Source organism: Nerophis ophidion, linkage group LG13 (genome assembly GCF_033978795.1).
Source record: "Nerophis ophidion isolate RoL-2023_Sa linkage group LG13, RoL_Noph_v1.0, whole genome shotgun sequence".
NCBI lineage: Eukaryota > Metazoa > Chordata > Actinopteri > Syngnathiformes > Syngnathidae > Nerophis > Nerophis ophidion.
The window spans coordinates 21,868,144-22,012,322 of NC_084623.1; the positions used below are offsets into that span (position 1 = coordinate 21,868,144).

At 39.5% G+C, this 144,179-nt stretch overlaps 2 protein-coding genes across 6 annotated transcripts in view; one reads left to right on the plus strand and one right to left on the minus strand.

Annotated features, from left to right (window-relative positions):
* Positions 1 to 11,785: 11,785 nt before the first annotated feature.
* Positions 11,786 to 94,365, minus strand: slc37a1 (solute carrier family 37 member 1). Of its 4 annotated transcripts, XM_061918600.1 has the most exons (21): positions 94,205 to 94,356; positions 92,033 to 92,169; positions 84,357 to 84,545; positions 77,406 to 77,487; positions 72,738 to 72,870; positions 70,581 to 70,659; positions 66,993 to 67,128; positions 65,438 to 65,514; positions 62,855 to 63,021; positions 58,183 to 58,235; positions 57,937 to 58,011; positions 49,999 to 50,121; positions 44,560 to 44,650; positions 42,689 to 42,751; positions 38,631 to 38,716; positions 35,808 to 35,856; positions 33,792 to 33,865; positions 32,279 to 32,357; positions 29,801 to 29,898; positions 24,316 to 24,380; positions 11,786 to 20,093 (listed from the first exon to the last, which is right to left on the minus strand). In XM_061918600.1, the coding sequence occupies exons 3-21, from the start codon at positions 84,410 to 84,412 to the stop codon at positions 20,078 to 20,080; spliced, it is 1,602 nt and encodes a 533-aa protein (XP_061774584.1). In that variant the 5' UTR covers positions 84,413 to 84,545; positions 92,033 to 92,169; positions 94,205 to 94,356; the 3' UTR covers positions 11,786 to 20,077. The 4 variants fall into 4 exon arrangements, with proteins under 4 accessions (XP_061774584.1, XP_061774583.1, XP_061774586.1 ...); XM_061918599.1 differs by lacking the exon at positions 92,033 to 92,169 and having other exon boundaries at positions 94,205 to 94,365; XM_061918602.1 differs by lacking the exon at positions 77,406 to 77,487 and having other exon boundaries at positions 94,205 to 94,357.
* Positions 94,366 to 120,818: 26,453 nt separating this feature from the next.
* LOC133564359 (ribosomal RNA processing protein 1 homolog B-like) overlaps positions 120,819 to 144,179 on the plus strand; it is a 43,625-nt gene continuing 20,264 nt past the window's right edge. For both annotated transcript variants that reach the window (XM_061918603.1, XM_061918604.1), the window contains exons 1-10: positions 120,819 to 121,058; positions 130,795 to 130,877; positions 134,548 to 134,605; positions 134,696 to 134,781; positions 136,035 to 136,096; positions 140,255 to 140,384; positions 140,915 to 140,979; positions 141,381 to 141,556; positions 142,323 to 142,423; positions 143,463 to 143,560. In XM_061918603.1, coding sequence (XP_061774587.1) covers positions 120,932 to 121,058; positions 130,795 to 130,877; positions 134,548 to 134,605; positions 134,696 to 134,781; positions 136,035 to 136,096; positions 140,255 to 140,384; positions 140,915 to 140,979; positions 141,381 to 141,556; positions 142,323 to 142,423; positions 143,463 to 143,560 — 986 coding nt within the window. In that variant the 5' untranslated portion in view covers positions 120,819 to 120,931. The remainder of the gene's footprint in view (positions 121,059 to 130,794; positions 130,878 to 134,547; positions 134,606 to 134,695; positions 134,782 to 136,034; positions 136,097 to 140,254; positions 140,385 to 140,914; positions 140,980 to 141,380; positions 141,557 to 142,322; positions 142,424 to 143,462; positions 143,561 to 144,179) is intronic.

Here is a 144,179-nt window from a genome sequence, read left to right on the forward strand (position 1 = left end):
GTAGAAGCATTTAAGTCCCATCTTAAAACTCATTTGTATACTCTAGCCTTTAAATAGACCCCCTTTTTAGACCAGTTGATCTGCCATTTATTTTATTTTCTCCTCTGCCCCTGAGGTGGGGGGCACAGGTCCGGTGGCCATGGATGAAGTGCTGGCTGTCCACAGTTGGGACCCGGGGTGGACCGCTCGCCTGTGCATTGGTTGGGGACATCCCTGCGCTGCTGACCCGTCTCCGCTCGGCCCTATTATGGACTGGACTCTCACTATTGCCTACTCAGTGGCCTAGTGGTTAGAGTGTCCGCCCTGAGATCAGTAGGTTGTGAGTTCAAACCCTGGCCGAGTCATACCAAAGACTATAAAAATGGGACCCATTGCCTCCCTGCTTGGCACTCAGCATAAAGGGTTGGAATTGGGGGTTAATTCACCAAAATGATTCCCGGGCGCGGCACCGCTGCTGCCCACCGCTCCCCTCACCTCCCAGGCGGTGATCAAGGGGATGGGTCAAATGCAGAGAACATTTTCGCCACATCTAGTGTGTGTGTGACAATCATTGATACTTTAACTTTAATTATGTTAGAGCCACTATGGACTGGACTTTCACAAAATTATGTCGGACTCACTCGACATCCATTGCACCGGTCTCCCCTAGAGGTGTGGGGGGGTCCTCTCCAAGGTTTCTCTTAGTCATTCTCATCGACGTCCCACTGGATTGTGAATTTTTGCTTGCCCTTACGTGGGCGCTGATCCGCGGATGTCGCCGTGGCTTGTGCAGCCCTTTGAGACACTTGTGATTCCAGGCTATATAAATTAACATTGATTGATTGATTGATTGATTGTTTTAAGGTTCCCCTCCTTGGACACATTTTTACACGGGTAAGTGCGCCGAGTATTTCTTGAATCTCCACTTTTAGCTTTGTATGGACTCATTGATCGTTTACCAGCTAAGTTCGGAGAGGAAGTGATGCCAGAAAGACCACGCCCCACACAGGAAGTGACGTCAGAAAGACAGCGCCACAGCCAGTTTCATAATAAAGCGATTTCTTAACTCGGAGCTAACCACTGGAAATATGGAGGCCAGTCATCCAGACATGCCCGTGTTTCTCATTCTTCTACATGTACAGACGCTTGTGGAAATCACACATGAATACCTTAAGAGAAAGCGATTGCAGCTATTTCAGATACAACACTTCTCAGACGCCAAGAGAACTTTCCAATGTCCGGCTGGGTCAGCTGTGATTCTACTAAGCGAAAAACTTAATCCATTTCTCGAAGCAGAGTCAATGAGAATGCGGGCTCCTGTGGAGGGGATAAAAAAGGTAGTGTGCTTTTTATTACCTGGCCATCGAGGAAAATAGCGAATGCATTTGGCCTGGCAAAGCGGACTGTATCAGTTATTGTCCGCCATGTATTTTGTGGACTCAACGTCTAGGTCCAGAGTATAAAAAGTCACCAAAAAGTAATGGACAATGAAGGTGAAGGCTAAAGAGTGAGGAGTGTCCTGACCAGATATCTAGATCCCTAGATTGATTGTTGCAAAATGTTCTTTATCACATTGTTTACTTTCACGTGTCCAATAAAGATTTGATTAATTTATTATGTCTCAGGTGTGATTCACTACAATAGGGCCCTACAGTGCTCTTGATTCCAGTTCATTGAAATACCACAACACTGCATATTGTTCAAATAAGTTACTGTGGAGAGGCGGAGATGGCAGTCCGACAGCGAGGCAGGGCACACTGTAGCCCGGCCCAAGATGGCGGCAAGGAGGCGTGGCCGGCGAGCGAGCGGCAAGGCGGGGCGCACCAGGAGCGACGCCGCAATCAAGATCTGGTGCGTGGATCGCGCACCTGGGGACAATTGAGTAATCCTCTCGCGCTGCATAAAAGGGCGACAGCCGTCAACGTCAGAGAGAGAGGCGGAGAGACGAGAAGGAGCCAGAGGGAAGCTGACGCTGAGAAAGAGAGACTTAGAGCGCGAGAGAGGCGACGACGCCCGAAGCAGAGAGGCAAGCGGCAGACGGAGCAGCTGAAAAGCAGTCTTTATTGAAAAATAAAGAAGTCTAAACGCGCCGCCGATATGTCCTTCCTTGACGGTCCTTGGAACCCGCACGACGGCTTGAGAAGTCTGTCACAGTTACATTTAAGAACTTGCACACAAAGCAACACTGGAGGTGACTATGACGTGCGCATTTTCTGCGCATGCGTACCAGGTCGCGTTGCGCCGGCGGACGGAGGAGGGCGGGGGTCTTAAACGGTGGCATTGTTGTGTGTGGACACGGATAATGTTAGGTGTGATTTACCCTGCATAACCTTATCTGGCTTAGTGTAAACGGGGCCTAAGTCTGGAAGAGGTGGACTTTTTTGGTGCAAACTTTCAGGCAAGTGTCGTTGAAGCAGGAGGAGCTTCGGTGCCAGCCTCTAAGTGTTATACATGGCGATTTCAACAGCTCCAAATTTGTTAATGGAAACTACAACCAATATGCATGTTACAATCAAACCGCTGGTTTGTAATAAGTAAAAATACTTACAGTATTAAAACTTTTTAGGACTCAAATAAAAGACTAGACTGGCATGTTCAACTGAATGGCAAAGCCTGCTCAGTGGCATTGTGGTCAGAGTGTCTGCCCTGAGATCGGTAGGTCGTGAGTTACCATGAATTGATTAACGTGGATGTAAGAATAATTGTATTGAAGTTGTCACTAAACTTTGTGTTGCCATGAGTTTCCAGCAAGAAGACAAAGGCTGTCTTTGTTCCTACCAAACAAAAGGCTTGTAAAACTCCACTGTGTAGGATGGGGAGCGACATGAGGGGTTTGTTTCTTTGATGTATTGTAATCCACAGAAAGATATTGTCTTGACCCGAGATCTATAAAGCAAAGAGGAAGCAGGGCCTGACTCCCCTCCAGGCACCTGTTCTTTGAACTGATTTACAAACTTTTCTTTGAACGTTTTTAATCAAAGACTATGGCTGTTTACGACCCCCCTCCCTTAGAAACAGCTATTGCCATGTAATCAGGGAAAGTCCAAATAAAAGAGGAGGCGTGCAATCTTTTGTCAGAGCGTGGTGACACTGTACAAGGGTACAGGTGTATGCGTTTCTCCTCATTGAGCCAAATTTAATTCTGTCTCGGTTTGATTCCTTGCTTCTTGTCTTGTTTAATAGATGACATCAGTGTTTGAACCTGACAGTGGACCCCAACTTAAACAAGTTGAAAAACTTATTCGGGTGTTACCATTTAGTGGTCAATTATACGGAATATGTACAGTACTGTGTAAAATGTACTGTTTCATACAATGTATTCTCTTCCTTTGCAATCTACGGATAAAAGTTTCAGCCAATCAATCAAACCCTGAGTCATACCAAAGACTATAAAAATGGGACCCATTACCTCCCTGCTTGGCACTCGGCATCAAGGGTTGGAATTGGGGGTTAAATCACCAAAATGATTGCAGAGGGTGATTTCACCACACCTAGCGTGTGTGTGACTATCAGTGGTACTTTAACTTTAACTTTAAAGGGGAACATTATCACCAGACATATGTAAGCGTCAATATATACCTTGATGTTGCAGAAAAAAGACCATTTGTTTTTTTAACCGATTTCCGAACTATAAAAGGGTGAATTTGGCGATTGAAACGCCTTTCAATTGTTCGCTGTCGTAGCAATGACCTTTCACCCGTGATGTCACAACAGGAAGCAATCCGCCATTTTCTCAAACACATTACACACACCAAGTCAAATCAGCTCTGTTATTTTCCGTTTTTTCGACTGTTTTCCGTACCTTGGAGACATCATGCCTCGTCGGTGTGTTGTCGGAGGGTGTAACAACACGATCAGGGACGGATTCAAGTTGATTTACGTGGACTGTGCATCGATTAGCACGGCATGCTAATCGATGCTAAAATGCTATTTATGCAACCTGTATGTACATATTGCATCATTTGTAGATATATTTGCATCCAGCCTTTCCCTCCACCCACATTTAATGCCAAACAAACACATACCAATCGACAGATTCAAGTTGCCCAGTAGTCGAAAGATGCAAAAGTCCCTCGTTTGTTGTGTTCTGTCGTAGCATCTCTACCGACGATAGCGATGCTACGACAGAGATGTGTGGATATCCTGCAACTCTCAAAGCAGATGCATTTCCAACGATAAAGTCAACGAAATCACAAAGGTGAGTTTTGTTGATGTTATTGACTTATGTGCTAATCAGACATATTTGCGCACGGCATGCAAGCTAATCGATGCTAACATGCTATTTAGGCTAGCTGTATGTACATATTGCATCATTATGCCTCATTTGTAACTATATTTGCATCCAGCCTTTCCCTCCACCCACATTTAATGCCAAACAAACACATACCAATCGACGGATTCAAGTTGCACCAGTGGTCAAAAGATGCAATTGTTGGTTAGAAGGCGATCGCCGAATTCGTCCTCGTTGCGGCAGTCTGATATAGCTCAACAGCTTCAGTTTCTTCTTCAATTTTGTTTTCGCTACCTACCTCCATACTCCAACCATCCGTTTCAATACATGCGTAATCTGTTGAATCGCTTAAGCCGCTAAAATCCGAGTCTGAATCCGAGCTAATGTCGCTATATCTTTCTGTTCTGTCCGCCATGTTTTTTTGTATTGGCATCACGCAGTGACGTCACAGGAAAATGGACGGGTGGATATACTGATCGTGAAGATCAGGCACTTTGAAGCTTTTTTTTGGGATATTGCGTGATGGGTAAAATTTTGAAAAAAACTTTGAAAAATAAAACAAGCCACTGGGAACTGATTTTTACTGGTTTTTATCCTTCTGAAATTGTGATAATGTTCCCCTTTAAGGACCTGTCTACAGCAACACACTGTAGTTGATCTAATTGGTCAAAAGCCCAGGACGCCATGTTGAGAACTGACTTTGAGCCGGCCTCAGCTGGAGCTATGCGTACACTGCACTTCCTCATTCGAAATCTATATTTGTCACAGCCTAAACATGCCCTGTTGTGCAGCTTGGGGCTGCTCCCCTCGCTATAACTGCAGGAAGCATTTGCATCACTTTCCCGAAAGGATAAAAAGGATGTTTAAGTAAAGGTTGAGTGGAGTGCCAATGACAACAATATCTTGTGCGAGGTTGGATGACTGAAATTGTTTACTTTTCACCATAACTTATGCACAATGTACCCATTGACTCTGGACATGATTGACCGATGTTCTAGCTCAGGCTATGAGGAAACACAAGAGAAAGTATAATAAAGTATTATTTTCATATCATCTTGGCAGGTGCATAATAACATTTTTTATACACTCTCTGAATAGATTGGGAAACATATCCAAATCCATTGCTATTCTTCATAAAGTAAGACACATGCTGAATAAGAAATGTCTGCATATGTTATACTATTATTTTATTTTTCCATATTTAACATATTGTGTTGACGTTTGGAGAAATGTTTATAAAACAAACATAGACCCAATAATAAAACTTCAAAACTTCATTAGAATAATACACAACGCGTGCTACTATGAACATACCAATCCATCCATCCATCCATTTCTACCGCTTGTCCCTTTCTGGGTCATGGGGGTGCTGGAGCTTATCTCAGATGCATTCGGGCGGAAGGCGGGTTACACCCTGGACAAGTCGCTTCCTCATCACAGGGCCAACACAGGCAGACAGACAACATTCACACTCGAGGGCCAATTTTTTTAAGATCCTACCAATCCATTATTCATAAATTTTCTGATATTGTGTTTTTAAAAACAATTTGTTTGGAGTAAAGAACAACAGCCATCTAGCTTGTATTTTTATGTTATTTAAATTAAAAGGAGAAAACTATAATTGACGGCAGTGGTTCTCAAATGGGGTTACTTGAAGGTTTGTCAAGGGGTACGTGAGATTTTTTTAAAATATTCTAAAAATAGCAACAATTCAAAAATCCTTTATAGATATATTTAGTGAATATTACTTCAACAAAATATGAATGCAAGTTCATAAACTGTGAAAAAAAATGCAACAATGCAATATTCAGTGTTGACAGCTAGATTTTTTGTGGACATGTTCCATAAATATTGATGTTAAAGATTTCTTTTTTTGTGAAGAAATATTTAGAATTAAATCCATGAATCCAGATGGATCTCTATTACAATCCCAAAAAAAGGGCACTTTAAGTTGATGATTACTTCTATGTGTAGAAATCTTTATTTATAATTGAATCACTTGTTTACTTTTCAAGTAGTGTTTAGTTATTTTTATATCTTTTTTTCCAAATAGTTCAAGAAAGACCACTACAAATGAGCAATATTTTGCACTGTTATACAATTTAATAAATCAGAAACTGATGACATAGTGCTGTATTTTACTTCTTTATCTCTATTTTCAACCAAAATTGCTTTGTTCTGATTAGGGAGTACTTGAATTAAAAAAAATTACGGGGATAATGATTTTTGAAATATAAAAAGTTAGAACGACTATACAATACAAATGTATTTCAGTTTTAGGAGTTAAATGGTGGGACAAGCTCAGTGATTAGTTGAAGATATGTAGTTCTTTGTTAACATTTAGGAAAGCCTTAAAATGTGAATAATGGAAAATTATAAAATATGGCAACGATTACTTTCATCCCACTGATTTTTTTGAACGTTGATGTTCCAGGCAATCTAATTTTCAGTGAATGTATAGGATAGGCAAATATAAGCCTTGGCTTCAGCCTATTCCTTTTTTGGTCATTATTTTTCTTTTTGTGTGTGTATGTGCTAATATGTATAATCTGTACTGTTAAATTCATCACACAAAATGGTTGATTATGTAACCGAAATAAACTAATTTCAATTCCACCATGTCTGAAAAAAAACTTTAAGATATATATTTCATATGATACAATATATAACTGTACATTTTCAAAAAATAAATTCAGATACTTTTGAAATAAGGTTGGGCGTGGTTTCATTTGCAATCTGGGAACGCCTCCACACAAGACCCGTTTGCAGACATTTGCAAAAAGTGGGCCATAAAAGTGACTGTGGAGCAAAATTTACAGCAAAGCATATTCAATACATATTATCGAGACCGGAAGAAAGTGTTTCAAATGTAGATTGAATTTGTCTTAAGTTCCTGTGGAAGTCGCTTCCTAGCAGTCCCACTTACAGACACTTCACAGGAGCCAAGCGTGTCGTTTTAACAAAGTTTTAATGCACGTAGGCTCTTATCAAAGTTTTTCTTCCGCAGAATGTGACCTTTCAGTCACATCCGTATCCTCTCTCTCCTCCTGCTCCCGGCCGCTTACTGTTAAAGAAAACAGATGATTAGTTTAACACGCACCTGCCAGCTGTGTCTCGCCGTCAACACTGCCACGCCCCCGTCCTATGGTGCTCTGTCCTAAACACCATGGACAGAGGCGGTGACCTTTGCTCCAGCAAGCAGCGCTGACAACATCTTCCTCCAGAGTTCCCTGTAAGCGTGTTGATGTATTTCTAAGCGCATATTTCAAGCGAACAAAACTGAGATAAGCGTTTCGTATGAGCTGTTAGGCGAGCCCTAGAAATTTTGGGGTCCCAAACAACTGCCTGGATTGGCCTAATGGTGAGTTAGACGTCCGAGTAGCGATCCTCACATTTATCACGCTGGTCTGAAAGAGCCCAGTTTCAATGTGCACAATTGAACATCTTAGTTGACCAGTCACCACAGATTTCATTTCAACATTTACATATATGAACTTTGTGATAAAATAACCCATGGGTTTTCAACATTTAGGGGACGTGCTGAAATGAAATAAAGAAAATATATATACTCTGGTGGCGGAAACAAAAATAAACCTGCTGGGTTACATATGACGCTGTGTCCATTTTTCTTATCGTGGCTTAATTCACATGATTGTCAAGTAGTTTTAAGTGTAGAGTTTGAGCAGAAAATGTCGTATTGCTGTTCTGCTCTAGGGTGTTCCAATCATTCAAATAGAGAAATAGGAAACCCAGCAGGCACAAGACGATGAAGTCACGCGTTGATGGCTCCTCACATCCTCACATTGTTTTTAATGGGAGCCTCAAACAAAAAGAGCTATTCGGACCGAGAAAACGACCATTTCCCCATTAATTTGAGCGAGGATGAAAGATTCGTGTTTGAGGATATTGATAGCGACGGACTAGAAAAAAAAAAAAATCAAGTTAAAAAAACAAAAAAGCGATTGCATTGGGACGGATTCAGATGTTTTTACATTTACTAGGATAATTCTGGGAAATCCCTTATCTTTCTTTTGTGTTGCCAGTGTTTTAGTGAGATTAATAGTACCTGATAGTCGGAAGGGTGTATCCACGGGTGTCTTGAGGCCAGTGTCTGATGGAAGTCGACGGCAGCTGTATGGACGGCACAAGCTCAGCTGATCTCCGGTAAGTGGCGACTTTTTACCACAATTTTCTCACCTAAAACTGCTGGTTGACATTTGGTCGGGATCCATGTTCGCTTGACTGATCTGATCCATTTCTGCACATTTCAGAGTGTATTTTTATTTTGGGCAGCATAAGGCACTCCTGAGCAATAATCATGCTATTTAATCAGCATTTTGATATACCACACCTGTGAGGTGGGATGGATTATTTTGGCAAAGAAGAAATGCTCACTAACACAAATTTAGAACAATATTTGAGAGGAATAGGCAAAATAGTAATAGAGCAAAAACTTTTGCGTTTATTTTTTGTTCAGTGTAGTTGTGTCGATTTCTATGTCTGAAACTTGGTTCCTACATGTTCCTAAATAAGGCTCTGTGGATTGACGGAAGGAGTTTTAAATCCAAAGGAATAGACTGTTCGTGCCCCAACTGATACAGTTCCAGATGAAGGTTGCAATGTTCTGGACTCGTACCTTGCCATGTTTGTGGAACACAGAGTTATTGTTAATCAGTTTGGATTGCACAAATGTAGTGTAAAGAGGTTTGTTTGTGTAAGCTTTATTATTTGCCTTCTAATATACCTGCTTCATTCTCGTGTATCTTAATCCTACTTTGTTCGGGAGTCCAAATTAAGCCAGCCTTTTATATTTCCCTAGCTACCTTCTTAAATAAATCTGCTACTTATTTCTACCATCAATGAACTTTAAAGGCCTACTGAAATGAGATTTTCTTATTTAAACGGGGATAGCAGGTCCATTCTATGTGTCATACTTGATCATTTCGCGATTTTGCCATATTTTGCTGAAAGGATTTAGTAGAGAACATCGACGATAAAGTTCGCAACTTTTGGTCTCTAATAAAAAAGCCTTGCCTTTACCGGAAGTAGCAGACGATGTGTGCATGACGTCACGGGTTGTCAGGCTCCTCACATCCTCACATTGTTTATAATCATAGCCACCAGCAGCAAGAGCGATTCGGGCCGAGAAAGCGATGATTTCCCCATAAATTTGAGCGAGGATGAAAGATTCCTGGATGAGGAAAGTTAGAGTGAAGCACTAGAGAAAAAAAAACGGCGACGGCGGTGGGAGCGATTCAGATATTATTTGACACATTTACTAGGATTAATTCGGGAAAATCCCTTATCTGCTTATTGTGTTAAAAGTGTTTTAGTGAGATTATAAAGTCATACCTGAAAGTTGGAGGGCTGCGGTGACCGCCACTGTCTCTGAGAAGCCAAGATCACACCTGCCTCTGACAGCTGCTGCAGGAGGTCGCATAATCCGCTGAAGTCTCCGCTAAGAGCTGACCTAATATCACAATTGGTTGACATGTGGTAGAGAAACATGTTCGCTTGACCGCTCTGTGTTAAAGCTTCACAACAAACAAAGAAACACCGGCTGTGTTTCGGTTGCTAAAGGCAGCTGCAATCCACCGCTTTCCACCAACAGCATTCTTCTTTATAGTCTCCATTATTAATTGAACAAATTGCAAAAGATTCAGCAACACAGATGTCCAAATTACTGTCTAATTATGCGATGAAAAGAGACAACTTTTAGCCGTAAGTGGTGCTGGGCTAAAATGTCCGCTCAACCAATAACGTCACAAACACGCATCAACATAAGCGTCATCATTCCGCGACGTTTTTAACAAGAAACTCCGCGGGAAATTTAAAATTGCAATTTAGTAAACCGGCCGTACTGGCATGTGTTGCAATGTTAATATTTCATCATTGATATATAAACTATCAGACTGCGTGGTGGGTAGTAGTGGGTTTCAGTAGACCTTTAATATGTTCAGTTGTTTTAATTTGTGAAGCAAATAAACAGTTTCCTCTTAATTCCAGTAGTTGCTTAGTTTTTATTGTATGGCATCTGCTTTCGGGTTATGTACCGCACGTTGAGACTGTCGCATGCGCAATATGAAGGGTCCTCTCCGGCTGCACACCACCTCGATAGATATGGTTTTGAATCGCATAATCCAGGTGTGTTAGTCTGATTTTTCAAAAACCAAACATGATCGGATTAAGGTGTTTTCATAGGTTATAGAAGGCTTATTTAGAGCCAAACTTTTTGAGAAATCAGACTAATTTAGTGTATGGACATGTACTGACAGACTACTGACTACACTACAATTTGGAATACAGTGACATTAGGAAATTGGGGACCCATTCAGTTTCCGAGGAATGTACTTATAATTATGGTCAAAAAGACATTACATGGACGAAGATAAGACCTTCTGAAGGAAAGTTCTGTGGTCAAATGAAACGAAAATCTAGCTGTTTGGCGACAATACCCAGCAATATGTTTGGAGGAGAAAAGGTGAGGCCTTTAATGCCAGGAACACCAATCCTACCGTCACGCATGATGGTGGTAGTATTATTCTCTGTTCCTCTTTTGTTGCCAATGGAACTGATGCTTTAAATGGGACGATGAAAAATGAGAATTACCTCCAAATTCTTCAGGACAACCTAAAATCATCAGCCCGAAGGTTGCGTCTTGGGCGCAGTTGGGTGTTCCAACAGGACAATGACCCCGAACACAAGTCAAAAGTGGTAAAGGAATGGCTAAATCAGGCTAGAATTAAGGTTTTAGAATGGCCTTACCAAAGTCCTGACTTAAACCTGTGGACAATGCTGAAGAAACAAGTTCATGTAAGAAAACCAACAAATTTAGCTGAACTGCACCAATTTTGTCAAGAGGAGTGGTCAAAAATTCAACCAAAAGCTTGCCAGAAGCTTGTGGATGGCTACCAAAAGCACCTTATTGCAGTGAAACTTTCCAAGGGACATGTAACTAAATATTAACATTGCTGTATGTATACTTTTGACCCAGCAGATTTGGTCACATTTTCAGTAGACCCATAATAAATTAATAAAAGAACCAAACTTCATGAATCTTTTTTGTGACCAACAAGTATGTGCTTCAATCCCTCTATCACAAAAAAATAGGAGTTGTAGAAATGATTGGAAACTCAAGACAGCCATGATATTATGTTCTTTACAAGTGTATGTAAACTTTTGACCACAACTGTAGATCCCTATACTGCTTACAACAATTTTAGTAGCGTCATTAACAGAGTTCATTCCTACTTGGATTAATGACAATGTAAGTTTTGATACTGGAATAAAAAATGTTTGCATTCGATGAATGACGTCACATCTTGTTTGACTTGCAACAAAGGTAAATCTACAAACACAGAGTGTGTTTGAATCCTAGTCTGCGTGTGTCACTGAGTGGGATTCTCGTATCCAAGACCTTGCCACTAAGGATGACAGCTGCCACCTCCAGCTGAAACTGAAGTCCACTTTTTGCCGTGACTTCAATGACTTGGCAGCGAACCGCAAACAAAGAGCTCCCAAATTCTTGTATAAGTTTAGTGAGCTTTTTGTTAAAGAGTGAACAAAACCAATAGCGAGATTGAGAATGTTTTATTATTATTCTGGTAAAATCAAAGGTCTGTAAACATACAAACAAGGCACACATTTTTACTAGAAGGCCAACCCCTAACACACATGAAGTAAATACAAACATTGTCTCAGTGCTACAGTCTTCAACACACACCTTTACTTCGATCTTTGTCTTCTTTTCATTTGTTTCATATTACAGCTAACATGTCCATTTTAAATGGAGATGAATACAAATTATTCTGCAAAAATGTTATCGACTATCAAAACTCTTTGGTGAATTCCCCTTTGTCTCACATGTACTGTTTTACACAGATCCTGTGGGAAATAAAGTACCGTATTTTTTGGACTATAAGTCACATTTTTTTTCATAATTTGGCCGTGGGTGCGACTTATACTCAGGAGCGATTTATGTGTGAAATTATTAACACATTATCGTAAAATATCAAATATAATTATTTATCTCATTCAAGTAAGAAACTAGACGTATAATATTTCATCGGATTTAGCGATTAGGAGTGACAGATTGTTTGGTTGACGTATAGCTGTGGTTCTCAAATGGGGGTACGCGTACCCCTGGGGGTACTTGAAGGTATGCCAAGGGGTACGTGAGATTTTTTTTTAAATATTCTAAAAATAGCAACAATTCAAAAATCTTGTATGAATATATTTTGTGAATATTTCAACAAAATATGAATGTAAGTTCATAAACTATGAAAAGAAATGCAACAATGCAATATTCAGTGTTGACAGCTAGATTTTTGTGGACATGTTCCATAAATATTGATGTTAAAGATTTCTTTTTTTTCTGAAGAAATGTTTAGAATTAAGTTCATGAATCCAGATGGATCTCTATTACAATCCCTAAATAGGGAACTTTAAGTTGATGATTACTTCTATGTGTAGAAATCTTTATTTATAATTGAATCACTTGTTTATTTTTCAACAAGTTTTTAGTTATTTGTATATCTTTTTTTCCAAATAGTTCAAGAAAGACCACTACAAATGAGCAATATTTTGCACTGTTATACAATTTAATAAATCAGAAACTGATGACATAGTGCTGTATTTTACTTCATCTCTTTTTTTCAACCAAAAATGCTTTGCTCTGATTAGGGGGTACTTTAATTAAAAAAATGTTCACAGGAGGTATATCACTGAAAAAAGGTTGAGAACCACTGACATATCGCATGTTCTATATGTTACAGTTATTTGAATGACTCTTACCATAATATGTTACGTTAACATACCAGGCACGTTCTCATTTGGTTATTTATGCGTCATATAACATACACTTATTCAAGCTTTTGTTCACTATTCTTTATTTATTTTAAATTGCCTTTCAAATGTCTATTCTTGGTGTTGGGTTTTATCAAATACATTTCCCCCAAAAATGCGACTTATACTACAGTGCGACTTATATATGTTTTTTTTCCTTCTTTATTATGCATTTTGGCAGGTGCGACTTATAATCCGGAGCGATTTATACTCCAAAAAATACGGTAAGTATTTTGTACATTTATACCTTGTGCCACTTAAAACTGCCAACCCACATCTGGGGTTGCCGGAATATTGTTTAATTCCGACATACTTTTGCAAACCCAGGTAGAAAACTGTTGCAAGATCCCCTTCTGCTCCTCTTGTCAAGTGGGGTTCCACAGGGTTCAATTATAGGGCCCTTCTTTTTTTCCCCCTTGACTTACGTCTACTAGGTTGTATTCTGAGAAAACATGCTATCATTTTTTCTTATTCTCCTTTAAGGCGGAAGGATGCCTTCCAACCCACAACATTAGAAGGATATTGTGATTTGACAACTTTAGTTCTGACATACCGTATTTTTGAGATATAGAACACACTAGTACTGTATTTAAGCCGCACCCACCAAATTTTTGAAGAAATACATTTGTTTACATATATTAACCGCACATATATACCAAAATATTTTGTAAATATTTATTTACATACCTTAACTGTTTACAAATGGTGTCCGTTACACGGCAGTAAAATGGCTGATCAAACAAAACTGAAGCCATTGTCATGGACCCACTAGCTGCGGAAGCTAGCTCTCCAATCAGCTAAACAGACTCCATAACTCCACGGTGACGTTTTGGTCGATTTCTGAAACTGAAACAATATAAAAAGAATGCCATTGAAAATAAATAATAGTAACAGAAATGTATAAATGCATTAGCATATTCGCTAATGACAATAATGCTAGCTTAATTAAATTATAATAGCATGTACAAATATGCATGAAAACTCTCCTACAGATATCACAAATGGGACGGTTTAGTAAGTATGAATTGTTTTAGTTATATTGTAAAACTTACAAACGTTGCTTGGAGTGATGAATGACGAATCCTTTCGAGCTGAAACGCTATGGACGAATATTTCCGGTTCAAGGCACGAAACAGGAATTACACTTTTAGCCCTCAGCAACTGCAGTGAGTGAACTCGTCCAACAAATGGCGCCATAGCACACACAATAACACACCTTTTCAGGGTCTCTGTCGGTGTAATATGAAAACTATTTGTTGAATACAAAACATTATGGCCACTCGTGGAAAAAAAAGACACGTTTTATAATCCCAAGGGTTTAAAGTGTGGGAAAATGCGGCTCACAGTCCGGAAAATACGGTACATTTACAATCCCAGCTGCAGTGAAGAAAACATGAATGAACCATGAACCTTCATGGTTTGTCTGGTCAGGTTTTTTTTTGTTTACCACATTTGCAAGGCATGTACAGTACAGTGCTTCCGGAAAGTATTCTCAGAGCTTCACTTTTTCCTCATTTTTTTTCTTAAAAGCAGAAGGAATGTTTCTGTGTGAAGGTCCATAGATAGTTGATTTGACCTCTGCTTGATTTGTGCTCTGACATGCACCTGTGTCACATGTCGTGTGTGCCTTTCCAAATGATACCCATGCAAAAAAAAAAAGCAAAAGCTGTGGAAACGTTTAAGTTGGATCAGTGCAAACAGGACACAATTGAGCTCTGTTTTTAGCTTCAAACAAGGGCAGTGAACAATAAGTTTTTCGGAATTCTTTGTTTTTCATATTTCCCTGCAAACAAAACTTTCCACACATTTTGGCCAATCACCGTCATTTTTACCAATAGCAAACTTGCACATTAACCATCTAATCACAACTTATGTTTATTTCTTGTGTAGACAAGGCAGGAACAACAACGTGTAACAATATATCAACTCTTTATCGATCAAGCGGCACAATTGTCGTCCTGCGTACCCTAGACTTACTTCTGTTTCCTGTCTACGATGCTAAGCCTCTTGGGTAATGTAGTATATAAACATTTAGCAAAACACCGGCGTCCTGACATCCTAGTTTACATGTATTTATACAGTGTGAGGCAATTGAGAACATATTTTGATGTACAATGCTGACTCTGCAAATAGGCAGCATTCACATGTTAGAGGTGTTGAAGTGTGATGATAATCTCATGGTTTTTACCAAGAAGAATTACGGCTATAGATCGCTCTCAACAGTTCACATATGCTTTTAAAGTGTTGGAACATAAATGAATATTTACTTTTACACTTTTCAAGTGTAAAACCTATATGGAGAATGTCTGCAACTTGTGGACTTTGGTCCACCACTTACTATAATCGTAATTTACTATAATAATATTTTGTTAGAATTAAATAAAACAGTACTGTAATTTGACATGAGCTATATGTGCGTTTGTTGTCATCGAGTGCCTACTTTTAAGTGTGTGGTATAAAACGAGTAAAACATCAATACAGATTTTCTTTTTTTTTATCTTCTTTTAAATCCTGTCATTTTTTAGGTTAAGGTTACAAATAACACTTGAAACCATTGATAACAAGTTCGTAAAATCACATTGAATTGAATTGGAAAAAAAAATAACTTAAAACATAGCAACTTTTGCCGCAACTTTCTGAAAAAGCTGCAAAAAGCGAAATTGTGGACAAAGTGAAGCTTTTTGAATACTTTCCTGATGCACCGTGTGACTGACCCGCCAATTGGGTGGGCATAATCTGCGTCGGACACAACTCAAAAGCGTTCTTCAAGGTTACACCCTGACTAAGACTAAAACAGAACATAAATCCTGTTTTTGTGCTGCCTCGCTTTGTCACAAAGTCTGTCACTCCTTCATTCATTCTAGTTTGTTGAGGTATTTATTGGCCAACGACAATAAACAAAGTCAGATTTAAAAATTAGAACAGATTTTAGGTAGACATTATAAAACATCTCAAAGAAATCTCAAAGCAAACTATAGAAAATGTGTAGAAATGGTGTGTGAATGTTGAAGAGCTGAAGATGAACTAAAATGCTGTGTGGAAATTGTGGCAATACAGGAAAAAGTTTTTTTGGATATGGAAAAATGTTTTGGTCCTGTCATGTTGGAATTTGTTAAGAAATGCAAAAAGGAAACAATATATTTCTATGGGAATTTTAAGGGCAGGAAATGTGGACTTACTGTTTAGGGCAGGGATGTCAAACTCATTGGTGGCCACATTGTCGTTAAGGGCTGCTTGTAATGGCGGATAATAACTAAATACAGTTTGCATTTGATGATTATACATATATTTTACATACACTGTAAAAAAAAAAACTGGCAGAATTTTACTGTAAATTATACGATGTTTTATTTCACAACATATTACAGGAAATGGAAAAAACTGGCAGATTAGTCGCCAGAATTTTACTGTAAAATGTACAGTGGTTTTTACAACATAACTAGAAATGGAAAAATGGTACCACTTTTTTTAAATTCCAGTTTTTTACCGTAAAATTAATTTGTGGTACCGTTTTTCCAACACCGTAAAAAAACTAATATTTGACTGTAAAATGTCACTGGTTTTTACAACATATTACTAAAATGGAAAAATGGTACGACTATTTTTAATTCTGGATACTGCCGTTTTTTTTTTTTTACCAGAAAATACATTTGTGGTACCGTTTGTCCAACACCGTAAAAAAAACTAATATTTTACTGTCGAATGTCACTGGTTTTTTCAACATATTACTAGAAATGGAAAAACGGTACTACTATTTTCAATTCTGGATACTGCCAGTTTTTTACTGGAAAATACATTTGTGGTACCGTTTTTCCAACACCGTAAAAAAATTTTTTAACTTACAGTAAACAGCAATAAAAACATTCTGTCCTTTTTACAATTTGGGGGATAACTTGCTTTGAAATCATCATAAGTCAAGCAGAAATTTAAGGATTACTTTTTGTTTTAACAAAAAAATTGCTTGGAAAGTATGATAATATAATATTTGTTGCAGTATTGGATAATACTTAGGTGTAAAATGTATGCAATTTTAAGCAGAATAAATATTTTTTTTCTGTCAAAATAGAATGAACAAATACATTTAGTAAGGAAAGATAATGTACTTTATTGACTCACATTATTTACAAAATCTTGTATCGGGCCACGTCTGGCACCTGGGCCTTGAGTTTGACACCTGTGCTGTCTGAACGCCAAAATACTGCAGATAGCCGGAAAGATTTCGGTGCTGCTGTGGTTTGAGAAACGTGGACGTAATCGCAGTTCTCAAGTTCAAAGGGCTTTTAGGTTAGGAAAATAAGAACATTCAGATTCAGAGTGGGATTTTGTATAATAGAATAGAAGAACTGTATGTGTAATATATTGTATATCTTCAGCATTCACACATTTGTAATCATATAAATACACATCAATTTGTGCAAAGACAGACAAAAAGTATGAATCTCTATTTTTAAGGCATATTATCGGAGTGCTTCAAATCTGGTCAACACATTACATACAGAGCTACCTCAAGATACAAGTGGCCCCGCTTATTGGGATAAGAGTTGTCTCTTGGCTAGATGGTATGCTTTAGCTTGCAGGTGCAAAAGTAGGTTATTTAGGTTGAAGTAAAGAAAGAAATCATCCAAAACGTGCTAACGTGGTGAAGCAGTTGGGAGTGTAGCACTGTTAGCCTGCACCATACTGAAGCAGAATGAGTCAATAACGCCAGCCAAGGACGTTAATGAAGGACATTTATCCATAAAAATATGATAAAGGAGATACCATAGAAGTCAACTTTTCAAGGTAAATGCTATACATTATTACTAAATTACTTCATAAAACTGCTGAATATCGATAAAATGGATTTTAACTCATTTCAAAACGCGGTATTGCAAAACAAGTTTTAGAAGTACTAATCTGCTCGTACCTTGAGGTACTACTGTGCTTATGTATTTCTCCCTGACCAGAGTGGTGTCGGTCCCTTTGGAGGCAGATCTCACCGTTCTTTAGAAAAGATCTAAAAAGTAATAAAATCAATCATTGGCAGACTCGTGTCGACATAAGAGGGTATTGACAAAAGCAAAAACAGCCAACACTTGCGCATTTACTTGTGACTTTAGCCAGAGGTTAAGAAAGAATGGGAAATACATTATTTTTCAATCTACGGCAGTTAATACAAATTGTTGTCCTCCATGGGCGCTCAATTTAAATGGGTGCATTCTTTCTAGTTGCAGAAAGGGTATTCACAAGTGGCTGAGAAGTCCAACACAAAAGAAAATAAAAAAGACCTTTGGTCAGTGGAATTTTCCCTTCGGTCACCCCTCCCACCTTTCATTCTTGGTTTTAATTGATTTTTACATAATCAATCTAACGGAAGTACAATGTACAATTAATTGTGCTTACAAAAAACCTGTCATACAGTGCCCTCAAAAATGTAAAGCCTTACTACTTCAATCATGGATGTAAAACAGAGTAATTGAAGATGCTCCTTCAGTAAGTTTTAGTGCTAGATGAACGATTATAGTATCCATCATAATTATTAACTTTTAAACGGTGCAAAGTTTGTTCCATTAGTGTGACTGACAGCTTTCAACAAGCGGTGTCCGATACAACTTTTTCACTTCCAATATGATACCGATATTGGAGCCTCATAGTCTGATACAGACATTGATCTGGAATCAGCATGAATCATACATACTTTTATTATTTTGGAGTGTTAAACAAATTTTGAGCAGGTGTGTAGGAAGAAATATCAACCTATTTATTAATAACCGTCTGTAATTGAATTATGCTGTCTTTAAGTTGAAGTGGAGTGGTAATTGTTAAATTTTTGGTGATACCTCGTGGCCACAATAAGTCATTAGTTTAGCCCATGTGCAGTAAGTTGAATAATACAGACATGTTTGCTACTTTCTAATACGCTTCTGCCTTGGAGACTTTGTATGTGTAAGTAATGCAACTATAATTATTTTATATTTGTTTATAGTGACAAATGTGCTGTTTTAGACTTCAATATTCTTTAATTAAGGACACTTATTATGTATGTCTACCTTTTGTGCTATTGTGTATGTAGCTGTGGAGTAACTGCTAGCTCCTAGTACAGTATGAAGGACATTCATATGTCCCCATTTGACGTGGTTTACCGGACACACGAAACGTGACAAAATGGGAAGTGGCCTATCCACTTTAGTTGCCAGACGACAGTAGAGTGTTAAAAATCTTAAAATGTGTTTTGTGGCAGTTCCAACGTTGACTACAGCGTCAATTGCTAGGTGGAGTGACGCTTTCCATTATTTTCAACAGACTGCATTGCAAAATTATTAACCCCCCAGTGGCCCCACCTTCCTCTCACACGAGATCCACCCAGGAATGAGGCCATGTGGATGCATGCACCTTCCCTTTTGTAGCTTCAAGCTTACCATGTTTACCTTTTGTAAATGACTTGACTAAAATACAAGAAAAGTCCAACCTTTTGTGCTTATTGGAGGACATTTAGAAATAAACTGGCTGTCCAGCTTTGCACAAATAAACGAGCTGCAGGAGCTTGCCTATGTCAGTGATTTTAGATACAAGTCAATACTGCTATTGGGCCGATACCCAACACCAATATTTGATCATGAAACCCTTATTTTCAACAGTTGCCCAGTTAAGTGCTTATAGTTTATATGTCTTCAACATTACAGTAAAATTAAATATTCACATCCAACTAAGGAAAAGCAAAAGACGTAAATTAATTTAATTCTAAATGATCCCAAAGTAAATTTGTCAATGTTTTCCCTAAATACATTCCATTTCTGTTTTGATAAGAGATAGCAAGGTCTAATAAATCAAGTTGTAAAAATCCCAAATTTACACTGTAATGTAATCCAGGTCTTCTCTGTACTTAAAATGTGTACAAATTGAATCCCCCGAACAGAAATTAAATTAACTGCTGTTCTGGGAGACTGCAACAACTTCAGCGTGTTAAGTGGCATACTGTCAGTTGCTTCCAGCAGGTCCAACGTGTTTGGGTGCTCTTGTGTTGATGCAGTGCAATCACAGACTTCAGTGCTCCTTCAGTCTGTGGAGTAGAGAAGAACATGAACATCACACTGATGAAGGGTGTCATCTTGTTTCACAGCTAATAGAACTTGGACATAGTGGGAGGGAGGTAACGATAAATGGTATTAACGATAACCGTGGTAAAAACGGTTAGGATAACCAATTCCATCCATCCATTTTCTACTACTTGTCCCTTTTGGGGTCGCTGGAGCCTATCTCAGCTGCATTCAGGCGGTAGGTGGGGTACACCCTGGACAAGTCACCACCAATTTTAAATTAAAATCATCAAAAAAAACCTGATAGATAGACACGCTTTGATAAAATCACAGACTGGCGCCAGTTCGCTAGCCCAAATGCTAACATGAAAACAAGAAACATTAGCGTCTTCCCCAGATAACAAACAACATACCCCTAAACTTACATAAACACATTGCTGTCTCAGCTATTCAATTGTTCACAATGAACCTACAAACTGTGCTTCTTCTTTTTTTTTTTTAGAAGGGAGTGATCGTTCTATAAGACAGAGGTGTTTTTATAGTGGGTTCAAGGAAGCCACATCGCCCACCACAAATAATAATAATAGACTTTATTTGGTATGCACTTTTCATTGACATACCGTATTTCCTTGAATTGCCGCCGGGGCAGTAATTAATTTAAAACCTCTTCTCACTCCTGCGCTTACCAAAGGCATGCGGTAAAAGTAAGCATGCGCTAATTATTTTAAAACCACTTCTCACTCCGGCACTTACCAAAGGCATGCAGTAAAAATTTGAGTGTGATGTATGCTGGGACCTTAAATCCTACTGAATAGCTCTTAATCTTCTTCCCTTTGTCCAATTTCAAATTACCGGTATTGAAATCAGCCTCCTCCATTTTGAAAATGATGACAGGCGAAGTGTCACTCGTGATGTCACGAGTTTGACCAGGCGGTAATACTAAGCATGCGCTAATTATTTTGCGAAGCGAGTTTGAACCAGCAGTAATTCAAGGCAGGTGCATACTATATGCCAGGGGTAGGGAACCTATGGCTCTAGAGCCAGATGTGGCTCTTTTGATGACTGCATCTGGCTCTCAGATAAATCTTAGCTGACATTGCTTAACACGATAAGTAATGAATAATTCCACTGGTAATCACAGTTTTGATTGATTGATTGAAACTTTTATTAGTAGATTGCACAGTACAGTACATATTCCGTACAATTGACCACTAAATGGTAACACCCGAATAAGTTTTTCAACTTGTTTAAGTCGGGGTCCACGTAAATCAATTCATTGTACGTGTTAAAGTGTTAAAAACAACATTGAAAATATAAAACCTTCTCATGCATTTTAATCCATCCATCCGTTTTCTACCCCACCAGTTCAAAAAGTCAAATTCAGAAGTATTTTATTCATTATTGGTTAGCTTCAGAACAACAATGTTATTAAAAAGAATAAGAGACTTAATGTACTCTAAAAATGTTGGTCTTACTTAAAAATGCAGGCATTTAGTTGTATTTAGTGTTAAACAAATATTATATGGCTCTCACAGAAATCCATTTTAAAATATTTGATTTTCATGGCTCTCCCCACCAAAAAGGTTCCCGACCCCTGCTATATGCCCTGCAGCAATTCAAGGAAATACAGTAAATCTTAAAGTGGTTAAGTACAAACCAATATTTAAAACAGGGGTGTCCAGACCTTTTGACTATGGACCGCATTGGCTTCAAAAATGTGTCTCCTCAGTTCCCAAACGTTTACTGAGTGTTGTTAAAAGGAAAGGCCATGTAACACAGTGGTAAAACTTTTTTGCGATGTGTTGCTGCCATTAAATTCTAAGTTAATGATTATTTGCAAAAAAAAATTAAGTTTCTCAGTTTGAACATTAAATATCTTGTCTTTGAGGTCAATTCAATTGAATATAGTTTGAAAAGGATTTGCAAATCATTGTATTCTGTTTTTATTTACGATTTACACAACGTGACAACTTCACTGGTTTTAAGTTATAGGTTTCGTAAAAAGACTGTTGTAATGAGCAAGGGCAAACAGGCAGTGCCAAATCTATTTGTAACTGTCCAAATGCATTTGTGGCGGGCTGCCAAACACACTAAAACACTTTGAATATAGTCAAGGAGTCAAAGGATGTAATAAACCAATTACACTTTCTCTAACATTAAAGGCCTACTGAAATGAGATTTTCTTATTTAAACGGGGATAGCAGGTCCATTCTATGTGTCATGCATGATCATTTCGCGATATTGCCATATTTTTGCTGAAAAGATTTAGTAGAGAACATCCACGATAAAGTTCGCAACTTTTGGTCGCTAACAGAAAAGCCCTGCCTTTACCGGAAGACGTAGACGATGACGTCACCCAATGATGGCTCCTCACATTCTCACATTGTTTTTAATATGAGCCTCCAACAAAAAGAGCTATTCGGACCGAGAAAACGAAAATTTCCCCATTAATTTGAGCGAGGATGAAAGATTCGTGTTTGAGGATATTGATAGCGACGGACTAGAAAAAATAAAAAATAAAATAAAAAATGCGATTGCATTGGGATGGATTCAGATGTTTTTAGACACATTTACTAGGATAATTCTGGGAAATCCTTTATCTTTCTATTGTGTTGCTAGTGTTTTAGTGAGTTTAAAAGTACCTGATAGTCGGAAGGGTGTATCCACGGGTGTCTTGAGGCCAGTGTCTGATGGAAGTCGACGGCAGATGTACGGACGGCAAAAGCTCAGCTGATCTCCGGTAAGTGAAGACTTTTTGTCACAATTTTCTCACCGAAAACTGCTGGTTGACAAGTGGTCGGGATCCATGTTCGCTTGACCGCTCTGATCCATAGTAAAGTTTCACCTCCAGGAATTTTAAACAAGGAATCACTGTGTGTCTGTGTGGCTAAAGGCTAAAGCTTCCCACCTCCATCTTTCTACTTTGACTTCTCCATTATTAATTGAACAAATTGCAAAAGATCCAGCAACACAAATGTCCAAAATACTGTGTAATTATGTGGTTAAAGCAGACGACTTTTAGCAGTGTGTGCGCGCAGCGCTAATATTTCCTAACAGTCTGTGTTGTCACGTGTACACATTATCATTCCGCGACGTTTTCAACAGGACGCTTTGCGGGAAATTTAAAATTGCAACTTAGTAAACTAAAAAGGCCGTATTGGTATGTGTTGTAATGTTAAAATTTCATCATTGATATACCGTAATTTCCGGACTATAAGCTGCTACTTTTTTCCCTTGTTCTGGTCCCTGCGGCTTAAACAACGGTGCGGCTTACGGTAACCAGGGGCGCGCACTACTGAGGATGGATGCGCGAGACCGAGGCAGACATCTGGCGCCAGATAAGGAGAGCAAAACAAAGAGTAGGAGAGTGTCAGCGACAGTTTGCGCGAAGGAAGTGTTCATGCAAACACCATCAATATGGAAAACAAACGGAGAAGTGCATATGATGCTGCTCTTAAGTGAAAGGCAATCGATCTGGCTGTCAAAGAAGGAAATAGAGCTGTTGCACGTACCCTTGACATCAATGAATCAATGGTGAGACGTTGGAGACGGCAGCATGAAGACTGCACATTTACTGCCGTGTTACAGGCGAGCACTTTGTATTATTTTGCACCGTTGTATTATTTGTACTCTGCACGAATGCTGTCCGCCATGTCAAAGATGTGAAAGTTTGATTGAATGATTGAAAGATTTATTGTTAATAAATGGGACGCTTTGCGTTCCCAAACAGTCATCTCTGTCCCGACAATCCCCTCCGTGGTAGCAGGAACCCCTATATACTACGGTAATTACACATCAAAACGCCTGCGGCTTATATTCGGGTGCGGCTTATATATGGAGCAATCTGTATTTTCCCCCTAAATTTAGCTGGTGCGGCTTATAGTCGGGTGCGCCTTATAGTTCGGAAATTACGGTATAAACTATCAGACTGCGTGGTCGGTAGTAGTGGATTTCAGTAGGCCTTTAAAGTTATTAATTCTGACTTCCAAGGTTTTTTTGGACTTCAGCCAGCCTAAACTTGAAATGGCTAAAAAGATTGTGAAGGGTGTTCTATCAACTCCACACCACAGATTTTCATTAATTTATGGACTGTGATAAACAAAATTGTGTCAAAAAACTAAGGATATTTTCCCAAGATATTGTTTAGATATATATATTTTTTAAATCACCAGAAATACTTGATTGTAAATATGTATCTGACAGGAAATCTGCTAAGTGATGAGCAAAAGAAAGTGTAAAACTCACTGTACAGAAGAGATGGGTCGGGATTTAGTTGATCTCAACTCCTTCGTCACAAGCCTTAGCAAAAGCTGCAAAGCAAGCAAAAAAAAAATAGAATATCACTTGAAACAAATTGATGCCCTGTAACAAGAGTCAAAGAATGATTCAAACCCCCTCCTCCTCATCAATGCTGTCTTCACACAGTAAGTACATGCCAACCATCTATCCATGCATCTATCCATTTCCTATCGCTTGTCCCAAAGAATATAAATGTGGTTATGGTTTCTCAGTTCTGAGAGTTGAGTTTATAAACTTGCTGTAAAAATAATGATGATGCCTTCAATAACCCAGTATTCATTCATTCACTCCACAGTCACACACTGGTGGTGGTAAGCTAGCCTTGGGGTGTATGGACAGAAACGTGGCTGCCGAGTCACGCCAACGTCCTCTCTCGACAACCACCAAACTTTAATTTATTTACTCAGCAGTGATGCGCCCGAGGCAAAATGGGTTAACTTGTCTTGCCCAAGCACTGGGACGAAAGGAGGGGGGTTTCAAAGGCCAAATCCTCTCGTTACTGGATGACATACCTGACAACATTTGTATTTCAAAATATGAGAAAAGTCCCTGGAAGGCCGAGTACCAAAAACACAATCATGTATTTATTACGCTTGATGTATCTTTAATGCTGGCTGATGGACTTTTTCCTAGATGTGATATGATAAAACTGGTGTTACAAATCTTACAAAAAGAATAAGCGTGTCCGACCCGGTTTTTTCTTTTAAGGCCGTATTTTCCGGACTGTAGAGCGCACTGGTATATAAGCCGCACCCACTAAATTTGAGATTTTTTTGACTATTACATTAAATTTTTTTCTCTCCATATATTACACTATAAGCTGCAGATATATACATTGCAAAATGAGTTAGTTACACAGTATGATTCTGTAAATGTTTATTTACATACCTTAATTGTTTCATGGAAGGTACGGTGCATGTAACATGGCAGTAAAACGGCTGATCGAACAAAACAGATGCCATAGTCATTGACCAACTAACTGAGGAAGATAGTTCTCCAATCAGCTAGACAGACTCAGTACCTCCACGGTGACGTCTTGGTGAATTTACTGAGGAATTTGTGAAACTGAAACAATACAATAAGAATACCATTGTCGTCGGCGGCGGCGATCACTCGAAACGAGTATGAATGTCCTCCTGCTGGTGGGATTGCCTTCAGGAGAACGCCTGTGCGTGGAATCGTTTAAAGTGGGGAGGCTGGTGCACAGACAGCCACCACACTGTCCTTGGCAAAGAGAGTTCTCCAATCAGCTAGACAGACTCAGTACCTCCACGGTGACGTCTTGGTGAATTTACTGAGGAATTTGTGAAACTGAAACAATACAATAAGAATACCATTGTCGGCGGCAATCACTCGAAACGAGTATGAATGTCCTCCTGCTGGTGGGATTGCCTTCAGGAGAACGCCTGTGCGTGGAATCTTTTAAAGTGGGGAGGCTGGTGCACAGACAGCCACCACACTGTCCTTGGCAAAGAGAAGGCCAGCCTTCCCCCACCTTTGCGACTGTTGTGGAGCTTCTATGCAACCATGATCCGCCCACTCCGCCATTGAGGTCGTTTTCGACGAGGGAGACGCGCAGACTCTAATGTCACTTCTTCTTCTTCCATTGTAAGGTAATAATAATAACACACACACACTCGTAGTAAACCGGTAAGCATATTACCTAATGCTAATGACGCTAGCATCATTAAAATAAAATAACACATACAAATATGCATGAATACACTCCTACACACGTCACACGTGGGGTGGTTTAATTAAGTATAAACCGTTTTAGTCATACTGTAAAACTTATATATGTTGCTTGGAGTGATGAATAAAGAAACCATACAAGTAAAAAGGCTATGGACGGCTAGAAGACGAATTGGCAATCTACTTCAGTTGTTGAATGCAATAAATGGAAGGACACTGGACACCCTCTTAGGGTTTTTGCTTGTTTTTAAAAATATATGTATATTTTATTATGGCCGTCAGCGAAGAAATATCCTTTATTGAGCTGCTCCGTCTTATAAGTCGCAGGGTTCAAAGTGTAGGAAAAAAGTAGTGGCTTATTGTCCGGAATTTATGGTAAGTATAGTAAGCCTCTCATTTGTCAATACACAAATAATTCCATTATAACCAATAGAAATGAAGCGAAATTACCCGTACTGTGCGGTGGGTGAGTTAGGTTGAGAAAATCAAGTGTTCCTTTTCTCGTACTTGCCGTGCAGCCGTAAACTACTAAGCTCATTGTAAACAAACATGGCATCCATCGTGAGTGATGTCATCATTGTTTCAGAAGAAGACTTTTGGCACACTATTTGTGCCAAATGCAAACATTCTGCATGAAGGGAAACAACATTACCCTTCAACAGATCAAACCTTTTCAGCCACCCGAAATGCCAGCATTGCTACGGCGGTGTTTTGAAAGCATAGGACGACGCCTGCGGCTAAAAAAGCTGCCACAAAGAAAAGCCCTGCTTGTTCCCAACGCTACAGCATTTGAACTGCAAACGTTTGCCAGAGGCATACCGAAGGCTAGAGCAATTTGTGATTCCATCATGGAAATAACCAGCACATTACCATTGTTGAAGATAAGTTGAAGTTAAACAACTCTGCACTGACGCTTTATCAAAGCCACCTTTGTTTATGTTTTTCTTATATGCAGGTGTTGATTAACTACACTTAAATCTACATTTTTATAAGCAAGTCATAAATTATTCGTTATCAGTATCCGTCTTGAGAAGCAGTAAGTTATCGGTATCTGTATCGGCTTTAGAAAATACTGTTTAATTGTCATGCATCTCTACTTCCTCTTCCTTACTAAATAAAGTGTACCTCAAGGTAATTTAGGACACCTATGTACCAAATTGAAGGCTGCATTCCAAAAAGTCAGAATACGAATACATGTTGGATTGTCATGTTTACATGATGTATACTGTATTCCTTTTTGCACTATACGACTTAATATTATATCTTGTCTACCTTTTACTTATGTGTCATTGCCTGAAATAAATGAAAATGTACCATTAGAACAGGGATTTTCCCCTAAATGGTTTTAGGGGCCACATTTCCAGAAAGCTAAGGACCGAGGGGCCAGACTTCTCCCCTCATTATTAGTCTTATTTTGTATATTACGCAGAACCAGAGTCCTCTTCTGTGGACATTGGTCTAATTATTTTGACAAGTGTTACAGGAGTGCTCAGCTGTTTTTAAGAACCTACTCCAAAAAAGATAATTAAATATCATTTCTATGACATCACTTTATTGTTTTTATGAATCTGTGGAGAAAATGTGAATCACAAGTTTTTTTTTAACTGAACTAACAGGCCACCAGTTGAATGGCCTATGATGAAAAAGACAGAACCTAAAATGGAACCTTGAGGAACACCACTAACATCTGAAGTCAACGAGCTTAAGCAACAACTTAGTTACATAAATTACATTTCGAAACCCAACTTAAAAAACATAATAATTCACATTACATTATGAAACTAATTTATAACTGCCAAAAAATGGAAATGACTTAAAGGGGGGCCTTGAGGAACACCTTAGTTATGTAAATCACACGTTTGGACCCCTGTGTTCTATCAATCTAGTGTTTTTTAGAATTTTAAACTGAACTAGACTTGTCTATTCAACTGGCAGTTGAATAAGACTGGATTGACCCTTAGTATTATTGTACAAAAAAATAATATTCATTAAAAAAAAAGAAAAAAGCTTGCAGCAATGTATCTCAAAATATACATATTCTAAAGTTTTCCCCTCCACCTACAAGACTGACATACCTTTGTATGAAAATAAAGGTCAAATTTTGAAACGGTATATGTATTTTTGCTACTGGTCAATGTTCAATCATTTATTGCCGTATTTTCCAGACTTTAAGGCGCACTTAAAATCCTTTTATTTTCTCAAAACTCGACATAGCGCCGAATGTAAGGAATAAGTTTAGTTGAGCTCACCCACCTTAAAGTTATTTTATTTGGTACATGATATAATAAGTGTTACCAGTAGATGGAAGTCAAACGTAAGAGATAAGTGTAGCCTGCACTATGATGAGTCCCAAGTAAACAACACCAACATTTCAAATGTTCCGTTGAAAATAAAGAACATTACCCATTGCGGTCAAAAATCTATCAAAATGTTTTGGTACGACTTTGGTAAGCTATGAAGCTGCACCGCTTGAAGGATTGTTGGCGCATAAAACATACAAGTATTATTATGGTGTGTGTATAAGGTAAGACATATTATCCGACGTTTTGTTTTGCGATATGATACAAAAGCAACTTTTCTTACCTTCTGGTACGTGCTGATCTGTATTTGAGATCTGCATTAAATGAATTGAATTGTGCGCATCCCGCAGTTTATGAACTTCTTCTTTTTCTCTATCTTCTTGTTGTGGGACATTCAGCCTCCGCTGTTGCCATTTCTAATATAAAGTAGTGTAAAGTTCTTACTTAAATCTGCCATTAAAGCACTAAAACATACCGGTGTAGTGAGTTTACATTATTCACCCAAGGAACTTTAGTTGTTAGAGTTGCGGTCCAACGTTTTTTCATGGGACACATTTCCTGAGTGGTTGTTTCCGGATGAGGAGATTCTGCTCTGATATTGGATTAAGTAAAGTCTGAATGTCATTAAAACATATTTTAACACTCTTCCACTTCCGTCCTTGCACGCTACACCGCTACAACAAAGATGACGGGGAGAATACGCTGCCGAAGAAGAGCCACATAAATAATTGTTTTAGCAATCAAGAATATTTCAGTTGTTTTGATCCTTCTTTGTGGGGACATTGTTGATTGTCATGTCATGTTCGTATGTACATTGTAGACGCCGTCTTTGCTCCACAGTAAGTCTTTGCTGTCGTCAAGCATTCTGTTTTTGTTTACTTTGGAGCCAGTTCAGTTTTAGTTTTGTTCTGCAAAGCCTTCTCGAAGCTTCAATGCCTTTTCTTGGGGCACTCACCTTTTGTTTATTTTTGGTTTAAGCAATAGACAATGTTTTACCTGCTCACTGCCTCCCACTGTTTCCGACATCTACAAAGCAATTAGCTACCTGCTGCCACCTAATGATAAGGAAGAGTATTACACGGTTACTCTGCCGAGCTCTAGACAGCACCGACACGCAACAACAACACATAATTTGCAGACTACAATTACTGATTTTCAGAAAATATTTTTAACCCAAATAGGTAAAATTAGATAATCTTCCACGGCACACCAGACTGTAGTGTGCCGTGGCACAGTGGTTGAAAAACACTGCTTTTGACAACAAAAAGCATAGTAAAGTTTCATTATTACAAATATTCACATCCCAGTAACTTATAACCTCCTAGTAGACAACATACTGTACAACAGTCAATTAATTCAATCAATTAATTATGTTTTCTTATAGAGGCATGATAAATAAGAACATTAAATACAGCATTAAAAAACTTTGAATTCCTCACCAATAAAGCAAAAAAGTCAGCAGTCATGAGCATATAGAACACCTGATCCCAACCACCTGCGGATAACACCCCAGCCAGCAGGGGTCCGATTGCTGCACCTGCAGACAAAAGCATAAACAGGACTGACAATTAGTTTGTAATCAATAATTGTGAATAACGTACTTTTCAGACAATAAAGCGCACTTAAAATAATTAAATTTTCTCCAAAAATAAATAGTGCGCCTTATAAACCGGTGCACCTAATGTACGTAATTCTAGTTGTGCTTACCAACCTCAAAGCCATTTTATTTGGTACAAGGTGTAATGATAAGTGTGACCAGTAGATGGTAGTCATATATAAGAGATAAAAATGGACTGCACTATGACGTCTGTTAAATAAATGACGCTAGCAAATACCAGTCAGCAAGTAAGCCTCAAACTTTGATGTTTTATTAATAATATAAAACATTACACACGGTGCTCAAGCATCCGTGAAAATGTTTTAGTACGACTTTGGTTAGCTACGAAGCCGCATCGTTTGATGGAACGTGGTGCATTATAGCTATTGTAGTCAGACGTGCTGTGCTTCAACAAATAGGTATTACAATGGTGTGTGTATAAGGACCCCAAATGGCACATATTTGGAGACATATCACCTGGCATTAGGGTTTTGCAATGTTATGTGAAAAACCAACTTCCATTACCCATTGGTTACTGCTGATGTGTTTTGGTGATCTGCCTAAGTCCTAAAAATCTGCGCCTGTCTGCCAGTTTAGTCCGCACTGCAGTCAATAAGCGCCTTCTTTTTCTCTATTTTATTGTTGTGGGGCATTCATTGACTGCTGTTGCCATTACTTATACAAAGTAGCGTACATTTCTCCACTATGTTTGTCAGTAGTTGCTGAGACGGACTAAAAAGGACAGGAACAAAAATGATGATGTGGAGAAGATTCTGTGAAATTGGAGCCACGTAAATAAGACTGCCCAAGAGGTAGTATTTTAAATGTAGAAAAATAATCCTAATATGACCCCTTTAATGTGTTTTATAATCCAGTGCCTCATTTGTATGAAAATAAACCTGAATAGACCTGCTGATCAGCATTGGGCCTTTAGCCAGTGCGCCTCATCGCTCGAAAAATACGGTAGAGCCTTTGAAATTCACATATTCCTGCAGGTGTCATGTATATTAATGCACGTTAATAAAGTACAGCATTTATCCTCAAAATGTCATCTATTCTCAGGATTTAAACCACTGCACTGAAAACCGAATTTTTGACTGAAGTTACTAAAATGACCTATATATCAGGGCATTCAATCAATCCCAACTGGACTCTTCAGTTAATTAAATTAAACAGTCTAGTTATCATTGATTGAATGCACTGAAAACAACATATTCTTGTTTCTCAGAAGACTTTTGATTTTGGGGCGTCCAACTACCTAAGAGAGTAAATACTTGGGTTTAACTCTATCCATTCAAACTGGAGATGTTCTATCTAGTCTGTCCTATCTAGTCTTTAGATACAAACTGATAAAGCCTTGTGAAATGTCTTCTAAGACAACTTGAACAATCCAGTTGCAATTGATACAAGTCTCTGAGAATACAATGATCTGATGAATGACAACATTCACAGTCTTCCTAATACCTGCAGATGAGTATTTTCAGAAAAATAGAAGTAATTAAAAATACCTGCTCAGTGGCCCTGTAGTTTGAGTGTCCGCCCTGAGACTGGAAGATTGTGAGTTCAAACCCCGGCTGAACCCCGACTATAAAATTGGGACCCATTGCTTCCTTGCTTGGCACTCATCAAGGGTTGGAATTGGGAGTTAAATCACCAAAATGATTCCCGTGCACGGGCACCGCTGCTGCTTACTGCTCCCCTAACGTCCCAGGGGGTGGAACATGGGGATGGGTCAAATGCAGAGGATAATTTCACCACACCTAGTGTGTGTGTGTGATTATCGTTGGGACTTTAACTTAACTTTAAACTTTATACTTGGTGATTGTAGCTGAAGATAAAAAAGGCAGACAAAAATAAATACATACTCTACAAATACCACAGCTGATTCTGAAGGCTGAATAACTGCAAACTTATGGATTTTGGCATGTTTTAAAGACATTGTTTAATCATATTAGACCAAAAATGGGAAAATCATTATTATGTATTTCCATTAGTCCAACTTTTCCTAATTATTTTATGAAGCAGGATTTGTGTTGCTTATGACCATAAACTGTATAACCTTAACTTGTAAATGGTTGACATGTGAAATAAAATCCGGAGTTACTAATGTTTAAGCCTCCCGTTTACTGTATCTGTTTCTTGTTTCAGGCAGCTCGATCTGGTCACTTCCTTTTTGCTTCCTATTGCTTGCCACGAGCTTCTATGCTGGTTTTTGCTTCTTAGTATTGTAAGCACAGTCTTTATGTCCCCTTGGTTGATGCATTTTTACAAGGGAACTGGCCAGCTATGATTAATTTCAAACTAACTTAATGATACTGACCTACAGATCCTGTCCCATCAATGATTGCAGTCACAGTTGACAATGCTCGGGCATTGCCTTTCAAACTTTTGTGGGTGCCCTGTAAGAGAGGTGTAACAAGCACATTACTGATTTCCTTTTTTCAAATGACTAAAAACCTTTTTACAGTATATGGAGCAAGAGATCAATAGATGCACATACAGTGGTACCTCGGGATACACATTGATTTGGTTACGTGATTTCGGTCATAACTCAAAGATTCTTGTTGTTCCCATTGGGTTGAATTTCTCTTGGCCTGATTTGGGATCTGAGCCGAGGATGACGTTGGGGCTTATGCAGCTCTTTGAGAAATCTGTGATTTGATTGATTGATTGATCCAGGATGTCTCTGGCTTTGGTGTCTGTATGGCGGTTTTGAAAACACAGATTGGCCTGGTAGTTCCAAATATCTCCTTGAAAGACGGAGGAGTCTTCATCCTCTACTTTAAATCAAAAGCAGTGTTTTCGTGTCGCTCCTTGATGAGCATGTGATGTTTCCGTGTGTTACTCCACCATACCCATGTAGTTACCGTGTTTACATCAAAAAGATCCGGAAAGTAAAAGTTACTGGTTGATTATGGCAGTATTAGCATAGTATTATCAGAGGCTGCCGTTCTTTACACAGCAAAAGGCGTTTTGAAAATGCCTCTTTTGGAACTGCCAAGACTGCCACAATATGTATGTTTAATATTTTCTCCACTTTATTATTTGCTTTTTGCTGTTTTTTTACGCTACTTTTTGTAAGCCATCTTACTTTTTGTACAGCCAAACATGGACGTAACAAACTATTCTGTTTATCTGTGTATCATTCCAGTGTCGAAACAAAGAACTAATTGCCGTCTATGATTGTGTGATTTTTTCAAAGCGGCAAAAATGTCATGATCTGTTAGGACTGAACTACGAGGGGCAGATAGAGAGGTGACATGGATGTAAAAGTGTCTTTAATCAATCTCACATAAAGCGAATCAACACGGAAAACACATAAAGACCAGTAATCCGGAAAAAGGCAACAATTTTCTTGCCCTGATGTGGAATCTGAGCCGAGGATCACGTTGTGGCTGGTGCAGCCCTTTGAGACATTTGTGATTAAGGGCTATATATAAGTAAACTTTGATTTATTGATTGATATGCAACAGAATGCATTTAATACACAGGTTACACTCGGAATGGTCAAGTCATTAACTGGCATGAGGCAACTGATGACACCTAAGAACCTTTATGATTAGTGACTACAAACAACCACAGCTTCCTCAGACAGGTGAATGCATTTTGTGTTCATATTTTTGGGTATCTGGAAGAGATTGTTTGGATTTACATTTTTTCTTACAGGAAAACGTATTTGGTTTTTTTGTCTGACCTTTTGGAACAGATTACTAGCAAAATTATAGTATTGTCAAAAGTGCCTTATCCAAAAACATGTTCATACTCTTAGCACATTGTATTATTATCATTAACCAGAAATGCATTGTGTTATCAAAATGTAATTAGATGCTTACCAAATCCGCAGACACAGCAGTCGTGATCAGTGCATATGGGCCATTGACAAGACCTCCGCACACTAAAAGCACACCTGCAAAATAACAATTGCATATAACTAAAAACGTTAGGTCTTGACTTTTTTTTAAACATTTCTGCGGTCACTCTCTTGATCACATTTTACTCTGGCAATGAGAAAATAAACTTTAGAATGCTTTTATTTTATCAACAGAAATGTAGTAGTTGGTGTTACATACATAGCAAAGACTGGTGGCATGAGGGCAATAGTCTATTTGTGATGTCAGCCAATCATTTGAGACTTTGGCACACTGAGTAAGACTGTTCTTAAGTCTTTAGCACACTGAGTAAGACTACTCACATTTGCTATCCACAATTTGAAAAAAAAATTAAATATTTTTTTTCCACAGCCCCACACTTAAAATTGAAATACTATTAAAAAGCTGATATTTATCTTCAAGTATTAAGCTTTCAGTGACCTTGTTTGGAGTTCCTGGGGAGGAGCCACCCGGTTTACACCTGCAGTGTTATTTATTTTAGTCAGGAGCATCATTCCAAATTAACCACACCTGTGGGTGTGCGCCACACAATACATACAGTAAATAATGCACACACACAGGATCACACTTTTCCTATTCTCTTGGTCGGCATGAGATTGTGCCAATTCGTGTTAGTGAGTTCACCATTTCCTTGCGGGTAAACGCTACATCTTTGGCTGCCGGTTTACCAGCATCAGTCTTCCATTGCAGAAGCAACATGGCATGCACGTGGTCTTACATAATGGTCCTTCATTTGCACCCCTTTCTGGAGCTTCCTCCTCTGGTTGCCCAACACCCAAATAAGAGGTGCAGAGCCACTGATAGGTTAGTGGCAAAGTCATATCAGTCCACTGCCATGGCTCCTTGATTGGCAAATACTAATGCACTACTGCTGTTATACTGTATTTGGAGGGACTTATTTGGGACCTGAAGTCTAAAAGTCCAACTGACAGCTATCTGAGATGACCCAGGTAATGGATATGGTGATTCAGGGAGCTAGTGCACAGGTAAAAGATTTGTATATCTGCTGAAACAGCTTTAATGAAATTCAGAAAACGTCTGGACTAGTCTTCCGGGTGGCCTCAGAAAGAGGCACGTTGTTACCTTCTGTTGTCTCGGAACTTCCTATTGGGTGCCAATTCACCTTTTTTCATGACTAAGTTGCTGTAGTGTTGTCCCAGGGTTACATGTTCACTGATTGTTTAATGATGAAAACAGAGTTGTATGAGTGAAACAGTGATCTTTTATGGCACTCCTATCGTAAATGGGCCGGGATTCGCAGTCAGATAGAAAGAGAATTTGTGTGGTTAATTTGATATAATGCTACTGACCCCAGGGATTGCAGTTACATGGTTACAGGTTCACTTTCATGCATCAAATTAATTTGACCTTCCTACACCCTGCCTTGGCAACAGTCAGACATCCGATTGTCTTTTAGGTCTAAACATGTACTCTATGTCTCAGTTCTGGTTGTTGGTTTCATGTAATACTTGTTCCTGACCTATTTTGTTCTTTGTAAGTACTTTGTTACTACTTTGTCAATGTGGCTTTGCCCCTTGACCTTAATTTTTGTTTGTGACTTGGTCCTGTGACTTTTGTCTCAGTCTCATTGAGTTCTCCTCTTGACATCCCTATATACATTTTAGTACATGCCCTTTTTGTACTTGTGCATCGTCCAAACACATGACTTTGCTACCCTGTGACAGGCCGGTTGGGTGACTTGGAGGACCTGTAGCGCGCCCAGGAATTCAGAAATGTTTTAAGCTGCTAAATAATGATTCTCTCCTTCTCCTTACGGACATGGTGGGTTGTCCATTGCAGCTGCGTGTTCAGTTTGTCTGACAGAGTGTGCTTTCTTTGGTTCTATTGTCCCACTGGTTGGCAGGGAATTTACGGTGTGTCCTTTGAATCTTTGTTTGGCATCGCATTTGAATCAGTAATTGTATTGGATAATTAATATTTATAAATTCTGGCTCTTACCAATGGTTGGCCCAAGACCAAGCTCGCTGATCATCGAGAAGCCATACAGCTGTAATAAAAACATGACAAGCAAAATGCACATTTAGATAATATTACTCGTCTCTGAATCAACAGCATAGTGAAGTTGTGAATCATTATTTTTCATGATATGGCACAGACCTGACATTAGGGCCTCAACATTTAATGTTATGAATTTCTAACTATGATATTTGCTGTATATGAAGTAGACACTGAACTAACTACATATTGACGAGACACAAGTCACACAAATTCTGTGCCATACAGTCATGGGTCAGAAACTTTATGCTGCTGAGGAAGCAGCAAAGGAAGGTTACGCCGATCGCTTCAGACTCTGTAAAAAAGCAGCTTTTATTAACATTTATGTCCCTGCATTTTGCATGTCTGTGTTATTATGCACATACCACGATTAGATTAAAATAATCTTTTTTCTATCTTTTTTTGTGTTCTTTGATGTTTCCCTCTTACACACATGTGTATGTGTGCGATAATGAGTTTTTTTTTCTTTCCTTGGCCTCATTCTGGGCCCCTTAGAGTGATTTTTTTTACATATAACCTGTCATTACTCACTATGATTATAAATGATTTGAATACCCTTAGTCAGTGCTTATTATCCAGTCTAATCCGTTCCATCAGTAATGCCAACATTACTCCACTTAAAATCCAGACCACGTTTTCACTGTTACATTAGCAAGGTCGAGCCAGACTGCAGCAGCATTAAGGCTACGTTCAGTGCGTTCACAACACTGCAGGGTAGGTTGTCCAATTCTGATTTTTTTTGGTCAAACCTGATCTTTTTATGTAGTCGTTCACATTAAAAAAATGTGTCCAAACTGAATGCAAACTGACCCAAATACAGATATGGCGTCATGACTTCGCACGTCCTGCAGTGTTTACGGAAATAAACCCGTAAGTAAACATGATTCAATTCTAGCCGTCTCAGTGGAGGCATATTTGTTGCAATTTCAAGGATTCTGTGCAATCAAAGTCAACATTTTCTGAATCGTGGAGAAGATTATGAAAGAAGATGTCTCCCACAGCTTTGGGGACATTTTTTTTCAATGTCTGCTCTAAAAAGCGTGTTGGCGATCTGTAGTGGAACATTGATTGACATGACCTACCAAAAAATTATTTTCGCCTGTTTCTGCTAATTTATACTATTTATTTCTTAGCTGTCTATTTTGATGATTAATGATGACTCTTATCATAAGCGTCATCATTAATCATCAAAATAGACAGCTAAAAAATAATAACATTTTTCGGGACGGCGTGGCGCAGTGGGAGAGTGGCTGTGCGCAACCCGAGCATCCCTGGTTCAAATCCCACCTAGTACAAACCTCCTCACGTCCGTTGTGTCCTGAGCAAGACACTTCACCCTTGCTCCTGATGGGTGCTGGTTGGCGCCTATCATGGCAGCTCCCTCCATCAGTGTGTGAATGTGTGTGTGAATGGGTAAATGTGGAAGTAGTGTCAAAGCGCTTTGAGTACTTTGAAGGTAGAAAAGCGCTATACAAGTACAACCCATTTATCATTTAAATTAATTTAAAAAAAAATGCCATTATGCGACCGAAGCGCGGGAGTTTACTTCACACTGAAGTTGCAAAATAACACCATCTGATTGATAATGATATAAAACTCATAATATGATGTCCATAATCTTACTGACAGAAAAATAACTTCCATACAGTATGATAAGCAAGGCAAATTACAACAGCTGTGCAGTAAAGGTGTGCTACTTAAACATAATTGATGTAGTTTAATGGCCTTAGTGTTATTTTAGAGTAGTGTTTTGGGGGCTCTGAAGACTGGGTGCACTGATTAACTCACAGTCAACAAGGTGGAGTTCTATGGGTGTTATTTTTTATCTTCACTTTTAGCGTTTTCACCATTTATGACTGGTTATTGTGATAGTCCATATCACCCATCCCTACTGGCCAGGTGTTCCCCATGGGCCTTAAATTTGACACTTGTGGTCTAAATGCCTTAAATTACAATTACAACAATAACAGGAAACTAACAATATTGCTTGTCAACCATTTCAATTTCTTCAGTATTTGCTGTGAAATTTTAATACAGTAACAAGTTGTAAAGAAAGAAATCTTGCGAATCCAAAAATTCTGAATCAAAGAAGTTGTGCACAGACAACATATCTTTGGATGGACATCAAGCCACCATTTTCCAGGCAAGAAAGTTTCTTTCCACAAGAACCTCCTCTGTTTTCAGGTCAACTCTGTTGTGCTGAGCATGTTTGTTTACACTGCTATCGTCTGTGCAACGTTTGACTGTTTGCAAGTTGCCTGCTAGCTTTTCCATGCAACAACACTGTCCTTGTGTGTTTGGGCCATTTCATGCTTACTAAAGATGACTGAAGCTTTTTCAAACTTACACTTTCAACGATTTAGATGTATTCAGTGTTTCTTGTGTAATTCTAATACCAAATAGTTGTGAGCGAAAAGATCTTGCAAGTGCAAACATTTACCAGAGTTCAATTTTTTTTTTAATTTTAGTAAATTTACTAAAAATAAAAAACAAAGAAATCAGGAGACCAGACAGGTTTTATAGTCTGCCTTTGGCTCCAGCTCCAGATAATTGGTTCCTAGGTCCTGCATAATGTGTTGGTAATCCTCACTCACTCGTGTAGCACATTGGAAAGAAGATGTGTTTTACACCTGGAGCATCATCAGTTAATGAGTCAGTCCTGCCATCTAACAAATTAAACTTAGCAAACTCTATCACCACCACACAATCCAAATGGGGCAGGCTAAATCGGAGCTGGTGGCGTAAAAAGAAAGAAAGAGAACGTACTGTAGGAGCAGCAAGCAGCAGCATGACTGCACAGGTGGTGGCTCTCTTCCCCAGTTTATCAGAGATTACTCCTGCAAATATTCCTCCTGCACGAGACACACACACGCACACACAGATCACTAAAATGACTTCAGTCACTAATGACAACTCACTGAAAGATTTATTATTTGACGCGCACAACAATAGAAAGGAAAACCACTTTCATTGATTACTCCAAAAATCTATGAGTATGTCCACACAAACATGGCTATTTTTACTGTACACATATTTCCACCAAAGCGTGGGACAAATATGCATTCTGGGCTTCTGTCCAAATGCAAACATAGGATTTTGTCCCTAACCCTTTCGTGTACAGTGCTCCCAACAGTCGAAAGCTATTCAAAAGCATTTGTGCAGGTCCTAATGTCAAAGTTGCACATTAGTCTGGACAGTGGACACTCGATTTTCATGCCATACACTGCCACCCATTGTTAAGGTTTTGTAAGTGCAAACAAACTCATCAAAAACAAGATGGCAGACAAGAGCAGGGGAGGAGTATCTGTCCATTCTTTTTATTCTAGGACACACTGGCAGGTATACAAGTATGGGGACATCAAGTAACTCCAAACCAGTCAAATAATTATTATAATTGCTAAGTACTGATTTTGTGATGTGTCCACTAAGACATCATGCGTTGCTGGTTATATTTTGGTTGCAGTTTCTACTTTACATTATATATTGCTCCAAATTTGTTGTTTTAAAAATACTTCATCTAAATCAATTATTTGTGATCAGAATGTAAATGTTGTTTTATTAGGATATGGCAATTATTCGTGGGTATTAGTTTTATCATGATTTTAGTGTTTTTCTATTTATTTTTCTGTCAGGAGGCTCAATATTTTTGCAATGCATTTATCAGGATTGGATTATGTTAAATACAATATGTAAACACATTGTTAACATTTATTCAAAACATGTATTATAGTGTTAGAAAACATTTTATTTTGTAAAAAAAAAAATGGTTTCATGCATGGGTAATAACAACAATTAAGAAAATATTACATTATCATAATAGTGCATGAAAGGGGTAAAACTAGAAAACTAAAGATTGAAGATTTCTAAAATCTCAGCCTTGAGCTTTTGTGTATGGACGGTAAAATCTAGCTTTTTGGCTCGTGTCACAAGAAATGTGCGACTATCTCACATATTTTAACATTAATTAACAACAGGACATGAATAATTAACCTACTGAATTACGGGTGTTGGTTTAAAATTTTTATGCAGGACAGGAATTAAAGTAATATATTATCATATAGAATATTAAAAGAAATATATTTTATGCGATTAATCAAACGTTTTCTAGGCTTATGTAAATGAGTGCTGACCTTAAAGATACTGCACATGATATAATATCATATCTAATACTAATATGTCACTAAATTGATGAACAGAGGTGTTATAAAGTGCAACTAAGTCAGCTTTGGTGACGTTTTCAGGCTTTTGTTTGGCCAAGATGTCCTTGACAGCCAATGAAAATGTCTTAATGTGAACAGATATTTTTTTAACTTCTGTTTTGGTGTGGATAGATATTTTGTTAACATTGGAATGGAATTTAGAAAATGCACGTACACATGGATCAAACAGCTCTCTGACAAAGGCAAACAGTACTTGAAATTTGAAGTAGATTACCAAAATACATATGTAAATATCCTTTGTTGTTACCAGAGAATTACAAACCCCATTTCCATATGAGTTGGGGAATTGTGTTAGATGTATACAATGAATTGCAAATCATTTTCAGCCCATATTCAGTTGAATATGCTACAAAGACAACATATTTGATGTTCAAACTGATAAAAAAAATTTTTTTGCAAATAATCATTAACTTCAGAATTTAATGCCAGCAACACGTGACAAAGAAGCTGGGAAAGGTGGCAATGAATACTGATAAAGCTGAGGAATGCTCATCAAACACTTATTTGGAACATCCCACAGTTGTGCAGGCTAATTGGGAACAGGTAGGTGCCATGATTGGGTGTATGAACAGCTTCCCAAAAATGCTCAGTTTTTCACAAGAAAGGATGGGGCAAGGTACACCCCTTTGTCCACAACTGCTTGAGCAAATAGTCAAACAGTTTAAGAACAACGTTTCTCAAAGTGCAATTGCAAGAAATGTAGGGATTTCAACATCTACAGTCCATAATATCAAAAGGTTCAGAGAATCTGGAGAAATCACTCCACATAAGCGGCACGGCCGGAAACCAACATTGAATGACCGTGACCTTCAATCCCTCAGACGGCGCTGTATCAAAAATCGACATCAATCTCTAAAGGATATCACCACATGGGCTCAGGAACATTTCAGAAAACCACTGTCATTAAATACAGTTCGTCGATATATCTGTAAGTGCAAGTTAAAGCTCTACTATGCAAAGCAAAAGCCATTATCAACAACATCAAGAAACGGCGCCGGCTTCTCTGGGCCCGAGATCATCTAAGATGGACTGATGCAAAGTGGAAAAGTGTTCTGTGGTCTGACGAGTCCACATTTCGAATTGTTTTTGGAAATATATACATTGTGTCATCCGGACCAAAGGGAAAGCGAACCATCCAGACTGTTATCGACGCAAAGTTCAAAAGCCAGCATCTGTGATGGTACGGGGGTGCATTAGTGCCCAAGGCATGGGTAACTTACACATCTGTGAAGGCACCATTAATGCTGAAAGGTACATACAGGTTTTGGAACAACATATGCATCTAAGCGCCGTCTTTTTCATGGACGCCCCTGCTTATTTCAGCAAGACAATGCCAAGCCACATTCAGCATGTGTTACGAGGGCGTGGCTTCGTAAAAAAAGAGTGCGGGTACTTTCCTGGCCCGCATAGAGTCCAGACCTGTCTCCCATCGAAAATGTGTGGGGCATTATGAAGCGTAAAATACGACAGTTGAGACCCTGGACTGTTGAACGACTGAAGCTCTACATAAAACAAGAATGGGAAATAATTCCACTTTCAAAGCTTCAACAATTAGTTTCCTCAGTTCCCAATCGTTAATTGAGGTTTGTTAAAAGAAAAAGGTGATGTAACACAGTGGTGAACATGCCCTTTCCCAACTACTTTGGCACGTGTTGCAGCCATGAAATTCTAAGTTAAATATTATTTGCAAAAAAAAAATTAAGTTTATGAGTTTGAACATCAAACATCTTGTCTTTGTAGTGCATTCAATTGAATGTGGATTGAAAAGGATTTGCAAATCATTGTATTTTGTTTATATTTACATGTAACACAAATTCCCAACTCATATGGAAACGGGTTTAATAGTACCGTTAAGAGAATTAAAGAACCCTTAAAAACGTGATTGTCAGATCACGGATAAGGTACGTATACTTGTGATTTGGCAATCAAACATGTCAATGTATTTATTGGTCATTTAATCGTGCGTTAATACATTTTATTTAAAAGGGACACAAATGGCACCGATTAAGTGCAATGGCCCATGTAAGTTTTCACATTTACTGTTGACAGTAGCAAAATCTAACCCTGAATTTCCACTGGATGCAGAATGGCAGCTGAACCAACCAGCCATGGAACAGCTACGCCATCCACAGCCGGCAATCCCTTCTGCCGTTCTGTTGCGGCTCCGCCGTGCAACGGTGGAAATGGACACATTGACTTGGATAAAAAAGGAAAGAGTCCGTCGCCGTGCAGGAGCAGTTACGCGGCCCTTTCGCATTCAGTGGAAATTCGGGGTAACCCTTTATCAGCAAGCTTTTTAATACAATGATATATCTTAAACGTGTACATAGTTGGACGCCACTTTTAACAAGTGTCATCTTCGCAGAAACAACCTAATCCACCTGTGGAAGTTTCATGTTTTTATATAAATCCGTCTTAAGGCCACATAACTCCACATGAATGTTTCTCAATGATGATAGCCATTCCCCCTGCAAATCCACATGAGGATATGCAGTTGCATAACATGTATAGATACTGTATAACCAGGGCGGCAATAAACCTAACACACATAAGAAATTATTGGAAATCACAGTGCACACCCATTTTCACTTGGTCGGATCATACCTATTATGCCTCCAACGTCAAACAGGGTGGAAAGATCTCCAGCCTTCTTGGCATCCAGGTGGGCTGACAGACACAAAGACACAGTTACAATCCTATTAAAGCATTTTGATGATAGCAGCAGGTGGCGCAATTGGCTTTTCTCAGGGAGTGGACAGAATCACCCGCTGTCATCTTCATACCTTCAACCCCGTTATGATATGGTGTTGATATTGCATGCTACACAATATAGTTAGTAGAGGTGGGAATCTTTGGGCACCTCACGATTCGAATATGATTAAAATAGATAAAAAATCGATTCATTTCTGTATATTAATCCAGTTTTACATTTATTTTCGTTTGACAAAACAAGTGTTTATCAATTGCAACTTTTAAAAACAGTGCATTTGTAATAAGAACCAGTTAAATAATTACCATCACATTTATCCAATTAATAGAAGTGTGTGCAAAACTACAACATCAGTGCCCTAAAATAAAAGAGCTGCTCGGATCTCTCGATGAGGTGACTCACAGTACTTAGGCAAATTTTAGAACTGTCTGTATTACTTCATTTACAATAAATATATCGATTATTGGCGTTTACTAATTGATTTTATAATCGTCCCTGTCCGAATTGCAATACATCTAAAAATCAATTATTCCCCCCACCTCTAACAGTTAGTATACAGAATTTGCCAGTAAACAAATAGACCAAATTTAAGAAGGCGCATTACTCCAATTTTCATGTATCAGCACAAAGGACAACAGTCATTATCTGATACAATCCTAAATAATGTAAATAAAATGCTAACCAAGTGGTGAATTCAGTAATATGATATAAAATACACAAACAAATGTCATAATTAGCACAGCAAAACCGGCAGCTATACATAAAGAGAATGTGCAACAAACTAACAGCTTGGGATGTAATGTTGATGTTCAGAATTCCTGGGTTAGTGACAGTACCTCGCTGGCCGTTACTGTGATTGGTGCTTAATGTTTTGTGTTGCTAGTCGGGGTGTCCCGATCCAATATTTGGACAAATATATGAGCAAAAAACAAAGGATGGGATAATTTCAGCTTGTATGTAAAATATCCAATACAAGCGGCACATTTACTTCTACAAAGCTGGAGCTAGTTAACATCTACATTTATTCTAATAAGCAGACAAGCTTGGTCTTGTCTCGTATTTTAGTCGTCATTTACAAAAGCTAAAGATGGTAGGCTATAGGCTACTTACGAGCTAGTAACTACACAGCAGCTAAGCAAAAAATAACACACAAGCTAGACATACATTATAAATGTCTTTAATTGAACACTTTTGCAGTCTAAAACAGCACATTTGTCAATAAAAACAAGTATAAAATGTATATTACTTACAGATACAAAGTCAACAAGGCAGAAGCATTTTAGAAAAAAATCCAGTAACTGAATTTAATTTACTGCGTCATGATTTTAACTTAACTATTTTGGCCACTAGATGTTGCCATACTTGAACTTAAAGACAGGGTAAGTCCATTTCAAGCAGTTAATAACAAATAGGTTAGTGTTTTTCATACCTAATAATGTTCTATTTTTGACTAATTTCAATTGATCAAACCTTTTCTAACATTCCTCACTACAAAATAATAAAAGGATGTATGATTCATGCTTATATTGTATAAGATTAATATTTAGGTATCGGCCAATACTCAAGATTCCAATATTGATATCGCATCGGAAGTGAACAAGTTGTATCAGGACACACCTGCTGTTGTGTTTAGCGCTGCAGTGTTTTTGGTGAGGTTGTTTTATTTAATGTGTATTATTTTTCATAACAATAGTGAAACAATAAAAACACATTCGCTCCTTTTTGCCACATTGGCCAAAAATTGGAAAATCTAAATGTCATTCACCTGCTTTAGTGATGTAGAGTGGGAGCCAGAAGAGGAAGGTATAGCTGACCAGCTTTGCAAAAAGTAGACACAGAGAGAACTCAATCACACCCTGCAGAGATGACAGAAAATAGGTGTGATTTGGATGTGTACAAAACGATTTGCATGGAAAATACAACTTTTATTCTCCGTATGAGAGTGGTTCAGAAAGTAGAGGCTCCTGAGAGCCATCGTCCTTTGCAGTATATTTTCGGGTTTGTATAACAGAACTATTTATTTCCAAAATGTATAACTTTAACAAAAGAAATAGACCAAAAACATTTTCCACTGCAGATGATGCTAGTTCTCAGGAGGATATACGAGTTCAGACGGTGACCAAAAAGGGTAATAATAGTAGCATGCACCAAATCAGGATGGCTCTGTATTAGGGTTGCCAACCCCTGAAAAAATGAATTAAGGGACATCTTGTTAGAAGGGCCGTCAGACTTGATTGTCTTGTCTTCAATTGGGTTTTTTTGCGTGTTTGATTTTCACACTATTTGACTTGAAACAGAATTAAATTAAATGCATATTTAGGAGAAATTCTAATTAATTTGAACACTAAATTAAAATATTTTTTTTGTGCAACAGAATCAAATAAATATCTAATTTTGTCTATTTCCTGTCAGGAGTTGGCTAACAAAACAATCGCTTGATGATTGAGTTTAATTACACTGGATGCCTTTCCTGCATACCTGACAACCTACTTTGGCATTTTTGTCAAGATATCCTTTTTTGTCCTCTCTCTTTGCATTTTCCCGGTCTCTTTTTCTTGAATATACCTTATTTTTCGGACAGAAAATGCGCACTTTAAATCCTTTCGTTTTCTCAAAAATTTGACTTATAACCCGGTGCACTTAATGTACGTATTAATTTTGGTTGTGCTTGAAGACCTCAAATCAATTTTATTTCGATCAATCAATCAATCAATGATTATTTATATAGCCCTAAATCACTAGTGTCTCAAAGGGCTGTATAAACCACAACACAAACCACAACGACATCTTCGGTAGAGCCCACATAAGGGCAAGGAAAACTCACACCAAGTGGGACTCACACCCAGTGGAACGTCGGTGACAATGATGACTATGAGAAACCTTGGAGAGGACCGCATATGTCTATTTGGTACATGGGATAATGGTACGCATGACCATTAGATGGCAGTCACACATAACAGGTACTGTGGACTGCAGGTTGACACTCCCTGGTCAATAAATGACCCTAGCAAGTACCCATAAGCAATCAAGCCCAAAACTTTGATGTTTCATTGAGAATATAGAACATTACACACGGCGCTCAAATATCTGTCAAAACGTTTTAGAAAGACTTGAGTAAGCTACGAAGCTGCACTGCTTGATGGATTGTCGGCATATTAAGGCTACCGTAGTCAGACGTACTGTGCTTCAACATACAGATATTGCTATGGTGGGTATATAAGGACCCCGTAATGGCACATATTAGCAGACATATTACTTGGCATTTTGTTTTGAAATATCATGCAAAACCAACCTTTCTGGTTCCTGTTGATGTGTATTTGGAATCTACATAAGTCCCCAAAATTTGTGCATGTCTGCCATTGTAGTCTGCGCCGTAGTCCATAGTCAAAGCTCTTTCTTTTTCTTCATCCTCTTGTTGTGGAGAATTCATCCTCTGCTGTTGCCATGTCTAATATAACGTAGCGTACAGTTCTAACTTATATCTGTCAGTAGACTTGCTATTGAAGCGCTAAAAACTAGCGGTACAGCAAAGATGGTGGGGAGAAGACACAGTCAAACTGGCGCTACGTAAATAAGACCACCCAAAAAACATCGCATCCTGAAGAAACGGTCAGAAAGTGGTTTGAAGAAGGTCTGTAAATCAATCTGAGCAACATTTTGACCAAAAAACACATGAAAAAACAAAAACATATCCGGTGCGCCTTTTGTATAAAGATAGTCCTTAATAGGTGCGTTCATCCGGTGCGCCCGGTGGTCTGAGAAATACAGTATATAAAAATAAAAACCTTGTATTTACTCCCACTTTACTGCAAAATTTTACATATTTTGAAATGCAAATATAACCATATCCAGATTACGATCATGGGATCTGATAGGATCAGGAGCCGATTTTTAGCCTTTATTAACTGATGGGAGATCATACGATGAGCTGTAGAGCCCAGCCGATCTTTACCACAGCTGTTGCCCAGTGTTTACATGCTGAAGATCCTACTCACGTGAAAAATTCCTTCAAAAAGAATGCACGCTCAGGGAGACACAATTACATTTCCATACTCCTTGTTGCAGAAGATGTATGAATTTCAGGAGGGTGCGTCTCTTGCCACAACACCAGCTAGTACCATATTTTACAGACCATAGGGCTCACCGGATTATAAGGCGCACTGCTGATGAATGGTCTGTTTTCAAGCAATTTTCATATAAAAGGCGCACCGGATTATAGGGCGCATTAAAGGAGTCATGTTATTATTATTTTTCCTTGGGGTCTACACAACATGTAATGTTAAAATGTTGTATAGATTATGTTTTACAAATCATCTTCAAGACGCTTTCTGACAGTCGCTTCCGGATGCGCCGTTTTGTGGGCGGTCTTATTTATGTGGCTCACCTTCGGCAGCGTCTTCTCCCCGTCATTTTTGTTGTAGTGGAAGAAGTGTCAAAAGATGGAGCTAACTGTTTTAATGACATTCAGACTTTACTTAATCAATAACGGAGCAGCGTCTCCTCATCCGGAAACAACAACAAGGCCGGAAATACTGTGCGACCGGAACTCTAATAACTAAAGTTCTTTGGGTGATAAATGTAAACTCACTACACTGGTATGTTTTAGTGCTTTCACTGACAGATATAAGTAAGAACTTTACACTAATTTATATTAGAGATAGCAACAGCGGAGGATGAATGTCCCATGACAAAAAGATAGAGAAAAAGAAGAAGCTTATCGACTACGTTGTCTCCACGGACTACAAAGGCGGAAGCGCGCAATTTTTCAGGATTTGAGAAGATCCCAAATACAGATCAGCAGGTACCAGAAGGTAAGAAAAGTTGCTTTTGCATAATATTGCACAATTATTTTTGATAGATGTCTTACCTTATACACACACCATAACAATCCACCAAGCGGTGCGGCTTCATACTAAAACATATTGATAGATTTTTTCCGAGCGCCGTGTGTAATGTTCTATATTTTCAATGGAACATATAAAATGTTGGTGTTGTTTACTTGAGTGATATTGTCATCATATTGCAGTCTACACATATCTCTTATGTTTGACTGTCACACTTATCATTACACCATGTACCAAATAAAACTGCTTCGAGGTCGGTGAGCAAAACCAGAATTATTACGTACATTAGGCGCACCGGGTTATTAGGTGCACTGCCGAGTATTGAGAAAAGTGCGCCTTATGGTCCGGAAAATACAGTATATGAGAGCAAGCTGCAAAGAACACGCCGTCTTAGCGCAGCCGATGTCCAGTTTACCAATGCTTGCCTCCATGACATAGTTAGTTTTGCAGTTTTTAATTTAGTTTTAGTCATAGTCTTTTGACGAAAATATATATCTTAGCTCTTAATTTCACTATCTTCACTTTCTCCCAGGTGTACACATCTTATGATGTGGAACATGTTGAATCCATTTATTTTTGTTTTGGCGGTGAGAAATTAAACTTCTTATCTAACAAGGAAAGACTTCATCTGTACGCAGTTAAACAGTTCTGATTGGATATAATCCCAATTTGTCTTACCCATCTACAAGATGAAATTAATAATGCTTGGATTTCGTTTCTGTCAACATTTTTGTCTCGTTTTTTTACACACTACAGTGATTACACACTAAATTAAATACTACAGTGATTAGATCACAAAATTGTTTTCTTTCATCGTTTTTATTAATGTTTACAAACTCAGGAAATAAGTAAATGGATAGAGAAGGACTTTAAGGGCAAAACCCAAATGATTTAAATGATAAGCGATATACATTTGTGCTTTGGTTTCGTTACTAGCCACTTTATTTCGTAAAATTTTAATTATTGTCAAAATATCAGATCGGGACTCGAAACCGGATCGGATCAAAGGCCAAAAAGGCATTTCTGATCATGACGCAACCCTCGCTAGAGGGCTGGACAATTAAATACATTTTGATTTCGATATTGATTATGGCTTCTCACGATAATGAAAACATGGTAATAAAAAACAACAATTATTGGGCCGATCAACGTGCATGCAAATACTGGAGCTTGTTACGCTGAAACTCCCTGAGGAGAGAATGAATGAAAACAAAGCACGTTGATTAGAAGTTTGGTATCTCACCATGGTTGCTACATATTTGACACATCAATAATTACTAAACTCAACCAAAAAGGAAAGTCAATTGATTATAACATTTACGTAACCGTGGACGGAGTCTCATAATTAACCAATATAACAAAATCTATTTTTAAACATGGAAATTGACATTATTATAAGTGACATGTTGTCATTGTGAGAATGAAAGTTTGTTTGTGAAAATAACAATTCCTCTCTTCCACATTTCGGTCTGACTGCGCTAACAAAATAAAGGTTTTGAAAAACCAAGTATAATGTACTTATTGATACATTTACACAAATGCCATGCTTTGACCTAAAATACTGGTCAAAATTGCCCAAAGATGTATTGCACTAATAAATGTGAGGATTTTTGCATTTTATAACATTTTAATTCACACAAAAGCACACACACCATCCATCCATTTTCTACCGCTTGTCCCTTTATGGTGGAAAAATAAATTTAAAAGGTAAAAAACGGAATTAAAAACAATTCAAACGGAAAAACTTAATCAATCAATCAATCAATGTTTATTTATATAGCCCCAAATCACAAATGTCTCAAAGGACTGCACAAATCATTACGACTACAACATCCTCTATTGCTATTGTTATTTAAATTTACTGTTACTACTATTATTATTTTACTTGTGGATTTTTTTCAAGCTATATTTAAAGTTGAGTTTTGGTGGTACCATAAATACTCAGGTTTTCAAATTAGTGAATAATCGTGTTATTCATCGTGATTACAATATCAATCAAAAATAATTGTGATTATTATTTTCGCCATAATCGTCCAGTCCTACCTAGCCGGCTATCAAACCCGCACCCTTTGCCACAAAAGGCAGAGCCGCGAACCATTACACCACGTGGAATTAACAGAAAGTAAGTGAGTTATTTCGGCTTTTTTAGGGAATGAGTTTGTTGTAAAATTTCACATCAAACTTCCTGTCATTCATTAACTCTATTCAACAAGTTAGTTTTGATTCTCACGGTTACATTGAACAAAGTGCGTCCCTTTTAGGCTCATTACAGGAAACATCCCTTTATCTTTAAAAAAATGTGATTTTTTTCAAGAGAAGGCTGGCAATCAGAGTCTACCCTACATGTATGCGGAACTGACCGGTATACGTAAGGCTCCCATGAAGCTGATGGCAGACGGCTCCGACTCACTCCTCACTACCACCACTGGCTGCACTTGCACACATGAACCTTCCTTTGGCAGCAAAAGTTCTGTGTCGTAACTCTGAAGGAAAGAAAAGAACACGTGCACAGTTACAAACTGAACTTAAACCAAAGTAGTGAGTCATTCTCAGATTCAAAGAGGAATTAGAGTGAAGTGGGATTTTTGGGATGTGGAAAATATATACCGGGAACTTGAATGTCCTGAAAAACAAGGTTTTGAGGTTTACAGTACAGGCCAAAAGTTGGAACACACCTTCTCATTTCAATGCGTTTTCTTTATTTTCATGACTATTTACATTGTAGATAATCACTGAAGGCATCAAAACTATGACACCTGTGAGGTTAAAAAAACATTTCAGGTGACTACCTCTTGAGTAGGGTCGCAAAGGGGTAAATTTCCGGTAAATTTTCGGAAATTTACCACGGTAAGTTAAGGTCGGAAAGTTTTACGTGCCTCCATTTCGACGGTGCCTTCTACTTCCTGTCAGCCGTGTTGTAGATTTTAGCACTTCCATACAGATCGAGTCTACTGACAGATACAAACTCAAACTAAACGCCATTCTGTATTAGAAATGACAACAATGGAGGATGCATGTGCATGTACGAGACAGTCTTCTCCAAGAAGAAGAGGATTGCGAAAAAGAAGGAGCTTATTGACTACAATGCGAACTACAATGGTGGACCAGCACAAACCATTTTTCTACCATTTATCGATAATCCACTGACGTCACAAATGGGAAAAATTTCACTAATGGGGGTATTCATATGGCTCGTATGAAGGAAGGCAAGGTAGCTTTGTAAATATCCCCGCCATGCCTCCTCTTATGCAGATCCCAAATACAAAGAAATATGGACGCCATTGATAGTATAGCACAGCTAAAGCTAAATAAGGCCCCTAAAAGGCATACCCCCTGGTTCACAGAAGAAACCAGAGCTCTTAAACTATCATGTAGAAAGCTGGAACTCAAATGGTGTGTGACTAAACTTGAGGTTTTTTATCAAGAGTGGAGTGATAGTTAAATTACTTAAAAATACACCGATAAAACTAATTACTACTCCAATCTCATCCGCCTCAATAAAAACAAACTTAAATACTTGTTCGGGACAGCAGCATCGCTAACCCAACAAGGGACTCCCCCGGTAGCTACAGCCACTCGGCTGATGACTTTATTAATTTTTTTACTAAGAACATTTAACTCAAAAAAATAAGGAGATTAAGTTAAACGCGTCATAGCTCTAACTGGGTTCTATTAACCCAGACACGAATGTATGTACAACGGATATTACCCTCCAAAATAATCTCTCTCTTTTTGAAGAAATCATATTAGAGGAACTCTTGCAACTTGTAAATGGGACAAAACAAACATGTTTACTTGACCCTGGGATTTCTTGGGAAACGTATCAAGGAGCTGTTTGTAATATTAGAACCATCAGTGTTAAATATTATTAACTTATCACATTCCTCTGGCTCGGTTTCCCGAGCATTCAAAAAAGCAGTTATTCATCTTCTGCTCAAAAGACCTAACCTCAATCCTGACCTCATGATAAACTACTGTTTATCCCACGTTCCCTTTTACTCGAAAATCCTCAAAAGAAATTGTTGCACAGCAGCTAAATGAACACTTGGGATTCACAGAGATTGTTGGATGCTTTCAGTCCAGTTTCAGGGAAAATCACTCTACGTAGACAGCCCTCGCAAAAATGACTAATGACCTATTGGTAACTATGGATGTTGATGCGTTATCCATTTTGCTGCTATTTAGCGCTGCTTTCGATACAGTCAATCCTAACATTCTATTATCATGTATTAAAAAACATAGTGGTATGTCAGGCTCAGTCTTTTCTTGGTTTAACTCCTATCTTATTGACAGGATGCAGTGTGTCTCCCATAACAATGTGACCTTGGAGTATGTTAAAGTAACGTGCGGAGTTCCACCGGTTCTACCGAGTTCGGTACTTGGTTCTGCACTCTTCAGCATCTATATGCTACCGCTGGTGACATCATACGCAAATACGGTGTTAGTTTTCACTGTTATGCTGGTCAAACCCAACTCTACATGCCCATAAAGCTGACCGACACGCCAGATTGTAGTCACACTGAGGCGTGTCTAAATGAAATTAAACAATGGATTTCCACCATTATTTTGCATCTTAACGCTAAGAAAACGGAAATCCTTGATTATCGTCCTGCTAGACACCAGCACCTATTTAATAATACCACCTTAACATTTTACAACCAAACAATTACACAAAACAACTCGGTAAAGGATCTTGGTATTATCTTCGACCCAACGTTCTCATTTGAGTCACACATTAAGAGTGTAACTAAAACAGCCTTCTTTCATCTCCGTAATGTCGCAAAATCTGTCCCATTTTGTCCACCACCGACCCTGAGATCATTATCATGCGTTCGTTACGTCTTGTCTGCAATACTGTAAAATATTATTTTCGGGTCTCCCTATGTCTAGCATTAAAAGATTACAGTTGGTACAAAATGCAGCTGCTAGACTTTTGACCAGAACAAGAAAGTTTGATCACATTACGCCTATACTGGCTCACCTGCATTGGCTTCCTGTGCACTTAAGATGTGACTTTAAGGTTTTACTACTTACGTATAAAATACTATATCGTCTAGCTCCATCCTATCTTGCTGATTGTATCGTACAATATGCCCTGGCCAGAAATCTGCGTTTAAAGAACTATGGTTTATTAGTGATTCCTAGAGCCCAAAAAAAGTCTACAGGCTTTAGAGCGTTTTTTATACGGGCTCCAGTACACTGGAATGCCCTACCGGTAATAGTTAAAGATGCTACCACAGAGGAAGCATTTAAGTCCCATCTTAAAACTCATTTGAATAGCCTTAAATTTGTTTAGCCTTTATTTATTGAATCAAAGATACTGAAATTCCAAGACATAGTGGATTTGCATACATGTAAAATTATACACAAAGCAAACTACAACCTGCTTCCCAAGAATATACAAAAATTATTCTCAACAAAAGAGGAGAAATATAATCTTAGAGAAAAATGTAACTTAAAACATGTTTACGCACGTACAACACTTAAGACCTAGAGTACATCTATATGTGGAATTAAACTATGGAATGGAATAAGCAAAGCAATCAAACAATGTACTAATATGATCCACTTCAAGAAACTCTTCAAACTTAAAGTGTTTACAAAGTACAAAAAAGCAGAATCATGATAAACCTTCTGAATTTATTCACCCATTCATTCTTTCATTGTCAAAATAATCTTACTTATCTAAATTGTATGGAATAAAACTTCAACAATTATTTATTTATTTATTTGTATTTAATTACTTATGAAATATATTGTGAAGACATTGAGAACAGGAAATAAACAAAAGTTTTAGCAACTGTTATGTAAAAGAAAAGGGGTATGATTAAATAAGCTCTGCTTCTTCCTACTCCTTTTCGAACGTGTTGAAAAGAGAAACTGGAAATTGTGATGTATCATGTTGTATGCTTGTATGTTCAAAATAAACTCATATTCATTAAATAGACCCCTTTTTAGACCAGTTGATCTGCTGTCTCTCTTTTCTGCTCTGCCCCCTCTCCTGCATAGAGAGGTTATCAGGTGACCAAGGATCAGCCTCCACAGATGACACTCTAGCTGTTCAAAGTCGGGACCCATGATGGACCACTCCTCTTTGCATCAGTTGGTGCAACTGTGCGCTGCTGCTTACTTGCAATTGGCTGCTTGACTTCCTCACAGACATGAAAGTGGGCGACAACACCTCCAGTGCAATCTCCCTGAGCAGCGGACTCAGGATGCCACTCTGGGGGGAGCCAGTGTTCACATTAATGACCCATGACTGCTGTGCCAGGTCCACTACTAACCAGATTGTGAAGTATCCGGACGACAAAACCGAAGTGGGCCTCATCCGTGACAACAATGACATAGACTACAAGGAGGAGGCGAAACATGTGGTTGACTGGTGCAGAACCGACAACCTGGTCCTGAACGTCGACAAGACCAGGGAGATCATCGTCGACTTAAGGAGGCAGCAGTCCAACCACACTACCATCTTCGTCAACGGCACAGCAGTGGAGATTGTAAGCAGCACCAAGTTCCTGGGGGTGCAGATACTGACAGTATGACCTGGTCCCCACACACTGGAGCTCTTGTAAAAAGAGCTCAGCAGCGCATGCACTTTTTGTGTCAAATGAAAAGAGCACAAGTCCCTCCCCCCGTTCTTACCATTCTACAGAGGTACTATAGAGAGCCTACTGACCAACTGCATGTCTGTCTGGACTGGAGCCTGCAGTGCCTCAGACTGGAATTCTCTGCAGAGAGTGGTGAGGACGGCGGAAAAAATAATCAGGACTCCTCTTCCTCCTATCCAGGAAATCGCAAAAAGCTGGAGATACTCCTCCCCCTATTCTCATTCATTGTGGAAGTGTCACAGTACATTAAACAGTGTTTAAGATGATCCTCCATTGAGTTTAATAGGCGAGTTAATTTTTTTTTTAAATTGAATTATATTTATATAGCGCTTTTCTCAAATGACTCAAAGCGCTTTACATAGTGAAACCCAATGTCTAAGTTACATTTAAACCAGTGTGGGTGGCACTGGGGGCAGGTGGGTAATGTGTCTTGCCCAAGGACACAACGGCAGTGACTAGATTGGCGGAGGCAGGAATCGAACCTGCAACCCTCAAGTTGCTGGCACGGCCACTCTACCAACCGAGCTATGAAGAGTGGGTTGTTTCACTGCAGCCAAAACTACACAGCCATTGGATAAATGCTCGGCTTTGTCCTGCCGAAGGACTCAGAGTGTCACTGGATGTGAATTAGAAGTGGGCTTGGCTTTGGCTGGCCTGGACACTGAGCTTCTGCATGATGATTGGATGATCTGTCTGAGGCTGAATACATTTTTAATTGACAAGTAAATGTGCAAAACAGCCATTCTGAAACATAAACCACTTTCAAGTTTCCTTCCGTTGTTCTGTGTTCACATCAATAATTTTACTACACTATGTGATGTTTTCCGTGTAAAATCTAACATCCATCCATTTCCTACCGCTTGCCCCTTTTGGGGTGCTGGAGCCTATCTCAGCTGCATTCAAGCAGAAGGCGGCGTACACCCTGGACAAGTCACCAACTCATCGCAGGGTCAACATATATAGACAGACAACATTCACACTCGGTATAGCTCGGTTGGTTCAGCAGCCGTGCCAGCAACTTGAGGGTTGCAGGTTCGATCCCCGCTTCCGCCATCCGAGTCACTGCCGTTGTGTCCTTGGGCAAGACACTTTACCCACCTGCTCCCAGTGCCACCCACACTGGTTTAAATGTAAAAATTAGATATTGGGTTTCACTATGTAAAGCGCTTTGAGTCACTAGAGAAAAAAGCGCTATATAAATATAATTCACTTCACTTCACACTCAAATTCATACACTAGGGCCAATTTAGTGTTGCCAATCAACCTATCCCCAGGTGAATGTCTTTGGAGGTAGGAGGAAGCCGGAGTACCCGGAGGGAACCCACGCAGTCACGGAGAGAACATGCAAACTCCACACAGAAAGAACCCGAGCCCGGGACTGAACCCAGGAATGCTCAGGACCTTCGTATTGTGAGGCAGATGCACTAACCCCTCTCCCACCGTGCTGCCCGTAAAATCTAACAGATTCAGAGAGTAGGAGCAGTTGGAGTGCAGCACTGCTAGTCTGAACCATACTGAAGCAAATTTAAGTCAATTACACCAGCCAAGGATGTTAAAATATTATCTAAACCGCAGACATTCATCCATGAAAAATAAAAATCTGCTGATGGTGTGTTTGATGGAAAAGCATCGGGAAGGCGATATTGTAAAACTCTACTCTACAAAGTAAATGCTGTACAATATTATTAGAATACTTCATAAACTACTGTAGTTTGTACTACATTGTATTCTATTATTTTTCATACAATATTTATTATCTAAAAGTGTGTTACAGGCATGGTGTTTTGAGATAAAGCAAGCGCTGATTGAATTTATTTTTATTCATTTCAATGGGGGCTGTTTTTCAAGGTACGAGCTGTGTTGGAAGTTTTAAAGGGGACCTATGCTATAATTAGTATTTTCTGAGTTACGCCTGTTGTTACAAATTTTGATATTTGTGTTAAACAATTTCAAACTATCAAATCATGAAGTTCATACATTTAGCGTCCATACAGTTTTGGATGCCTCTTTTGCAGGGTTTTGCAGTCGGCTACAAGAATAGTTGGATGCTATTATTTGGACATTAAAGGGGAACTGCATTTTTTGGTGAATTTTGCCTATTGTCCACAAACATTATGAGGGAGAAGAACAAACATGTCTTTTTTAGGGGTGAAAAAAAAAAGATGATGAAAAACGCTTGCAAGATGCGGCTAATGGAAGTCACTATTGTAGCCTTAAAAGCCCTCTATAAAACCTTCAAAATCCTTTATCCGCATTTAATATACACACTGCACGTATACTGGTATATTATAATGTACTAAAAGACACTTTCATAACAATATGTAACATGTACAATATTAGACGTATTTTGGTCATTTTAAGCGCATTTATTTCCGTTCCCATTGCGGCGCACTTCCAAATTTCAGCAACAAAAGTGTGTTGTGCCTCGGGACTTAGTAACAGACAACGAAGGCGGCTACATTATCTTTTTGAGCCTGAATATACGGAGGATGAACAGCTGCTAACAAAAAGCAAGCACGAAGAAATGCTGAAACGTTGGAGCCGACGGAAACCGAGAAGGTGAGGTCGGCGTGACTCAAAGCAGCAAATGTGGAACTTAAGAGCCAAGCTATGTCAAAATAAAATGGAGCTAGCTTACCTTTTGCCGCAGCAAGCTTACGGCTAATGCCTTAACATGTCGTCCTAAGACGTTGTATTACTACGCTGGAAAAAGACTTCCTCAGTGTTCACTCTTTCAATAACAATGTCGCTATAGCTTGTTTATCATACAGGTTACGGAACATAAATTAAGCATTGTGGCAGTTTATAGATGCAATTTCAAAGTGATTTAAAGGCAGAATCGATGGCTTCCATTAGCTGCATTGCTAGCCACTTAGAATGAGCCATTTTTTACAAGTTAGAAAACAAAAAAATATAATCGGTCCCCTTTAAGACTTCTTGTCTCTCATGAGGATTGTTAAAGATAGGGAAAACATTAAGTGCAGTTCCCTTTAAGTCTAGCTCTCAAGATTGTCACAATATTGCTGTTTACGGCGGACGAACTGCTTTATGGTAGACGAAAACGTGACTACTGCTGTTGTGTGTTTTTACCGCTCTGGGAGGACGTTGATGAAACTGCCTAACAATAAACCCACATAAGAAACCTAGAACTTGCCCTCGATCATTCTACAGTTATATTATATATTATATATATAATATATGTTACGTAATATTTATTATTATTATTGTTTATTGTGAGCGAACTGTGGTGCTAAATTTCCCCTAGGGATCAATTAAGTACTTTCTATTCTATTCTATAACGTCATTGGGCAGGCACGCTGTTTATATTGTGGAAAAGCGGACGTGAAAACAGGCTGTCCTCACTCAGGTCCGCATGGAGCTCGAGAGGGCGTGGCCTCCAGCTCCGCCTGAAATTCGGGAGATTTTCGGGAGAAAATTTGTCCCGGGAGGTTTTCGGGAGAGGCGCTGAATTTTTTTTTTTTCACTTAAAACCCTTACTGTAAGGGTTTTAGGTGTAAAAAAAATAAATAATCATAGGTTCCTTTTAAAGTAAAATAAAGTAAACTTGCATTCTGAGGTACCACTGTACAGTGTTTGCAATGCAACACACTAAAACAGAACAGACTGCAGATAAACAAACGCTTATGTTTTGAACTCATCTGTTGAGTAGATTTGAATGGAACACACCTGATTCTTCTTATCTTTATAATGCAGATACATCTCTGTATGTCCCCTTACGCCATTCCAAGTCTTAGTTTGCACCTGCTCAGAGGGAGGCTAATTAACATTACATTTCAATATAGACTTTTAAAACAGTTTAAATAACAAACAAGAGTATAACATTTATAACATTTTTTAACACAATACTGACCTAAAAAAGAAACACGATCAGATAGTGGGAACACAAAATTACTTAATAAATACTCTACCCACACTCTTTCCTGGAGAGCAGCCATCATTATACAAGCTTTTCAGGTCATTTGGATCTGGAAGGAAAAGAAAAAAACATAACTAACGTTAAAAAAACATCACTGAAGGCTTTGAATAAAGTTTGATTGAAACTTTTAATAGTAGATAGTAGATTGCACAGTAGAGTACATTTTCCGTACAATTGACCACTAAATGGTAAAACCTGAATAAGTTTTTCAACATGCTTAAGTCGGGGTCCACATAAATCATGATAGTAGTAGGAGTAGTAGTCTTAGTAGTCGTAGTAGTAGTAGGAAGCATGTATTTATAGTCAGATTTTTGGGAAAGAACATTTGGTTTATTGCATTACATTACAATGTAAAGTATGTTAATAGCTGCATAATTGTGTTACCTCTCTGTTATCATGGCGCCGCTACAAGTAGTTCCTGTGCGTAGGCACTTATAACAACAATGTCACTAATTTTTAGTTAATATGCAAATCCCGAGATGTAAATGGAGGATTGTTGGTGGTTATTGGATATATATTTTTAGAGGGCTTTCTTGATGGGCACAATAGAGGACCCCAATTACTTGCATTGTTAGTCACTTCCTACTTGCTGCATTTTATAAATTGAAATGCAGCAAGTAGTAGGTGGCTAACAATTGTGAATGATAGGAAAAATTCCCCAAACCGTGCAGTTCCTCTTTAAGCATTTGGCTGAATATGAGTAGATAAAATTGCTCGAAACACTTCAGAATTCAGCCCGTTGCCTTGGTTAGCGCTAATGTCATCAATAAACCTAAAGCCTTTTTAAAATGTAGTTTTTGAGTCTCAACAATGGTTTACATGTCTCTTGATTGTTGACTTTGACACACATAAACCTAATTCCTGAAGAGTGTCCTACATCTGAACAACTGTTGAGGAGGCTTTTTCTTCATCCACTACAACTGTTTCTTGTTGTCTTCTGGGTCTTTTGAGGTGACTTCTTCATGTTCTTTCTTTTGAAGAATATGCTTTAATAGCTGTGTTTCTATTACCCCAAGAAATGCGCAAAAACTAAATATTGCAACAAGAAACTGGTAATGGAAGCACCCTTATTTAGAAAAACCTGTCAAATATCGCAAATAGTTTTTTACACTCTTATGAGGTGGTTTTTCAGACGTTCTGATATTGGAGTGTGTCGCAATGGCATTTTACAGGGCAACAAAACACCAAAACAGCGGGGCACCGATGCAGGACAACTAGAGCAGATGGGTTTGGTTTTGGTATTGCTTCCGATCGGTCGGCCGTGGGGAGCGAAGCGGCACTGGGCCGTCTTGCAGGTCCCTTCTCAGCAATAGAGACAGCCCACAAGCTCGGAGAGATCCACATGCCCGAACAATATTGTAGGGACCCTTGAATCCACAATCCAACTCCTCGTTCACAAAAATCCCTTACCTGTAGCCGCTGCCATATGTTGCCTTTGAGCGATTGATTACCCGCTGCCTACGTCTTCTATTGACAATCCATCCATCCATCCATTTCTACCGCTTATTCACGGCAACCAAAGCCGCTGCAATTGTTATCACCGCTTCAAAACAATGGTATCGCAAAGCGCCCATCTAAATTCAAGAGTCTTGCTGGACAATATTTTACAAGAATTACGGCCGCTCATGACGCAAGACACCCTTTACTGGAAACACCTAAAAGTCGTAAAATGTACTTTGCCGAAGTTTTTGATATATCACTTTTATTTTGGAAAAAACACAATTGAACGCAGCTACTGATATGACAGCTCTTTGTATATCATGAGATTTGACAGAAACAGAACACACTTGAAATGAACTCTTTTATATGCTCCTTGTAAATGCAATGAGATAAAAACACACACTTGACAATTAAACAGTTGAACAGCCAACTATCAGATTACTTTTGGACCTTTAAAAAGTGGGAGGAACATATAAAAATTGATGTAATTCATACAATTCTCACCTGATGTAAATGCTCTCAAATTAAAACTGAAATTCTGCATTTTAAGAACGTCCTATTTGTTTCATTTCAAATCCTTTGGGGTGATGTGTAGAGCCAAAAATAATAAAATTGTGTTGGTGTCTGAATATTTATGGATCAAACTATAGGTACTGAAGCATGATTATGACATACCGTTATACCCCAAATTGTCCCATCTAGCAAAAAATTATTAATCAACTATATTGTAAAACTTCTTACAAGACTAGAAGTTCTGTTCTGTTTTTTTTTTCTCTTCCTATGTCCTACTTGTTAATCTAAAATAACAATTGTTATCATGTAAGGCTGGGGATCATTTGTGTGAATCAACGCAACCCACACTGGTTTCAATGTAACTTAGATATTGGGTTTCACTATGTAAAGCGCTTTGAGTCACTAGAAAAAAGCGCTGTATAAATATAATTCACTTCACTACACTTCACTTCAACTTGCTTCAGTCCATTCGGAAGTTTTTGAGGTTTTTTTTTTTTTTTATTCCAAATTTATTCAAACTAAAAAACTATACAATTACATGTATATAAGTATTCACAGCCTTTGCTCAATACTTTGTTGATGCACCGTTGGCAACAATTACAGCCTGAAGTATTTTCTAATACGATGCCACAAGCTTGGCACACCAATCTTTGGGCAGTTTCACCCATTCCTCTTAGACACACCTCTCTGGCTCCATCAGGTTGGATGCCTCTGTACATTGCTGCATTCATCTTAGTCTAGTCAGGGAGGATACAAAGAACCTGATGGTCATTCTGTCAGAGCTACAGCATTCCTCTGTGGAGAGAGGAGAACTTCACAGAAAGACAACCATCTCTGAAGAAATCCACCAATCTGGCCTGTATGGTAGAGTATCCACACTGAAGTCATGTCTTAGTAAACAGTTTGCCAAAATGCACCTGAAAAACTCTCAGACCATGAACTCTTTGATGTGAATACCAAACATCATGTTTGGAGGAAACCAGGCCAATACCATCCCTATAGTTAAAGTTAAAGTTAAAGTACCAATGATTGTCACACACATACTAGATGTGGCGAAATTATTCTCTGCATTTGACCCATCACCCTTGATCACCCCCTGGGAGGTGAGGGGAGCAGTGGGCAGCAGCGGTGCCGTGCCCGGGAATCATTTTTGGTGATTTAACCCCCAATTCCAACCCTTAATGATGAATGCCAAGCAGGGAGGTAACAGGTCCCATTTTTATAGTCTTTGGTATGACTCGGCCGGGGTTTGAGCTCATGACCTACCGATCTCAGGGCGGACACTCTAACCACTACGCCACTGAGTAGGTCATATATATATATATATATATATATATATATATATATATATATATATACATATACATATCAAATATGTATATATATGCACCACCATGCTAGTAAAGCATGGTGGTGGTAGCATCATGCTGTTGGGATGGTTTTCAGCGGCAGGAACTGGGAGACAAGTCAGGATAGAGGGAAAGATACAGAGACATCCTCGATGAAAACCAATGCTTGTTATCCAACCTGAAGGAGCTTGAGAGGTGGTGCAAAGAGGAATGGGCGAAACCGCCTAAAGATAAGTGCGCCAAGCTTGTGACATTGTGTTCAAAAATACTTGATACTTGAGGCTATAATTTCTGCCAAAGGTGCATCAACAAAGTATTGAACAAAGACCGGAAATTATTATGTACATGTGATTAATTAGAATAAATAAATAAAAAAATTCAAAAAATATTTTCAAATTGCCCTTGTAGGGTATTAGAACAGGGGTCGGGAACCTTTTTGGCTGACAGAGCCAAGAAGCCAAATATTTTAAAATGTATTTCCCTAAGAGCCATATAATATTTTTTTTTAACACTGAACACAACTAAACGTGTGCATTTTTAAGTAAGACCAACATTTCCAGAGTATAATAGGTCTCTTATTCTTTGTAATAACATTGTTATTCTGAAGCAAACTGTGGAAGGGGCGTGGCCTGCGGGCCTCCAACAAAGCGGGATGTTGCCAGGACCGGCTTCGAAATCAGCGACAGGTGCGTAAATGGCCCACCTCGGCCTTTTTATCTAATCACCTGTCGCTCTGTCATAAGCAGCAGCCAGGAGGAGAGACAGGGTTGGGGCTGGAGCCAGAGCCCGAGTGAGGACGAAAGAGAAAAAGACAATTGCTGGAAAGCAACGGAGAGACTAATTGAAAAAAACAACAACAATATTTTACCCTAAAACAGGCTCTCATGTCGGTGCTTGGTGGTCTGAAGAACCCCAGGAGGGCAAGCAATAACCAATAATAAATAAATTACTTCTTACTATTAACGCAACTTCTTGAACATAAAAATGCATGAGAATGTTCTTTATTTTGAATGTTATTTTTAACACTATGATTACAAGTGGAATTATTCATTATTTATCGTGTTAAGCAGTGTCAGCTCAGATTTATCCGAGAGCCAAATGCAGTCATCAAAAGAGCCACATCTGGCTCTAGAGCCATAGGTTCCCTACCCCTGTATTAGAATTTGGAGGACAAAAATGAATGTATTCCATTATGGAATAAAGCTGAAACATAACAAAATATGGAAACAGGGAAGTGCTTGAATACTTTCCAGATGCACTGTATGTAAGGTTACTGTTTTCCCATATCATAAGCACTTTTCACAATCAGACAGTCTAACATTTAGTATGTTGAATTCTTCCAGCCAGGAAAAGAGGTTGCACTTACGCTCAATGAGAAAAAGGAAGCAGACAACACCCATGACTGCAATGATGAGCCCTGGGATGATGAAGGACAGGCCCCAGTTGGAGGACACCCAATAGCCTGCGATTAGAGAGCCCAAAATGTTTCCGACTGAGGTGTGAGAGTTCCAAATCCCCATGATAAATCCACGTCTGTAAAACAGGATACAAGCAATAAACAAAATGGCAAAATGCAGTTGCAGGTTAACCACGGAGGATTGTTGTGTGATGCTGAAAGGCTACTTTAACCTGCCCAAATCGAGACATTGTCCCAATAGTGAATAAATAAATAAGTAAGTAAATAAATACATTGGTAAATAATGAATAGGGTTCTCATAAATAAATAATTAAATAAATTGTGATTCAAAACAATTAAATTATTAAGATGACCTAATTTTTCCCAAAAGGTTTAAGTGTTAATCAGGATTCTTCTTCTTTGTACTTTGTAAACACTTACAGTTTGAACAGTTCCTTAAACTGGATCATATTAGTACATTGTTTGACTTTGTTTGCTTAATCCATTCCACAATTAAATTCCACTTACAATATGCTAATGTCTTAAGTGTTGTACGTGCATACAAATCTTTTAGGGTTTTTTTTAAGTTTCCCTGAGGTAGATATCCTCTTTTGTTGTGAAGAATTGTTGTACATTCTACTATTTTTGATTAAAAAAATAAAGGGATTAAATGTTTTCTAGTTCAAACGTTATGTATTGTAATGGCAATCTTCACCTTCAAATGTTCAAATATATTGTCACTACTCAACAGGTTTAAGGGAGTGATCCTACGCAGCAGCAAACATTGCAACCAAGCGAGGTCCAGTCAGAAATCCAGTTCATGCATATTTTTTAACGATCTTGCAGGGTGAATGAAACATACCATGGATTATTGCAGTGACATTGTGCCATATGTTCTCCTGTCTTTCCTGCCTGCCGCTGTCCGCTGCTGGTAAGAACAGTATGTGCTCCCACACCTGAGTCCTTGCTGCCTTGGCTCACCTGTGCTCCTATGTACAGGTATGCCTTCCCCCCTGCACTGCTCAATCAAAAAGCCCGCCACCTAGTGACAAAATAAAGTAATGCCAACTCAAAAAAAGGATGCCTTAAATGGCTCCTACATGTATTATTCTGACCTCTTGTAATACGGTTAAATAATAAAGCACATTTATTTCCTCTTATTTCTACACAATAACTCAGGTAAGGAAACACTAGCAAACAATAGAGAATATGGAGTGATTTTTGGGTCTAGAGCCTATTAAGCGTCATTCATCATTTAAATATTTTTCACTACCTTATGTTTTCTTTCTCATATATATTTTTTATATGATATTTTCAGTTCATTTTATCATCTGTTATAACACCCAAAGATTTGATTTATTTTACCCTTTAATTGTCTACGCCAGTGGTTCTCAAATGGGGGTACGTGTACTCCTGGGGGTACTTCAAGGTATGACAAGGGGTACGTCAGATTTTTTTTAAATATTCTAAAAATAGCAAAAATTCAAACATTTTTTATAAATATATTTATTGAATATTACTTAAACAAAATATGAATGTAAGTTCATAAACTGGGAAAAGAAATGCAACAATTCAATATTCAGTGTTGACAGCTCGATTTTTTGTGGAGATGTTCCATAAATATTGATGTTAAAGATTTCTGTTTTTGTGAAGAAATGTTTAGAATTAAGTTGATGAATCCAGATGGATATCTATTACAATCCCCAAAGAGGGCACTTTAAGTTGATGATTACTTCTATGTGTAGAAATCTTGTTTTATAAGTGAATCACTTGTTTATTTTTCAATAAGTTTTTAGTTATTTTTTATAACTTTTTTTCCAAATAGTTCAAGAAAGACCACTACAAATGAGCAATATTTTGAACTGTTATACAATTTAATACATCAGAAACTGATAACAGAGTGCTGTATTTTACTTATCTTTTTTTTCAACCAAAAATGCTTTGCTCTGATTTGGGGTACTTGAATTAAAAAAAATTTCACAGGGTGTAAATCACTGAAAAAAGGTTGAGAACCACTGGTCTAGGCCATCTACTGTATTTGTAATTGTGTTTGACTTTCTGTTCCACTATTACAAATAGCATTAATTTTGTTTTAATGAAATTCAAGGATAATCTGTTTTCAACATGTACAGCCTGTGTGATGTATTTCATGTAAGTATGACAATAATATTCTAATTAGACTATAAATACAGAAAAATCATACTGAGGGGCGCTGTAGTACTCTGAGTCACCATTAAAAGGGGGCTTTTTAGAAGAAGTTTGTCTTGTTTTTGTTTAACTTTTTGTTTAATTTTATTGAAATCAGAGCCTCACCTGCCTCAAACTATCGCAACTCTTTGAAAAAGCAGCATTTTAGACCGCCACAAATACAAAAAAAGCCTGCAAAATCTTGGAATGATTGATAAAAGCACAGGATTTTTTAATTTCATAGGCACTTTGGTACACCGCAATCTCTGTCTTTGTAGTTTCCCAATTTATTTGCTGAATTTATATAGTTCATGGAAAAACACCTTCAAATTTATCATTTATAAGATGTGTATGATTAGAGCTTACCTTCCTTTTCCAAACCAGTTGCCAATACAGGTTACAACACTGGGCCAGCCAGTGGTTTGGACTAAGCCATTGGCCACCTAAAACAAAAGGAAAAAAAGACAGTTAAGAATTGACTTAACCAAGCTGTCGCATGACACTAAAACAAACAGGGTGCATGGCTTAGGATGAGGAATGTATTTACATAGAAGATTGATTTGCAAATCCAATAGTTAGTGTATTAATATTAAGAACGGGGGCAGTGTTATTAAGCATAACCCATTCATATAAATCTTAGTGCTGCTAAAGGCTCCAGAATGTGTTGTAACTTGACAAGGCCAAGCTCTATTAACTTCTTGGTAGTGGTCATGATAGTGTCTTGACAGCATAAAATTGACAACACCTAACGATCGCTTGTATTCCGACACGTGACTTCTTCCCGGAAGTGAAATTCATTGGTGGTCAACCAAGCTAAGATGGCTGTTGAACAGCAAGCCAACTAACTGAGTACAAACAAGGCTTAAATGTCCCGGCAAAAAGCAGATACGAACAAAAAAAATCAATTATGCAATGGAATAGATCTCTATACTTTATCAAAAAAATATTTGGCAAATGATATCAAAGATTATACCTTAGTCGCGTTCCCAGTCATAACAAACTATTGCGCTTCAGACGCCATTCTATACGACAAGACCGATGGAAACTTGGAAAAGCATGGAGGTCTACAATTTCTTTGTGTGTGGCTTGGTCAAGGAATTTGGTATCAAGACTCTCCCGGAAAAATATGCATCGTTTTTATTCGGGTAAGGTGGCATTTCATTATTTAAATTTGAGTCTACTGATGTTTGATGCTGTAGCACGCACCGTTTACGAGTAGCGTGTTTTTCCCCGTCTTAATCAAAATATACCTATAGATGTCAACATTGTGTATGTGCTGAAAGCTTCATTTATGATTGTTGCCTTTGGTAAAAGCCGAAAACTCTTTTAGGTTTTGCTCACATTTGTTTTCTATTATTTGACATGGCAAGTTGGTGCTTTTCGAAACACTCGTAGCAACACACGCATTATGTATATATATTATATACATAAATATTGTGTATACATAATGTAAATTCATTAATCATATATTTGTACAGTTCTGAAGTTAGTGTGCTTATATAGATATGAAATATATTTGTAATGTAATTAAACAAACATCTCAAAAAATTTGATATATGAATCCCTACACTAACTTTAGTTGTTTTTGTTTTTTATTACAACTATGTGTGCTGTCTCAGATTGCTACCGGTACTCATACCAGCCATTCTCATTCATGGATGGTCGGTTATGGAACCGGCAGCATAAAATCCTGATTAGAACATCTCTAGTTTAAATGTGTTTGTCATAATAGTGTGCCTTACACTCCCAGAAACAAATCATTTTATTTCTACTACTTTAATTTATAAGTAAAGGCTACTCTTATAGATTAAATACGCTCAACGCAATATTTAAGTGTGCAGGTATCTTAAATTGCAACGATGCCCACAACGGTTTGTTTTATCCCAAACCATAAATGCCACAATAGTAAGCAGTACCTGACCTGGACAAAGACGTAGAAGCCCAGACTGTGGATGTTGTAGATGTAGCCCAGTCCAAACAGGCAGGTGAAAAGGCCGCTAGCCAGCATACCCACCGTTAGGTACAATCGGATAGGCAGACGCTCCCCGATGATGCCACTGCAAAAGATGATCATGGGAATGAAAGCACAAAAAATGTGCAGTTAAGGGAGGATTGATGATGAATTCAAAAACAATACAAAAGTGTGCCATCTCATATGTCAATAAAGTACCTTCAATCCTTTGATCAAAAACCAAAGCGCTTGCTTGCATGTGAAAACCTGTTGAGCCTCTTTAAAAAGTGTCAGTCTTGTGGTAATAAACCTTAACATTTGTGATTTGGTGCTATGTTATTAAAAAAGCAAAAAAAAACACAGCCAACTGTAGGGTATCTTGCCAAAACGTTCAACCATGTAAACATGCCGTGTGTTAGCCATATGTTAAAATGTAAGGAGAATGGGGTTAGTATGTACCGTATTTTCCGGACCGTAAGGCGCACCAGATTGTAGGCGCACTGCCGATGAATGGTCTAGTTTCGATCTTTTTTCATTTATAAGGCGCACCAGATTATAGGGCGCATTAAAGGATTCATATTAATTATTTTACTTTTTCTAAATTGAAAACATTTCCTTGTGATCTACATAACATGTAATGGTGGTTCTTTGGTCAAAATCTTGCATGGATTATGTTTTACAGATGATCTTCAAGCCGCTTTCTGAAAGTCGCTCCCGGATGCGCTGTTTTGTGGGCGGTCTTATTTACATGGCTCACCTTCGGCAGCGTCTTCTCCCCGTCATCTTTGTAATACCGGTGTAGTGTGTAAGGTCGGGCGTGAACGAAGTGTTTAAAGATTTTTTAATGACATTCAGACTTTACTTAAATCAATAACGGAACAGCATTTCCTCATCCGTAAACAACAACGCCGGAAATGTGTCCCGTGAAAAACCGTCCGACCGGAACTCTCTTATAACTAAAGTTCCTTGGGTGAATAATGTACACTCACTACATCTGTAGGTTTTAGCCCTTTTATGGCGAGTTTACTGACAGATATAAGTAGGAAGTTTATTCTACTTTATATTAGAAATGGCAACAGCGGAGGATGAATGCCCCATGAAAGAAGATAGAAAAAACGAAGAAGCTTATCGACTATGGCATTGCCACGGATTACAAAGGCGGACTAGCACAATTTTTCAAATTATGCAGATCCCAAATAGAGATCAGCAGGTACCAGAAGGTAAGAAAAGTCGATTTTGCATAATATTGTGAAACAAAACACCAGATAATATCTCTTACCTAATACACACACCATAATAACACTTGTATGTTTAATGCGCCGACAATCCATCAAGCGGTGCGGCTTCATAGATTACCAAAGTCATACTAAAACATATTGATAGATTTGCGCACCGTGTGTAATGTTCTTTATTTTCAATGGATCATATAAAATGTTGGTGTTGTTTACTTGAGTCATATTCCCATTAGATTGCAGTCTACACGTATCTCTTATGTTTGACTGTCTTCTACGGGTCACACTTATCATTACACCATGTACCACATAAAATTGCTTTGAGGTCGGTAAGCAAAACCAGAATTATTCCGAACAGTAGGCGCACCGGGTTATAAGGCGCACTGTCGAGTTTTGAGGGGGGAAAAAGGATTTTAAGTACGCCTTATAGTCCGGAAAATACAGTAGTTGTTCGGTCAAATTTTGGAAAATGTAAATATCATAATGATTCACAAAGATAAAGATACCACTTATACATTCTGTATTTTAAGACTGTGCCCTAGTGTGTGAATGTGAGTGTGAATGTTGTCTGTCTATCTGTGTTGGCCCTGCGATGAGGTGGCGACTTGTCCAGGGTGTACCATGCCTTCCGCCCGATTGTAGCTGAGATAGGCGCCAGCGCCCCCCGCGACCCCGAAAGGGAATAAGCGGTAGAAAATGGATGGATGGATGGATGGGCTATAGTATGGGTACATCTTTCAAAACTGGATAGCTATGATGATGATGATGTATTTTTCTTTATGACATCGATACAAATTATGATTGTTTGATGTGTTTGATTCTTTATGTTGTGACATACATAAGAAAAGGAGGGAATTGCAAAGAGTTAAGTCATTTGATGCAGTGCAATGGAAAGAGCTACAAGAATGGAATTGTAATGAGAGAAGGCCGGACAGACCGCTCGTATGTATTTGCTATTTTTTGTCCCAAGATACAGTTGGCTGTAAATATTATGGGTCTGATTTACTAACATTAAAATACCTCACGCTAAACAGCGTGTGCAATCTATAAAATAGTGTGTACTCTTAGTGGTGCATGTACAATTGAAAAGTGGTGCAGACCGCCCTATTTAAATGAGGACTTTGTGTGTACTATATGGGGCATCACCACTGAGACACTCAATCATTTACTGAACATTCAGTTTATCATGTGGCGTTTTGCTAGGTTTTTAAACAAGGGGACATCTACCAAGGTTTAAGGGGATTTTAGAAGCCGTGTACATCGACACCACTTTTTTTTCTAACCGCTGAAGGTGGATGGAAAAGGGGCTGGCTGCACAACTGTACTCAACACACAAAAAATGCATACTTCAAGAGTTGTTATCGTATAGGATATATGTTAGTATAGTATGACAGTAAAACGCATCAATTGAATTTGATTTAATCAGCCCTTGAAGTCATTTAGCAGCTATGAAAATATAAAAGGATGTTGCTGAATAGACGATGTGTCTAATATTTTATATTTCTGACCGTTCAAATATGTTGAAACGTAATGTTAGGACGGGAGACTCTCTGTCCATCTTGTGTCTTTAAAGCGTGAGCATTTCTTTCTCACAGCCGTGTGTGGAACTTTGTCAATTTGCACATACTTTTCAAATGTGCTAAATAAAATGCCAAATTGTGCTCCCAAAACGGTGATGAGTGTTGCTCAATCACATGCGCATGCTGTAAAATAGATTTGCACATTCACCTCTCAGTATTGTGGTCATTTTGATGATTAGCTTGTATTTTGCATATTGAAGACAGAGACGCACAATTAATTGCACACCTTATTCTGCTCACTTAAGAGATGCAATCCACTTTGCACACGTTTAGTAGATCATCTTTGCTTGGTAGATCATCTTTGCGTGTGCTATCAAGTTTACACATGTTTTAGTACATAAACCTTTAGTAAATCAGACATAGTATATTGATCAGTATTTACTAAGCAGTGTTTAATGCTATCCCTCTTTGGTTTAAGTTTATTAACTTATCCTGAAAAGCTCCTGTAATAGGTGCGGTGTGAAATACACCTTATAAAATTTACTGACATTGAGTTGATAAAATACTCACTATATCTTGCCACCAGAGGATGATGTCTCTCAAATTGTGGGATGAAAATTTGACTTTTCACCTCAAGCAATGTATTGAGACATTTGCAATATGGTGTGATGTGGTTTGTTGCAAATATGTAAAATGCCTGCACTTTATGTGCTTAGAGGTGCAGGGACACAACAAGAAATATAACAGATTTGGAGCAAAAAATGTTTTCCACTGTATTGTCAATTTTAAATTAAAATGGAGCTCACCTGAGATACATCCCAACTGCATAAGCACAGAGAAAGGAGTAATCCATGGCTCCCAACAGCTGTTTGTAGTTACTTTTATCTGCGGGTAAAAATAAATTAGGGTTCACTCAAGGCTTGAAAAGTAAATAAATAATCCATACAATGATAGAAAATAATACAAAATTTAAAATAAAAACATCAAGAGACGGGATTCCCAAACTTATGGAATGATCTGTTTCTACTTTATTTCTTGTTTTTGAAATTCAGGTCAGGGGTCTTGGGAAGAAAAACAAATTCAAATTTTGACTTTGGTTGTAAAAAGGTTTGGGAAACCCTGATCTGGAATATGTGCCATTCACACACTAAATCAATCAGATTAAAGTACTCTTCTAAGGAACATTCTACTGAATTTCTGTCATTTTACAATAAAATGTACAAATGCAGTGTAAAATTAACTGTAAAATATATTTATCAATATTTAACAAATACAATATTAAAAATCAATTAAAACTACCTTGAATACTAGAAAACTATCATCTGTGGCCTGTCCCTGCTCGCGACATTTAAGAATTCCCAAACTTTTTTTTAGATCTTTAGGATCGAAACTGTAGCCACCATTATGATGTGCAGTGATGTTTTAAAATTACCATAAGTCTTGAACTATACAAAGTATTTCAATGGTTGGAATCTGCGCTTTTGCATGATGTACTAGTTAATATGGTCATCTAAATCACTGCAGCTCAGACGAGGCACCAAGCAGTGTGGGTGAAGAGCGTTTCCACAGTGTTTCCAGAGTGGCCAGCCTTAAATGCAGGTATCAGGGACAGACGCGGAAGTAGATTTTTACAACTAAGTTCTAAAGCTGAGTGATATATCAGATTGTAGGTGGGGGGTTTTTTTTCACTGCGATTCGCTTAATTGTAAAATATGTTGATCGAGAGGGGGTGTGACGTTCATATGTTGTCTATATTAAGTGTTTTATCGTTCATAGTTAATATTGTAAATCCCGCATTATTTATTTTCATGTATATTCTGGGTGTCTCGTTCAGTAAAAAAATTCAATTTCATTTAGTTTTTTAAGGCGGTCTGTCATAACGTTTTTAGCATTCAGACATTATTGTGAGGTTTTGTATTAGTGTTGCTAAAAATAGATGTACCGGCTCCCAGACACATTAAATTACATTTGGCTCCCAGACGCAAAATAATTACCCAGGCCTGCCCTAGCTCGTTACTACACAAGTCGCATGGTCCTCAAGAAGTCGCAACATTCAAGTCGCAAGGAAGAATAAACTATTTTTAATGTTATTTATTTTTAAACAACAATGTTGTTGAATTGCTCTAATGTGCTTAGTGTCAACGTGCTCTTAGCATTAGAATTCAAGCTATGTTGCTACATTTCATATATTTGCTAATTCCATGATATAAACCCTGTTACTTTCGGTGCAAATGAATCATCTTTGCTGTCGGAATCTTAAACAAACAAAAAAATGTTGCTTGAGATGGGCCAATTTTTGGACCATCTGAGTGGTCAGATTTAAAGTTGAAAAATAGATGAAAATGTTAGTTTATTTTGGGAGAGTTACCAAAAAAATGGCTTTGATTTGGTGCAATGGAAAATTGTCAGATTAAAATAAATATAAATTACAGTTACCCGTATTTCCTTGAATTGCCGCCGGGGCGCAAATTAATTTAAAACCTCTTCTCACTCCTGCGCTTACCAAAGGCATACGGTAAAAGTAAGCATGCGCTAATTATTTTAAAACCTCTTCTCACTCCGGCACTTACCAAAGGCATGCAGTAAAAATGTGTGTGTGATGTAAGCTTGGACTTTAAATCCTACTGAATAGCTCTTAATCTTCTTCCCTTTATGCGATTTCAAATTAGTGGTATTGAAATCAGCCTCCTCCGTTATGAAAATCAGGACAGGGGAAGTGTCACTCTTGATGTCACGAGTATGACCAGGCGGTAATAGTAAGCATGCGCTAATTATTTAGCGAAGCGAGTTTGACCCGGCAGTAATTCAAGGCAGGCGCATAATATATGCCCTGCAGCAATTCAAGGAAATATGGCATAAATATTTTCAGCTGTAAGTTGAAAAAGAAACCAAAGAAAGAGTGGTTTTGCTTCAAACTAAATGAAATGAAATTCCCCGCAAACAATAACTGTGTCGATACTAACCAAAAGGCTTCCAGCTACAGTCCATTTCGGTGTGAAGAGCCTGTAAAAGGAGCTTCTGGCTGTCACTTCTGCCGCTGCTGGAGCCAATTGTGGGTAGTTCACTGACATGCGAACAGTTTCTGTGGAGCTCGCTCTGCCAAGATTGAAAATAGGTACAGTATTCAGTCCACCGTAAAATACCAAAGGGCCATAAATTAATTGAGAGTCCTGTTGCAAAGAATGCCTACATTTGTAATTAGAGATGTCCGATAATGGCTTTTTTGCCGATATTCCGATATTGTCCAACTCTTAATTACCGATTCCGATATCAACCAATATCAATATATACACTTGTGGAATTAGCACATTATTACGCCAAATTTTGTTGTGATGCCCCGCTGGATATATTAAACAATGTAACAATAACAAGGTTTTCCAAAATAAATCAACTCAATTTATGGAAAAAAGTGCCAACATGGCACTGCCATATTAATTATTGAAGTCACAAAGTGCATTATTTTTTTTAACATGCCTCAAAAACAGCAGCTTGGAATTTGGGACATGCTCTCCCTGAGAGAGCATGAGGAGGTTGAGGTGGGCGGGGTTGGGGGGGGGGGGGTCTATATTGTAGCGTCCCGGAAGAGTTAATGCTGCAAGGGGTTCTGGGTATTTGTTCTGTTTTGTTTACCTTGTGTTACGGTCACTTTTTCTTTTTATAGTTTTACTGCTGTGAATACACTACTACCACCAATAAATTAGTGTGGGTTTACTGTATGTAATAGTCTGATTTCACTAGTAAATATTTCATATTGATCTCTTTCAGCAATTGGCGCCACTTTACCCACATAACACTCCATTGGGGGGTTCAGTGGATTCTTGTTAGTTGGGCAAGTTTTTGTGGCATTCCAGCATCTTTTGACACGGACTCGTCACGGATTTTTTACTTTTACATTATCATTCCATTCACTTTAACTGCCATGTTTACAAACGCTTCCCTCCTCGATGGCTCCACATCCGAGTCTTAAACACTCTATACGTTTCCGTCCACCGGCTTTAACCATGCATTAAATTGATCGTTCTGGAGCCACACATTTTTTAACTTACACTTACCCATTGTATGCAAATAATTCTGCTTTGCAGTGAGCTTTTGTTAAGTTCTTTCCGCTCCTATGCTAAGTTGCAACAACACACCACTGGCTGGTGGTGGACGATTAATCCTGAAAGGGCAGCACAGTAAGTTCTGTTTTGTAGTTACAATATAGTGTCCTCAAAAATAAACATTTCAAAGTAAGACTGAAGCTTATGCATGTTTTGAATAAAAGTAAAACACTAAAACACTGAATATGGAGAATATAAGAGGCTTCGAATTTTTACTTTTTAAGGTCAATGCAAGTGTTGCCTTAAAGGACGGGCTCATATTTTAGGGCACCAAGGCAAGTAAGAAGGGCACTAAGACAAACATTATTTTATTTCGAGGCAGGTGCTCCAAATCATGCATGCATAAATAATTTTTTTTAAAGTTATTTAAATGTATATGTAAATGTAAATGATGTATCGGGACAGATCCATTAAGAGTTTGAGCAGAAATATGCCATATAGGAATTAACTATACACAATAAAACATTAACAAAATGCTGTGTCACATGAAGGTTTTTTTAAGTAATACCTTTGCGACATGAAAAAACACAAGTAATGTAAAAAAAAACAACTTGTGTTTACTTTTTGATATTAAAATAAAAGAAAGCAGTTGGGCGAATGAAGATGAAGTCTAATAAACAAGCGTTGTTCTTCTCTGGTTGAGGCCAACAAAAACAAAGAAGTTACACCTCTCAACATCGAATACATAATCTTCACAGTCTTCGTTCAGTTTGATGAGATGACAAAATATTTTAGCCAGTATTGATGTTGTTTGAACACTCATACAGTTTGCAGTTAAATAACGGACGAGTGAGCATCCTTGTACACAAACTAAAGACTTTATAAACAAGTTGTGGCAACGTTCTCGACACATCGCCAGCTGCATGTTCCCTCACGTCATTAAATCTGTCACAGCAACTGATGGACGCTGTATTGAGTAAATAAAAGCACAATCAAATAGTTTTCTCCTTTGCTGTATACATTTAGTGTGGGGACAAGTGCGGCTGTCTCTAAAATTGTCCACACCTGTCACCATCGAATCACAGAAGTGCGCTCTTAAACGCACACCGGCAAGCGAGGGACAATTATATTAAACCAAGCGCCTGGCACCGTTTACTCCGAGTGGAAATCTCTAAGTCTAAGTCCGTGTAGCTTGTCCGCCATTATTATCAAGCCAAACACCGCTAGTGCACATGCGCCTGACTTCGTCTTGCCTAAAATGCATTAATAAATGACGGGGTTTCGGTAATGAAAAAATTAGTTGTATTACTAACCATCGGAAATTTTATTGTGAATTATTATTATACCCTTTACCGTTACATCCTTAGTCCATTAGCAAGTAAAAAGTCAAGGGCGGTCACGGCATGTTCTTGCCGCAGTAATCCGCATGTGACGATGGCGGTCAGGGCTTTTGCTGCAGTTGCTGTGGTTAAATTTGAGCCCTGTATATGATCGTTGCTCCTCTACTGCAGACCACCTCCTTGATTGACATATTTTGTAATCGAGCAAGAAAAACAAAGTTAAAACAAACACGGCGAAACATAAACGCAAAGGGTAAAAAACATGGACGGGACTCTCGCTGCTGTGTTGGATCCGCTTTGGACTGGACTCTCGCGGCTGTGCTGGATCCACTATGGATTGAACTTTCACAGTATCATGTTAGACCCGCTCGACATCCATTGCTTTCATCCTCTCCAAGGTTCTCATCGTCATCATTGTCACCGACGTCCCACTGGGTCATCATTCTCACCGACGTCCCACTGGGTGTGAGTTTTCCTTGCCCTTATGTGGGCCTACCGAGGATGTCGTAGTGGTTTGTTTAGTGGTTTGTGCAGCCCTTTGAGACACTATTGATTTAGGGCTATATAAGTAAACATTTATTGATTGATTGATATTCAATATCACTGTTCTGCTGAACTTTGCTGTAGAAATCTGCCTGTCTGACACTCGCTGCTCCGTAAACAAGCTCCGCCCACTCTTTTCGTGCCCGTTCTGCATGAAACAGAGCTTGGTATGTCACTCAAAATTGCAGATTCAAACCATTGGAATGATTTCTATAGTTTGAAGATATCCAGCGGGCCGCATTGTTTATTATGTTGTTAATAACTGCCTTTTATATGCTGTTTTTCAAGACCTTCCATCCATCCATCCATTTTCTACCGCTTATTCCCTTTCGAGTCGCGGGGGGCGCTGGCGCCTATCTCAGCTACAATCGGGCGGAAGGCGGGGTACACCCTGGACAAGTCGCCACCTCATCGCAGGGCCAACACAGATAGACAGACAACATTCACACTCACATTCACACACTAGGACCTGTGTCACGTAATTTCTCTCTTGAGAACTTATTATCTGGTTCTGAGACAGGATCAATTGATTCAGTCTTAATTTATCGGAAGTGAGTCTTGCTTTTTGAAACAGCACATTTTTCGACACATTTCTCAGCACTGAACTTTTAAACACTGAATTTTTATACACCGAGTTTTTATACACCATTTTTATACACTGAATTTTTGAAATTGTCACCATAATGTTATGTAAAGACACATTTAACCTCCATAAAAGGCGCACAGGATTATAGGGTGAATTAAAGGGGCCATAATATGATTTTTTTTTTTACATTTAAAACACTTCCCTGTGGTCTACATAACATGTAATAGTGGTGCTTTGGTTGCATAGATTAATAATGTATTGCATACCATTTTCAAGCCACTTTTTGACCGTCTCTTCAGGATGCGCCGTTTTGTGGGTGGTTTTACGAATTTAAGTGGCTTCACTTCGACAGCATTTTCTCCCCATCATTTTGGTTGTAGTATTTTTTAGAGCTTCCATAGCGAGTCTACTGACAGATAAAGTTTTACATTTGCACGCTACATTGTATTAGAAATGGCAACATTCGGAGGATGAATAATACCTCACAACAACAGGATACAGAAAAAAGAAGCTTTTTGGCTAGAGCGCTGACTACAATGGCGGACGCACGCACATTTTAGGGACTTAGGCAGATCAAAATACACAACAGCAGGTACCAAGAGGTAAGAAAAGTTGGTTTTGCATAATAGGACGAGACAAAACTTCAGACAATATAAGTCTCCCAATTTGTGCCATTGTGGGGTCCTTATACATACACCATAATAATACCTGTATATTGAAGCACAGTACAACTGACTACGGTAGCCTTAAAGCTTGGACAAGCCATCAATCGGTGCAGCTTCATAGCTTACCAAAATTGTACTAATACATCCTGACTTTTTGAGCGCCGCGTGTAATGTTCTAAATTCTTAATAAGTTTTCGTCTTGCTTGCTAGCATCATTTATTGAACAGTAGTCAACATATATTTCTTATGTGGCTGCCATCTATTGGTCACACTTACCATTACACATTGTACCACAACCAGAACCATCAACCAAACCTAATACATATATAAAGTGCACTGGATTATAGGGCGGACTGTCGATTTTTGAGACAACGAAACGATTTTAAGAGTGCCTTAGGGTCCGAAAAATACAATATGGAAAAGGTTGTCTGTCTATATTGAAAGGAACTTGTTTTACCTTGACAATACTAATTGGTTTTCTGGAAAGGTGGAAGCTGGTGTAGAGCAAGAAGGTGAGGATGAAGGTGAGAGCTCTGTACCTAAACAAAAGAGATACAGGCATGAGTATATCCTAAGGATATTCTGATCAAGGTTTTATACTGTCGATTACAATATCGATCATCCATAAGTGAGATAAGCCTATACCAATATCGATACTGAGCACTGAGCAGATGTATTAACTGTATTTTTTTCAAATGATATATGGTGAGTGTTATTGGCAGTTCAACAATAATCAGAATCAGAATCACAAATACTTTATTATTCCTGAGGGGAAATTCAGATTTTCAGCACAATCCCATTCAAGAGCAGACATACATTACAGGGAGACAGAACAGGACCGCTGACGGGTCAGCCAACTTCCGGCACCCATTAGAAGGTGGGAATAAGGTAAACGCTGCGGGGGGAGATGAGTTAAAAAAGGTTCGGTCTCAGACTGGCTTATCAATTTCATGTTAGGCGTATAGATTTCAGAGAACAGCGCAGAGAAAGAGGCTCTTAAAAAGTATAGACAAGGCAAGACATAAAGTGCAAGCAGGGAGAGACAGAGAGGGAGGAAGAAGTGACCACGTCTCTCCCTGACCCCCCCCCCACCCCCACACACACACACACACGTTACATAGAATCCACAAAACTTGCACCAGAGGGGAGGGAGTAGGGTCTACAGGTGGCATGCTGCTGCTATCTAAAGCGCTGCTCAGCCATCTATCATCCCTACCACGTGGGGTGAATCGTCGAAGGCTTGGAAAGGGGTGTGGGGTATGTGTGTGGCGTGTATTTTTCGTGGATGCATGTGTGTGTGTAAGCCTGCAGCGTGTCTCAACACAATATTCAAACTTGTTCATCATTCTGTTATTCCATACAATTGTTTGATCAAAACAAGAACAATAGTACAAATTAATTTTAACAAAAACCAAAAACTACTATCTGCTACTCATTGAAACTAAGGCTGTCAAACCATTTTAAAGTTTTTATTGCCATGACTGGACAATTAGTTTGCTTTCATGAATATATATTGTTTAAAAATTGTGTTTTTTTTTAACAGCTCAACACGAAAAGGACATCAACATGCTTTTAGTGAAAATAAAAAATGACATTGATTGCAGCGCATTTGTGTCTAGTCAAATTTTGTATTTTGTAGGACTACAGAATTTGTATTCTTGCTGTAGAGGCAGTTACATTCAGGAGAGGGAGCAACACTTCCATGTAAGATACCAGTTTCACGTATTAATAAAACAGAATGTGGATTGTTACAACATGGTTTGATTGTCAAAGATGTTTGGTAAAGTAATCTGTGATATTTCTACCTGAAAAAATGCTTCTGATTTTCAGTAAACAATCCATTTTTTACCGCTTGTCCCTTTTCGGGGTCGCATGTTGTACAAATTATTGGTATTCATAGCTCTGCATTTCAATGTTTTAACTTTCTCTATTTATGAAGGTAAAATTCAGCTTGCTAAACATTCTGTAATTGTGGACTATCAATCAGAACAGATTATAAAAGAATATACACTTTGTTTTAATCTGCCAAAAAATACTTATTTAGATAGCAATAACACAGATTACATTACAAAACCTATTTGCCAAAGCATGATCATAATGTAAGATGATTTTTCATTTTCCTATAGTAGTAGGACTGGATGCGATACATAGCGCGATTACTGTTAACACCGGAAGTGCGTGATTGGTACTAGGAGAGGTGCCTTGACATGTTTTGACGAAAGTCTTGGATTAAAAAGTGATTCTAGATTTTGTGTCGACAATCTTCTTTTTCTGCTGATCTTTTATTCAATCTAACCAATGCAGTTATTGTAACAATCTACATTTTGTGTTATCAATGCACTCAACAGTAATGTAAACACGGACGTGAAGCTCCACTCTGCGAGCTGCAAAGAGCGCCAGCAGGCGTGTGTCTTACAATACGATCATGCTTTGTCAAATATATTTTTGTAATGTTACTCTGTGATATTTCTATCTAAATTAATGTTTTCTGGCAGATTGAAATAAAGTGTACTGTAATAGCAGCGGAGATATGAAGGAGGTAGATTGTCTCTGAACAAGTCTGCCTTTTATTTATGTTCACAAATAGCACTTTCGAACTAAATAGGCAGAAGCACCACACACACTCGAACTCTTTCTCGTCTAATTTTTCGCTCCCACTGAGTCAGGCATGCGTGTCACTGCCCTCTGTAGCATACATCGGCTAATTACAGTTTACAACACAATATTCCCATTGCTTTAGAACGGGGCACCAGGTAGCCCGTATGGACCAGATGAGTTGCCCGCTGGCCTGTTCTAAAGTTTGCTAAAATAGCAACACTTACCAATGAGCTGCCTCTATTTTTAAAATTGTATTTATTTACTAGCAAGCTGGTCTCGCTTTGCTCAACATTTTTAATTCTAAGAGAGACAAAACTCAAATAGAATTTGAAAATCCAAGAAAATATTTGAAAGACTTGGTCTTCACTTGTTTAAATAAATTCACATATTTTTTTACTTTGCTTCTTATAACTTTCAGAAAGACACTTTTAGAGAAAAAATACAACCGTAAAAATGATAATAGGATTTTTAAACACATATAACCTTTTACCTTTTAAATTCCTTCCTTTTTCTTTCCTGACAATTTAAAAGTTAAAGCCCACCAGTCTGCACCAAACTTTTGGTGCCTTGTTGACACAGAAAAGTACAGTGGTGTATGCGCAGCAGCTATGAAAGTTGCAAGCCTGTTTGATTCAACTTATCTTTGTGAATCAGCTTTTTCTGACATGAACTTCGTCAAGAACACGCCTCACTGATACATATCTGCAAGACTCATCACTCAGAGTTGCAGTGTCAAGTTACACACGAGAGTACAACACACAAGTTAACAGCATGAAATGCCAGGCTTCCCACTGACTGACAAAGAAACAGATAACAGATTTGGTGTCCAGTTCAAAGTGTGACATGATTTATTAAAAAATTTAAAAGTTGACTTTTGTATTTTACATGAGTTATTGTTTTACAAACATGGTGCAAAGTAATTCATGATTTGTTAAAAAATGTTAGTGGCTAGCTAGTTAAGATGGGATATTGTGATTTCACAATAGTGTCTTAGAAGTGATCATTTGAAAATGTTAAATTTGAAAAATGTGCACTTAGAGAAATTATAAAAAGAAAGTGTTGCATATTGATATATAACTGTTTCTATATGTATTTATTGTGATAAATCATTAAGATGATCAGTGTTTACACAAAGATAAATATAATTAATTATTATTAAAATATAGTTAAAGGTAAATTGAGTAAATTGGCTATTTCTGGTAATTTATTTAAGCGTGTATCAAACTGGTAGCCCTTCGCATTAATCAGTACCCAAGAAGTAGCTCTTGGTTTCAAAAAGGTTGGTGACCCCTGCTTTAGAATATTCTTTGATAACCTGTTCTGATTGATAGTCCGCAATTACAGAATGTTTACCAGGCTGAATATTACATTTTATTAATAGACATGGTTAAAACAATGTCAAGCAGAGAAATACATACCATAAACTTGTACAACATGGAATAATAATCAAACCATGATCGTAACAATCCACATTTTGTGTTGATAATGCGTAAAACTGGTATCTAAACATAGTGTTGCTCCTCCTCTTTAAACAAGTTCTCCTACAACACGAATACAAATTCTGTACTCCTACAAAATAAAAAATCTGGCAAGACACCAACGCACTGCAAGTATTTTTTTTTTAACTCTTTAAAGAGTCTTAATGCCATAATGTTTAAAAAACATTTCAATAAAACAAACTAATTGTCCAGTTATGGTAATAAAAACTGGCAAATGATCTTTCTAGGTTACAATTATCTGCGATTAATCACGATTAATTTTGTATTAAATAAGAACAAACTGATTTTTCGCGATTAAATATTTTCATCGCTTTACAGCTCTAACATATATAATATATAAATTTTGAAACTGGAAGTTACAGAGCAACGTTGGTTGAACACGCAACGCACTCTGGTATCCCTGCAAAACAGGAAATGATCACTGAACAATGGGAGGGACATAGCCAATCAGGTACAGTAATCAGGCACCATCTTGTTGTCTCGCGGTTAATTCTCTGCATGGAGTCAGAAGACAAATAAAAAATGAGCGCTGTAGCGAGCGAAGAAATAGATGATAAAACAGGAAAAGTCCCCTTTGGCACTATCGCAGTTTTTGGGATTTCTTCAAAGGACCGTAGACGTTGGCCGCACTTATCTTTTCTCTAATCGGGTATACAGAAACAACAGGTAAGAACTAAAGTGCAGGACTGTATAAATAAAATATATTCCAAAATACAACAAATGTTATTTTTAAAAATAATAGTAATTTGGTTCAATAACATTTAAATAATACTTCCTGCACAACATAAATACATTTTCAAACCTAAATAAGCATAACAGACTAAATTAAATGTTACACAACTACTGTCTCTCCCTGGCACCAAACCTGCTAAAAATGGTTCTCAGGTTATCCGGTTTACATTTGCACCATTTTGTTGCTTTATTAAGCATTTCTTACGTCATTCTTATTTTTGCACCTTAATTTTAAGAGGTTATTGTTAAATGCTCAATGCGATTTTAGAATGTAAAAGTACTTTTATTGTTTGAGTGTTTCACATGGTTGTGTTGACAGTTCCTCTTCTTTCTGCTTTAATAGTTGAGGGGATTATAATCAGAGGAAGGTGACATTTGAAATAAAAATGTTTACAATTAATATATTTTTCCCCTGATCCATATTTTTGACAGGTCATAAAAAATATTAATAATTATTGATATCGACCAATAAAAAACACTTATATCATGATAGTTTTCAGCCTTTTTACCCGGCCCTAGTTGTAACTTCCATCCATCCATCTTCTTCCGCTTATCCGAGGTCGGGTCGCAGGGGCAGCAGCCTAAGCAGGGAAGCCCAGACTTCCCTCTACCCAGGCTTCCTCTCCCCAGCCACTTCGTCCAGCTCTTCCCGGGGGATCCCAAGGCATTCCCAGGGCAGCCAAAAGACATAGTCTTCCCAACGTGTCCTGGGTTTTCCCCGTGGCCTATTACCGGTTGGACGTGCCCTAAACACCTCCCTGGGGAGGCGTTCGGGTGGTATCCAGACCAGATGCCCGAACCAGCTCATCTGGCTCCTCTCGATGTGGAGGAGCAGCGGCTTTACTTCGAGCTCCTCCCGGATGGCAGAGCCTCTCACCCTATCTCTAAGGGAGAGCCCCGCCACACGGCGGAGGAAACTCATTTCGGCCGCTTGTACCCGTGATCTTATCCTTTTGGTCATATCCCAAAGCTCATGACCATAGGTGAGGTTGGGAACGTAGATCGACCACTAAATTGAGAGCTTTGCCTTTTGGCTCAGCTCCTTCTTCACCACAACGGATCGGTACAACGTCCGCATTACTGAAGACGCCGCACCGATCCGCCTGTCGATCTCACGATCCACTCTTCCCTCACTCGTGAACAAGACTCCTAGGTACTTGAACTCCTCCACTTGGGGCAGGGTCTCCTCTCCAACCCGGAGATGGCACTCCACCCTTTTCCGGGTGAGAACCATGGACTCGGACTTGGAGGTGCTGATTCTCATTCCGGCGCTTCACACTCGGCTGCGAACCGATCCAGTGAGAGCTGAAGATCTCGATCAGATGAAGCTATCAGGACCACATCATCTGCAAAAAGCAGAGACCTAATCGCGCGGCCATAAAGGTTATGAACTGAATCGGTGACAAAGGACAGCCTTGGCGGAGTCCAACCCTCACTGGAAAAGTGTCCGACTTACTACCGGCAATGCGGACCAAGCTCTGACACTGATCATACAGGGAGCGAACTGCCACAATCAGACAATCCGATACCCCATACTCTCTGAGCACTACCCACAGGACTTCCCGAGGGACATAGTCGAATGCCTTCTCCAAGTCCACAAAGCACATGTAGACTGGTTGGGCAAACTCCCATCCCCCCTAAGAACCCTGCCGAGAGTATAGAGCTGGTCAACAGTTCCACGACGAAAACCACACTTCCTCCTGAATCAAAGTTCGACTATCCGGCGTAGCCTCCTCTCCAGTACACCTGAATAAACCTTACCGGGAAGGCTGAGGAGTGTGATCCCACGATAGTTGGAACACACCCTCTGGTCCCCCTTCTTAAAGCACACCCTCTGGTCCCCCTTGAGGGGGACCACCACCCTGGTCTGCCAATCCAGAGGCACCGCCCCAGATGTCCACGCAATGCTGCAGAGTCTTGTCAACCAAGACAGCCCCACAGAATCCAGAGCCTTAAGGAACCCCGGGCGGATCTCATCCACCCCCGGGGCCTTGCCACCGAGGAGCTTTTTAACTACCTCGGCAACCTCAGCCCCAGAAAAAGGAGAGCCCACCACAGATTCCAGGCACTGCTTCGTCATAGGACGACGTATTGGTGAGATTGATGAGGTCTTCGAAGTATTCCTTCCACCCATCCACAACATCCGCAGCTGAGGTCAGCAAAACACCATCCGCACCGTTGACCGTGTACTGCTTCCCCAAGTTGTAACTTGTCAGTGTTATATTTAATATACCTCATTAGTAATTATTTAATTCCTCAGAACATACCGAAGGCCAATTAAAAAACTAGCTGTGGGTCAAGAATGGTGCCCTGCTCTACATAGTTCAGTGATACACTTGAAATGCACTTTAAAAGTTGTATAAATGTAGACAAAATGAATTGGAATTGCAAATATACTTCTGTTTGCAACCTTAATTTGGGAGACATTCTCAGTCAAATTTGGAAATTTACACAAGCCTGTTCTGGGAGCATACCAAGGACAGGAACAATCTGTTTTGTATTTTGTGTTATGCATGTGATTCTCTGAAAACAAGGCAAAATGTCCATATTATAAAAGTGCACAAACACAACCGACTCACCATTGGTCCCTGTTGAAAGACACCAACAGACGGATGCCAGGAGGAACAGGAGCCATAATGCTATTCAAGTGGTGGGTGAGAAGCAGAGGTCAAAGGTACGTGTGGCTGTCGTCTTGACTTATTGCCATTTCAGGGAAATCTGCAGGACGGCTCGACATGGCTCATGGAGGTAGGACTGGAGTCAGGCGTCTAAAAAAATTACAAAGATTTGTATTTATTTAATAAAATAATTAAATTGAGCTCTTCCAAAATGAGTACAGTATTTTCCAGGATATAATCCTTTTTTTTCCTCAACTCAACAGCGCACCTAATAACCTGGTGCGCCTAATGTACGGAATAATTCTGGTTTTGCTTACCGTCCTCGAAGCAATTTTATTTGGTACATGGTGTAATGTTAAGTTTGACAAGTAGATTCCAGTCAAACATAAGAGATACGTGTAGACTGCACTATGATGGCAACATGACTCAAGTAAATAACACCAACATTTTATATGTTCCATTGAAAATATAATACATTACACACTGAACTCAAAAATCCATCAAAATGTTTAGTACGACTTTGGTAAGCTATGAAGCTGCACTCCTTGATGTGCTTCAACATACGAGTACTATTATGGTGTGTGTATAAGCTTCAACATACGAGTACTATTTTGGTGTGTGTATAAGGTAAGACATATCTTGGGTTTTGTTTTGCAATACTATGCAAAAGCAACTTTATTTACCCTCTGGTACCTGTCTCCCCCAATATTTTAGAGAGACTCATTACTCTCAGCCAAAAAATATACCGCAGAAGTATATGTGCTTATATTTTGAAAGCACAACAAAGCTCCGAGTTAATCTGAGGCTGAGTTGACTTCAAACTATTTAATGTTGCACTTTTTATATGTAGAAGACAAGTTGTGGCATTTTATTTAATCTGAGCAACAACTTGAAGCAGTTTAATGTTGCACTTTATATGTAGAAATGTTGCACTTTATAAGTAGAAAGGTTTTGTTAAACCAATTCTGAGCCTTATCTTATTTAGTTTTTTATTTTGTATATATTGACCACATGAACCCTGCCAATGGACCCTGTGTGTATATGTATGTCATTGTTATGCTTAGCATTCATGACTGCCTGCTGTTGCACTGATCAGCCTAGTGGTGGCTCACATCCATCACACACACAGCTATTTCTATTTTTGGGCAGAATTATTATAGTGTTCAATATTACAGGGATAAAGCCATTGTTTATATGTAAATAAACAACCAGAAAATGTATATTTTGTTGTTTTCTTACTGTACCTAAAATGAACCTCTAAACCAGGGGTCGGGAACCTTTTTGGCTGAGAGCCATACAAGCCAAATATTTTAAAAAGTACTTCCGTGAGAGCCATATAATATTTTTTTAACACTGAACACAACTAAATGCATGCATTTTTAAGTAAAACCAACATTTTTAGAGTATAATAAAATAAGTCTATTCTTTTTAATAACACTTGTTATTCTGAAGCGAACCAACAATAAAAAAAAATACTTCTTACCATTAATGCGACTTCTTGAACAGGTGCGGTAGAAACCAGATAGATGGATTAAATTGCATGAGAATGTTTTATATTTTGAACGTTATTTTTGACACTGACTACCAGCAGAATTATTCATTACTTATCGTGTTTAACAATGTCAGCTAAGATTTATCTGAGAGCCAGGTGCAGTCAGCAAAAGAGCTACAGGTTCCCTACCCCTGCTCTAAACCGAGGTACGTACCGAACCGAAATTTTTGTGTACCGTTACACCCCTAGTAAACATGTATGGAAAAAGTATGTGAACCCCCAAGGTTATGACTTCTCCAAGAGTCAATTGGAGCCAGGAGTCAGCCAACCTGGAGTCCAACCAATGTGATGAGATTACAGGTGTTAGTTTAAGATGCCCTGCCCTATAAAACACACACCAGTTTAGAGTTTGCTGTTCTCAAGAAGTATTGCCTGATGTGAACAGTTGCTTAGCGCTCTCTAAAAACCTACGGTCAAGAATCGGTGACTTACATGAAGCTAAAAAGGGTTACAAAAGTATCTGTAAAAGCCTTGATGTTCATGTGTCTTTAGTAAAACAGATTGTTTACAAATGACTACATAATGTAGTGAGGCAGTTGAAGTATGGCTGGGTGATTATATGATTGTGATCCGTGACTTACATGAAGCTAAAAAGGGTTACAAAAGTATCTGTAAAAGCCTTGATGTTCATGTGTCTTTAGTAAAACAGATTGTTTACAAATGACTACATAATGTAGTGAGGCAGTTGAAGTATGGCTGGGTGATTATATGATTGTGATCCTTGATCGCAATAATTTGAGTTTGATCACTGTGATCAACTGTCATCATATTTCAGAATCACTTTAATAATCCCCGAGGACAAATTAAGATTTTCTGCACAATCCTATATTAAATTAGCTCGATCAAACAAGGAGGAAAAGTCTGTTAGAAGTTACCGCAGTAGTAAACAGTAGGGAAGCAACAATGCTCGGTATTAGCCTACACGGAACAATCCGTTATTATGGACTGTAATCCTGTGTGTGTCTGTGAATGTGTGTTTGTGTGAAAGTGTGTTTGTGTACACCAACTAATTTAATCAGAAAAGGTATTTTTATACCTAAATATTTTTAATCAAGACTTTTTGTGTCTGATCAATAAAGTGTTTTGTATTCTATTCTAAAATATTTAATTCTAAAATATTTAACTCCTTTGATATAACATGTACTTTGAAAAAAAACTCTGCAGACAAGACACTTTGTGTTCTTTTTGTTTGTGAATTTAAAAAAAAATGTTGTTCCTAAAATAATAATAAAACTTGTTTTATGTGTTGGTATACGTTATTTTACAGTACCTCAAATTCAAACTGCACTTAAATGTATATTCTTTCAATATAAGATACAGAATAAGTTTTCAAAAACTCCACAATCTGAGTCACTGCTTGATGTTTGCCAAAGCAAATGCTGCCAGCTCTCTTCGTACAATGTAAAAAAAATATCTACCATTCACTAAAATATAAACAAGTACCTAAATAGCTAATACGTGGCGCAGTTGGGAGACGTGCCAGCAACCTAAGGGTTCCTGGTTATATCCCCAGCTTCTGCCAACCTAATCACGTCCGTTGTGTCCTTGAGCAAGACACTTCACCTTTGCTCCTGATGGGTCGTGGTTAGCGCCTTGCATGGCAGCTCTCGCTATCTGTGTGCGTGAGTGCGTGCGTGGAAATAGTGTCAAAGGGCTTTGAGTACCTTGAAGGTAGAAAAGCGCTATACAAGTATATCTAACCCATTTACCATGAAGAGGCAATAAGATGTAACAAACGCATGCATTTTACTCTCACTTTTGGGAAAAAAAGAACTATCATTGTTTTGTATTCATGATCATTATTACCAGCAGTATTTGGAATATTCCTTTGGCTTGTGGACATAAACACGTCTTCTCTTAAAGAGAATATCAACATTTACCGGAATATTGAATGCATGAAAAGGTTGTTTATGTCACTGCTGTTTTATCTGTTATAGGACAGATTTGCATATTTGCACAATGCAGTGTAGGTCTCCACAGCCAGTTATTAATATTATATACATGCATTATGATAGCCTGGGGTTTCTTTGTTACATCAAAGCAGTGTTTTTCAACCTTTTTTGAGCCAAGGCACATTTTTTTCATTGAAAAAATGCGGAGGCAGTTATTAATATCATATACATGCATTATGATAGCCTGGGGTTTCTTTGTTACATCAAAGCAGTGTTTTTTAACCTTTTTTGAGCCAAGGCACATTTTTTTCATTGAAAAAGTGCGGAGGCACACCACCACCAGAAAACATTAAAAACGAAAGCTGATATTGACAGTAAAAAGTTGTTCTCGCAAGTGTTGGATATGAATTCAAACCGTAACTAAGCATGCGTCACTATAGCTCTTGTCTCAAGTACTGCCACAACCTGTCACATGAAACCGCGACTTATTTTGAGGTTTTTTTGTGTTTTCCTGTGTGTAGTGTTTTAGTTATTGTCTTTTGGCGGCTTATCCTGTTTTGTTGGTATTTTCCTGTAGCAGTTTCATTTCTTCCCTGAGCGCAATTACCCACACCTGCTTTGTTTTAGCAATCAAGAATATTTAAGTTGTTGCTATCCTTTGTGTGGACATTGTTGATTGTCATGTCATGTCGGATGTACTTTGTGGACATATTATCTGGCGTTGTTTCCAATATTATGCAAAAGAGACTTTTCTTACCTTCTGATACCTGATATCTGTATTTAAGATCTGCATTAGTCCTGAAAATTTGTGGGCGTCCGCTTTTGTAGTCGATAAGCTTATTTTATTTCTCCATCTTGTTGTTATGGGACATTCATCCTGCGCTGTTGCCATTTCTGATATAAAGTAGTGTAAAGTTCTTATATCTGTCAGTAAGTTTGCGATGAAAGCACTAAAACATACCGGTGTAGTGAGTTTACATTATTCACCCAAGGAACTTTAGTTATTAGAGAGTTCCAGTCGAACGTTTTTTCACGGCACACATTTCTGCCGTTGTTGTTGCACTAGTGAGCCATGTGAGGAGATGCTGCTCCGTTATTGATTCAAATAAAGTCTGAAGTCATTAAAACAGTTATCTCCATCTTTTGACACTTCCACTCCCGTCCTTGCACACTACACCGCTAAACCAAAGATGACGGGGAGAAGACGCTGTCGAAGGTGAGCCACGTAAATAAGACCGCCCACAAAACGGTGCATTCTGAAACGACTGTCAGAAAGCGGCTTGTTGATGGTCTGTAAAACATAATCTATGCAACATTTTGACTAAAGAACCACCATTACATGTTGACCACAAGGAAGTGTTTTCAATTTAAAAAATGTTTTAAATAAGATGACCCCTATAATCCGGTGCACCTTTTGTATGAAAATAAACCTGACTAGACCCACTCATCAGCCTTATAATCCGGTGAGCCCTATGGTCCGGAAAATACAGTAATTTAATTAAGTAATTTAATCAAACGGAGGAGTGTTGACTCTTATTGTTGCCGTTTAAATGATCCTTTGTTGCTCAATGTTCCATTTGCCTGCGCGGAACTGGGAAAAAGGGCTTTTGTTTACTCTGCTCCTTTTACAAAAACACTAGAAATGAACTGAACTTATTTCGTTGAACGCTTTTAAATCCAGATTGCGAGCACTTGAGATGATGTTTTTAAATTGTGAACTGTTTTTCTTAATGTGTTTGGCATGTATTTTTATGTAACTATCTTTTGCTGCCTTTTGGCCAGGACTCCCTTGAAAAATATTTTTGTTCATCTCAATGGGACCTTCTCGGTTAAATAAACTTGTCCCTTTCCCATTTTCTAAAAGTTTTATCAAAACCATGTATTTGTTGTCGTACAGCGTTCTGTGTTTATTTACTTTGTAGCCAGTTCAGTTTTAGGTACTTTTTCAACAGTATTGAAGTGCAGCATGTCATCGGCGAAGTATTCAACCGCTCTTTCTATGAACGCACAGAAAACAAGTATATTCTGTTTTGTAACAAACAGGGCAGTTGAAACAGCAGCAATAACAACAAACTATAAAAACAAAACTACCTTGCTCAAAAAGAAAAATGCATTTGTGACTGTGTTTAAAAGCTGTACACTAAAATATTACTCATCATTGATCATTGGGACGGTGTGGGTCGGTTGGTCAAGCGGCCGTGCCAGTGCCTTGAGGGTTCCGTGTCTGATCCCCGGCTTCCGCCATCCTAGTCACATCTGTTCAGTGCTTGCGCAAGACACTTCACTCTCTCCTGATGAGTCGTGGTTAAGGCCTTGTATGGCAGCTCCCGCCATCAGTGTGTCAATGAGGAAGTAGTGTAAAGTATAACCCATTAATCATTAACTCATGGCATTTTTAACACTCGTTTTTTTTTTGGTTTTTTTTGGAGGCGCAACATCTTTAATGGGAAGTGAACTTGCTGGCAGAGTCAGTCAATGTTCATAGCACTGTAATATTAGACAAAACAAATATAATTGTATCATTGATTAATTCTTAACATTTTAGCGATCTAATAGATTTCATGTTTACTAGGGCTGTGTAATATGGCCGAAAACTGTATCACGATATGAGGGGCGTGCTGGTGGCAGAGGGCTTAGTGTGTCTGCCTCACAATTCGAAGGTCCTGAGTAGTCCTGGGTTCAATCCCGGGCTCGGATCTTTCTGTGTGGAGTTTGCATGTCCTCCCTGTGACTGCGTGGGGTTCCCTTCGGGTACTCCGGCTTCCTCCCACCTCCAAAGACATGCACCTAGGGATAGGTTGATTGGCAACACTAAATTGGCCTTAGTGTGTGAATGTGAGTGTGAATGTTATCTTATCTGTGTTGGCTCTGTGATGAGGTGACAACTTGTCCAGGGTGTACACCGCCTTCCGCCCGATTGTAGGTGAGATAGGCACCAGCCACCCCAAAGGGAATAAGCGGTAGGAAATGGATGTATCACGATATACGTTTTTTATATTGATAATACTTTTTATTATCTATTTAAGCTTGCCAATAAATACAGTAAAAAAAAATTCCAACTTACCAAGGGTGCTACTTATTTGTGGCGAGATAGAGTCTGGTAGCCAGGTAGAATCAACGCGGTTGTGGTAGTAAAATAATTAATGTAGATATGAAGGCAGTTGCAGATTTGAGGCACTAGATACCAGTAGTGTAAAAGCTATTGAACAATACACAGTTGTTTGGGAAGCAATTAATTAAACTGACACATTGGAAGTGTCAGGATGTTGGCACACTGTCTGCAATAAAACCAACAACACTAAAGACACCCAAGTTATTGAGTTGATTTATCAAGAAATCACTGTTTCTCTTCTCACTCCATATGATGTATCGTGTTGTAATTGCAATTGCATGCAGCAGTAGTGGCGACCCAGTGCTGTACGGTGCAACAAATTTAATCGCAAATGCGCCTAAAAAGAGACCGTGCGACTTTAAAATCAACAATATTTAAATTGTTGCTATCCTTCTTTGTGTGGACATCGTTGATTGTCATGTTATGTCCGGATGCACTTTGTGGACACCTTCTCTGCTCCAAACGCTGTAAGTCTTTGCTGTCGTCCAGCATTCTGTTTTGTTTACTTTGCAGCCAGTTCGGTTTTAGTTTCATCCTGCATAGCCATTTCTAAGCGTCAAAGCCTTTTCTTAGCGGCACTAGCCTTCTGTTTATTTTTGGTTTAAAGGCCTATTGAAACCCACTACTACCGACCACGCAGTCTATTTCAGCAGTTTATATATCAATGATGAAATATTAACATTGCAACACATGCCAATACGGCCGGTTCAGTTTACTAAATTCCAATTTTAAATTTCCCGCGGAGTTTCTTGTTGAAAACATCGCGGATGATGACGCGTGTGTGGGACGTTATTGGTTATCGCGGACATTTTAGGCCAGCACCACTTACGGCTAAAAGTCGTCTCTTTTCATCGCATAATTACACAGTATTTTGGACATCTGTGTTGCTGAATCTTTTGCAATTTATTCAATAAAGAAAAATGCTGTTGGTGGAAAGCGGTGGATTGCGGCTGCCTTTAGCAACCGAAACACAGCCGGTGTTTCTTTGTTTGTTGTGAAGCTTTAGCGAATATATTTCTCTACCACATTTCAACCAGCAAGTTTTTGGATGAGAAAATTGTGATATTAAGTCTGCTCTTACCGGAAACTTGTGCTGAGTTAGCGTCCTCCTGTAGCAGCAGTCAAAAAGGCAGCTGTGATCTTGGCTCCTCTCAGAGACACTGGCGGTCACCGCAGCCCTCCGACTTTCAGGTCTGACTTTATAATCTCACTAAAACACTAACACAATAAGCAGATAAGGGATTTTCCCGAAATATCCTAGTAAATGTGTGTAATAACATTTGAACCACTCCCACTGCCGTTGCCTTTTTATTTTTTTTTCTAGTGCTTCACTCTAACTTTCCTCATCCACAAATCTTTATCCTCACTCAAATTAATGGGGAAATCGTCGCTTTCTCGGTCCGAATCGCTGTTGCTACTGGTGGCTATGATTATAAACAATGTAAGGATGCGAGGAGCCCTACAACCCGTGACGTCACGCGCACATCGTCTGCTACTTCTGGTACAGGCAAGGCTTTTTTATTAGAGACCAAAAGTTGCGAACTTTATATCATCGATGTTCTCTACTAAATCCTTTCAGCAAAAATATGGCAATTTCGTGAAATGATCAAGTATGACACATAGAATGGACATGCTATACCCGTTTAAATAAGAAAAATCTCAAACCCACTACTTCCCACCACGCAGTCTTGATAGTTTATATATCAATTATGAATTATGAAATATTAACATTAGAACACATGCCAATACTGCCTTTTTAGTTTACTAAATTGCAATTTTAAATTTCCCGCGAGTTTTTTCTTGAAAATTGTAATGGTGACGTGTACGCTTGATGTCATGAGCTGTTGGGAATATTAGCGCTGCGCGCACACACAGCTAAAAGTCGTCTGCTTTAACCGCATAATTACACAGTATTTTGGATATCTGTGTTGCCGAATCTTTTGCAATTTGTGCAATTAATATTGGAGAAGTCAAAGTAGAAAGACAGCGTTGGGAAGCTTTAGCCTTTAGCCACACAAACACAGGGTGATTCCTTGTTCAAAATTCACAGAGGTGAAACTTTACTATGGATCAGAGGGGACATGGATCCCAACCGAATGTCAACCAGCAGGTTTCAGTGAGAAAATTGTGGTTAAAAAGTCGCTTCTTACCGGATATCAGCTGAGCTTGTGCCGTCCATAGCTCCCGTTGACTTCCCTGAGACACTGCGCGTCAACACACGGCCGTGGATGTACACTTCCGACAAACTCACTAAAACACTAGCAACACAATAGAAAGAAAAGGGGTTTCCCAGAATTATCCTAGTAAATGTCTCTAAAAACATATGAATCCCCGTCTCAATGCAATCGCGTTGGGTTTTTTTTAAAACTTTTTTGGGTTTTTTTTTGTAGTCGTCGCTATCAATATCCTCAAACACAAATTTTTCATCCTTGCTCAAATAAATGGGGAAATTGTTGTTTTCTCGGTCCGAATAGCTGTTTTTGTTGGAGGCTCCCATTATAAACAATGTGAAAATGAGGAGCCATCAACATGTGACGTCATTGTTTGTGATTTCCGGTAGAGACGGGGCTTTTCTCCAGTTGCGAACTTTATCGTGGATGTTCTCTACTAAATCCGTTCAGCAAAAATATAGCAATATCGGGAAATGATCAAGTATGACACATAGAATGGACCTGCTATCCCCGTTTAAATAAGAAAATCTCATTTCAGTAGGCCTTTAAGAATTAGAAACTAGCCTTTTGACCTGCACGCTGCTCCTGCTGTTGTCTGCATGTTGTGATCACGAAGCAATGAGCTACCTGCTGCCACCAACTGATAGGGAAGAGTATTACATGGTTAGTCTGCCAAGCTCCAGACAGCACAGACACTTAACAATGGCACATTATTTGCGGATTATAATTGCTGGTTTGTAAAAAAATATTTTTAACCCAATTAGGTGAAATTACATTATTTCCCACGGCACACCAGACTATATCTCACGGCACACCGGTTTAAAAACACTGCATTAAAGGGTAAGCGCGAATCAAAACGCACAGAACTAGAAGTTGTATACATGTGTCGACGCACCCAAAACGGATCATCAATAATTCACATTTCTATGATGATTAAATGTTATTATGAGAAGATGATGCTAATGTAAGCTAAAAGTGCCGATGCTGCTGCTCCATTATTGCTAGCTACACGTCGCGGCTGCTCAGTTGGTCACATACTGAGAGAATGAACATTCCATACTTGGAGAATGAACAACACATACCTGGATAATGTATATGTGCTACTTCCAAAATGTCTTGTTTTGTGTGTGGGTTCCTTCAACCCAGCGACGTATCCTCCACTTCCTTGTTTCGTGTTTGCTACTGTCACCAAGTCACCATGAGCCACTGTGTCCGTGAACGCACCACTTTCCGCGTGTGACGTCATCTGCAACTGCTCTTTGATCCCCAGTCGGTGTCTGACCTTTGCTCTGAAGTCTCAAACTTACAATGCTGCGGATTTGCCAAAGTAAATAAAGGCCTATTCTTTTTTTTAACTTGACATTGTTAAGATCCTTGTGATTTTGCGTTGGATTATTTTCATATTTTAAATATAACGCAGGCCAACATAAATGATATGGGGCATTTGTCCATCCATCCATTTTACTACCGCTTGCCCCATTCAGGGTCCGGGGGGCGCTGGAGCCTATCTCAGCTGCATTCGGGCGGAAGGCATGTACACCCTGGACAATACGCAACCTCATCACAGGGCCAACACAGATAGACAACATTCACACTCACATTCACACACTAGGGCAGTGGTTCTTAACCTTGTTGGAGGTACCGAACCCCACCCGTTTCATATGCGCATTCCCCGAACCCTCTTTTAGTGAAAAATAAAATGTTTTTTTTTTCAAATTCAAGACAAAGTTGTTTGTTTTTGGTTAACACTTTAGTATGGAGAACATATTCCAAGTAAGACTTAAATTAAAGTTTTTTGGACACTAAGGGAACATATTCTAAGTAATAAAGACTTAATTTAGAGTTATTTGGTTAGGGTTAGGGTCAGGGTTAGAGGGTTAGTGCTACAAGGCCATGCCGAATAAGGCATTAGTACATAATAACTAGTTAAGAGCCAATATGTTACTAATTTGCATGTTAATAAGCAACTAATTAATGGTGAATATGTTCCCGATAGTAGTGTTACCATATTTTTTACTGCTGCACAAAATGAACCGTGCATGAACATCACCTTTTTCGAACAACAAAACCAACAGAGTGCATAATCTCACAACAAATTACACACCTGCAAATCAATCAGCTGTTGCCGTATCCGTAATATGCCAACAGGGAGAAGTTTGTATTTACACGAAGAGTCGGCTGTGTTTTGACCTCAGCCGAACCTCTGAGGTCGACTCACCGAACCCCTAGGGTTCGATCGTACCCTGGTTAAGAACCACTGCACTAGGGCCAACCTATCCCCAAGTGCATGTTTTTGGTGGTGGGAGGAAGTCAGAGTACCCAGAGGAAACCCACGCAGTTACAGGGAGAAGATGCAAACTCCACACAGAAAGATCCCGAGCTCGGGAGTGAATCCAGGACTACTCAGGACCTTTGTATTGTGAGGCACATGCACTAACCCCTCCTCTACCGTGCTGCCATGGGCCATTTGTGCCCCAAAGAAATAACGTTACTGAGAATGTTTCGTATTAAAATATTAGTTTTGTAATTTCCTGCACATTGATCTGATATTTAATTAATATAATTTAAAAGATTAAAAACAAATTTTCCTGTCCCTGCTTTTTAGATTAAAGTTAAAGTACCACTGATAGTCACACACACACTAGTTGTGGTGAAATGATCCTCTGCATTTGACCTATTCCCTTGTTCCACCCTCTGGGAGGTGAGGGGAGCAGTGAGTAACAGCTGTGGCCGCACTCGGGAATAATTTTTGGTGAATTGACCCCCAATTCCAACCCTTGATGCTGTGTGCCAAGCGGAAAGGTAAGGGGTCCCATTTTTATAGTCTAAATTAAATTAGGTAAATGACCTCTGTAAAATATATTTGAGATTATAATTTTTACATTCTATATGTGTGAGGGATGTTAAAAAAAATATTAAAATTATTTTTTTGCACGAGTGAGGGAAGAGTGGATCGTCAGATCGACAGGCGGATTGGTGCGGCATCTTCAGTAATGCCGACGCTGTATCGATGCGTTGTGGTGAAGGAGCTGAGCCGGAAGGCAAAGCTCTCAATTTACCGGTCAATCTACGTTCACATCCTCACCTATGGTCATGAGCTTTGGGTTATGACCGAAAGGACAAGACCATGGGTACAAGCGGCCGAAATGAGTTTCCTCCGCCGTATGGCAGGGCTCTCCCTTAGAGATAGGGTGAGAAGCTTTGTCATCCGGAAGGAACTCAAAGTAAAGCCGCTGCTCCTTCACATCGAGAGGAGCCAGATGAGGTGGTTCGGGCATCTGGTCAGGATGCCACCCGAACGCCTCCCTAGGGAGGTGTTTAGGGCACGTCCAACCGGTAGGAGGCCACGGGGAAGACCCAGGACACATTGGAAAGATTATGTCTCCCGGCTGGCCTGGGAACGCCTCGAGATCCCCCGGGAAGACCTGGATAAAGAGGCTGGGGAGAGGGAAGCCTGGGCTTCCCTGCTTAGGCTGCTGCCCCCGCGACCCGACATCGGATAAGCGGAAGAACATGAATGGATGGATGGATCAATTAAAAGAATTAAAATGCAATTTTCCAAATAATTTCTGATACATCATGTATGCCGCTGCTTCTCTATTAATTTCAGTTACGCCCCCCCCCCCCCCCCCCCCCACACACACACACACACACACTCAGCCACAACATTAAACTGTATACTATAAAATTGTTAATAATTACATCTCTGCAAACCATTGTATCCTTATTAACATTTGTGATTTGGGGCTATATAAATAAACATTGATTGATTGATTGAATGTGTTTGAGAAAATGGTGGATTGCTTCCCATTGTAACGTCACGGGTGAAAGGTCATCGCTCCGACAGCGAACAATTGAAAGGCGTTTAAATCGCCAAATTCACCCTTTTAGAGTTCGGAAATCGGTTAAAAAAACATGTGGTCTTTTTTCTGCAACGTCAAGGTATATATTGACGCCTACATAGGTCTGGTGATAAGGTTCCCCTTTAATTTCACCTCGGGGATTAATAAAGTGATTTGATTCTGAAGATTAACTCAGGAGCACATGTATACAAAACACTTTAACCTACAAAACAAAACTGCATTAAACAATTGATGCTTTCCAATAAAAAGAAGTCGGGATTAATGACTTCCAACGAGCATATTTTGTCAGAGTGAAATGTGAAGCATGATACTGATAAAGCATTTCCCCAAGGGTCACAGGGGGGCCTGCCTCACTATTTGAGAAGGATCTTTGTATGCTAATACACCCTGGGGTCGACCATGCGTCCACACATCCTCGTTGATTGACTGTTAAATTGAGCAGCTTTACTATCAGCCAAAAGCTCTATTGTCCAGCGCTGCTCCTAAGATGACAAAAAGTGAGTTACACACCGTACTATCACACAGCCACACTAGCTGGAAGCTCCATCCTTTTTGTGTAAATGAGCCAGCTCCTAACCAGAAGCGTATTTTCTAATAATGATTTTTTTTACCGTTAAATCCGGTCGTGATTGGTCAGAATGTTGTGCCAACACTGAACAACAGAGGGCGGTAGAATTACATACACCGCACAGTCACAGGAACAGGGGGGTACATGTGGTGCATTCACTGACATCCGGATTCCAAACAACGACACAACACTAGAAGGTCGTTTAAAGCAGTGGTTCTCAACCTTTTTTCAGTGATGTACCCCCTGTGAAGATTTTTTTAATTCAAGTACCCCCTAAGCAGAGCAAAATAATTTTGGGTGAATAAAAGAGATAAAGTAAAATACAGCACTACGTCATCAGTTTTGGATATATTAAATTGTATAACAGTGCAAAGTATTGCTAATTTGTAGTGGTCTTTCTTGAACTATTTGGAAAAAAATATATAAAAATAACTAAAAATAGTTGAAAAATAAACAAGTGATTCAATTATAAATAAAGATTTCTACACATAGAAGTAATCATCAACTTAAAGTGCCCTCTTTGGGGATTGTAATGGAGATCCATCTGGGTTCATGAACTTAATTCTAAACATTTCTTCACAAAAAAGAAATCTTTAACATCAATATTTATGAAACATGTCCACAAAAAATCTAGCTGTCAACACTCAATATTGCATTGGGACGGCGTGGCGCAGTGGAAGAGTGGCCGTGCGCAACCCGAGGGTCACTGGTTCAAATTCCACCTAGAACCAACCTCGTCACGTCCGTTGTGTCCTGAGCAAGACACTTCACCCTTGCTCCTGATGGGTACTGGTTGGCGCCTTGCATGGCAGCTCCCTCCATCAGTGTGTGAATGTGTGTGTGAATGGGTAAATGTGGAAGTAGTGTCAAAGCGCTTTGAGTACCTTGAAGGTAGAAAAGCGCTATACAAGTACAACCCATTTATTTATTTATCATTGTTGCATTTCTTTTCACTGTTTATGAACTTACATTCATATTTTGTTGAAGTATTATTCAATAAATATATTTATAAAGGATTTTTGAATTGTTGCTATTTTTAGAATATTTTTTAAAAGTCTCACGTACCCTTTGGCATACCTTCAAGTACCCCCAGGGGTACACGTACCCCCATTTGAGAACCACTCCACTAGAAGGTTGTTTAAAGAATCAAGACAATAAGTATTTCCCTGCTAAATATTAACATTTATTAGGGGGTAAGTAACTATTTACTATAACAAATTATTGTTTGTAAAGTCAAAATAGGTGATTTTAGGAAAACATTAAGACATAAATGGGTTGTACTTGTATAGCGCTTTTCTACCTTCAAGGTACTCAAAGCGCTTTGACACTACTTCCACATTTACCCATTCACACACACATTCACACACTGATGGAGGGAGCTGCCATGCAAGGCGCCAACCAGCAACCATCAGGAGCAAGGGTGAAGTGTCTTGCTCAGGACACAACGGACGTGACGAGGTTGGTTCTAGGTGGGATTTGAACCAGTGACCCTCGGGTTGCGCACGGCCACTCTTCCACTGCGCCACGCCGTCCCATCACTTCTGAAATCACTCTTCAAGAGTAGGGTAATGCAATCAAACTTATGTAGTCTCGGTAAATATTATCAGGCAAACCAAATTTTTTTTTTTTTTTCTTAATTTAAAAATGGTATAACTTAATATGACAAAGGGAAAACAAAACGTGGGATAACCTCTCGCTTTCTATATTTTTTTAACGATAACTATCAAAGAACATTTAAATGTATATAGCCTGATTGATACCTCTATCTGCTTTTATTTTACTCTAGTGTTATCCCTCGCACATGTTTTATGTTTCTTTTTCTTTTTCCTTTGTTTGTGTGTTACAACTTCTTGTTATTATGTGAAAATACTTGGATATCGTTATTAAATAACGAATGTGATTGGTCCATATATGTGGGTTTTCGTATTTTGTGCTCTTTATTTAGACTTTAGTGTTTATACACTTGTTAGTGTTTTCCGTCTAATGTCAAAAACAAAGTTTTACCTCAAATATATGGATAGGTAGACATATCAAACACATCCATCAACATCCATGTCTTATTCTGCTGTAAACTTTAAATTTTTTTTAATTTTTTGATAAACGTTTATAATATGCAACATGTACATATAAGCAAATAAATAATAATGATCAAAACATGTACAGAAACAGTACAAAAAAAGTATAAAATAACGCCAGGGAGTTGTAAACTCAGTTGAGCAACTGAAATAGAAGGCTATATATATATATATATATATATATATATATATATATATATTATATATATATATATATATATATATAATGTGTGTGTGTGTGTGTGTATAATATATATATAATATATATATGTATATGTGTATATGTGACAAAGTTCAGAGCTTTTTGGTTGTTAGGGGTAGAATGAACAGGTCAATAGATACCTTGCTACTAAAAAACCCATGTACAAATTCCAATCTGGCTTCAGAACTAACCACTCCACTGACACATGCCTTCTCTATCTGAAACGACCACATCAAACATGAGGTGGACACAGGCAAATACTGCGGCATGGTCATGCTGGACCTTCAGGAGGCCTTTGACACCGTTAACCACGCTATGCTGTTGGATAAGCTCAGAACAATCGGAGTTGATAAAACCTCATCGAGCTGGACGCAATGTTACTTGGAGGGGAGGATACAGGTCGTAGAGGTGAACGGTATCGTGCCCCCCGCCCCTCTCAGTAAGCCGTGGAGTCCCCCAAGGCAGTATATTAGGGCCTTTACTGTTCCTAATATACGTTAAAGGCCTACTGAAACCCACTACTACCGACCACGCAGTCTGATAGTTTATATATCAATGATGAAATCTTAACATTGCAACACATGCCAATACGGCCTTTTTAGTTTACTAAATTGCAATTTTAAATTTCGCGCCAAGTATTCTGTTGAAAACGTCCCGGAATGATGAAGCGTATGATGACGCGTGCGCATGAAGTCACGGACTTGTTCCAGCCCGATCCCAGCTATAAGTCGTCTGCTTTAATCGCATAATTACACAGTATTCTGGACATCTGTGTTGCTGAATCTTTTGCAATTTCTTCAATTAATAATGGAGACGTCAAAGAAAAAAGATGTAGGTGGGAAGCGGTGTATTGCGGCTGCCTTTAGCAACACAAACACAGCCGGTGTTTCCTTGTTTACATTCCCGAAGGTGAAGCTTTACTATAGAACAGAGCGGTCAAGCGAACATGGTTCTCTACCACATGTCAACCGGCAGGTTTCGGTGAGAAAATTGTGGTAATAAGTCGGCTCTTACCGTAGACATGAGCGGAGCTTGCGTCGTTCCTCGTGCACCTGTCAAAGAGGCAGCTGCAGACTCTCTTGCCTCCTCTGACCGGCCGCCCCCTAACGTGGGATGCTTCCACCGTGGAGGAGGGGGAAAAAAATCTCTGCCCTGCCTGACCGGCTGCCTTCGTTTCGCCTCGTCGAGAAACGTGGCCTCCCGCAGAGACACCGGCGATCACCACACCCGTGGTCACACCCCTATGACTTTCAGGTACGACTATGTAATCTCACTAAAACACTAGTAACACAATAAGCAGATAAGGGATTTTTCAAAATTATCCTAGTAAATGTGTCTAATAACATCTGAATCCCTCCCACTGCCCTGGCCTTTTTTTTTTTTTAATTAAAAAAAAATTCTAGTCCTTCACTCTCACTATCTTCATCCACTGATCTTTCATCCTCGCTCAAATTAATGGGGAAATTGTCGCTTTCTCGGCCCGAATCGCTCTCGCTGCTGGTGGCCATGATTGTAAAGGATGTGAGGAGCTCCACAACCCATGATGTCACGCGCACATCGTCTGCTACATCCGGTATAGGCAAGGCTTTTTTTATTAGCGACCAAAAGTTGCGAACCTTATCGTCGATGTTCTCTACTAAATCTTTTCAGCAAAAATATGGCAATGTCGCGAAATGATCAAGTATGACACATAGAATGGACCTGCTATCCCCGTTTAAATAAGAAAATCTCATTTCAGTAGGCCTTTAATGACATGTCATCAGCATGCCACTGTGAATTGTTCCTGTTTGCGGATGACTCGGCCCTGCTGGGATCCGGCAAGGACAAGTCACAGGTGGAAAAAATCCTCAGTGCTGAACTCCGTAGTATTTGCACCTGGCTCCCTGAAAATAAACTATCCATACACTTAGGTAAAATGAAATCCATCCTATTTGGGTCCCAAATAAACCTTAAGAAAGTCAGTGACCTCACTATAGAAGTAGGTGACATTGTTATCACCAGGAAAGATGAGGTCACCTACCTGGGTTCCATTCTAGAGGCTAATCCTTCCTGTGATAAAATGTCAACCAAGGTAATCAAAAAGGTCAACCAACCAACGAGATTTCTTTACAGAATCTCCTCTCTGGTCAACAAAAGCACCATGAAGATTCTAGCAGGAACTCTCGTTCAACCCTTTTTCGATTACGCTTGCACCTCCTAGATTAGATTAGATAGATTAGATAGGGCTTCACGGTGGCAGAGGGGTTAGTGCGTCTGCCTCACAATACGAAGTTCCTGCAGTCCTGGGTTCAAATCCAGGCTCGGGATCTTTCTGTGTGGAGTTTGCATGTCCTCCCCGTGAATGCGTGGGTTCCCTCCGGGTACTCCGGCTTCCTCCCACTTCCAAAGACATGCACCTGGGGATAGGTTGATTGGCAACACTAAATTGGCCCTAGTGTGTGAATGTGAGTGTGAATGTTGTCTGTCTATCTGTGTTGGCCCTGCGATGAGGTGGCGACTTGTCCAGGGTGTACCCTGCCTTCTGCCCGATTGTAGCTGAGATAGGCACCAGCGCCCCCCGCGACCCCGAAAGGGAATAAGCGGTAGAAAATGGATGGATGGATGGATAGATAGTACTTTATTAATTCCGTCAGGAGAGTTCCTTCAGGAAAATCAAAATTTTCAGCACAATGGTACCCTGGTACCCTAGCACCTCCAAAACCCCCAAATGTAGACTCCAAATGTCCCAGAACAAACTAGTCAGGTTACTTTTAGACTTCCACCCCAGATCACACCTCACTCCAACCCACTTCCCCAAAGTGGGCTGGCTCAGGGTGGAGGACAGAGTAAAACAACTTGCACTGAGGTAGTCTATAAAATCCGCTACACCTCCCTGAATCCGAAGTACATGTCAAACTACTTCCATAACGTAAATGACCGCCATAACCACAACACCAGGGGGAGTTCAACCAACCACATTAAACCCAGATTCGATCTAACAAAGGTCTTAACTCATTCTCCTTCTATGCCACATCAATATGGAATGCACTCCTAACAGGTGTAAAAGTAAGTGCATCTCTATCCTCCTTCAAAACCGCACTAAAAGAACACCTCCAGGCAACTTCAACCCTTCACTAACACCCTCCCACACCACCACATCCCATCTTCCCGGATTTTAAATTAATCAAATGTAAATATTCAGATGTATATAATTGTTCTTATGCTTTCTGAGCTCACTATGTTCACTGCTCGCTGAACATAACCTACCAAGTCAGACCCACACTGTTTCAATGTCAATTTCTCAAATGATATTATTGTTGATGACTGAAGTGCTAACATCAACCCAACCCCCGCCCCCCTCCACATCCCACCCCCCGGATTGTAAATAATGTTAATAATTCAATGTATATACTCTGATGATTAACTTGTGTGATGACTGTATTATGCTGATAGTATATATTTGTACCATGAACTGATTAACGTGGACCCCGACTTAAACAAGTTGAAAAACTTATTCGGGTGTTACCATTTAGTGGTCAATTGTACGGAATATGTACTGAACTGTGCAATCTACTAATAAAATTTCATCCATCCATCCATTTCCTACCGCCTGTCCCTTATTCAATCAAAAAGAAAACGTTTTAAATTAAAGTTCTAATTATTTTTTAAAGGCACAAAAAAACTGGTCGGGTATGGAGAAACTTATGTAACCTATTTGTATGGATTTGCCTCTTTGTGATGTTAAATTCCTGTTATAAGCTGTCCTACAGTATATGCCCTGAGCTCTTATTTTGAAGGCGCTAAGAGGGGAAGTAGTGTGACACGTTGTGGTGGAGCAGAGTTTTGGAAGCAATGAAATTAGTGAGTTTGCATGTTCTCCCCCGTGACTGCGTGGGTTCCCTGCGGGTACTCCGGCTTCCTCCCACCTCCAAAGACATGCACCTGGGGATAGGTTGATTGGCAACACTAAATTGACCCTAGTGTGTGAATGTGAGTGTGAATGTTGTCTGTCTATCTGTGTTGGCCCGATGATGAGGTGGCGACTTGTCCAGGGTGTACACCGCCTTCTGCCCGATTGTAGTTGATATAGGCACCAGCGCCCCCACGACCCCAAAGGGAATAAGCAGTAGAAAATGGATGGATGGGTGTGTGTAAATGTGAGTGTGAATGTTGTCTGTCTATCTGTGTTGGCCCTGTGATGAGGTGGCAACTTGTCCAGGGTGTAGCCATACTTGCCAACCTTGAGACCTCTGGAGAGATTGGGGGGCGCTAAAGGGGAGAGGAGTATATTTATAGCTAGAATCCACTGAAATTCAAGTATTTCTTATATATATATAAATAAAATAAATACTTGACTTTCAGTGAATTCTGCCTATATGTACATATATATATTTTATTATGTATATTATATACATATATATATATACATATATATATATATATATATATATATATATATATATGTATACATGTATGTATACATATATATATATATATATACATATATATATATATATATATATATATATATATAGTAAATACTTGAATTTCAGTGTTCATTAATTTACACATATACACACACATAACACTCTACTCATTGTTGTATTTGAAAGTGCAATGCTTTGCAGTCAGTAGCTAAGCCTTTAAAGGAAGCATAGGTATGGGCAGCATCTGTGAAATTTAATTTGCAGGAAAGGAGTGAGTTTAGGGTTGAATTGTCCTCCCTCGTTCTATTCTCTATCACTATCTTTCTAACCATGCTGAAAACTTGCAAGCGTACGTCTTCTTACTCGTCGTCACCATGACTGTCTCTTCTTCGTTGTTCTGCTTCGTCTCCTTCTTGTTGTGTGTGCAGTTGTGCACTGTCCAAAAGCCGTAGATGTTATAACGTGACTGGGCCGGCACCCTGTTTTATATGAAGGAAAAGCGTACGTGACGACAGGCTGTCCTCACTCAGGTCTGCATGGACCTTAAAGGCACGCCCCCAATGTTGTCCGACCGGAAATTGGGAGAAATTTGGGAGAATGGTTGTCCCGGGACATTTTCGGGGGAGGCACTGAAATACGGGAATCTCCCGGAAAATTCAGGAGGGTTGGCAAGTATGGGTGTAGCCCGCTTTCCGCCTGAATGCAGCTGAGATATGTTCCAGCACCCCCCGCGACCCCGATAGGGACAAGCCGTAGTGGCTGGATGGATGGATGGATGGATGTCTTCTGTTTTTAATTACGAATTACACAACATTCCAACTTTACCTTGAAATCAACCCGTGACGCTGATGAGAGTGACTCTGGGATATCCAAAACAGAACAGCCGACATATTGGATAATGACAGAGCGAAAAGTTAGACAACTTTTACTGAAACAACGCAGCAATGTCAGTAGACGATCGATGTCGTTTGTGCAAAGAAAATTTGCAGAATTAATGTCAGCACACGACTCCTCGCTGCCTGCCGCTATTGTTGTTTGAATCAGTCGCTTCGGCACTACGTCACATCTATGGAATCCTGCCCAGCGATCCTGATTGGTTCATTATTGTTTGCTATCTTGAGGAGTTTGAAATGCCCTCGATCCCAGATCCTTGTGTGGAGCTCAGGATCTGGCGAGAGTCAGGTTAAGATTTTTCCTCTTTGAGTTCGTTGGTTAAAGAACTAATTTGTTACGATATTAGAAACAGTAGAACTTTGGGGCAATTTTAAGCCACCTGACATTATTGACAAAATAAAATTAAAAAAAAAGACAGCCCTCTTATACACGTTCAGATAAACAACTAAAAGTAACATGACAAACATAAAAACATGAGAAAAAATGTAAATGAACAAAACAAACTATTAGATCTTTGTTTTACTGCCAGGTATTTTATAATACATGCATTTTTCCAACTGTTTTTTTCAACCCATTTTTATCTCTTTAATGACAGGCTGCGGGATCTCAGCAAAGGTAATGTATTTTCCTTATTTGTTTGGTATCTCAGCATATTTTCTTTGTTGTTTTCATAGACGTGCACTTTTTCCTCATTCTCTGCCTTCGTTTTGCTGTAAGGTATATCTCCCCATAATAAATATCCAGAATAAGTCTCCACAGATAAAGATGATGACATGTTTGCCAGGAGAAAGAAGATGAAGAAAAAGCGACGTATTGCAATGGAATCAGGTAAGAATAATAAAGTAACAGTACTTTGTCATATGTGCAATCATGGGGAAGACATGCAAGTTTAATTTTATGTATACAGTATTGCAGCGCAATGGGTACAGTGGCAAGGCAACAACTCAAAACAAGAAATCTCAGAGAAAAATATTGTATTGAATTTTGAATATTTATTATTGGAATGTATAATCTTAGGGCTGTGGGGATCTCAATTATATCATCCTAAATTGCATAATTGGTCATAGCGCATATAAATCTGATTTATTTGAAAAGCTATAAAACTACTACAGTATAAACACCATACTTGCCAACCTTGAGACCTCCGATTTCGGGAGGTGGGGCGGAGGCGTGGGGCGGCGGCGTGGGGCGGAGGCGTCGTTTGGGGCGTGGTTGGAGTGGGGGGCGTGGTTAAGAGGGGAGGAATATATTTACAGCCAATTCACCAACTCGAGTATTTTATATACATATATATATATATATATATATATATATATATATATATATATATATAATGTATATATATATATACATTATATATATATATATATATATATATACATATATATATATTTATATATATATACATACATGAAATACTTCACTTTCAGTGAATTCTAGCTATATATATTTATTTTATTATATATATAAATAAAAGAAATAGTTGAATTTCAGACAGCACCTATCAAATACACAGTAATAAAAACACAGTTGTTCTACTAACTGTACTGTTCTTGCTGGTTACTAAAAAAACAACACTTACCTTTCACTATTTGAGTAACGTCACTTCCGAGTTTTGCTGTCAGCTCTGTTTGTTTTTGTGTCGTTTGCGTCTATTTTCGTCTCTGTCAGCTCACTGCTTGTGTATGACCGCCAAACACTGTTGGATCTTTGCCCCTCTCCCACTGATATGATCAACTTCGACGTTGGTTTTTCGACGTCCGAGTCAGCTTTTTCCCCTGGCCGGATTCCTGCCTTCCTTTCCCGCCTCGTGGCTCCTCTCCCCCACCACCAGCGGGCTGTGTGTCGGGGCCCACCTGGATTAGCTGCGCCCTTGGACGTGCTGGCCCCCGCCAGGTTCGGTCTTGTGAACGCAAGATCTTTGACAAACAAAACGTTTATCCTGAAGGATTTCTTCACTTCCCGCGGGCTTGACTTCCTCTGTGTGACGGAAACATGGCTGAGAGCCGGTGAGTCCGCCCCTCTTAATGAACTTCTGCCTCCGGACTGTTCCTACTTTAATTCTCTGCGGTCGTCCTGTCGAAAAGGAGGAGGATTAGCAGTCGTTTTTAAAAATGACTTTAAATGCCGTCAGATCCGCCTGCAATCCTCCTTTTCAAGATTCGAACTGTGCATGTTTGAGCTGGAGGGGGCGTGGCCTCGAGATGCGCCTAAATTTTGGGAGATTTTCGGGAGAAAATTTCTTCCGGGAGGTTTTCGGGAGAGGCGCTGAATTTCGGGAGGGTTGGCAAGTATGATAAAGACCAAATATTGGCAGCTATGAAAATAGGTCGAAAGGTGTGTCTTTGACTCTGTCAGTGAAAAGTATTTTTTAGGCTAAAGATAAAGTATGAATTGCAATACAGTATATAGTTAAATAAAACCATGATTTGAATTTAGGAAAGGATAGCATTTATCTTTTTTTCTATACATTTAGACTTTGGGAGTTTATAAAACAGTTGGAGTTGTTGCAAATGTTTGGATCGTGCCCAGCCACGCTGCATACACAATGTTATCTCATATTTTCAATAATACCTCTTAAATTATTTTATAAGCTAAACAGCTGTACAAAAATAAATTTAATAAGCTATTATATTGAAACCTTCTTGAATGCATACCAATTGCCCACACAAGCTTTTTTCAATATTGGTCATGGTGACTACTTGTGATATGCCACACAATGTCTGCTTTGCTTTACCCTACAAAATAAATGCATATGAATTCTGAACAGAACTGGCAGGCCCAAACGCATTGTGAGGGTCTGCTGGGAACATCTGGGAGAGTCTCCTGTCAGAGAGAGTTTCAATTCCCACCTCCAGAAGAACTTTGAACATGTCACGAGGGAGGTGCTGGACATTGAGTCCGAGTGGACTCTATGTCCAGCATCAGGTGCCTGTCGTGGCAGTAATCCTAGAACCCGTTGGTGGACACCGGCGGTGAGGGATGCCGTCAAACTGAAGAAGGAGTCCTATCGGGTTCTTTTGGCTCATAGGACTCCGGAGGCAGCGGACAGGTACCGACAGGCCGAGCGGTGTGCGGCTTCAGCGGTGTCGGAGGCAAAAACTCGGACATGAGAGAAGTTTGGGTAAGCGATGGAAAACGACTTTTGGCTGGCTTCGAAGCGATTCTGGACCATGATCCGCCGCCTCAGGAAGAGGAAGCAGTGCACTGTCAACACCGTGTGTGGTGAGGATGGTGTTCTGCTGACCTCGACTGCGGATGTTGTGGATCGGTGGAGGGAATACTTCGAAGACCTCCTCAATCCCACCAACACATCCTTCTATGAGGAAGCAGTGCTTGGGGACTCTTTGGTGGGCTCTCCTATTTCTGGGGCTGAGGTTGCTGAGGTAGTTAAAAAGCTCCTCGGTGGATGAGATCCGCCCGGAGTTCCTTAAGGCTCTGGATGCTATGGGGCTGTCTTTGTTGACAAGACTCTGCATCGCGTGGACATCGGCGGCGGTACCTCTGGCTTGGCAGACCGGGGTGGTGGTTTCTCTCTTTAAGAAGGGGAACCGGAGGGTGTGTTCCAGCTATCGCGGGATCACACTCCTTAGCCTTCCCGTTAAGGTCTATTCAGGTGTACTGGAGAGGAGGCTACGCCGGATAGTCGAACCTCGGATTCAGGAAGAACAGTGTGGTTTACATCCAGGTAGTGGAACTGTGGACCAGGTCCATACTCTTGACAGGGTCCTTGAGGGTGCATGGGAGTTTGCCCAACTAGTCTGCATGTGCTTTGTGGACTTGGAGAAGGCATTCGACCATGTCCCTCGGGAAGTGTTCAGAGAGTGTGGGGTATCGGATTGTCTGATTGTGGCGGTCCGCTCTCTGGATGATCAGTGTCATACCTTGGTCTGCATTGCCGGCAGTAAGTCGGACACGTTTCCAGTGAGAGTTGGACTCCACCAAGGCTGTTCTTTGCCACTGATTCTGTTCATAACTTTTATGGACAGAATTTCTCGGTGCAGTCAAAGCGTTGAGTGGATCCGGTTTGGTCACTGAATCCATTCTCAGCCGAGTGTAAAGCGACCGGGATGAGAATAGGCACCTCCAAGTCCGAGTCCATGGTTCTCGCCCGGAAAAAGGTGGAGTGCCATATCCGGGTTGGGGAGGAGACCCTGCCCCAAGTGGAGGAGTTCAAGTACCCCGAAGTCTTGTTCACGAGTGAGGGAAGAGTGGATCGTGAGATCGACAGGCGGATCGGTGCAGCGTCTTCAGTAATGTGGACGCTGTATAGATCCGTTGTGGTGAAGAAGGAGCTGAGCCGGAAGGCAAAGCTCTCAATTCACCGGTCAATGTATGTTCCCATCCTCACCTATGGTCATGATCTTTGGATTATGACCGAAAGGACAAGATCACAGGTACAAGCGGCCGAAATTAGTTTCCTCCGCCAAGTGGCGGGGCTCCCCCTCAAACATAGGGTGAGAAGCGCTGCCATCTGGAGGGAGCTCAAAGTAAAGCCACTGCTCCTCCACATTGTGAGGAGCCAGATGAGGTGGTTTGGGCCTCTGGTCAGGATGTCACCCCAACGCCTCACTAGAGGGGTGTTTAGAGCACGTCCGACCGGTAGGAGGCCACGGGGAAGACCCAGGACACGTTGGGAAGACTGTCTCCCGGCTGGCCTGGGAACGCCTCGGGATCCCCTGGGAAGAGCTGGACGAAGTGGCTGGGGAGAGGAAAGTCTTGGCTTCCCTGCTTAGGCTGCTACCCCCGCGACTCGACCTCGGATAAGCGGAAGAATATGGATGGATAGATGGACTGTCGACTTTTTGTACCGCTATGCTCACCACTAACCCCGCACTAGCACAGCGAGACAGCAGTACAGCGACATTCTGTCGTCCTTGAGTTACAATCGGCCCATGAGTTACTTATATATTTTATAGATCTTATCTATAAATCTTACGAGTAAGACCAGATGTTATGGGGAAGATCTTATGGAGTTCATTCTCATTGGAACAGCAAGTTGAAAAAAAAAAAAACTTTTTCTCACTGGCACTCTTCGAGGGTGGACGCTCCCCTTTCCTCTTCCTTTATCTCTCCTGCTTGCTTCTTTGTCTTGTCTTGTCTTAACTTTGTTGTTGCCTCTTTTGCACTGCTCTCCAAATCTCAACATTGGAACTATTTAAATGGCCGCAACGAAATTGACAAGATCTTGGGTTTGGTGGAACTTGCTTGTCGTGACGGACCGGTTGTTGCTGGACACGCGACGGACTCTTGGGAGAAGGAGTGCCACGTGCCTGGCGACCCTTTTTTCTGTCGAGGACGTGAAGATATCTCCCTATTCGGAATTATGACAACAAGACATCTGCTGATTAGTAAGCATTGCTCTGGTTCGTTGACAAATTGGAAGTTGCTGGCAGTCTTCAAAGTACCCCAAAGCTCCCACAAATGATTGGAGGATGCGGGAAGAACTGAGGACACTCTTGTGATTTGGATCACAGCGGACTGTCTTCCCCGCAGGATTTTGAGGACCAGTCATAGACAATTTAGAGTGAAAAGAAAATTTTATTTTCACTTGTATACAAAACATTCTAACTTGGATTGTTTCCCAGGCTTTGAGACTCTCCCGAAGGACAGTGCAGCGAAGACACAACAAACTCCCTTCATGTCTCTTATGGACACACACCTGCTGTTGTTGACTTTGGACTCATCGGCTGCACAACATCAAGGCTGTGGAACAGAGACACACTGCAGGCTTACACACAAACATGCATCCACAAAAAAATATACGCCACACACACATACCCCACCCCCAATCCAACGCCCTCGACGCAAATCCCATAGTGGTGATGGAAGGATGGGCAGCGCCTTAGAGCTGCGGCCTGCCACCATGGCCCCCCACTCCCTGCCCTCTTTTGCTAGATATCTCGAGATGTACGTTGTATATGTGCTTTGCTATGGAGCTTTTTTCCCGCTCCAGACTGGGCCCCCTAAGGATGCTCAGTCTAGATTGTATTTTTTTACTCATCCTTCCCCAGCGATGACCTTTCCCCCATCTTTTACGGGGCACCTTGTGGCGACCCATCAGCATTCTAGTTCTGTAACTCTGTACACTGTTTGTTTGTCTCATCTTGAACGGGTTTGTGCTGAAAACAAAGTTTTGTTGTACTTGACAATAAAGACCTTCCATCCATCCATTTTCTACCGCTTATTCCCTTTTGGGGTCGCGGGGGGCACTGGCGCCTATCTTAGCTACAATCGGGCGGAAGGCGGGGTACACCCTGGACAAGTCGCCAGCTCATCACAGGGCCAACACAGATAGACAGACAACATTCACACTCACATTCACACACTAGGGCCAATTTAGTGTTGCCAATCAACCTATCCCCAGGTGCATGTCTTTGGAAGTGGGACGAAGCCAGAGTACCCGGAGGGAACCCACGCATTCACTGGGAGAACATGCAAACTCCTATCCTATCCTATCCTATCCTGGTGGGGAGGACGTTAATAACTAAAAATGCCGGTAATATGCGGTACCACTGTACTTTGACTAGCGTGGGCTCATTCTGATAACAATGAAAAAACTGTCCATCAACATGACAGCAGTAAGGGGATTGTGTAAGACATGGTGTCCAAACTTAGCAATTTAGCAATAGTGATTTTATTTTCAAACTATTCTGAGGGCCAACATAAAAAAATAAGCCGTTGGCTGAATCTGGCCAATGGGCTCCACTCTTGACAACCCTGATGTGAGAAGTATGCTGAAAACAATGTCTCATAAGCGTGCAATAATAGAAACAAATACAAATGTGTCTGTGTTGAAGTATTGATGATGAAAGGAGCTAGTCGGTTGATCAATAGCAATGCTACAGAGGTAGGTAGGTAGGTAGGTAGGTAGGTAGGTAGGTGGGTCTTTATTGTCATTGCAACAAGTACAACGAAACTTTGTTTGCAGCACAAATCTGTTCAAGATTAGACAAACAGTGTACAGGGTTATAGAACAAGAACGCTGATGGGTCGCCATAAGGCGCCCCGTAAAAGATGGGAAAAAGGTAAACGCTGGGGAAGGATGAGTACAAAAATACTATCCAGACTGTGCTCCTAAGGGGGCCCAGTTCGGAGTGAGAAAAACATTTCCATAGCAAAGCACATATACATATTACAACATACATCTCGACATATCTAGCAAAACAGAGGGAAGGTAGTTCAAGGTCATGGTGGTAGGTCGCAGCTCTCAGGCGCTGACCATCCATTCATAACCCCATACGGGATTTGCGTCGAGGGCGTTGGAGTGGGGGACGAGGGGGTGTATGTGTGGCGTATATATTTTTTTGTGGATGTGTGTGTGTGTGTGTATAAGCCCATAGTGTGTCTCTGTTCCACAGCCTAGATGTATTTGTCCTCGCTAGTCCAAAGTTCACAACAGGTGTGTGTACATGAGAGACAAAAAACTGAGTTTGTTGTGTCTTCCTGCAGTGATCTTCGGGAGAGTCTCGAAGCCAGGGAAACAATCCAAGTTAAAATGATTTGTATGCTAGTGAAAATAAAATTTGCTTTTCACTCTAAAATTGTCAATGACTGGTCCTCAAAAACTGCGGGGTAGACAGTCCCATGTAATCCACAGTTCTTCTCGCATCCTCCAATCATTTGTGGCAGCTTTGGGGTACTTTGAAGACTGCCAGCAACTTCCAATTTGTCGACAAACCAGAGCAACGCTCACTCCAATCAGCAGATGTCCTGTTGTCATAATTCCGAATAGGTGGATATCTTCACTTCCTCGACAGAAAAGGGTCGCCAGGCACGCGGCCCTCCTTCTTCTCCCAAGAGTCCGTCGTGTGTCCAGCAACAACCGCTTCGTCACAACAGCAGGTTCCCCCAGACCCAAGATCTTGTCAATTTTGTTGAGGCCAGTTAAATAGTTCCAATGTTTAGATTTGGAGAGCAGTTCAAAAAGAGGCAACAAGAAAGTTAAGACAAGACAAAACAAAGAAGCAAGCAGGAGAGATAAGGGAGAGGAAAAGGGAGCGTCCACCCTCGGTGAGTGCCAGAGAGAAAGATGTTGAAAGATGTTGAAAGATGTTGAAAGAGTTGAGTGAAACAATCAAAGGGGTTTGAAAACTTACACTTTGATAATTTTGTAGTTTTTCTGTCTGTTGTAGCTGGGTGTGTGGCTATGCCTCGACATCTCCAGCAGCTAGTCAGCAAAAGCTGCATAGTCAGACTAAAAGATAAAATGTAGTACAATTCAAGATTCTATGTCCATTACAGATGGCCACAGAAAGATTTGGATTCGTTTCAGGCATATGCACCGTCTTAAAAACCCATAATAGGGTTGTCTGTCAAAGTCCGTAGAGTAGATGGCCTTGTAACTCTGCTTCTTACAACAATTCATACGCACGTACCACAGCTGACTTGGTTGTAAATCACAACACATAGTCAAAATTGTGCTGTTTTTCGGGGGTTGCAAGCACCAATTCAATTTGATTTTAATTAATTTCAATGGGCGACGCTGATTTGTTGTACGAGTGTTTTGAGTTACAAGCCCTGTCATAGAACTAGTTTAGGTACTAATATGTTAGGATATTAGAAACCATAGAATTTTGACTGACACCTGAATTTTATTTTTCAGTGAGCGCTTTAAGCCACCTGACATTGTTGACAAAATCTAAAACAAAAAAAGACAGCCGAGATATACAAATTGAGATAGACAATTAAAAGTAACGTGACAAACATACAAATTTCAGAAAAAATTTAAAATAACTTCAGACCTGGTTTTAAACTGCAACAAGTTATTTTATGATACATGCATTTTTCCTGCTGTTTTTTTCCCCAACACATTTATTTTCTTTTTAGTGACAGGCTCTGCGAACTCAGTGAAGGTAATCTTTTTTCCGTATTTGAACATTTTTTTCCTGTGGTCTTCATATTATGTGCACTTTTCCACATTCTCTGTCTTCATTTTGCTGTCAGTCATCTTTGCCCAGAATGAATAGCCAGAAGAAGTCTCCACGGATGAGGACGATGACATGTTGGTCAAAAGAAAGAGGATGAAAAAAGGGGGACATATCGCAAGGGAATATAGTATGAATCCTTAAGTAACAGTATTTTGTGACATGTGCAAGCATGAGGAGGACATGCAGAGCCAAAGCAGCGCCATGGCAACAGTGGCAAGGCAACGACAAATAAAGAATAATGGATTGAATATGTAATAAATACTATTAGGTTTGCATGTATTTAGGGCGGTGGGGATCTCAATGATGTCATCCTTATTTGCAAATAGTTCATGGCTCATGTGAATATAATTTATTTTTATAGCTATAAAACATTAATTCACATGTAATTTATATATATTATTCAGCAATAACTTCCATTCATCCACATGCTTCCTAATATATGTATGTGTATCTATATTTATAAATGTGTGTATTATATATATATATATATATATATATATATATATATATATATATATATATATATATATATATATATATATATATACTCTGAGCTGCAACCTTATCGTGGTAGAGGAGTTTGCGTGTCCCAATGATCCTAGGAGCTATGTTGTCCGGGGGCATAAAGCCCCCTGGTAGGGTCTCCCAAGGCAAACAGGTTCTAGGTGAGGGATCAGACAAAGAGCAGCTCGAAGACCTTCATGAAGAATAAACATCATGGACCCAGATTTCCCTCGCCCGGACGCGGGTCACCGGGGCCCCCCTCTGGAGCCAGGCCCAGAGGTGGGGCACGATGGCGAGCGCCTGGTGGCCGGGCCTGTTCCCATGGGGCCCGGCCGGGCACAGCCCGAAGAGGCAACGTGGGTCACCCCTCCAATGGGCTCACCACCCATAGCAGGGGCCATAGAGGTCGGGTGCATTGTGAGCTGGGCGACAGCCGAAGGCAGGGCACTTGGCGGTCCGATCCTCGGCTACAGAAGCTAGCTCTTGGGACGTGGAACGTCACGTCACTGGGGGGGAAAGAGCCTGAGCTAGTGCGCGAAGTCGAGAAATTCCGGCTGGATATAGTCGGACTCACTTCGACGCACAGCAAGGGCTCTGGAACCACTTCTCTCGAGAGGGATTGGACCCTCTTCCACTCTGGCGTTGCCGGCAGTGAGAGGCGACGGGCTGGGGTGGCAATTCTTGTTTCCCCCCGGCTCAAAGCCTGTACGTTGGAGTTCAACCCGGTGGACGAAAGGGTAGCCTCCCTCCGCCTTCGGGTGGGGGGACGGGTCCTGACTGTTGTTTGTGCTTATGCACCAAACAGCAGTTCAGAGTACCCACCCTTTTTGGGAACGCTCGAGGGAGTACTGGAAAGTGCTCCCCCGGGTGATTCCCTTGTCCTACTGGGAGACTTCAACGCTCACGTTGGCAACGACAGTGAAACCTGGAGAGGCGTGATTGGGAAGAATGGCCGCCCGGATCTGAACCCGAGTGGTGTTTTGTTATTGGACTTTTGTGCTCGTCACAGTTTGTCCATAACAAACACCATGTTCAAACATAAGGGTGTCCATATGTGCACTTGGCACCAGGACACCCTAGGCCGCTGTTCCATGATCGACTTTGTAGTTGTGTCATCGGATTTGCGGCCTCATGTTATGGACACTCGGGTGAAGAGAGGGGCGGAGCTTTCTACCGATCACCACCTGGTGGTGAGTTGGCTGCGATGGTGGGGGAGGATGCCGGACAGACCTGGGAGGCCCAAACGCATTGTGAGGGTCTGCTAGGAACGTCTGGCAGAGTCTCCTGTCAGACAAAGTTTCAATTCCCACCTCCGGAAGAACTTTGAACATGTCACGAGGGAGGTGCTGGACATTGAGTCCGAGTGGACCATGTTCCGCACCTCTATTGTCGAGGCGGCAGATCGGAGCTATGGCCGCAAGGTAGTTGGTGCCTGTCGGGGCGGCAATCCTAAAACCCCTTGGTGGACACCAGCGGTGAGGGATGCCGTCAAGCTGAAGAAGGAGTCCTATCGGGTCCTTTTGGCTCATAGGACTCCGGAGGCAGTGGACAGGTACCGACAGGCCAAGCGGTGTGCAGCTTCAGCGGTCGCGGAGGCAAAAACTCGGACATGGGAAGAGTTCGGGGAAGCCATGGAAAACGACTTCCGGACGGTTTCGAAGCGATTCTGGACCACCGTCCGCCGCCTCAGGAAGGGGAAGCAGTGCACTATCAACACCGTGTATGGTGCGGATGGTGTTCTGCTGACCTCGACTGCGGATGTTGTGGATAGGTGGAAGGAATACTTCGAAGACCTCCTCAATCCCACCAACACGTCTTCCTATGAGGAAACAGTGCCTGGGGAATCCGTGGTGGACTCTCCTATTTCTGGGGCTGAGGTCGCTGAGGTAGTTAAAAAGCTCCTCGGTGGCAAGGCCCCAGGGGTGGACGAGATCCGCCCGGAGTTCCTTAAGGCTCTGGATGCTGTGGGGCTGTCTTGGTTGACAAGACTTTGCAGCATCGCGTGGACATCGGGGGCGGTACCTCTGGATTGGCAGACCGGGGTGGTGGTTCCTCTCTTTAAGAAGGGGGACCGGAGGGTGTGTTCCAACTATCGTGGGATCACACTCCTCAGCCTTCCCGGTAAGGTTTATTCAGGTGTACTGGAGAGGAGGCTACGTCGGATAGTCGAACCTCGGATTCAGGAGGAACAGTGTGGTTTTCGTCCTGGTCGTGGAACTGTGGACCAGCTCTATACTCTCGGCAGGGTTCTTGAGGGTGCATGGGAGTTTGCCCAACCAGTCTACATGTGCTTTGTGGACTTGGAGAGGGCATTCGACCGTGTCCCTCGGGAAGTCCTGTGGGGAGTGCTCAGAGAGTATGGGGTATCGGACTGTCTTATTGTGGCGGTCCGTTCCCTGTTCGATCAGTGCCAGAGCTTGGTCCGCATTGCCGGCAGTAAGTCGAACACATTTCCAGTGAGGGTTGGACTCCGCCAAGGCTGTCCCTTTGTCACCCATTCTGTTCATAACTTTTATGGACAGAATTTCTAGGCGCAGTCAAGGCGTTGAGGGGTTCCGGTTTGGTAACCGCAGGATTAGGTCTCTGCTTTTTGCAGATGATGTGGTCCTGATGGCTTCATCTGACCGGGATCTTCAGCTCTCGCTGGATCGGTTCGCAGCCGAGTGTGAAGCGACCGGAATGAGAATCAGCACCTCCAAGTCCGAGTCCATGGTTCTCGCCCGGAAAAGGGTGGAGTGCCATCTCCGGGTTGGGGAGGAGACCCTGCCCCAAGTGGAGGAGTTCAAGTACCTAGGAGTCTTGTTCACGAGTGAGGGAAGAGTGGATCGTGAGATCGACAGGCGGATCGGTGCAGCGTCTTCAGTAATGCGGACGTTGTACCGGTCCGTTGTGGTGAAGAAGGAGCTGAGCCGGAAGGCAAAGCTCTCAATTTACCGGTCGATCTACGTTCCCATCCTCACCTATGGTCATGAGCTTTGGGTCATGACCGAAAGGATAAGATCACGGGTACAAGCGGCCGAAATGAGTTTCCTCCGCCGTGTGGCGGGGCTCTCCCTTAGGGATAGGGTGAGAAGCTCTGCCATCCGGGAGGAACTCAAAGTAAAGCCGCTGCTCCTTCACATCGAGAGGAGCCAGATGAGGTGGTTCGGACATCTGGTCAGGATGCCACCCGAACGCCTCCCTAGGGAGGTGTTTAGGGCACGTCCAACCGGTAGGAGACCACGGGGAAGACCCAGGACACGTTGGGAAGACTATGTCTCCCGGCTGGCCTGGGAACGCCTCGGGATCCCCCGGGAAGAGCTAGACGAAGTGGCTGGGGAGAGGGAAGTCTGGGTTTCCCTGCTTAGGCTATATATATATATATATGTAATTATTTATGAAACATGTTTTTGTTAACATTTTAAAGGGTGTTTAATAAAAATACAACCATGCTTAACACAGATTTCTTTGTTTTATGAAGACGAATATAAGTTGGGGTAATACCTGATTCTGATGACTTGCATTGATTTGAATCGGACAGGGTGTTCACAGTACATAACTTCCACATTTTTTAATTTAATTGAGAAAAAGTAATTTCTGTTTGTTCAAAGACACAATATTGACATGGGTCTTACTGACTATAAAACATTTGATAAATGGCATCCCTGCCCAGCTTCAACTTGTTAAATCCTCTCTACAGGATGAAAAGCTGAAAGGTGTTCCATAATATTTTTCCAGTGTAACTAATTTATCCAAATTCATACAGGATGTTTCTCCAGAATGCACATTTTGTCATATTGAAAACGAATCAATTATACTATTTGTTTTTTGATTGTCCCTTCTCCCAATTGTTTTGGACTGAGCTTTCATTTTTTTCTGTTCAGTACTTACCATACAATTTCTGAGTCAAGAAAGAAATGATTTTGTTTTGACGTAAATTTCATCAAGAGTTGAGCAATGCAATCGAACTGTTATGACTTTAAGGTAAATTTCATATTCATAAATCCAGAGTGTTATCCTGCAAGCCAAATATTGTGTGTTTTATTTAGAATCTTAAAAAAATGTTACAATAACAACGGGAAACAAAATGTGAGACAACCTCTCACGTTCTATTTCTTTTTTTTAAACGATCACCATCAAAGAAAATTTAAATGTATGGCCTGATACTATATGTGCATTTATTTTAAATTTAAAGTACCATTGATTGTCACACACACACACTAGTTGTGGTGAAATTAACCTCTGCATTTGACCCATCCCTTTGTTCAGCCCCTGGGAGGTGAGGGGAGCAGTGAGCAGTAGCGGTGGCTGCGCCCACGAATCATTTTGGCGATTTAACCCCCAATTCCAACCCTTAAAGGCCTACTGAAACCCACTACTACCGACCATGCAGTCTGATAGTTTATACATCAATGATGAAATCTTAACATTGCAACACATGCCAATACAGCCGGTTTAGTTTACTAAATTGCAATTTTAAATTTCCCGCAAAGTGTCTGTTGAAAACGTCGCAGAAGGATGACGCTTATGTTGACGCGTGCTTGTGACGTGATTGGTTGGAGTGGACATTTTATCCCAGCACCACTTACGGCTAAAAGTTGTCTGCTTTAATCGCATAATTACACAATATTTTGGACATCTGTTTTGCTGAATATTTTGCAATTTGTTCAATTAATAATGGAGACTATAAAAAAGAATGCTGTTGGTGGAAAGCAGTGGATTGCAGCTGCCTTTAGCAACCAAAACACAGCCGGTGTTTGTTTGTTGTGAAGCTTTGATATGGAACAGAGCGGTCAAGGGAACATGTTTCTCTACCACATGTCAACTGCCAGGTTTCGGTGAGAAAATTGTGGTAATAAGTCGGCTCTTACCGGAGGCATGAGCGGAGCTGCGTCCTCCTGCAGCTGTCAAAGTGGCAGCTGCGACTTTCTTGGCTCCTCCATGGCTTCCATCAGAGACACTGGCGGTCACCACACCCCTCCGACGTTCAGGTATGAATTTAGAATCTCACTAAAACACTATTAACACAATAAGCAGATAAGGGATTTTCCAGAATTATCCTAGTAAATGTGTCTAATAACATCTGAATCGCTCCCACTGCCGTCGCCTTTTAAAAAAAATGTTTTCTAATGCTTCACTCTAACTTTCGTCATCCACAAATCTTTCATCCTCGCTCAAATTAATGGGGAAATCGTCGCTTTCTCTGTTCGAATCGCTCTTGCTGCTGGTGGCTATGATTATAAACAATGTGAGGATGTGAGGAGCCCTACAACCCGTGACCTCACGCGCACATCGTCTGCTACATCCGGTACAGGCAAGGCGCGAACTTTATCGTCGATGTTCTCTACTAAATCCTTTCAGCAAAAATATGGTAATATCGCGAAATGATCATGTATGACACAGAATGGACCTGCTATCCCCGTTTGAATAAGAAAATCTAATTTCAGTAGGCCTTTAATGATGAGTGGCAAGCAGGGAGGTAATGGGTCACATTTTTATAGTCTTTGGTATGAATTGGTCCGGGGTTTGAACTCACAACCTACTGATCACACTCTAAAAGGCCACTGAGCAGGCCTTACTCTAGTGTTATCTCTTGCGCTTGTGTTTTTCTTCTTCCTTTGTGTGTTGTAACTTATTGTTAGTGTGTAAAAATACCTTATTTCCTTGAATTGCCGCTGGGTATATAGTATGCGCCTGCCTTGAATTACTGTCGGGTCGCAGAATAATTAGCGCATGCTCAGTATTACCGACGGGTCAAACTTGTGACGTCACGAGTGACACTTCTCCTGTCATCATTTTCAAAATGGAGGAGGCTGATTTCAATACCGGTAATCTGATAAGGCATAAAGGGAAGAAGATTAAGAGCTATTTAGTAGGATTTAAGGTCCAAGCTTACATCACACTCATTTTTTTACTGCATGCCTTTGGTAAGTGCCGGAGTGAGAAGAGGTTTTAAAATAATTAGCGCATGCTTACTTTTACCACATGCCTTTGGTCAGCGCAGGAATGAGAAGAGGTTTTAAATTCATTTGCACCAATGCAAGGAAATACGGTACTTGGTTATCGTTATTTAATTGTAAATAAAACAAAACTAATAACGTTTTAAAAAAGAAAAAAACATCTCATTGGCCCCGTTTTCTTCAAGCCCTTGTTAAAAAGAATAATAAAGTTTTAAAGAAAAAACTAATCTCATTGGCCCTTTTTTTTCAAGCCCGACCATTATTGGTCCATATAAATGTGTTTTTTTCGTCCATATATATGCGGGTTTTCTTTGTTCCTACTCCCCTTAACGAAATGTGGGGAAGTCAGCGACGACGTGACGTAAATTGTAGGCGCCACACACGTGGGACGAGCTCCTGAGCGACGCCACACACGCGAGGCGGACAACATGGCAGCAGTGCAAGCTCCAGAGATTCTGCTGGCGCAAAAGTTAGCGTCTAACGAAAAGCCCATCCGAACTAAAGCTTTAAAGAAGCTGAGGAAGTATATCAACGTTAGGTCACAGAAGGCGACGGGTAAGCAGCTCACGTTTGACGCTACAACTTTGATAGCATGATTGGCAACGATTAAACCCAGTTAGCATTAGCATAATGTGTATCGGTGACGGCTGAAAAGTGCTTAAAAACGTCGAAAGGCCCGCGCATTAACTTTAGAAATACCACACATTTCTGTCAAAAACGTATCGAGTCAATCAAAAATGGTAAAAAGAAAAGCGTTAACACCCCCCACTTCCTGAGACTACAGCCCAGTTATGTTTAAATGCTTTTTAGGTCATAGGAATAATGTTTCCTATGTAAACTGAACACTTGTCTGAAACGTTCATTACATTGAATTAAGCTATTTATTATAAAGAGTGTACAAACCCCGTTTCCATAAGAGTTGGGAAATTGTGTTAAATGTAAATATAAACAGAACACAATTATTTGCAAATCCTTTTCAACTCATATTCAATTGAATGCACTACAAGGACAAAATATTTGATCTTCAAACTCATAAACTTTGTTTTATTTGCAAATAACAATTAATTTAGACTTTCATGGCTGCAACACGTGCCAAAGTAGTTGGGAAAGGGCATGTTCACCACTGTGTTACGTCACCTTTTCTTTTAAAGGGGAACCTTATCACAATTTCAAAAGGGTTAAAAACATAAAAAATCTATTCCCAGTGGCTTGTTGTATTTTTTTAAGTTTTTTTTTTTAATTTTACCAGTCCCAGAATATCCCTAAAAAAAGCTTTAAAGCGCCTTATTTTCGCTATCTTCAAAGCCACTGTCCATTTTCCTGTGACATCATACAGTGCTGCCAATGTAAACAAACAATGGCGAATAGCACAGCAAGATATAGCGACATTAGCTCGGATTCAGACTCTGTTTTCAGCGGCTTAAGTGATTGAACAGATTACGCATGTATTGAAACGGATGGTTGGAGTATGAAAGTATTGAAGAAGAAACTGAAGCTATTGAGCGAATAGCATTTGACGCTATCCGGCCACAGCATGGCCGAATAGCTGCGTTAGCAACGCCGGTAAAATGTGCAGACAAAATGATCAGGACTTTCACATCTTGTAACACTGGAGCAACTTAAATCCGTCGATTGGTAAGTGTTTTTTTCGCATTAAATGTGGGTGGAAGGAAATGTAATATAGTTTCAAATGTGCATACAGCTATAGCCTAAATAGCATGCTAGCATCGATTAGCTGGCAGTCACGCCGCGACCAAATATGCCTGATTAGCACGTAAGTCAACAACATCAACAAAATTCACCTTTGTGATTTCGTTGACTTTATCGTTGCAAATGCATCTGCAGGTTATCCATACATCTGTGCCATGTCTGCCTTAGCATCGCCGGTAAAATGTGCAGACACTCCGGCACATTCAATGGGGGTCTGGCGGCAGATTTCTTGCCACTTTCGCATCTTCGGGCCAGTGTTGCAACTTGAATCCCTCCCTGTTAGTGTTGTTACACCCTCCAAAAACACACAGACGAGGCATGATGTCTCCAAGGTTCCAAAAAATTGTTGAAAAAACGGAAACTAACAGAGCTGAGACCCGGTGTTTGTAATGTGTTTGAAAAAATTATAATGGCGGCTTTCTTACCTAGGCAACGTCACGTACTGACGTCATCGCTTCAAGAGGGCTAAACAGAAAGGCGTTTAATTCGCCCAAAAATCACCCATTTAAAGTTCGGAAATCGGTTGAAAAATATGGTAAAAAATCACCCATTTAGAGTTTGGAAATCGGTTAAAAAATATGGTCTTTTCTGCAACATCAAGGTATATATTGATGCTTACATAGGTCTGGTGATAATGTTCCCCTTTACAACACTCAATAAACATTTGGAAACTGAGGAAAATAATTGTTGAAGCTTTGAAAGTGGAATTCATTCCCATTCTTCTTTTATGTAGCGCTTCAGTCGTTCAACAGTCCGGGGTCTCCGCTGTCGTATTTTACGCTTCATAGTGCACCACACAATTTTGATGGGAGACAGGTCTGGACTGCAGGCGGGCCAGGAAAGTACCCTCACTCTTCTTTTTTTAAGAAGCCATGCTGTTGTAACACGTGGCTTGGCATTGTCTTGCTGAAACAAGCAGGGGCGTCCATGATAACGTTGCTTGGTTTACAGCATATGTTGCTCAAAACCTGTATGGACCATTCAGCATTAATGGTGCCTTCACAGATGTGTAAGTTACCCATGCTTTGGGCACTAATACACCCCGATACCATCACAGATGCTGGCTTTTGAACTTTGCGCAATCCGAACGGTTATTTTCCTCTTTGTTGTGGAGGACACCACGTCCTCTGTTTCCAAATATAATTTGAAATGTGGACTCGTCAGACCACAGAACACCTTTCCACTTTGCATCTACTTAGGTGAGCTCGGCCCAGACTGGCTGGCTGCGTTTCAGGATATTGTTGATAAATGGGTTTGGCTTTGCATAGTAGAGTTTTAACTTGCACTTACAGATGTAGCGGCCAACTGTAGTTACTGACAGTGGTTTTATGAAGTGTTCCTGAGCCCATATGGTGATATCATTTACACACTGATGTCGGTTTTTGATGCAGTACCGCCTGAGGGATCAGAAGTCCGTTATATTATCGTTTACGTGCAGTGATTTGTCCAGATTCTCTGAACTTTTTGACGATTTTACGGACCGTAAATGGTAAAATCCCTAATTTCCTTGCAATAGCTTGTTGAGAAATGTGGTTCTAAAACAGTTTGACAATTTGCTTACAAAGTGGTGACCCTCGCTCCATCTTTGTTTGTGAATTACTTTGCATTTCATGGAAGCAGCTTTTATACCCAATCATGGCACCCAATGGTTCCCAATTAGCCTGCACACCTGTGGGATGTTCCATATAAGTGTTTGATTAGCATTCCTCAACTTTATAAGTATTTATTGCCACTTTTCCCAACTTCTTTGTCATGTGTTGCAGGCATCAAATTCTAAAGTTAATGATTATTTGCAAAAAAAAATGTTTGAGTTTGAACATCAAATATGTCGTCTTTGTAGCATATTCCACTGAATATGGGTTGAAAATGATTTGCACATCATTGAATTCCGTTTATATTTACATCTAACACAATTTCCCAACTCATATGGAAACAGGGTTTGTACTATTTACAAAACAGATCTCCCCTCAAACTAGGGCTGGGCGATATGGCCTTTTTTAATATCTTGATATTCTTACGCCATTTCACGATACACGATATATATGTCGATATTTTCCCTTGCCTTGAATGAACACTTGATACATATAATCACAGGAGTATGATGATTCTATGTGTCTATATTAAATTATTCTTGTTCATACTGCATTAATATATGCTCCTTTTAAACTTTCATGCAGAGAGGGAAATCACAACTAAGTCAGTTGACCAAAACTGTATTTATAAAACAGTTATTAGGCAGTGGGAGAAACATTCATGTCATTTCAAAACAGAAAGTGCAAGATTGTTCGAGACATTTTAAAACAAGCTAAGAGTGTACTTTTGTCTATGATGTCACTAAGATGACATCAAAACAACACTAAATTAAAGTGTATTTTTTTGCATGATGTCACACAAGATATTTCTTGGAGACTTCTCAAATGATGCTACATAGTAGCAGTATTGCTACTTTTTGTAGCAACGCTTCTGCCCCACACTTGACAAATTACGGTTGTCTGTTCGACATATTCCCACTTGAAGCCAAACCACACCCAGACGATGGACACCCTGCTGTTTTTCTTGGGAATTAGTTATTCCTTCATTTGTTACCGGATTTGCACCTTTCTCTCGTATGAACAACCGCAACAGAGCTAACGTTACCCATGCTGCGACCTCTCTGCTCCACGAGGACGTTTACGTATGCGACGTATAACGTGACCGTGACCGTATGTGACGTGCGCTTGCTGTCTGTAAGAAGGAGACACAAGAAAGAGTGGGAATAGCCTGTAGTGTAATGCTAGCAGCTAAAAGCAACTGTGTGAACTTGTACTCGAATATCACGATATAGTCATTTTCTATGTGGCACAGAGCCAAACCCTCGATATATTGAGTATATCGATATATTGCCAATCCCTGACTCGAATTATTAATTCCTTAGTCTTTTATTTGGTAATTTGCCATTAGATGCATGATGTCTGAATTGAACAGACATTAAATACTTGAAGTGGAAGCTTAATCTTTTGGGGTTGTGGAGCTACCCATTAGAGTAAGGTCACAATACCAGAATATCAGTAGTCGATAAAGATACATCCATCCATCCATTTTCTACCGCTTATTCCCTTTTTTCGGGGCGCTGGCGCCTATCTCAGCTACAATCGGGCGGAAGGCGGGGTACATCCTGGACAAGTCGCCACCTGTGTATAGGTAATGTTCTCAATGTATGATATCACAAGGAAGTGGAACATATGTCAGTCTCTGTGGAACATACACTATATTGCCAAAAGTATTTGGCCACTTGCCTTTACTCACATATGATCTTGAAGTTCTATCCCATGGAATTGTCCAAAAAGTTTTGTTATCTTGGAGCATTCAAAGTTCCTTTCACTGGAACTCGGGGGGCCAAGCCCATCTCCTGAAAAGCTAACCCCCCACCATAATTTCTCCTCCACCAAATTTCATGCTCGGCACAATGCAGTCCGAAATGTAGCGTTTTCCTGGCAACCTCCAAACACAGACTCGTCCATCAGATTATTCATCGGTCCAGAAAAGGCGTCTCCACTGCTGTAGAGTGCAGTGGCGACGTGCTTTACACCACTGCATCCAACGGCTTGCATTGGACTTGGTGATGTATAGCTTAGATGTAGCTGCTTGGCAATGGAAACCCATTCCATGAAGCTCTATGCGTACTGTATGCGGGCGAATTGGAGGGTCACATAGTTTGGAGCTCTGTAGCAACTGACTGTGCAGAAAATCTTTACACTATGCACTGCTAATTTGACAGCGACAAGCAAACGATCATGTATGAATGTTAATTTGTGTCATAGTTACCAAGGCTTTTTTTGACACTGAATTTATTTAACTAAATATTTTGCTCATACATTTAGTGAATTGTTTTTTTTTTGTTATTGGATTATGCGGACAATTTAAATGAATAAAAATTTTGTTTGTCAAAATACATGGCTTTACAGTTCAGTGCGGAAATAGTTTTTGCTTCAAAACCAAAGACCCACTTCTGAAACAATGTTGTTGTTCAGTGTTTCAGAATCAGCCAATGAGGTGTCATGTTTGCAGTCACGTGATACGGGTCAGAATCAGAAATATTTTATTAATCCCCGAGGGGAAATTAAATTTTCAGCACAATCCCATTCAAGATCAGACAATCATTACAGGGAGACTATGGTTGTCCCGATCCGATATTTGGATCGGCCGCCGATATTTGCCCAAAAATGCGTATCGGCAAGGCATGGGAAAATGCCGATCCAGATCCAGTTTTAAAAAAAACTCCGGTCCGTGTTTTCCAACGCGCCGATTTAAATAGTACATTCCACTCTTCTGCTGCTCCCTAAAAACTACGTTCCGCATTTTCCAGCACACCTTCAAAACATCCAGAGGTCTGCGTTCTAACCGTTCAGACGGCCGTGTGAATTAAAAGTTAAGGTAAAAATGTCAGCTGTGTGGGATTATTTTACCCTACAAAACAAAAAAGATGAAGAGGTGGCGTGCAAAACATGCCACAGTAAAGTCAAGCGTGGTGGTAAAGTTGTAAGACATTTTAATGACTCTTGCGAGTGAGAGGCTTCTTAGCACTCCTCATAAATGAACACAGGAACAGGCTGACACCTGAGCATCTTGAAGTGCTCGTCTTTGTTAGAAATAATCTCCCCATTATGCTTGGACTTCAATTGTTTGCCCCCCCTGACTAGGACAAACAATTGAAGGGAGTGTGTAGATATATATTTTTTAAATTTTTTAAGTTTACACCTGTTCAAGAGCAAGTATTGATGCTGAGTTATAGACATTTTATCCCACTCAGTTTGTTTGTGTGTTTTGCTTTTTTTAATAATGTTTACAGCATTAATTGCACTTTATACTGTTCAATTTTTTACTGTTTAATGATGCCATTTCTGTTTGTCATGGATAATTTTTTATATTTTGTGTTTATCCTTGAATACCAACTATTGTGTATTATTCAAACTTAATTCAGATGGCTAGTTGTTATCAAGAGTACTAAAATCCTTTTCAGCATGAATCTGACAACTAAGTAGGCTAAATAACTTTAATACATGCTCGGATAGGCCAGTATCGGTCAGTATCGGTATCGGATCGGATGTGCAAAAACAATATCGGTATCAGAAGTGCAAAAACCTGGTTCAGGACATCCCTAGTCCAGACTAAAGGCCAGGGGAAAAAAACAACTCATAACCATAGCACACATCCCTCTTACATGTGGGAAACATCAAAGAACACAACGGACATTGAAGACATTAAAAGAGCAGAGCTGATGCAACCAGCCACTTCTACATACAGCTATGAATAAAAAGTAAAAGAAACATATACACTGTGGTGGCCTCTGAGGCGTTCCACGCCATCGTCTGCTGGGGTGGAGGGAGCATGGCCAGAGACAACAAAGCAACCAAGACAACCGACTCCACTCTCGGCCGCCAACTAACTCGGCCAGTGTCCAGTCTGCAAGGATTAGCGAGGATGCGTCTAAGGAGACTGAGGTGTCCGATACCTGCTCATTCAGCCAAGACACTGAACCCTGTCCGTCCCGCCGCTTAGTGCTATCTCTGCAGCCCTGTTTCTTCATCTGCATCTCCTCCAGTCTCTCCAAACACACTCTGGTGTGGTAGAGACCCAGCAATTTGTCTCCCTGGCCAAAAGGCTCCCGGGAGGCAGATCCAGAAGTCCACAAAAAAGCATCAAAAAGCGTGAATGATTTTGAAGCATGCACATCCTGATTGGCGCAGGAAAACGTACCGATTGAATTTTTCATTTATTGTTGGTTAATGGACTTTTTGAATACCAGCTCAGGTCTACACATGTCTACATGTCAGGGCACCTGTGTAATGCTAAATGTTTACTTAGTACATTACCCAGAAGGCTTGGCGCTAGAACTGCAATTAAAGACAATATTGAAAGTCGACTAGTCGTTGACGATCTTATTGATTAGTCAAATAATCGGATTATGAAGCGCACACATATTTTAAATTCAGCTTGAGATATTCTTAGGCATGAGCTGACTAACAACAGAAATGACTAATTTTGTGCAAAATTATTCATTCATACTGTAACTAAGCTGCTCATTAGGCTATTAGAAAAATTTAAATACCTATTTAACTTTTGTTAATTTAAAACTAAGGACAGCAAAAGTGCAAAATAAAACAAGTATATACTGTTATGTAACAAATAACAAACAATAAAAACTAAACTAACATGCTCAAAAAGAAAAAAGAGCATTTTGTGAATGTCTTAAAAAGCTGTACAATAAAATATTATTTATTGATCATTGGGACGGTGTGGGTCGGTTGGTCAAGCGACCGTGCCTGCAACCTGAGAGTTCCTGGTCTGATCCCCGGCTTCTGCCATCGTAGTCACATTCGTTCTGTGCTTGGGCAAGACACTTCACTCTTTCTCCTGATGGGTAGTGGTTAAGGCCTTGCATGGCAGCTCCCGCCGTCAGTGTGTGAATGTGGAAATAGGGTCAAAGGGCGTAGAGTACCTTGAAGGTAGAAACATGCTATACAAGTATAACCCATTCACCTTTAACTCCTGGCATTTTTAACACTCTTGTAGACTCAACGAATATACTTGTATCATTGATTAATTCCTAACATTTTAGATACCGTATGTAACAAGTTGCATGTTTACTAAGGCTGTATGGTATGGCCGAAAAGTCTATCACAATATTCGTTTTTATATTGATCGATATCGATAATTGATACTTTTTGTGACATATTCAAGTTTGACAAAAAATTGTAGTAAAATAGTATACGTCAATAGAAATCGGGAATACACTGAAACTTATCTTAATTAAATATTTTTTTAAGTAACACATTAATTCCTTCCATCCATCCATTTTCTGCGCTTTCCCTAGTAATTATGTACATGTATTAAAGAGTGGTAATTCAAGTGCATTTTGGTAAAATGACTAATTATAATTATTGACTTTTAAAAGGTAATTTTCAGAACACAGCCTGTCACTCGGCAACTTGAAGCAGTTGGCAAGTTGGTGTACCTGGCTAACATCTTTGTATGTATGTCCTATGTTTGTTAAAAGTCAATTATTTTCCTTTTTCTGGTGAAATTTAAACATGTCCTCCTAAACCAGTACACCTACAGTATTGCACATTTGGTTCTTTAATGTTTTTGTTATCTGAAGAATTGAGCGTAGCTAAAACATTTTTTTGAAGGAGGTTAGAATTTATTTGGGATCCCCATCAATCATAAAACCAAGGCATGGTGGACATATTTAGTTACGTCAACAAATATTTCCATGTTTGGGTTAGTTTATGGGCCAAACTCTCAGGATATGAGTTTTGATCCATATCGCTTAGCCTTTCACTCGTGTTAGCGACAGGGATTTTTAGTTTAGGGATGTTCTCTGTGTTTGCATTCTTTGAGTGTTTCAGTAGGCTTAATGATGACCTTGTGTTTATATGTATTAGTGCACATGTTTACCTTGTTTGAGTTTGAAAAATAAATTGTGGTATTTTAAGACATTTCATATTGCTCTAAAATAATTCTGCACTACAAAAAAAATGGTGCTACTTTTTTACTAATAGCACTCGTGCTGCTAGTGAAAAAGCTAAGTGTACAGCACTGTGACTGGCGAATGTGTCCGGTTCTGTCCTGTAGAAATAAGAATAAAGCAACCAAATTGTCCCGAATCGGCAGCCTCGTCATTCCAATCCGAAAGCTGAGTTTTGCAGAACCATTGTCAGGTAACCCCCGTCAAAAATATCTACCTTGAGAACGTCTCCCCTGCACTCCTCGTCTACGGTCTGGGACTGGGAGCCGAACAGCAGGAAAGATGTAGTTTATACTGTCATGTGATTGGCTGTTTGCGTGTCTCTCAGTGACACTTCCTGTTTTATGAGTTCCCAAAGTGCGAGTGACTTCATTAAACTAATCCTGCTTCGTAATTTTTGGTTCCTTCAGACCAAAAATATATCGAACTCATTTTATATTGGTATTGTTTGTACCTATCGCAATATATATTAGTATCGTATCATTGGCCCAGCTCTAAATATGACTCTTTCAGCAACTCACTCAATTTGAGTCCAACTTCTGGGCGACCATTTGATTCAGAATGGATTCTCTGTTCAACGCAATTTTTGATTCAAATTGATTCTTGCAATTTATTATTTGGTATTTGGGCAGAGCTTATAAATGATTATTTTTGTGATCAAGTAGTCAATCGATTAGTTTATTGAATTAATCAAGTATCCGAAACATACTTAATAGCCTCATTGCATATTTTAGGGAAAATGGCTAAACAACAGTTTTCCTGCTTGCCATGACCTTCATGCTTTCCTTCTAATTAATGTACATAATCCACATTTAAATTTCACTTTATACATGTGTTTTGTGTGTGCTCTATCTCAGCAGCACCATGGAAACTGTTTGCGTATTTAAAATTCCAAGCAATCCAAGTGGATTACATTTGATAAATTTGGATTGATTAATTAAAAAAACAGAATATAAATCAAAGCATTTTTTAATCACATTAATCGAATCATTGCAGTCCGACTGCTTTTACTGTTTTTACTGTGCTAAGCTGGATTTTCTTATGAAACCAAGTACGGGTTTATTGTCTGTGCAGATGGGTTTACGAGTGAAGAGCTGCTCAAGCTATGGAAGGGTCTGTTCTACTGTTTGTGGATGCAGGACAAACCCCTTTTACAGGTATGTTGCGTTTTGTTCGTTTTAGACATTATCAAATGTCTTTCAAGTTTTTTACACTCAAACATAAATGGCAGTATTGTGGCTAAAGTCTTTAACCTCCTACAATGAGCAGTATTTAAATAAAGAGCACACTCACACACAAAGACAACTGCAGTCCTCAGTGTAGACCTTTTTTACCTGAGTAACACATTTAGTAGAAATTTTAGAAACGACATGCAGTGTTGGCGACAGGAATTTTCAAAATTGCGTCCCACGGACCCCATCAAGTCATAAAAATTGAGTCCCACAGAAACTCGACAATGGGTCTAGTAGTTTGTGTAACCGTTTTGAAAACAAATGATAGATGTATGCATTATCCTGTTATATCTCACATTCTATATTGTTTTTGATAACGTTTTCATAAACGTTACTTAATTCATTAAAAAACTAATGGAAAAGAAAACAAATTTTTATGCATATTTAAATTTATTCAGTTATAAACATTCATTTTGTTCTTTCCTTCATGGATCTAAACTTTACCTCTACCACCCCAAAATCAAAGTTCGCTGGCTGACAAGGACCACTGACACATCTTATCTGTGCATATTTTACTAGAATACCCTTATGAACTCTACATTTATCAAAATCAAGTACCTACTGTACTGTTGTTGAAATACCCTTTTAGAGCAGATATCTACCAAAACGAATACTTTGCTGCTGCCAAAGATTGATTTGAAGGGTATTTCAACAAGTAAATAGTACAATAGGTATTTGATTTTGATATATGTAATGCTCATAAGGGTATTCTCGTGAAATATGCAGAAAAGAGATGTCAATGTGAAAGTACTACTTGAAATACATTTTTGGCAGCAGCAAAGTGGTCGTTTGGGTAGATTTTAACTTTGTCAAGGTTTTTTCCACAAGTAAACAGTACAGTAAGTACTTGATTTGGATATATGTAATGCTCATATGGGTATTCTAGTAAAATATGAAGAAATGAGATGTCAATGTGAAAGTACTACTTGAAATCAATTTTAGACAGCAACAAAGTGTTCGTTTGGGTAGATTTGAACTTTGTCAAGGGTATTTCAACAAGTAAACAGTACAGTAAGTACATGATTTTGATATATGTAATGCTCATAAGGGTATTCTAGTAAAATAAGTAAATTAGTAAATTGTGACGTGTTAATATCAAAATAATACGTCAAATCACTTTTTGTCTGGCAATATTACATCTGAAGAAAAATTTACATGAATTAAGTTACATTAAATGACCTTTTAAGAGAGACCTAAACAAGTTTTGCATTGAATATTGAACAAGCAAGGCTTATATAACTTTACAGTGACATGCAAAATCGAGTTTTAAATAATAATAATAATAATCATAATAATTAAAAAATATCAATGGCATATCAAATACAATTTAAATAAAAATGTAATGCCTCTTTTCTATTTGCAGCCTTCTGAGGTAAATATCAAAATAAACTTTTTCCACAGGCTAATAATAAATTTGAAAATAAGGAATGAATCGAACATTTAAGCCTTGAAGTAGCCAGAGAGAGTGCATGAATAAAACGTAAAATATTGCTCAGTTTGCTACACTGATTTGCTTTAACACTGAGTATGGATCAAGCAACGCTTATATAACTTAATAGTGCAAAATAAACCTTCAAAAAACAAACGAAAAAACATCAATGGCATATTAAATCAAATTTAAATAAAAAATGCAATGCCTCTTTTCTATTTGCAGCCTTCTGAGGTAAATATCAACATTAACTTTTTCCACAGGCTAATAAATTTGAAAACAAAATAACAATGAATAAATCAACCATTCAGGCCTTTTTACTGCTCAGTTTGCGACACACTGATCTAATGTGATGTGCCCAAGCCTGATACCTGGCATCTTTTCTTGGATGCTAGTTAATTAATGTCAGGGCTGAGGCAACCTGAGGTGGGCGGGGTTTGGTTGTAGCGGGGGTGTATATTGTAGCGTCCTGGAAGAGTTAGTGCTGCAAGGGTTTCTGTTTTTTTTTGTTCTGTTGTGTTTATGTTGTGTTACGGTGCGGATGTTCTCCCAAAATGTGTTTATCATTCTTGTTTGGTGTGGGTTCACAGTGTGCCGCATATTTGTGGCAGTGTTAAAGTTGTTTATAAGGCCACCCTCAGTGTGACCTGTATGGCTGTTGACCAGGTATGCGTGGCATTCACTTGAGAGTGTGTGTGTGTGTGTGTGTGTGTGCGTGTGCGTGCGCGCGCAAACGCCGTATATATTATGTGACAGGGCCGGCACGCTGTTTCTATGTAGGAAAAGCGGACGTGACGAAAGGTTGTAGAGGACGCCAAGGGTAGTGCCTTTAAGGCACGCCCCCAATATTGTTGTCTGGGTGGAAATCGGGAGGTAATCGGGAAAATGGTTCCCCTGGAGATTTTCCAGTTGGGAGACTCCCGAGAAAATCGGGAGGGTTGGCAATTATGAGTATTAGTGATGAATTCAGTGTTACAGCGGCACTGCCGCTGTATAATACCAGCGGGCCAGCTCTAATATTAATTTGATATTGCCTCAAGGGCCAAATGAAATTACACGGCGGCCCAGGCTGTCAGGGGTAAATGGAGGATCCCAACTCCTGTGAGAGCCTGTGTCAATATTTGATGTTTCAATACCAAATTGAATGGATGTAGTTGATGGAGAAAAACCCCAGATCTGCTGGCATAGTTGGAAGTACAGCAAAACAACTCTACCATAAACACTTCTTCCACCTGTGTCAACTGCTTGTCTGTACTTTTTCCACGAATCACTTTCAATTAATGTTGGTAGATTTACATACATAATTCTTTCTTGACGTGACCCACTATTTTTGCTATATGCCGCCTCCGGAAATTACGTTTTGGATGTTTCTGATTGGCTAAAACGGTCTTAAGTCCGAGGCTACAGCGCCCCCAGTATTTTGGCATGCGTATGACACTCAGCGTATGCGTTTGCTTGGGGAAAGAGAGAGTTTCTTAAATGCACACGTGTGGCTGGAGATCTTGTTAAGACCTTAGTTTAGGCGGTGGCTCTTTGTCGCTAAGGCGGCCGCCTTAGCAACAAAGCGCTGCAGGAAACCCTGCACTAGCTTGATTACATTACGATAGCAAGTACAAATTTGCATGAAAACACTCCTGAAGACATTACTCATGGGACGGTTTAGTGGGTATGAATAGATTTAGTTGTAAAATTTGCAAACGATTCAAAGCAATAAACAGAAGGAAATACTGTAAATGTTCACCCTGCAGCGCTTGTGGTGAGCAAACCCGCCCAAAAATGGGGTCATAGCACAAACAATAACACAGTTTTTCTGTGACTTTCCTTGTGTTTTATGATTTGCAGCATGGTCGTTGGCAAAGAAAAATCCATAAATTTACCGCACCTTTTCTGAAGCTGCAGGTTTAAAAGCGTAGGAAAAAAATAGAGGCTTATGGTTCGAAATTTACGGTATTTAACACACTGCATGTTTATTAACAGCTCCAAATGGAAATAAAATTCAAATCCTGCCAGAACATACTACACACCATATTATAATTATGTTTTAGATGTATTGTCCCATTTTCCATTGTCTATATTGTTTCTTGTCCGACGCTTATTTTGTTTTTTCCTTGCAGAGTGGTTACATTGAATATTTATCTTAACATCGACCACACTTTTCCTCTACAGGAGGTGCTTTCAAATTCTGTCTCCAGTCTGATCCACAGCTTTCATGATGTTAATGGACGTAAGTTGCAAACATTCAACCTTATTTTGGTATAATTCTAAAAGCAACTAATCCAACCTTGATGTAAATATTGATGGAAATGTGTTGCAGAGTTCTTGTATGTGGAGAACTTTTTTAAGACGTTCAAAAGAGAATGGACCGGCATTGACAGGCTGCGAATGGACAAGTTTTTCCAGGTCAGTGTGTATCAATCTTAGTAAATTTTGTTTACCAAAACACTTTGCACCTGCAAATTTTTAGATCTTGTACTTAAATGCAGCCTTAACATTTCATACACTGATTTTTAAAACGAAAATACAAATTAGGGGTCTTCTAATGTTCAATATAATCGCTCCGATATTAGTATTTTAATTTTACAATCTAAAACACATTTAAAAATACAAAAAACAAATCTGTCTGAAGCCGCAAAAAACACATGACTTAAGTGTCTGTTAGCCTACTATCCAAAATGACTGTGTTGCAGGCTGAAGCAAATCTTCGTTGACAGAAATGTTGAAATGTATTATTTATTCTACACATTTTTACAACATTAGAAACCATTAGTAAATCAGAGGCTACTCAGAAGGTGAGATACCTTCTGGAAATTACTGGCTTTTAATGGCCAAATCTATAGATTTGTGTGTCCAAGTTAAAGAAAACTGCAGGTTGTCTTTTACTAAATTTATTACAATCTTTGGCAATTCAACATGTACATACAGCTAGCCTAAATAGCATGTTCGCATTGATTAGCTGGCAGTCATGTACTGACAAAATATGCCTGATTAGCACAAGTCAATAACATCGACAAAATGCACCTTTGTGCATTCATGCACAACTGGAAAATTTTGGTGGACAAAATGAGACAGAGGAGTGGAAGATTTTACATATAAACAAACAGTTGCGTTCGTTTGTATTATTGCCCCATCTTTGCCCCATTTCCTGCGATGAGGTGGCGACTTGTCCAGGGTGTACCCCGCCTTCCGCACGATTGTAGATGAGCTAGGCGCCAGCGACCCCTAAAGGGAATAAGTGGTAGAAAATGGATGGATGGATGGATTTTCCCCATTTCAAAATCCTTTTTTTAAAAATGCTCCTTGGAGCCTCCAGGGCAGCACTAAAGAGCCTCATGCGGTTTGCTGACCCCCGGTCTAAGTTATCGGACAACCATAGATTGTCCGTAGCAATTTGACATGTGATTTTAAAGACGGATCTTTCATAGCTGAAAATCACTGTACATTCTTCTCATCTTGACCAATGTCCATCTCCGTCTGTAGGGCCAGTAAAATACTTTTTTTGTCAATTCTCCCATGAAGCCCATCATCCTGAAGTTGTCCCTCTTTCCTCTGTTGAGGCTGACATCTGCATGAACATTTGTTTGCTTTTTTGGAAAAGTGATTGCTAACTTTTGAGCGCACCAACATGTTATCTTTTTTGTTTCCCTTTAATGCAGCTCGTCCGCTTCATGTTTCGGCAAAGCTTTGAGATGCTCAAGAAAAAAACTTGGGAGTCCAGGTAATCATTTTAAACATTCAACATATTATTTATTTGAACCATTCTTTTTACAGAGCTGGGTGGCTGTACGACATGCATATGCAACGATTTTTAAAAACAAGAATGAGTTGCACACTTTGAATTTTTGGTTTTCTTTCACCTACAAAAGGTCAAAATAAGGCTCAAATACTGTATATACCAGAGGTGTTGACTTGAATCATATGACTTGGACTACAGTCATGAATTTGATGACTTTAGACTCGATTTGACAAAATGTAAAGAGACTTGCAACTCGACTTAGACTTTAACATCAATTATTTGTGACTTCACATGGACTTGAGCCTTTTGACTTGACATGACTTGCTACTTTCCCCAAAACCCAAAGATTAAAAAATTATTCAGGAGCGCTTCATATCTTTCATTTTGTACATGTCTTGTCTATCAGCGTGTGTGCTCTCAGTACAATAGCCAATCAAATTAGATCTACGTTGTTTTCATCCCACAGCATTCATCCAATCAAATTGCATTACAACCAGCAAACAAGAGTTGTCAAACGACGCGCCAGTGAGAAAAAAATATACCAAAGTTGGTTTCGTTCGGGTATAAAAACTACGACTTGGTCAGCAAAAAATTAATTGCAGTATGCTAAACATGCAGTTCGAATATTACAGACGGAGATGCAACAACTTTGTTCAACATTAGAAGATGCACAAAGAAGGGTAAGTTTTGAATCTAAGTTAACGTTTATTGGCTAAGTAACTTGACTTTTATTTGCTGTGTAGTTAAATCAGCGAGGCTGTAAACTCACTGCTATATAGTCATAGACATCCTATAAGGGAACGCAGCAACGAGCGCTACTGGCGCTGACGAGACGCAGGGCCCCGCCGTCTTGGAGTGGTGATATTCTTATTCATCTTACCTCACTGAATACCACTGATTTTCACCCCTTTTTTTGTCATACGTGAGGCTATGATAAAGGACACATGTTTTGGCCTGTTGTATTATTCATAGTTTGCTTAACAGTAATAGAATATTTTTATATGCTATAAGTGACCAGCTGTCCCAGATCAAAAATAGGAATATAATACCAGAGAAGGGGGGGGGCGGTCAGCTATTTTTAAGTTCAAGAAACTATATTAGATATCTATACATCTATAGACTGTATCTCTGTTGCTGCAGCAGCAGAGTTTATTCTGTCTTGACACTTTGTATTGATATTTTGTATTACATTCTTCCCTTAAATTATGATGTTTACATTATAATTATGTTTACAGTGATTGTTTTATATGTATTTTTTATGTATGTTGTTTTGGATAAAAGCTTCTGCCAAATACTTAAACATAACATACATAAACACCTGAAAGTCTTTATATCAGCAAAAACCACCAATCTTTTTCAGTGGATTCAGAATAAAACCAAATTCTGTCTTACCCAACAATGTTAGTATTTAAATAGTCTTACTTGAAGACTTATTCCTGGTTGCAATTATATTGTTAAGGAAGTATTGTTTTATTTTGCCGAAAATGAGAATGCATCATAATCAGTGGCGGCTGGTGAAATTTGTTTTAGGTGGGGCTGAAAGTTTGTAAACCAAACCCCTGTAGGGGCATCATCCTCCCCGAGAAGATTTATTTGTGATTTTCACATACAATTATTGAAGATCTTTGCTCCTTCTCAACTCTGTGGTAATATTATTTTCACAAAATACAACCAATAGTACGCTTAAGTTAAATCTTACTTGTGAAAAGTAATCCCCCGATTACTATTTTCACCAGTCCACTCATTTGAGCAGGAAAACACTGACCACCAGTCCAGCATCTTTGTTTTCTACCTGTCAACTGTCAGTTTAGGCTGCTGTCAGCTCCTCATTACCACTTCAAGATGGCGGCCAAATTGCTCGCGTCACAGCAGCCAATGCTGCATCTACTTATAACATGTTTTTTGATTATAATGTCATTGCAAACACGGGTTGCGTCCACTGCAGTTCGCGACCCTATTCATACTTTTTGGCAAGTGATTTTTTTTAAGCAGGGTTGCATGAGGTACCTACACATAACATTACGTTAGTCAATGTATCACACACAGTAACGTGACGTAAGACGGCGGTCAGCAACACCGCCTATTTTAGCCACCTACAATAAGACAAACAGTCAAATATAGGTCAGTTAAAATGTATACTATATTAAGAATGTGTACATATTGCATAGGGCCCTGACATCTAAAAAGTACAACTCTGTTTATTGTTATGTTAATGTCTTTCTTGTGTTTTTTTGTGTACGCACACTTAAACACACATAGAGTATGAGATGAGCTCAATGAGAGGTAAGATGGAACTAGTTACAATGCAATATGCCATGGAAATACAATTTTAACTTTTTTGTGCAAATAAGTATGGTTGCACGTTTTTCAAATGTGTTTATTCTGTAAAGGAATGAGTTAAATGTTTAAAATGACTGTTTGATAGTGCTGACATTGCACTTCATAATAGCACTATTTTTTTTCCTGCAATTTCAAATACAATTTTTAAAAATAAATAAATACAGTGTTTTAAAGGCATACACATTCAGTGTAAATATATTAGTCTGTGGTTAAAAGGACTTGAAAGGACTCGAAACTCACAATGCAAGACCTGGGACTTCACTTGAGACTTTCCAGTCTTGACTTTGGACTTGACTCGAGACTTGCCTGTCTCTGCTCGAGACTTGACTCGAGAGTTGAAGGCAAAGACTTGAGACTTACTTGTGACCTGCAAAACAATGACTTGGTCCCACCTCTGGTATATACTCCACATACGCTTGTGTTTTTTGTTTAAATGACCCTAAAGCCTTATCTGATGTCACACATTATTTGATAGTTCCTTAGCAGTTATGTTGCTCAGCTGAAAAAACATTTTCATTCACAGTTCTTACAGATTCAAAATGTTTGAAAACTGACTTTAGAGCCTCATTAGGCTACTATTGTGTTTCAGATGAAAGGCCAACAATCGGTTATATATTATATAATAAATCTTTCGTTTAGTTATATAGTTATATTTATAGTTAAAGTAATGATATGCGTGATTGACAATATGTATGATAAAAATATCCTTCATTCCTAAATAAACTGCAGTTTTTTACGAGTATTATTGCCACTGAATGAAAAAGCTAAACATGATACACAAGCTCATTGTTAAGCTAGCCGCTAAGATAGCTTTAAACATAAAAGAAATAAGTGCTTTGTAAATTTTAAGAAGAGCAGATGAAAATTTGTGATAGCAGAAAGTAAGCAGTTAACAGGAAATCCTTTCTGGATAAGAGTCCAGAAAGGATAATATTACACGCAAAGAAAGATGGATTAATACATAAATTGGTGGTGTTGATACCAAGTGTAGTATTATTATATGATAGATACTGGAGTGTTTAGATCGATATTATTTTTCCTATATATATTTTTTTGTTTTTGTTTAAAATTGACGATTCTTTCCTTCACAAAGAAAGACTTTGAGGGTAGAAACAAAAGGATTTAAAATAGTAGTAGTTGGTAAGTTTTGCTTTTGTTCATTGTGTACTATTGACTTTGTTTTACACAATTATGTGTAATAAAAAAGAAAAATAAGAAATAATTGAATATTGTTAATGTTGTGAAATTGTCGATGGCACCCACCATAAATACATAACACATTTTACAGCGAATACGGTATCGGCCAATTTCACTAATGGGTTATCAGAATCTGCAGCATAAAATTCTGATCAGGGCTTTCCCAATCTTTGACAAATAATCCACAGAATGTGTTTAAAAGTGTTTTATGACAATTTAAAAAATAAAGTTAAACTTTTGTGAAGGTGTACTCCTGTAGAAAGAAACTGAACATTTATATTCAAATTCATTGGATTGGTAATTATATGCTGCTTGAAAATAGACACCTTAGAAGTTCATAGTAACCCTTTAACTCCGCCTTTTAAAATAATTGGAATCGAGTATCATTGGGAACCGGAATCTAAAAGACTAGCTGAAATCGTCGAAATTAAAACAATGTCCAACCCTATTTATGATTGAGGGCGAACTGGTAGCGCCAACACATTTTGTGACTGTCCAGATTTATTAATGGCAGGCGGCAAACAACAAGTGTTTACCTGTGTATTATGTAATTGTAATCATAATCGATGTAAAATCATGCAAAGGGTATGTTTTGCTTTTCAGTGTGGTTAAGAGATTTCTACAACTGTTGACAACAGAACTCCTCCTCAGTGGCAGCAACGCCCCTTCTGGTCTGCAGTTACATGTCCTCGACCTGTATTTAACTGAACTAGCAGCTGTGGGCTCAGCAGAGGTACATTTATAACAAGTGGCACCTTTTTATGTCATTGATACTATCTTCTAATTCAGATGGAGTCACATGAGATAACAAAAAAAATCATGGAACTGAATGACATTAAAGCTTCTTGTGTGTGAATAAGAAAATGGTAAAAATATTAAAGCTTTAGCACTACTAACATACATTTTACAAGATTTGATCCAAATGGGCTTTGTGACAACTGGTCAGAATTTCCCCCAGGGATCAATAAAGTACTTTCTATTCTATTATTTCTGAATAAGTCTTTGCCGCACTAACAAAATTGTTCATGTCAGTGGTATTTTAGATAGCTTTACTTTCATTGTCATACAACATACACAAAAAATTTCAAGTTGCTTCCAAAAATGTATTTAAAATATTCAGACAGTTTTTTATTTATTTATTGATCCTAAGCATCAGTTCTAGACCATTTCCATACTAGACAATGTTGAATTCTTGAAATACTAATTATCCACATAACATGATGATGATCCTCTTCTTAATCTAATGTTTGGTTCCCCCCACAGCTCACTGCTGACCAGAACCTGATATTCATAGAGCCATTCTGCAAAACAGCAGCGAAAACCAAGAAGTAAGTCTGACACTCCCGGCTGCCTCCAGCGCTTTCACAAAATGTTTACTTTTTCCCACCATCTTTTTACGTTGATGTTGCTAGTTTTTGAACACTTGATGGAACTCTGATACCTCTGCTTTAATTAGTAATCCGTTGTAAAAGGTCAGAAAAACGAAAAGGTCAGACGGAAACCAAATTGTACAAAAAACAACATAATTTTTCACATAAATTATGTCAACCCAATTAATGTTTTAAAAATATCAACACAAAACACATTTTTTTTGATAATACTTTTTTATCCAGGGATGTTTATATCAATAAGTGAAATTTGCACATGTTCTGTACATGTGTGCAAAATCATGAAGTCATACATCTGATGCTTTGCGTAATTTATCCTTTTTTTTTTATTGTCTGACCAGCCGGACACTTTTCAAGGCCATCTGCAACAGCATCTTCAGTACAATCATCGACCAGGCTCCCTTTGCCATTGAAGACCTGATGAAGGAGATAAAAGCAACTGAATCCTCTGACTCAGGCCAGTCCTCTGAAGGGGAAGAGGCAGTTGAGTGCAAAGACCTGCCGAAGTTAATTAACGGTACATGTTCATTCAGCACTATTCTGCTTCCCTTATCTTATACATGTAACTCTTTTGAAGAATGCCAAAATGTGTTTGCCGTGTACAATGCTCATCTTGGTCGGTGGCATACCTCAGATGGTAGTACGGCCGTCCAGAAACCTGAGGGTTACTGGTACGAAGCCAGCTCCCGCCATCCTAGTCACTGCTGTTGTGTCCTTGGGCAAGACACTTCCCCCATCTAGCTTTCAGTGCCACTCACACTGTTGTATGAGTGTGAATAAACTGCGAGCTGTGGGGCGCACTTTGAACGCATCAAAATTAGAACCACTGACTTCCGGAATCGAGATCTGGGTGGTGTAGAACATCTGCACACGAGTGAAAGAGTGAAGTTTATCATTTTGGATCCTGAAAAGGCAGCCTCTAAAATCCTGTCAACTAACCTGGCTGCAAGATCAACCTAAAATAGTGTATACCAGTCGGGTGTCCTTTGAACAGATGGCACAAATGTGCTTGGCCCAGACAACACTAGTATTTTTCCTGCCTGAAGCTCTTCTTTCAATTTAATTTAAAATTGAAGGATTCTCTAAAGATCATGGACCAGGCCTGACTGACAATCAAAACATTTGCAGGCATCTGAATGATTTTTCAAAGAAATAAATCCTCTGATGACTCGGGAGACTTTCGCTGCAAAGATGCCATGAACTTATTAAGCAAATCCACAGTTGACTGTTTTCATACAATGATTTTATCTTGTTTTCTCTGCTGGTGCCTTTTTTGTTTTTAGGTCGGAAATCATACCATGGTGATGGCGATATTGACCTACAGTCAGGTGACTCGGACACAGAACTGTTATACGATGACGATGAAGCTGTACCAGTTTTACAGGTGGACTTTTGTATTATTCAGAATGCTTATGAAATTGTGTTGTATTTTGCAATATGAGTAATATATATGATCATAAGTACAGTCCTCATTTTTACGACCTTTAAGAACGTGGCGTCTAAATTAAAGGGGACCTTTTAAGATATTCCTCTTTTCTGATGTATAAATGTTACAATATTGCATGCGCATGTTATACTTGCGTGCGGGTATCGAAAAGGCCTCTCACAATTTGTGACTAAAACACATTCCTAAAATGATAATTCAACGTGTTTTATGTTGACACGTGTTATTTTGCACTGCCTCAAATCCGAATGGCACTTCAATGTCTTCATTAGATACCATTTCTTTGAGTGAATAAATGTCCTGCAAAACGAGTAGTTACGGAATACGAGGAAATTTACAATTTGAATGTGTTAAGTTATCTGTGTTGGCCCTGTGATGAGGTGGCGACTTCTTGTACTCCGCTTTTCGCCCGAATGCCGCTGAGATAGGCTCCAGCACCCCCCACGACCGTAAAAAGGGACAAGCGGTAGAAAATCAAAGAATGAAAGTTACTGTTAACTTCCAGGTAAAGTCTTAGTATTCAGTTCACTGCTGATACTAGGTTTTACAGCAAAATGTTGTTTTTGCTGAAAAGCAAAATAAACATGTTTGATATAAAAAAAAGTTGTTCTTAAACACAGAAATGTTCAGTTTTAAATTAAAAATATCAAATTTAGATTCATAATTGAACTTGGATGAACTCATCAAGCCATCTTGTATCTCCTATGCTAACATGAAAACAAGAGATATGGTATTTTCCCATTTACCCCTATCTAAGCTTATACAAACACTTTGCTGTCTAAGCAACTAAGCTATTCAATTGTGCACAATTCTAGTAGCAATCGTTCATGAGTCTCAACACATACATTCATTATGTGTGTGCGTATTTCGAAGATGCCAAGTCTTTCTGTCTACCCATTCATTTTCTGGGTCCAATTTTAAAAGTGGCCAGCAGCTTATTAACACTGGATCTTGAATTGTGCTACATTTTTTCTTTCAGTTTGACTATGCAGCTCTTGCTGACAAACTGCTGGAGATGTCAAGCCATAGCCACACACCCAGCTACAACAGACAGAGACTCTACAAAATCATCAAAGTGTAAGTTTAGAACCCTTTTGTTTCTTTCAATTAACTAGCATTGCTATTTTTCAAATGACCAGCTCCTTTCATCATCAATACTTGAACACTGACAGAATTCTATTTGTGTCTATTATTTTACACTTATGAGACAGATATTTTTTGCAGCATACTTCATTCATATTTGGATTGTCTAAAGAGGAGCCATGTGGCAAGATTCATCCAACGGCTTATTGTTTTGGCATAATTTTAAAATAAAATAAATTATTGACCCTTATTAGATGATACACAAATTTTCCAAGTTTAGACACCCTGTCTTATACAATCCTCTTGCTTGATCAGAACAAGCCCACGCTAGTCAAATTACAGTGGTACCTTGACTTACCAGCATTTTGAGTTACGAGGCTCCCCACTGCTAGTTGCTGTTGGGATGAGAATGATTTGAGTTACAAGCTTGGTCATAGAACCAATTGTTTAGTTTCAGTTTATTTAGAACATGCATAAAATACAATTACAATGTAGTGTATCACATATTTCCAGTTGTTTCATTACAGCACGTCCGAAAAGATGTAGGAAGAAGCAATGCTTATTTATTCCTACGCCTTTCCATATTATAGCAGTTTTTCCCATTTATTTGTTC

What these genes read in the sequence shown, in the direction of transcription:
- slc37a1 (XM_061918599.1), bottom strand. Translation starts at nt 84,412, where the DNA reads ATGGCTCCTGTTCCTCCTGGCATCCGTCTGTTGGTGTCTTTCAACAGG. An exon ending in CTTCCTTTTTCTCATTGAGC is followed by an intron (nt 58,236 to 62,854) that starts GTAAGTGCAACC and finishes TTTTCCTTCCAG; the next exon opens with ATCCAAATGACCTGAAAAGC. An exon ending in CTGCTGTGTCTGCGGATTTG is followed by an intron (nt 32,358 to 33,791) that starts GTAAGCATCTAA and finishes CCTCTCTTACAG; the next exon opens with GGCACCCACAAAAGTTTGAA.